We start from the raw sequence: 106542 nt of genomic DNA, 5'->3' as shown, positions 1-106542 counted from the left end.
CAGGCGCAGACGTCTCCCAGCTGTACCTGGGCAGGCGCAGACGTCTCCCGCATCAGGCAGCAGGGCAGCACTGTGGGAAGGGCGGCGGGACTCAGAGACGTCCTGGCCACTGGAGAGAGTGACATGCCGCTCACGCAGTGAGGTCTGCTGGGTGGGATTGACCTCCTCCTCCTCCCCGCTGAGCCTGGGGGTGCGCAGGAGAGAATGTTAAGCTCAGAGAGATCGGGCACCATGGGTTCCCCGGCTGGTCCTGATCAGGAGACACAGGCAGAGGTCCCAGAGGCGGCAAGGCCACCCCTGAAACAGGAAGAGGAAAACAGCCCTCCTAGGGCTGCGGCTCAGGGAGGCCGCCGTGGGGTCTGAGGAAGCAGCAGGCGCCCAGTGCACCGGCCACAGGGCACAGTGACCAGGAAAGACGCCGCCCTCCCCCGCACGGTGCAATCAGGACACGCAGCGCAGCGAACCACAGCACTTGCTGCAGCTGCCGTGCGTTTGAGTCCCGCTCTCCCTGCCCAGCTGCAGGGAATAGACGCACCTGAGGCAGCGTGGACTTTAGGAGATCTCGGGCCTTCTAGGCCTTGTTCTCCAATACTGTGAAATGATGTGAAATTTTTCTTTCTTTCTTTCTTGTCTCCGTATACTACCTGCTGTGGAATCCCTGCCAACAACCTAAGGCCACCCTTGCAGAGAGAAGCTGTGCCTGTCCTCCCGGTCACCTCCCAGGGGAGACAGAGGTGGTCACCCTGAGTGCAGGGACACCTGGAACTGGTTAGCTCATCTCGGGTCACAGGACTCCAGCTTATTAAACTGGAGAAATTCGTGGGAAGTGGAAACCAGTGTGAGACCCACCAGGTCGACAGACGCACTCTTGCCAGGCAGGCTGCGTGGGGCGGATCTAGTCAGCACCCTCTGCTGCTCCCTGGAGCAAGATCTCCAGAGGGTGCCGTGGCGCTCACAGCCTGTGACTGTCACACTCACCCGGGCTCCACGGGCTCTTGTCCTTCCTCTTGCTTCTCGTCACCTTGAGTTGCTGCAAATACAGTCAGACAGGACCAGGCACCACAGGGACTTGCCTCATGGTCAACACAAACCCAGGGGCCTGTGTAATGCATGGGGGAAAGTACTGCTGGTGTGAGATCAGTATTCCAGGGGGAATATTCCAGGTGACCTCAGGCTGTGTCTTCTGAGAAGTGGCCAGGCTTCCTGTTCTGAGTCCCTGGGCAGAGTGTCCCTGAATTGGTCCATTAGTGTCACACTGTCCTCTGTCCTGAGTCTTGGCAAACAGTGAAACATATTTTCCCAGTGACCAGGAAGAGCCTGCCTAGTGGCTCTAGACATGTGGCTACAAAATGCCGCCTTTAGTCATCAGCTGCTGTGGTTGCCATGGGTACAGATGGGATGATCCACTGAGATCAGATGACGGCTGCAATCTCCATACCCTCAAATAGGAAAGATCTTTGCTGCTACTTAGAGAACAGGACACTTTTCATTCAAGGATCTGGAGGGTGTCACAGGCCCTGCCCTGTTTTCAGGGATAATTCCAGACTCATTCCAGAGGTGTTTGTATTCTGGTGGTTAGACGGCCATTTATCAAGGACAGGTCAACATAGAGAAGAGAGAGACCGTGGTCTGGAGTTGAGGAGTCATCAACACTATCTACAAAGACATAGGCAAGAATATCCACCCACTCATTCAGTCACTGATGCTCAGAGTACCCTGTCCGGGATCAGCGTTTAGAAAGGACATTGCAGGAGACAACAGACGTCCCATCTGCACAGAATGGGCCCCTGCAGACACCTACCTGTGTGCACATGCGTCAGTGGTGGCTGCGGTTTGTCACAATTTCTTCAATGTCCCCACTCTGTGAGCCCTGTGTTCACCACCCTGAACCTGCCATGGAGCCCAGCAGGCACGGAGTGTACCCGCAGGACAATCCGGAGTCATTCTCTTTACAACAGAGCACTCACTAGCTGCATCCAGCGCACTGGAGCTGCCCTGCTCAGCAAACAGGATGGCACCGGTGCAGGCAGGCTGGTCGGTGTCAGCCAGGTCATGGTGACTGGCAGAAGTCGTGTGGCCTCCACCCAACGGGCCCTGCAGGACTCCATTCACCTTCTCCTTCTCCTGCTCCTCTCTGCTCAGCCTGGTGGGATAAAGAATAGGACCGAACCAAGAGGGACTGGACACCAGATCCAAGGCGGTGCTGATGAGAGGCATGAAGGACCGGCCACAGACGGCAAGGGTGTCCCTTCGAAGAGAAAGAAAACTATCCTCTTATGAGAAAGGAAGAATGTGGGAGCCTTCAGGGCAGGAGTGAGAGAGGAGCAAGTGCTCTGTGCACTGGCCACGTAAGGAGCTGCTGAGGAAGGGGACACAACTGTCCCCTTTGGTACAGTGTTGGCAGGCAGCACACACACAGAACCACACAGTGGGTCAGCCTCCTGCGTGGACCGTGTTGAGTGTTCCCGCAGCGGCACAGTGAGCACAGGCTCCTGACCGTGTAGGTCCAGGAGCTCTTGTGCCTTCTAGGACCCCCTCTAGCAATACGGTGACATGGTGGAAATATTTCAGTCTGCTCATATCCCCTGCTATGGGGTCACTTCCAACAAGCGAAGGCCAACCATGCAGAAAGCAGATGGTATCTCGTACTGAGTTCAGCCATGGGAGGGAGAGCAGGTAGATTCCATGATTGTAGAAATTCCTAAGACTGACTTGTTCTCCTAGTTACTGGGAAGTGCCTTGAAGACAGTGAACAACCTTGTTAATGGAAGGAATTTTTCACTGATTGCGTGAATGTCATCAAAGAACAAACAGTTTTCATCACCTTTGCTGTGAAATCTGTGGCTACTTTGACATCTTGGCCAGTGCAACTGGGCCTCCCCTATTTTACCCACCCTCCTCCAGACCCTGCTTGCTCATTGCTACCTGGGGGCTGATGGTTCTTCCTTCTCCTCCTCCTGATCATCGTGGTTTTCTGCATAGAAATTCAGAAATGCCCAGTCAGACATTGAGTAGCTCCACACCATCCCTACAAACACCGGCACAGATCTCTACATGTGGACCATTTCTATGGTAAGAAAACCTAAGGCATAATTGACTAATTGCTGGAGTATGAGTCTGCAGAACTTTGAGAAATAAAAAAATAGGCAGTCGCAGTCATAGAAGTGCCCAAACCCTCAGAAGTGTACTCCCACTGAGCATCACACTGGAAGGTCTAATTGTTTCAATAAGATGAGGAAAGGAAATAAAAGCTAATGTCTATATAAAAAATCCCAAAGAATTAGCAATGAGGGCACCAACAAAATGCTTCTGGAATGAATAAGCCATTGGTTGCAAGGTTGCAGGATACAGAGCTAATATATGCAATCAATTGATTAATTAAATATCAGCAATGAAGAGCTGGAATTTGAAATTAATACACAATGCCATTTAAGGTAGCTCAAAAAAGACATTCTTAAGTATGAAGCTAATTAAATATGTATAAGATCCACTGTGGAGTGGGGAACCCTGGGCCTTGGGGCCACATGTGTCCTGGATCCCTGAGTGTGGCCTTTTGACTGAGTGCAATTTTACAGAACAAATCCTTGGGCTCGGTCACCTAGATTTGGGACCTTGAACACAACACACAAAAGCAAAACCCATGAAAAAAGAATTGATAAATTCAAGGCCACGATGCATCAGGAGGAAGGACAGAGTGGGGACACAGGGACCTCCACCCTGAGTATTCTGTCCTCTGCTCCCGCCGGCCAGCCCTGATCCTGCCGTGGCCATAAATGTGACATGCAAACCAGGACAGCCGGGTAAAGAGCCACATTGTGAGTGGAGTGTCTTGTGACCTGGCACCTGGGAGCAGCTCAGAGTCCCGAGGGCCTGTGGCCACTGAGCTGAGCGTGTGGACGAGGTGCTCTGCCAGCCTGCGCCCCTCCGCCAGGTGTTCACGGAGGCCCTGGCCCTGGCAGCTGACAGGATTGTCCTGGAGGAGGAGGGCCTGCAGGTGCTGCTGGAGGAGAAACGAGCCATCTCTCCCCTCTCGCAACACCTGCCTCAATAGGGTCAGCTCTCGGGCCTGCTGTTCAATGACCCTATTGGCTTCCCTATGGTGGGAGAAAAAGCAAATATGAACAGGCACAGTTGACAATAGATTATATGGGCCGCGGCAGACAGTTCTGTGAAGTTGCCCCCAGGAAGCCTTCCAAGTGCAATTCTGGCACGTATTTGGTGACCTGCTTGTGGCAAAGAGAGAGAAAAATGTGCAGGGAAAGCCTCCCGTGCATCCCAGACTGCCCCTGTGAGATCCTTGACGCTCCCTTCCTGTTTCTCCTGTAAGAGGAGCCAGGTGTCTTCCTGAATTGGCTTCACAACGGTGTCCCTCAGTCCCTCACTGTGGCCAAGGCCTTTTCCACGTGAAGACACACCCAGCACGTTCTGGAGCGACTGGACATGAGCCACAGGAAGCAATGTGGCAGGGCCAGCTGGGGCCAGTCGAAAGCATGAAAGACACAGGATGACCAGGCCAAGGGGACGACATTCTTTGGGCAACAGACTCAGAAGCCACATTCAGTCAGGGTGAGTGTGATTCAGAGTAAATGGGACGGTGACTGCACAACATTGTAGAGTTTTACTTGTATGACTGTGAGGGGTCCAAGTGCAGTGTTGTCACAGGGATATATCGCTCAGTGCGGAGTCGGGGCTTTTAGTGTTTCCATCACCTGAATGCGCAGTGTGACTACACTCAGTGCTGCTGAGTTGTCACTGTCCTTGGTTACCTTTATGTTACGTGACTTTCACCTTAACAATTTCTTGTTTGAAAGGAGAAAACCTGACTCTGAGTCACGGCTGTGGGCCAGAATACATCCTCAGTTTTGTTTGCATCTTGTTTTATTAATATCTGTGAAAAACGTGCCAGCCTCATCCATTCCTGCCATTCTCGTGGCCCAGGTGGGCTCTTAGATGTCCCAGCTGAGCTGCCCACGTCAGAGACTCACATGTCCCCTGCCTGCCCCGCACACAGCAGCACCCTTACCTGAGCTCCTCCTCCAGGGTCGGTGTCTCTGCCCGCTCCTCCTCCCAGAAGTCCAGCCTCACCCCCAGCACGGACTCCAGGACGTCCCTGAACTCGCCACACTCTGAGAAAGACACGCACGCCGGCCTCAGTGGGAAGCTGTGGCCACTGCCCGCAGGGGAGGTGGCAGGGTCCCTTCCAGGGACCAAAGTGTCCCCAGTCCCAGGTCCTATGTGGGGATTTCTACACCTTTAATTCTCACCCTCCCATCTCCATGGCCTTGAGAATCCCTATTGCAAGATGAGGAAGGAGAAGCTGAAAGGCACATAAAGGTACTTGGCATAAATCGAATTGGGATTTAGGAGAGTCAGAGTTCATATCCCCGAAGGTCTGACTCTGATCAGGGGCCACGTGACCAAGGTGCAGCCTGTGACGCAAATCACTGCATGGGGCGTGATGCAGTGACACCTGCACAGCTAGGAAGGCCCCCAGGACCCCAGGACTGGTCGGGCCCTCGTGCTGGGAATGCAAAGAGCGCACCAGCCTCTCACAGGTAGATATTGCATCTGGATGCACCTGTCGGAAACATCAGGCGTTAGACCACGAGGACCCGAGAGAAAATTCCCACACGCTAGTGAGGCTCGGGTCACACTGGAAGTGAGAGAACTGGGAGCTCACAGTGGCTCCTCTTCTCAGGCTCTGCTGTAAAAACGACACAGGAATTAATGAATGTATCATTGCAACTCCAATTAATAGGTGCTACAATAGCACCGTGTAAACAGAGGAGGAAACTGAGGCACAGCGTAGACAAACAACTTGCATTGGCACCCGGAGACATTCCCAGGGTCCCTGCTCTACACACGGTCTTCAGCCTTCTTCCATCTTCTTCCTCTTCCCAGTATTTCATATGCTTATGTTACGATTACATGGAAAGGTGTTAATAAAACACAGTTTGTCCTTTCCCAGAACTCATCTCTTCACTTCCATAACAGCCTTCAATTTTTAATTCTTCTCTTTAATTCCTTTTGATTTAAAAAAATCCTCTTTGATTTATGGGAAAATAATTTGGAGGAAAAGGATGCAAGTTCAGCCTCAGAGTTGCGAGATTCCTTCCAATCCTGCTGCTGGGCACGTGCCCTTGTCCCAGGACCCCTCTGTCGCTCGGGCTTCTCTTCCTGAGCAGGACAAGGGCTGGCAGTGGCCAGGCACACTGGGGAGGGGGTGGGGGCCCATCCCACACACTGCTTTGCTTGTCACAGGAGCTGCTGCTGTCCTTGTTGTCCCTTGTTCACACGCGGGCCAACGTCTCCTAGCTCAGACCGTCAGAGTCCACCCACTCCTGCTGGCTATCCTGTGTCCCTGAAGGTTCCCCAGCTCAGGGGACACACAGGAGTGGGAAAGCATCCCTGATATAACCAGAAGCACCATCTACCCTCCAGCTAAGTTTCAAATGACTTTCTTGGACTCAAAGTAGAACTGGTGTCCCAGGAAGCAGAGCTTCTCTCCCACCAGGGTCAGCCCCCTGGACAGGGTCACTAAGGAATGTCACAACTGCTGTGAGGAGCACACTCCTCTGGAAGCTCCTCCGAAGCAGGGGCTGTGTCCATCCCAACCTTCCCCAGGAGGCAGCCCAGTGCTTTCCTCTTGGCCTCAACACAAGCCTGAATTGAATGGAAGCTCGTCAGTCTCAGAAATTACAACCACAGTGACGTTAGGTGACAGTGGGATTTGGTACAGTGCACAGGCTCCTAAGACAAACCGGTGGAGCCTGTGCCCAAATCACAGGCACTTCCTTGGCAGCTGCAGGAATAAATAACTGACATTTTACCCCATGCCCCACTCTACTCCTCACCTGGAATCATGACCAAACTCTGTGTGCCTCAGTTTCTCCATCCTCAGAAAAATGAGATTAAAATACCCCCTTTTCCCTTCCTGGGAATATAGTCAGGAGGGGATTTGTTTTGATAAAGGGAAGAGAAGCACCAAGTCTAGAGACTTTGTTTTCTCAGAGAGAACACACACAACCGTTCCTCACTGAGCACAGGGAACCTACAGAACTTACTGTATTTCCGCAGCTGGTTGGCCAGGGAGAAAGCAGTCAACTCGGAAATGTTCAGTTTCTTCCTGAGGTCCAGAATCTGCTGTTTGGCCTCCACCAGCTGGGAGTGTAGTTCCCTGCTGTTCCCTGCTGTCCATCTCTGCCCTCTGCCTGGACTGGGGGCAGAGGGACCCTGCCATGCTGGCCGGTGTGGCAGGAGAGGCACAGCCAGGGACTGGGGGGAAGACACCCAAACACATGGTGGGTGAGGAACAAATGAAATCCAATAGGTTTCATCGGGACTGAGGGAGGACCAACACTGGACTTCTTCACTTACTGTCGGAAAAACGTGATCCACACCCCATACACTCAACAGTCCTTCACTTTGCAGTGAATCAGGCTCAGGACGCCGGAGCTCAGAGCTGAAGTCACCTCCAGCAGGTCAGAGCCCAACGAAAGTGAGCCAGTGGAGCTCAGCGAGCCACGTAATGGTCTTCGGTGTCATAACAGAATTCTGTGCGGGTGCACGGAATGTTAGGAGCCCCGCCCCCCAGGTGCCTGGGCCATGCCGATGCACAAGCCAGGTGGTCTGGCCTAAAGGGGACACCACTCATGGGGACACCCCGTGATCGACCATGCTCCAGAGTGGTGTAGACATGTACTCACGCCATAGACTCCTTCATTTCTCAGTAAATCTAAGCACGTTTCCTCCTGTCCATTCCTGTGTCTGTATGGAAATGTCTAGGCAGAAACAGTTTCCCGACGAGTTTTGTTTCCTTCATGGTTGTGAAGTGGTCACCCCACCATTTCTTTACCATTAAAACAGATCTGAGGACTTTTCCTAAATTAAATAATGTCAAACCTTTCCAATGTAAAAATGTAGATCTCTCATGACTTTCTTCTCTGTATCTTCTCCCGTCCCTCCAAATCCATTAGAAAGTATAGAACAAAATGCAGTTTGTAACACTAAGTGAACAAATACTTAGTTTTTCCCTGTGGTTTCTGTCCTGAGTGTCCCTGCTGCATCCCAGGGTTGCGTTGGCTTCAGTCCTCTCCCAGGGGGCTGTGTCTCTGCTTGTACCTGTGTCACGTGTGACCTCCCACCACCTACGTCCTCCCCTCTGTGAGGGCTGCTTCGGGTTGTTCCTTCCGGTCACTGAACATTAAACTTCATACTTGCTGCTAATGGATTTCTTTCTACTCCCTCGTGTTCCCTTTCCCAGCCGTCACAGTGATCAAACTAGTCCATGTGCAGGTCCTTGAATACACGACGTGACCATCTCTATTGAAAAGACTTGTCAACCTCATGGCAGGTTTTACATTTTTGGTCATTTCATTCACATGCTGCACAGGACAGGGATCCAGAGCACCTTTACGAAACCTTGTTCCGTAGATCTGTGTGTTGACCTGAAACCGCTGAGCTGTGGTTGTGTTCCACTAACCAAACATGGGAAGGTCAAGGTCATGACTCTGGGGTGATGAGGCTCCATGGTGCCCATGTGCAATGTGGTTTAGGGACACAGCAGGTGAGGCTGAGCTGAGAGGGACAGGCAGGCAGCGGGGAGGGACCCCTGAGCCGCCTCCTCACGTTCTTGGCTTCCATCCCCACCTAGGTCTGGTGAGTCTGACACCGGGGAGACGCCTTGTGGCCCAGGTCTCTGCAGTTCAGCTGCTGGGCCTGCCTGAGTTGAGGGTGGAACTCGTGTCATCGTGGACCCCGAGCGTTCGTGTCAGAGTCAAGGAGGGAGGACTGCTCGGCCACGTTTGACAGTGCGTCCCTCCACCCTAAACCACCCCCACACTACGCTGTGGATGATGTCGGTTATGAGACGTATGTTAAGCCTCAGTGGCCACTGGGTCCCCATTTTCAGCAAACACAGTTTTTGAAAAGATAACATTTCTGTTTCTCTAAGCAGCTCACTCAGCTCCACAGCAGGCAGCCAGTTCACGTGCTGTATTGTGGCCACTGTCCTCAGTTCCATCTGCTTCCTGCTGTGTCACCCCCAGGGGATCCATGTCATTCCTTGGCCATAGAGGCAGAGCCATTTTCCCAGCTGATTTGCTGCATTAACGACCTTCTAATCTGGTGTACAGGGCCACCATTTGGGGCAAGTGGAGAGTGTTTTTGCTCCAGAAGTCACCAGGTGCTGCCAGATGCAGTCAGGTGTCTCCCACCACAGGACACTGGACCCAGCTCATCCATGTGTTCCCCAAAGCGTCACTTTCTGAGCAGGTTCTTGACCTTTGTAGAGACCCGTTGCCCGGCCAGACATTGTCCAAGGATTTCCAGTCTGTCACTGCGCTGTTTCTCCTCTTGTTGCTACAATCTAGATATGATCTGTGACCTAAACACATGCAGAGGACCCATGCTGAGGATGTGTGGCATGCGACAGTGACACAGGAAGCTGGGACACTCTCTGCAGGATGTTCTGCACATGGTGTGGACGTGAATCAGGAGGAGGTGCATAAAGCCCAGGGTGGTCACTGTTCCTCATCATCCTCTTCCTCATCAGCAGGGGAGCGAGTGGGGTGAGCTATTGATTCCCACCTACACAGACCCCTGGCTGAATTCGGAGCAGACAGCTCTCAGCTCCTTTCAGTGGGGACCGGAGCTCCTGTCCTCTGCTCCCCAGTGTGACGAGCACAGGACGCTACTCCCACGGATCAGGAACTGCCCTCGCTGAGCTCAACTGACTTAGCTCAATGTCCCTAGATAAGCATAGATGTCGGATTTTACAGACAGGGACAGGTGGACAGAGAGTGAAACAAGGGTGTGGGGTGTTTCTGTGTCTCTGAGCACAAGAGTCACGATGTTCCCCGAGCCCGTGACTACAGAAAGCGGGTTCAGCCCCAGTCCCTGCATGTTCCCTGAGAACAGGGAAACGGCTTTATTCCCTCCACACTCGCTCTTTAATGTGAGATCCGAGAGTAAATTATGAGCTACTAAATTCTTTAGTTTTAGATCTTAAATTTAGTTGTTTTATCCATACTCAGTTAATTTTTAATATTTTGCTCGGTTAAGATCCAACTTCACTCATTCGTTCATAATCTTACATGTCTACAAGTGTAAGGAAATACATCTGCCAGTTAGTTATATTTGTTTCTTGCATGAAATTTTCATTATGTCCAAATGATATTAAAGGATAATCGCAAATAAACATTTTAAAAAAAATTCTCTAATAAAACTTGTTCCAAAAGCTAGCCTGTGAAAGTGTTGAAGTGGAACGATGTCATTGTCATAAGCAGTCCTACACTGCCCCCTGGGGGCTGCACGAGAACATGGCATGAACGCGGAGGGGCTCCCTGGTTCTGTTGGCAAAAGGGGAAGACATTCAAACTTAGATACCCCCACGTGCTTGCTGTGAGGTCAGAACCAATTTCTGTAAGATCCTCCCTTCTTCTAGAGGAAGACTTTGTTTTTTCATCTTACATTATAAAAAATAGGTCTCTTCCCAAGTGCAGAATTCCAGTGGGTATTTACTGAACACCTGAGTAAGACCCTGAATTCCAGGGCAGAAAACAGAGACTCAGTTGGGGTCTCGCAGGACCAGCCGCAGGCTGTAGGGAGGGATGTGGTGTGAACACGTGGTCTACATCACAGCTATGAATTGTGTTAAAGAAAATAGTACATCAAAGCAAAGCATGTGGATGAATCCTTCTGGTTAGATTATCAATAACCATTTGAGGAAATCCGACAGTACCACACCCCATGTAACTGTGTACAGTCTTCTAAATTTAGATACAGAGTTTTTCCAACAATTGGATCATCCTGTATTCCCAGTTACTTTTTCACTTGTTATGAACACTGATCCATGCCATTTAATGTTTTTCAAAATATGATTTTAATGGCTTCCTAGTATTCCTTAATATAACCTACAGATAAATTACATGAGTTGCAGTTCCACTGTAGAAATTTATTGCCAAGAATAGTTTCTAATTTTAACCCCAAACTTGCCTTTTAAATTTATTTTAATGAGAATTTTTCTGAAGAGGTAAAATTCTTTTAAAAGTGAGATTTTTACAGTCCTCGTTCCTTTCACTTTTTATGCCATATTGTCATTTTCTTCTAAGGACCTTATGACTTTCTCAATACTTTGGCATTTGATGCTGATTTTTTCACTTAGATAGCATTTTAAATTTGGAGTTTCAGAATGGTAAGAAAGAAATTGGGGAATAAGAATGACCTCGATATATAAAATTCTAGCTCATGTATTTCAAGAACGTTAGTCAATGTGCCTTATATGCAGTTCTTCTAGTCTAGCATAGTAGCTCATTATGACTTTGTGATATTTTTTGAAATAAGAGTGATTTATATAGTATTGCCTAAGGATAAGGAATTAGCTCTTAGATTCCAAGGTCTGTTAGTTTTTAAATTTCTTTCAGCTTTGTGAAGTATAACTGATGTAACGATAAACTACAAAGATTTAAAGTGTACAATTTCCTGAGTCTTGGCCGGGCGCGGTGGCTCACGCCTGTAATCCTAGCACTCTGGGAGGCCGAGGCGGGTGGATCGCTCAAGGTCAGGAGTTCGAGACCAGCCTGAGCGAGACCCCGTCTCTATTAAAAATAGAAAGACATTATATGGACAACTAAAAATCTATATAGAAAAAATTAGCCGGGCATGGTGGCGCATGCCTGTAGTCCCAGCTACTCGGGAGGCTGAGGCAGGAGGATCGCTTAAGCCGAGGAGTCTGAGGTTGCTGTGAGCTAAGCTGACGCCACGGCACTCACTCTAGCCCGGGCAACAGAGTGAGACTCTGTCTCAACAACAACAAAAAAAAAATTTCCTGAGTCTTGACATGTGTCTATACCTATGAAACCGTCACTGCCATGAAGGTAAGGCACGTGTATCCATTCCCCAAAGGGTTTTTAATGGCTTCTCTATAATCTATTGTGGGTTTGATGTACAGATTCTTCTGTTCGTCTTTCCAGATTCGTGCTCTGCTCAGGCAGGAGGGGGAGGGCTCCTGGGAGCCCTGGAGCAGGTGCTGCTGCTGCGGGCGGGTCACCTGCTGGACGTCTGAGACCAAATCCTCTTGCTCCGTGGCGGAGTGAAAGCTATAGATGTCCCTGTCCGAACCCGAACTGGTCCTTTGTCCATCCTGCGCCCCTGCTGCAGTTTCCAAATCCTCGGTGACTGCCAGGCCGCGGACCCCAGCCTCAGCAGGCCCAGGACCCTCTGTGCGGGTCACCTCAAAAGGGTCCGCACGCTGCGTATCCTACAGGCCCATCTCGTCTGCCCAGAGGCCGAGGTCCGGGGTCTTGCTGAGCAGGAAGTGAGCGCTGTCCAGCTCCCCGCTCTGCAGGGCCTGGGTGTCCAGCACATCCTCGGGGAGCCCCCAGCGCCTTTCCCCTTGGACAGGTTCTTCCGGATCCGCAGGCTGGAAACCACCAGGCTCTGGAGTCCCACTTGCTCTTCTTCTTGCCGGGTTCCCCGCCGCCCCCTCCCCCCTTGCCGAGTTTGCCCAGCGCCTTCTTGTCCCCGCTCCCCTTCTCTGTGGCTTCCACATCCCTGGGCCCCAGAGCATCCTCGGCGCCGCCGCCTTCGTGCAAGGCATCCCCTGCGCCCCTCTCAGCTTCCCATCCTGGCTCCCCATGTTGCCATCCCGCAACATGTTGCGCCGCCGCGCCCCGGCACTCAGGCCATCCCGGCCCTCCTGGGCCCCGGGCCGCGGGAGTCTCCGGGCCGAGTCAGGCGGCGCAGCGAGGCGCAGGGAGGAGAGGCCGAGGTGCGCCCCGCCGGCCCCGGCTTGCATCTGCCCCCGCTTTGCAGAATGCGCGGGGGCCGCTGATGCTGCGGCTGTGGCCAGCACTCTTTCCTGTCCAGGTAAATGGCAGTTTGCTCAGGACAAAACCTTGGTGTCCTGCTCCATCCCTCTCTGTCATTCATACCCACATTTGATGCATCAGCAAGTCCTGCCTGGCTCTGCCTTCTAGACATCCAGAATCTAAAACTTTTGCTCCTCACGCTGCTCTGCCCTGCTCCTCCTTCCCCTCCAGCCCAAGCCTCTTCCCTGCAGTTTTTAGTCTCCGGGCCTTCATGCTTCTGTGGTTGTCTTCCTAGGGTCTATTCTCAACACAGCTGCTAGAACAATCCTATTAAAATGGAAACAAACAAGCAAAAACAAAGAACAGCTCTCCTTTAAAACAGCCAGTGTTGGGGGAGGGAAGGGAAATTGAAGTCTCATGATGCCCCCTGCTCAAAACCTTCATCTTGCTCGCAGCGGCCTCTGTGGTCTGTGCCCCTTCCTCCCCTTCTCTCCTCCTGCTCTCTCATTCTCTTGGCTCTGATCATACGGGCCTTCGTGCTGTTTCTTGAACACGTCAAGCAGGCTTTGGCCTCAGGGCCTTGGCATGTGCTTTTTGCTCTTCTGGAATGCTCTCCTTCCAGATCCCACATGTCCTCACAGATGGCATGTTTTCTGCTCATGGGACACCTTATGGGGAGGCCTCCTCTTTCTTATGTAAAACAGCACCACCCCAGCACTCTGTCTGCCCCTGCCTTGTTACTGCCCCTCCATCGCATTTAACACCACTCCACATATATACTGAGTACTTAGTAAGTACTAGGTATAGTGCTAATTGCTTCTCAAGTACTATAAAACCTAACCCTTACAACAAACTCATGAGGTAGGTGTTATTCCATTTTACAGATGAGGAAACAAAGGCCCAAAGGGATTATCTATTTTGCCCCAGTTCGCACAGCTAGCATGTATCAATGTTGGAATTTTTCTCTAACAGCAAACCAGACTAGACACCTCTCCTTTTCATCCATAATGTGTAAGAGAGAAAAAAATGCAGTACAAAAACGTCCAAAATGCAGAGGTGTGATGTCAAAAGACATTGAATGGTTTAATGCAAGGAAACCTAGGGCAAGCAGTGCCCTGCTGAGCCAGGCCTGTTCTGGGTGCCTTATGTGACTTCCCTGGGCCTTTACGTGGCCAGAGAGCTCTCCTTGTTCCCATTTTACAGTCAAGGGTGATGTCCAACCAGGGTTCTTCCTTGCGCTGTGATGCCAAATAAGTATGGAGACACGGGTGAGATGTGCATGTGACGGAAAAAAATTCCCAGAGAACTTGTATAAGCCATGCATAAGGTGAGGTTAGCTTTAAGGTAGAAAGTAATACTGAAGTTAACATCCAGTTCTCCAATACTAAACTGAAGTCTTTGAGCTTCTCATCCCCCAAAACATACAGACTTGTGTTTATCTAACAGGAATGTGCTACAGATGTCTGATGTAACGTTGTACAATGTTAAATCAAATGCTAGAGTTGTGAGTATATTTCTTAGATCAGTGACAGGATAATTCCCACCTTCATCTTTTAATTTGAAAGTTACCAGCACACCTCCCATCGGCTCTAATGGTGGTGATTCTCAGCCTTTGTCTGTGTTTAACAGCGCGTATATCCAGACATTATTCATCAGGGTCGTTTAAATTTTTGTTCTGTGTTCAGAAAAAGGATTTTCTGGTTCCCCTTTTCTTGTTAATCATATTTTATGTATCAGATTAACTATCTCATGATACTAAAATGCATGTGTTTCCCCTCATATTCTGATAAAAGTGCCATAGAATTATCTTCAGAAAATTTTTCTGTTTCTTTTCCATACTGTGTTTCTAATCAAATGGCCTGTTTTCAGCCTGGTTTCGTTTTTAAAAAGATGGCTTATAGAACAAATGCTTTTTTTTTTTTTTTTTCCTTTTTGGATTTTCTATGTGATCATCACCAAATATATTTAACTGACATTTTCTTTTATGAGCTGATTTAAAATTCTGATCTGCTTTATTGAAGTATAATTTACATATAACAAAAGTCACCAATTTTAAGTGTACAATTCAATGAATTTTGACAAATGTACGCGGTTGTGCAACAATCACAATGTCACACTGCAGAACTTTCTGTCACCCCTGAACGTTCTCTCATGCCCTTTTGCAGCCGTTTCTGGGCTGGTTTTTAGAATTTTTGATAGAGGGTTATTGGCTTTCACATGGGAAAATATAGTATGCTCCATGAGATTGGGGTGGGGATTTTCCCACTGCAAAGACCACCCACTGTACCCTCCGTCTCTGGAATTCTCTGCGGCCTGTCCTTCTTGCCCTCTTACGTGTCTTCATTTGTGTTCCACCAGCTCTTTATCTGGGCCCAGACAGTAACCAATACCATTTCCATCCATCAGCTGGGTGACATGTGCCCTTTAATGGAAGACTAATGAGGCCTAATTAGAAGGAGTTTCCTGGGCTTATTGATGTTCCCTGCAACTTTGCAGGAGAGAGAGATTTAGGTCAGAGCCATTAGAATTTCTCTCCCTTTCCCTCAAATTGTGTGGACTGTCAGGCCAGTAGGCATGTAACGTTTCACCATGTCCCCTTCCTGTGTTAGATGGCTAGGGCTGCTACAACAAAGTACCATAAACCGGCAGGCTTGACAACAGCAATGTACTGTCTCACACTTCTGGAGGCCAGAAGTCCAAGGTCAAAGGGTCCTCAGGGTTGGTTCCTTCTGCTGGAGAATCTGTTCCAGGTCTCTCTTCTGGTTTCCGGGGCTTTGCTGGCCATCTTTGGTGTTCTCAGCAAGCATCACTCCTATCTCTTCCTCATCTTCACGTGACGTTCTCTCCATGTGTGTCTTTGTGCAAATTTTCCCTTTTTATGACGACACCCGTTGTACTGGATGAAGGACCACACTAATGGCTTCGTCTTAACTAACCACATCTGGAGTGACCCTATTTCCAGATAAGGTCACATTCTGAGATACTCGGGGTTTTAGGACTTCAACATATTTTTTTTTGTGTGTGTGTTGGGGACATGGTAGGGGGACACAATGTAGCCTGTAACACTTTCCATCACCAACATGTCCCACAAAATCACAAACAGTACAACGGTAATGCTTTGCATTTGTACAGGCCCTGTCAGAAGGAAGGCACAGATTTCTACAGGTTCTCAAACTGTAGGCTACATGCAGATCACCTGGGGGCGCTGTAACACGTGCAGATTCCCAGATCCCGTGTCCAGAGGCTTTGATTCAGGGAGTCTGCGTGAGGGCCCAGGAAGCCATCATTTTTAACAAGCACGCCAGGTGTTCCTAATGCAGCGGATCCCAATTTGGAGAAATCTTGGTGTAGTTTGAGGAATGGCTCTGTTTCTAAAGGATACAGGCACTGCTGCTTGTGAAAAATGAAACAGAGCAGCAGAGGTTGGATAGAGCATTAAGTGCAGTGGGTGAGAAAATCTTATGTCCGAGTAGTGAAGACATCTTGCTCGGAGATATTCCTCGGTCCTTACGCAGCTGGAAATATATATGGGTTAGAAACATACCAGGGGCTAAATTTTAAGCCACACAGGTTTTTTTTTTTTTAGTAGGCCACTCCCCTTCCCTGCAGGAGCCATCCATGCCTTCCTTCAGTCTGCCAGAGCTTCCTGTCCAGAATCCAGCAAGCAAGAGCAGCCTCCAAAAGCAGTGGAAGGGGGGGCTTTGCCATTGCAGCGCCCCCCTGCTGCTTCCCGAGTCTCACCCTGCCTTTGCATTCTCTCTCCTTTCTTAGGGAGGATCTTGACTCACAACTTTTCTTTGATCCTCTTTGTTGAGACGGTTGGTTTCCTTCTGAAAGCACAATATGTTCAGTTCCTTTTGGTTCGTTTGTTTGTTTGTTTACCTCCCTGCTACAATTCTCTAGGAGATGGCTGGGCACGGTGGCTCACACCTATAATCCTAGCACTTTGGAAGGGCTAAGGCGGGAGGATCGCTTGAGGCCAGGAGTTTGAGACCAGCCTGAGCAACACAGCAAAACCCCATTTCTACCAAAAGTAGAAAAATTAGCCGGGCACGGTGGCACATGCCTGTAGTCCCAGCTACTTGGGAGGCTGAGGAGGGAGGATCACTTGAGCCCAGGAGTTTGAGGTTGCTGTGAGCCATGTTGACGCCACTGCACTCCAGCCTGGGCAAGCCTCTGTGACGGAAGAGACCTGAGCTTCATTGTTCCCATTTGTCTTTTTTTTGTTTTCTCCTCTAGCACCTGCCTTAGTGCCAGGCACATTTTAGGTGCCCAACAAATATTTGTGGACTGAATGAATGAATGGACGCGTGCTGGCCCCATTTGTAGGGACGCCGTAAGGCTAACCGTGGAGAGAACGTGTTGAGCCTTTAAATCATCTCGGGTGGGCCGAGTCCGTGTTCAAGGCTGAGCACCGGCATCCCAGGGAGCAGACTCACCACTCGGCAGGACTGACTGCGCTGTGAGTTTCCTCCCAGCCCCTTGTTGATCATTCTGGAAGAATTTCACATTGCATTTACATTAAGGAGAGGCCTTTCCTTACTCAATAGTTGGAGGAGGGGAGCTGGACATTTTAAGGGAGCTGGACATTTTGTGGGAGAAGTGGTTCTGGAACGTGGGGGCTCTATGGGACCTGGTGCGCAGTGGGACTTGTGGGACGTGTGTTTGGGCAGGAGGGGCAGGAGGGGCCAGCAAGGAAGTGGCAGCCTGATGCAGATTTCTCTTCCTGTGCAGCTTTGCTTAGAGTCGAGAGTCACCTCGCAGAGACAGGAGATGGACCCTCACCCTGGAGAGATCGGCTTAGAGGCAAAAACTTCCATGGATTTCAGACCCAGTAGGGAGCTCCTGACCCTCTAATTGAGCTCTCTCTGGCATTCCAGAGCCATCCAGGGGTCTGGTGAGTCTAGCAGGAACTGACTGCTACACACTGGGGCACGCGGGAGACAATGAGTTTTAAAGCTGCTTGGAAATCCGTGATTGAAGGATCAGGAAATCCTTGCCTCTCTCTGTGTTATCAAATTTAAAGTTCCTAATTTAAGAAATAAAGTTAAGGAAAATTTGTTATGGGAATTTAATGAAACCACCGGCATTCTTGAGTTATGGTCTGGTCCCGTGGCGCCCCCTGGTGGACGCACGGGTGCACTCCCCCAGCATGCCTGTTTCCCGGGCTGCCCTCTGTGCCAGGACAGCCGGCACCAGCAGGGGGTTCCAAGGATCCCCAGTTTAGGCCCAGTCCAGTGATGCGAAGGGAGAATAGAATTTATGGAAGTGCTATGGGTTGCATTGTGTCCCACCCAAAAAGATATGTTAAAGTCCTGAGTCCTCATACCTGTGAAAGTGACCTTGCTTGCAAAAGTCTTTAAAAGGGTCTTTGCAGATATTGTTACAAAGTTAAGATGAGGTCACTAGGGTGGGCCCTTAATCCAACATGACTAGTGTCCTTATACGAGGAGAAGAGAGACACTGGGGGAGAAGGCCATGTGACAATGGAGACAGACACTCCAGCGAGTGACGCATCTACACACCAAGGAAGCGAGAGGACTGCTAGGAAAGGGCTGTGGAACGGATCCTTTCTTGATGCCCTCGGAAGGTTCTAACCCTGCCAACGCTTTATCTCAGACTTCCAGCCTCCAGGGCTGTGAGACAATACGTTTCTGTCGTCTAAACTGCCAAATTTGTGCTGCTTTGTCACGGCAGCCCAAGCAGGCGCATATCGGAATAGCCTGGGATTTTGAGTCAGAAGACCTGGTTTGAGTCCCAGCTGCCACTTAGTCCCTGTGTGAGCTTGGACGAATCATTTCAATTTTTCTGAGCCTCAGTTTTATTAGCTGCAAAATGGAGAAACATGACAGTAACTGTTTTCCTCTCCAGGGCAGCGGTAGGAAAACTGTGGGGATGGAGTGTGGTTGTGTATATAAAAGCATTTTGTTCACTGTAGAGCACTGCACAGTGTTATGTTATTATGTAAGGGGCGGTGGGGGGGGGAGGAGACTGGAGTGATTAAGAGCGAGGCTCTGAAGTCCCTTTGCCTGGGTCTGCGAGTGGAAATATTATAAAGGAGTGTATCATGAAACTTAATTCTCAAATGCACCAAAAGCAACGATGCCCAGGAGTAGAGTTGTAGTAAGTTAGAGGAATGTATCAGTTATCTTTTGCTCTGTAACAAATTACCTCCAAATGAGGGGCTAAAAATGGTAAACATTTATTATTTTATATACTACCTATGGGTCAAAAATCTAGAGATACTTAATTGTGTATTTACGGCTTGGGATTTCTCTCTTTCTCTCTTTTTAGGCCATTTAAAGGACTCTAAGGCTTGGAGTCTTTTGTGAGGTTGTCGTCAAGATGTTGGCTGAATTTGCAGTCACCTGAGGTTTAAGACTGGGGCTGCAGGACCCACTTCCAAGACAGGTCACCCACACGGCTGTTGGCAGAAGGCTGCGGTCTCTCACTCTGTGTCCGCTCTGTAGGGAGGCTCAAATGTTTTCACTATGGGATCTCCTCGTCGCTGCCACCTCCCTCTCCTGCCCATCCATCTTGTCCAGCGTGGCCTTCCCTTTGGCTGTGGTTCTCTACTTTTATGGGGTCACAGGCTCTCTGAGATGTAATGAAAACTAGGGACCTTCCCTCCAGTAAAGCCCACATGTTCATTTACACAGAATATTCTAGACAGAATTTTAGGAGGCTCCAAGGTTAATCATCAGTCAGGCCCGCAGAGAGCTCTGTGACACACAAATCTATGTGTGTAATTCCCTGATGAAAATGTTTCCAGACCGCCATTGCTCACAGGATAAAAGCTCTTCGGCATGCCAGCTATAATCTGACTCCAACTCACTTTAATATTGATAACTCATCGTCATATTGAATGTCTTCTACAGGTGGGCACTTTTCATGCTCCCTAATCCTTAGAAAAACCCCGCAAGCAGTGGGTTTCAGGATTCTCATTTTGGAGATAAGGAGAGGCTCAGAGCTGGGGTCTGGTTAGTGCAAGGCCCCCCGAGAGTGAATGGCTGAGTTTAGGGGGAGCCAGGGTCTTGTGACTGCAAAGCCGGCACCCCTCCTTCTGCAGGCCCAGCCACGCTGCTCTCTGCCCCATCCAGCTGCTGCCGGGCACTCTCCACACCATGTTCTGGTGCTTCAGAATGACTCATCATCTCCAGACATGCTGTGGGTTTTGCGCAGGTAGCTTTCTCTTCCTTAAAGGTCCTTTCCTCACATCTCCTTATCTTCCTCCTCCAACCTTGTTCTCTAACCATTGTGCTCTGATATCCTGTTCCTTCTTCAAGATTCAGGGTGTCAGTTCTTCCATGAAGCTTTTCATGGACTCTCTGGTCCTAGCAAGATGGGGGTCTCACTATGTTGCCCAGCTGGACTTGAGCTCCTGGGTTCAAGAGATCCTCCTGCCTCGGCCTCCTGAGTAGCAGGGATTACAAGCATGCACCTCCAAGCTCAGGGAGACTTTAGTTCCTTGAAGGCAAGTATCAGGTGTGCCTTTCTAACTCTTTTCTCCCTAGCGCTTCACAGGATTGGTGTTGAATGGGTATTTGTTGAGTGAGTGTGTGATGAGTGAATGAATTAAAGAATGAATGGCATTTTCTGCAGGAATGCTCACTAGCTTTTGAGTAAATGTGGCTGGGGTCTAGGGTATCCTGGGCTTCAGCAGTTTCTAGGACATCTTTAATGAGTCTAGGGGTGGAAGGGTGATGCCACACCTGAAAATACTGTCATTTTCTATTCCTTAACATTTTGGCACCCCAGGGGAGAAGCCCCAGAGTTTGCCTGTGCCTAACTTTAATAGTTCCCTCTCCTATTTTAACAGACAGGACAACGAAGACTCTGAGAATGAAAGTCTCTATCCAAGATCTAATCATCTGATCCTCTGCTGAATGCGGACTGGGAGCCAGATGTCCTGAGCTGTGTGTTGAGATCTTTTCCTAAAGATGTGATGCACATTTGTGTACGGGAAGGAGTGAGAACCCCCTCTGAGGACTTGTAAAGGCTCTACCCATCTTTGAAGTTCTTCCTGTGTGTTAAGGGGAAACTTGGACTTCAAACAGACACTTCAAGCAGTTGCTTTGTTGTGGTTCCATTTTAATAAGAAAAAACATAACTATGTGGATGGTTACCTTGACAAAGTGGTAAAAAGGATATGCATCAAAATGGTAATAATTGTTGTCTCTGGGAGGTGAGAATTTGAATTATTATGATTTTCTTTTTAATTTATGTTTTCTAATTTTTCTGTAAGGTATATGAATTTCTTATGTGATTAAAAAAGTCTTCTAGTTGTTAAAAGAAAAATGGTCTGTGTATAAGAAGCTATAACTGTAATTTAATTTTGTGACCCTTCTTAACACAGATAAAATCATGCATATTTTGCACTTAGCATAAGAAGTGGTTTCAAGAGCAGCAGGAAGTCTTGGTCACTTCCATCAAGATTATGTTTATTAATATAAATGTTCAGTGAAATAATTGTCTTGAGTGTTGTCTGGATCTAACATCTTCAAGGAATGTCAGGAAGCCTAGAGGCAGAAGGAGGGTGCAGGGTATGTTTCTAAATGTTTTACTAAGTAAGTGAGTGTGGAAAATCCAGCAGTGAGGAAAATCCTCACTATTTTCCTTGTCATTAACTTGTCGATGGATTTTCTTTTAAAGAATTCAAGCTGTGCTGCGTTGCGTATTTAAAAAAAAAAACTATCCTAGGTGAGCAGGAACCAAGGTGGGACTGTTCTGACTCATTCACCTCTGTGTCGACAGTGCCCTTTGGCAAAGTCATGTGTTCATTGATACACCTGTTCATCAGATACTCATCGAGTGCCCCTTAGTTCCAGGTGCCGTCTGGTTCCTGGGGAAGCAGCGGTAAAGAAAGCAGGCCTCCTGCTCTCTCGGAGCAATACTTGCTTGTGGAAGAAGACAGGATGTGGCCGATAAATAAATAGGTAGCATGTCAGCGGTGGGGAGTACAGTGGGAGGCAGATGGCGAGGGGTCGGGCCTGCCAGGTTGGGTCAGGGTGGGGTGGTGATGGGACTCTTCCAGAAGGAGACATTTGAGCAGAGACCTGAAGGGGAGAGGGAGGAAGCAAAGGCTGCGGGGACCTGGGGGAGGAGCCTTCAGGGAGAATAAGGACGCTGAGGTTGGAGAATGCCGGGCCGGAGGCAGGGGCAGAGCATGGTGAGCGAGTAAAGGGGTGCAGGGCAGAGTATGGGGGTCACTGAAAGCAATTGTCCCCTACTCTGAGTGGGACATGATGCCATTAATGGATCAGCCACAAGAATCTCTCAAAAGAGACACTGAGCCTGCAAAAGACTCATGGAGAGTCGGGCAGAGGGGCAAGGCCCAGACCCACGGGGCCCTTAGGGGCTGTGGTCACCATCCTGAAAGACGACAGAGCCTTGGAGCGGGCAGGGAGGGAAGCGGTTGGATTCTGGATATATTTTGAAGGCAGAATCAACTGGATTTGCTGATAGATGAGAAGTGGGTTTCCCCTAAATAATGGGGCAGATAAGCTCTATGCTCAGAGCGGTCTGAGGGGCGTTCGGGTTATCTGCTGCTGAGAGACAAACCGCCTGCACTTGGGGGCTTAAAGCGTCAGCGGTCGTTTGATCTGCTCGGCGATCTGCAACCTGGGCAGGGCTCAGGGGGACGGCGGCAGCTGGCGTTAGTTGGGGCAGCTAAAAGGCTGGCTGGAGCCATCCGAGGCTCGTCACTCACAAGTCCAGCTGTGGATGCTGGCCATGGCAGCTGGGCTCCAAGAGTGGCCTCCCAGGAAAACAAGGTCCCGGTCCCAGCAGTGCTGAACACAGAAGACATAATCACTACAGCTTAAAAAAAAAAGTTTCTGGAATGATTACACTAAAACTTTAACAATGTTCTTTGTTGTAGAAAAGCACTTAACTTAGTTTCTCCTATTTCCTGAATCTGGCTTCTAGACCGGCCGAAGGGGGTGCCCTGGGGACCCCTGCCAGGGGGCTGACTTGCTTAGGGCAGGGCTTTTGCCACTGTCAAGAGGTTTTGTCCACCCACATGGGTCCCGTCCGTGCTGTGTCATCCCAAGACTCCAGGCTTGGTTCCTGCCCCCTTCACAGAGGAGGGTTAAGGAGCCCTACATACTAAGTGATTGTTAAGTTATTTAGAAGGATGGTTCTTATCTCGGGCCCATAGCACAATACCTGTTGACTTCTTAACTTCCAGGATTCAGTGAGCTTAGCAAGTCATTTTGGTTACCTAGATGCACTGGCTCCAGAAGCTGGCCCTGGTAGTTTTAGCAAGCTTGAAGGATATACGCTGTAGCAGTTTTTGAAATTGACAAAGCTTTTAGGACAAGCAACCTTGTTGTTAGGAAGCTCAGCTGCCTAAGGGATGACAGTGGAAGTCCCGGCATGTCTGTTGCAGACGATTCCTGATGGGACTCACAGAAAGTATCCTCTGGTTGCACACAAGTGGGAGGCACTGTCCCCCAAAGGCTGAAGATTTTGGGGAGGTGACAGATGACCAGAGACCTCAATCCCTGCATCTCCCAGTTGCTGCCACCATTCAGAAATAAAGGAGAATTCTCTCATTTGTAACAAGAAGAGTTTCCTCTGTCATTGTCATACGAAACATCCGTGATGTGGTTGAGGTACACAAACTCCTTCACAACAATGCCAACATTTCTGACCTCAAACCACATATCATCGGCATGAAAGGTCCTGGCGCAGGAGTCACGTCCAGAGTTCACGGTTGTCTGCCTCGCCCCCAGCCCGCCCGCCCCCTGCGTGGGTGTCTCCAGCCACCTCAGGACGCCCCCCCATCCCAGCGCCCTCCTTCCGTGTGGCTCCCCAGTGGGGAATTACCAGCTAACACGGTGGGAGACACGGAAGCCCGAGCGCAGGGCCGAGTGAGCACGCGGGGCGCTGGGGAGCTGAAGCACAGACGCAGGTGGGAGAACCGGGAGAGGCGAGGGAGAAGCTGGCGGGCAGGAGCGGGACAGGGTCACAGGGCCAGCATCGGGATGCCAGACACGGGGAGAAGGTGGGAACTGGAGGGGGCAGTTTGAGGGGATGCCCCGAATTCGTTCACCAAGACTAGACTTGTCTGGATGCTCAGTCCAGAACTGCTGGGTCGAGGGACAGCCTTGGCCGGCCATGCCGGGCCACATAGTCACATGCTTTCTTGCCTGCGTTCGGGATCAGGCTTCGGCTTCCCTCCCAAGCAGCACCTTGAATTGAACCCACGCAGTGACAGGTGTGTAGACCCGAGCAGGGCTGGGGACGGTGCCTGGCGGGGGGTAGGAGGGGCACGCATTGGCCTGTGTGTACCGGGGGTGCTGGCCGGAGGAGCGGGCAGCCGGCAGGCTGGATGCTCTGCTCTTCTTCCTGGGCTCCTCATTCCAGAAAAGTGGAATATGCTTGTTTCTGCCTCCGCAGAGCCCTGTTTGAACCCAGGGGGAACCAGCAGTCGAGACTTCCATTTTTTTTTTTTTTTTAATCAGCTGACTAAGATCCAGAGACTTCGTTCTGTAATCTGTAACCATCTCTCTCTCGGGATTAGTGGTGTGACACCGGTGGCAGAGACTGGGACTCTCGCACCCTGGTCTGTGTCACCAGGGCAGGCCGTTTGCCAGTTCTGCTCCTTCCTGTGTCTCCGTGGGGATGTGCCACAACGCCAGGCACGGCGAATGAATGAATGAGTGAGTGAATGAATGGGCACAGCGCTGACCCCCGCAACTTTAAGTGTCAGGGCCTGGCCCAGCTCCCTGCAGGGACGGGGACGGAGCCAGTGATGGTGTTGTGCGATGAATCCCCAGCCTCCCGCGTGGCACTGCCCTGTTCCTTTCTTCCCTGCAGCCCCTGCCCTAGGCGGAGGCAAAGATGTCGCGGGAGGAGGGGAGGAAGTGAATGAGAAATCACAGCTAAAAGAGAAAACCACCTCCCCACCCTGACTCCACGATTTCCTCTTTCTTTCCTTTGTCTTAATTATCTGTTACTGCGCAACAATCTGCCCTAAAATATAGCAGTTTGAAACCACAAATATTATCTCACTGTCACTGCAGGTGAGGAAGACAGGAGAGGCTGAGCCCGGTGGTCCTGGTTCAAGGACCCTGAGAGGTCAAGCTGTCGCCAGGGCTGCGGTGGTCTGCAGGCTGGGCTGGGGCTGGGGGTGGGGGGCGCTTTGAGGAAGGCCCCCTCCCATGGGTGACTGGGGACTGCCACACCGCCTCTCCAGAGGACGGAGTGTCCTATTATTGTGGCAGCTGGCTGTCCTCAGAGCAAGTGTAGAGGGAGGCAGGGAGGAAGAGAGATCTCTAGAGAGGCCACCATGGCTTTTGTGACCTGGTCTCTGAAATCATGGGCTGTCACTTTCGCCTTACTCTGTTCCTTAGCTACAAATAGCTCTGTCCTGCCCACAGCCAGGGAGGCGATTAGGCTCCACCTCTTGAGGGAGCTGTCTCACAGGCCTTGTGCAGACATTCTAAAGCCACCACACCCCTGCCGGACTCCCTGGCCCCGCCCCCACTGTGCTCTGCTCCTCTAATGAGCCAGGTATTTGCCCAACTAATCCTAAGGGAACCATAGGCTTCCCGTAGGTTCTGTCAGGCCCAGGAATCCTGACATCCTTTTCACTCCTTCCTCAGCACAATGTCTTGCCTGTGGCACTTCTAAATATGTTGATTTAATTAATTCACACTAAAATACAGAGGCTTGTCAACTCACTGCATCCAAGAGTGCTTCCCATTTCAAAAAGAGGCAAAGAACATCACTCCAGAAAGTAACTCTTTAACTTAAAGGAGAGACTCGCTGGTAGAATTTTACATGTGCTTGGTTCCTGAGCAGAGCAAGCTAGTACTAGATGTAAGGCTGGTGGCAGGCACCCCTCCCTTCCCTAATGAAAAAATAGGCGGCTCCTCCTGTCCCTCAATACCTGCCCCAAAGCTGAAACAAAGAAATTCCTCACTCCTTGCACCGACATCTCCTGGCTGAAGAAGCTCCCATCCCCCAGCCCTAAAAACCTATATAAACCCACTCAGACTTCTGGGTGGCGCAGCTTCCCTGGGACCCGTGGGTCCCGTGAGGCTCGCCCGGGTCTCTTTCTCAGGGACTCGTTACCCCCACCCGGGAGCGCCCCAATAAAGCCTCTTTACTTATCCCTTTCAACTCTGCTCGTCTTTCTTTCTCTGGTGCCGGCTACTTCAAAGAAACCTTACATTTGGTGCCGAAACCCAGGAGGGGCGTTTGGCTGCGCCGGCTGATCTGGGCCTTTGGCTGCACCACCCCCTTCCGAGAACTCTCACTTTCCGGACGGGGACCTCCGCTGACTGCCTTCCAGTCCCTGATTGATGACCTCGGCCTGGGTGAGTCACCCCGTGTTATCCCAACCCGGACACCCCAGGAGCCTCTGCTCCCTCCAGGAAGCTGTTCCCTACCTGTTAAACCGTGGGCCCACGTCGGAGGCTCCCCCGTTCCGGGGCTGAGGCTATTCGGGGACGCCTGAATTCCTCTCACCGCTTTCCGTGCCGGCACTCCAGTCTCGGGCGGAGACGTCCCCCCAGACTTTTGCTGCCTCCGTAGCCAGGATACTGTTCCTGGCTGTTTCCCCATCCGGGTTGAGGTGACATAGGTGACTATAATTCCCTTCGAGACGCCCCTGGGGTGTCTGCTGGCCAATCTGAAGGCCCTGGATTTAGGCATCTGGACCAAGTGCCTCATTCTTTACTGCAACACTGCCTGGCCAGTGTATAAATTGGACAATGACTCCCAATGGCCTGAAAATGGGACTTTCAGTTTCAATATTCTGCAAGACCTTAATAACTTTTGTCACAGGAATGGCAAATGGTCGGAGATCCCATATGTCCAAGCCTTTTTCTGTTTGCGCTCCCGTCCTTCTCTCCGTCTGACCTGCCACCCCGCACAGGTCCTCCTTGTGCTGGATCCCCCACCCCGCTCCACCTCTTCTCCCTCTGACTCGCCACCGGGCGTCTCTTCAGACGCCCCTTCTGCTTTCTCTGATCCACCTGACTCCCTCAGCCCTCCCCCTCCACTCACCTCCACCATACCCACAGGCGCCCGCCCATCCTCCCACACCGCCCAGCCGCTTGCTGCCCACGTCTCCAGTCAGCCAGCACACTCGCCCCCATGCAAACCCCTCGGACCAGCCCCTCCTCTGTCTGTTATGGGAGGTGGCAGGCGCCGAAGGGCTTGTACGCATACATGCTCCCTTCTCCTTTCTGACCTTTCTCAGATCTAAAAGCACCTAGGTCCATTTTCTAATGACCCTACAGCCTACACCAAAGAATTCTGTTACTTGACACAGGCATATGACCTTACCTGGCATGATATTTTTGTTATAGTATCCTCCACACCTACTACTGATGAAAGGGAGTGCATCTGGACAGCGGCTCAGAAATATGCTGACAATGTCCACCTCATGGACTGCTCTATGCCAGTAGGGGCCGAGGCTGTCCCTCGCAAAGAGCCGGAGTGGGAACACCAACCTGACACCCCCGCCGGCCAGGAGGGCAGGAAACAGCGGGACTGCATGTTGCAGTGTGTCCTTGCCGGCCTCCAGGCTGCCGCCCACCGTGCTGTGAATTACGACAAACTCAGGGAAATCACTCAACAGGCAGACAAAAACCCTGTGGCCTTTCTCAGCCGCCTTACAGACTCCCTTATCCAATATACCCGCCTAGAGCCTACCTGCCCCACGGGGACTACTGTCCTTACAACTCACTTTATTACTCAGTCCTCCCCTGACACCAGAAAGAAACTCAAAAAAGGCAGAGGAGGGCCCTCAGACCCCTATCTGAGACCTGGTGAATATGGCATTTAAAGTCTTCAATTCCCGAGATGAACAGGCAGAGGCCCAAAGAGAGGCCTGTGTCCACCAAAAGGCACCCCTGCAGGCCCAAGCCTTGCAGCCCTGAGGCCGGGGAGACCGGAGAAACCATCGACCTCGTCTAAGGCGACCAGCTGCGCTCCGCCAGGCACCTGCTTCAAGTGCGGTAAGGAAGGCCACTGGGCCAAGTGGTGCCGGCAGCCACTTCCACCCACCAAGCCTTGCCCAACATGTGGTCAAGAGGGACACTGGAAAAGTGACTGCCCCTTGGGACAGAAGTCCAGAGGGTCAGTCCTTCCATCCCTAGACCTGCCGATGGCAGTTTTGGGTCTGGCTGCTTAAGACTGAAGAGACCCCCGACTCAATGACCCCATCACCCTCGCCAAGCCCAGGGTAACAATCAAGGTAGCGGGTAAGGCAGTGTCCTTTCTGGTTGACACGGAGGCTACCTACTCTGTCCTGCCTTCCTTTTCAGGCCCTACCTATCCTTCCCAGGTGTCGGTCGTGGGTATTGACGGCAATCCCTCTCAACCCCCCACCACTGGTCCCCTAACTTGTCTAATAGATGACCGTCCCATCACCCATTCCTTCCTTATCATGCCCTCCTGTCCCACTCCACTTTTGGGAAGGGACTTATTAACGAAGCTGGGAACCACCCTCCACTTTTCCTCTGGAACTTCCGCCCTCCTTCTCTCTCTCTCTCTCTCTCTAGATTCCTCAGCTCCGCCCACAGCCTCTCCCGCTTTACCGAGTCCTACATACCCCCTCCCACCAGAACTCGTAGACCCCCAGGTTTGGGACACCTCCACCCCAGTGGTGGCCACACACCACACCCCCGTCCTCATTCGACTCAAAGACCCCTCATTCTTCCCTTCCCGGCCACAGTTCCCTATTTCATCAACCCACTGCAGAGGTCTAAAACCCATCATAGAACGTCTTCTGCGCGAAAAACTTTTAATTCCAACTGACTCTCCCCATAACACACCCATTCTCCCGGTAAGAAAGCCAAATGGCTCATACCGGCTACTCCAGGACCTCAGACTCATTAACGAGGCAGTTGTCCCCATACACCCTGTGGTGCCTAATCCCTACACTTTGCTCTCTCATATTCCACCCTCCACCACCCATTTTTCTGTCCTGGACCTCAAGGACGCTTTCTTCACCATTCCTTTAGACCCAGCCAGCTACAATCTCTTTGCCTTTACATGGAAAGATCCCGACACGAACATGTCTCGACAACTCACTTGGACTGTCCTGCCCCAGGGGTTCAGGGACAGCCCCCACCTCTTTGGTCAGGCTCTCGTCCAAGATCTTCTTCAATGCCCCTTACAACCAAGCACTGTCCTCCAATATGTGGACAATTTATTACTCTGCAGCCCCTCATACTCTGACAGCTGCACACACACTGCCTTTCCACTCAACTTCCTTGCCTCTAAGGGCTAGGAGGTGTCCCCCTCCAAAGTTCAGCTGTCTAAGCCTACTGTCACTTACCTTGGACTTAGCCTCACTCCCACTTCCTGTCATCTCACTGTTGATCGCCAGCAGGCCCTCCGAGACCTCCAGCCTCCCACCACTGCGGAACAAATTCTATTCTTCCTTGGGTTTGTTGGTTTCTTCCAACACTGGATCCCCAACTTTTCTCTCCTTGCCAAACCCCTCTATGAGGCAGCACGTGATGCCTCTGCTGGCCCTCTCTTAAACCCTCAGGCTGTCTCCCGCGCATTCCTAAAACTTCGAGACTCTCTCCTACAAGCACCCCCTCTAAGACTCCCTCATCCTGAAAAACCCTTTAACCTCTACACGGATGAGCGCCAGGGCCTGGCCCTCAGAGTCCTCACTCAACCTCTGGGACCTACTCCCATTTCCACCCCAGTGGCCTACTTATCCAAACAGCTGGACACCACGGTCCGTGGCTGGCCGCCCTGTCTCTGCACCTTAGCCGCGGCCACTGCTCTCACCAGGGAGGCCCTGAAACTCTCCCTGGGACAGAACTTACATGTCTTCTCCACCCACCGCTTACAGGACCTTCTAACTCACTGCTCTTTAGCCCTCCTCACTCCGTCTAGACTATGGGAATTCCATCTCTTGTTTATTAAAACATCCCACCATTACTTTATCACAGTCCCCGACTCTAAACCCTGCCACTCTGCTCCCCATTCCCTGTTTACCCTGTCCTCACACTCCTGCTCAGAAATGGTTGAAGTCTCCACTACCCCTAGACCTATCTGTCAGACAAGCCACTTCCTACAGCGGACTTAACTTTCTTTGTTGATGGCAGCTCTGTCACAGGCAACTTCTCCGGGCCCACGCAGACAGATATCTACCTCAGCCTCCAGAGACCGACTCGGATATCTCTCACATGGGTATACAGCTTGGCGACTTGGTACTTCTTATAAGTCTTCACCCTAAACCCCTTGAGCCCTGGTGGACGGGGCCCCACACAGTCATTTTGACAACACCTATGGCTGTAAAACTCCTAAACGACCCTACTGGTTGTTGGCATCACATCTCACGCACCAAAAGGTTCTCATCTCAAGATGCTTCCCCGTCTTACTCCTGCCACCAGGTGGGTCACACTAAACTCTGTTTTACGCGGACTCCTATGTCTCCTGGCCCTTCCAACAGCTGCTCCTGATTCAATATATGTCTGGAGATTTAAAGTACGCGAAACCTGCCCCTCGGGAGACACCCATGTGGCTGGCTCTGCTGATTGCTCTCCAAAAGGCTGTCAAACGGCCCTCACCATTCCCCTGTCCCTGACATCCATTGACGGTGCCCCACTCCCGGTTCTATGCTACCTACATGACCAAACTTTTGACTATTGTCGGGAGCAGGCTGATGTGTATGGGGGGTGCCCTAAATTGTCATGCCACTTCCATAATACTAGATATCCAAAGGGATGGTGGGGTTATTATTATTATAGGAAATATGGTTGGGGATCTAACACATTCTATTTCTTAGACAAAAATAAACTTCAACTAGATAGCCTCGACCCTTGGGACCAGCGTTGGGAAATTGGAATCACAGGCAAGGTATACTGGAAAATGCATGACTATTACCCTTCAGCGACTATTCACGTCAGCCGTGAATACGTTCTGGCCCACCAGACATAGGTTCAAATATCTATCAATATTCTGGAGGCAGAACAAACTCTAGCAGGACAACTTTCCTCCCGCCCTAAACATCCCCCTCTTACCTCCTGGCTGAATATTATTCAACATACCCTCGCCTTCCTAAACTCCTCTAATGTCTCCCACTGTTTCCTCTGCACCTCCCTTCAGCGACCCCTACTGGCTGCTGTCCCCCTAAACTTTTGTAATCCCCAGAGGACTCCCTCATCGGGTCCCTCATGCTCCACTCCACTCACTCGAGCTCCCCTATGGGAACCTGAGCCCACAGGCCACCTTATGCAGATTGTATATGCTTTCTCACCACCCTCACTGACCCCAACCTACAACTTCATGGACGCTGCCTCACTAACCATACTGTGACCACGACCATCTCTTCTGCTCGGGGACAGTTCTTCTGGTGCAACGCAACACTTACCCGCTGCGTCAATACATCCACCCCGGGTCCTTGTTTCCCTGTCATGGTCATCCCTCAATTAACTCTATACGGTGAGTCTGAATTCGGGTGGCTTCTCCCGGGACCCCGCTCAAAATGAGCCATCTTCTTGCTGGTCATGGTGGGTCTCAGCTTGGTCTCCTCCATCGCAGCCTCAGGGATTGCGGGAGGTGCCCTGGGCCACAGCGTCATTTCTGCCCAAGACTTTGCAGATCGCCTACAGCTATCCCTGGAAACCACGTCGTCCACGTCACTAACTTCCCTGCAGAGACAACTGACTTCTCTGGCTCAGTTTCTCCAACGCCGCCTGCAGAAATTATCCAGAGTAGCAGTAAACCAGATGCTTCTTCACCCCTACTCTCCTCTTCCAGTCACCCCTCCACCAGCCGACTCCGGCCCATAGCCCCCACTATGCCCCTCAAAAGCAGGAAGTAGCCAGAAAGACTGCGGTGCCCTATTATCACTAAAAGGCCGGAATGTAAGGCTTGTGGCAGGCACCCCTCCCTTCCCTAATGAAAAAAGAGGCGGCTCCTCCTATCCCTCAATACCCGCCCCAAAGCTGAAACAAAGAAATTCCTCATTCCTCGCACTGACATCTGCTGGCCGAAGAAACTCCCATCCCCCAGCCCTAAAAACCTATATAAACCCACTCAGACTTCTGGGTGGGGCAGCTTCTCTGGGACCCATGGGTCCCGTGAGGCTCGCCCGGGTCCCTCTCTCAGGGGCTTGTTACCTCCACCTGGGAGCACCCCAATAAAGCCTCTTAACTTATCCCTTTCAACTCTGCTCATCTTTCTTTCTCTGGTGCTGTCTACTTCAAAGAAACCTTACAATTATCCTCAGTTTTCCTTGAGTAAAACCAAATATTAAGAGGGCAAAGGGGCAGATACATAAGGAGAAAAAGGAAATATTATCATTATTCCTTATTTTGCCATGGTTTCTCATAAACACAGATAATTACAAACTATCCTATTTCTCTATACAGAAATCCATAAACAGTGATACAAAATAAATAAAATTCACTATATATAAGTAGAATAATTAAAGTAGAAAAAAGAAAACTTACACTCTCAGGTATTGTTGGGAGTTCAGTTAAATCAGGGGCAATGAAGTAGGAATGCTTACCAATACAAATAAATCACATAAGAAAAAGAGAATTATAGTTTTAAGAACCACAGCCTTGTAGTATAGTTTGAAGTCTGGCAAATTAATACCTCCCATTTTGTTTTTGTTGCTTAAAATTGCTTTTGCTAAACGGGGTCTTCTCTGGTTCCATACAAAGCGTGAAATTATTTTTTCTATATCTGTGAAAAATGATGTTGGTAATTTAATAGGGATTGCATTGAATCTGTAGATAACTTTGGGTAGTATAGACATTTTAACAATGTTGATTCTACGAAAAATAAGCACCACATGTACTCATCAGCAAGCTGGTTTCCCTGAGTGCACATTTGGGAATAACACCAATTGGGTATCGGACAGAGGTGAGGGCTGGGGGGAAGGGATGGGTGTATACGTGCTTGATGAGTGCGATGTGCACTGTCTGGGGAATGGACACGCTTGAAGTTCTGACTGGGGGGGATGGGAGTGGGGGAAGGGGATGGGTGCACACCTACATGATGAGTGCGATGTGCACTGTCTAGGGAATGGACACACTTGAAGCTCAGACTTGGGGGGATGGGGAGGCATGGGCAATATATATAACCTGAACTTTTGTGCCCCCATAATGAGCTGAAAAAAAAAGATATTATACTTACAGCCCAGTGACAAAAAAAAAAAAAAGAAAAAGAGAATTAAAATTTGGGGGTGTTATATATAATTTGGGATAAAAATAGGAAAAACTATATTGACTGAATTAATAAAGGCCATGGACAGACACTCAGGATTTGTTGAATTTGAGATATTCTTAAATGAGTTAGCAAGTTTATATGAAATTTAAAGTGTAAGTGTTGGTTAAAAATTTTCAGTTTAAAATTGAACAGAATTGAAAGAAGAATCCTGGGAGAGTATTACGTTCAAAAGAGTACAGTACTGAATTTTTTTTATATGTATATGTAACATATAAATGTATATATTCTTAATATACATTTAGGTAGACCAGGGAGAGTACATAACTAAAAAAGTTTTTATATATATGTATATATATAAAATATAGAAATATATATATTTCTTCAAATACATTTAGTTTAGTTAGACTAGAAAAATAAAGCTTGCTAACCCAAGTATATGTCAAAACCTATTGCAATTCCTGAGTTTTTATGGTAAGTCACAACAAATCTCTTTTGTAAATATCAGCCACTGTGTTATTTAGAAAGCAGCAACAGAACATAATTTTTAAATGTTTAAAACTTTTTAAAAATATACTTATTCCAAAATATGACCCTCACACATGCACTAAACAAATAGAAATTAACGTCAATAATGTTCAAAGCAGGACATTTCATCGAAATATTAATATAATGAACGTATTGTGTATCTGACTTCATGTTGCCCACAATGTTCCCAGATTTTACCACCCAGAATGAAAGTGCAACTCCATCATTGAAAACTGTTTTATTTTCTGTTCATGTCAATCTCCAAAATTATTTTAATATCTTAATCACGTAAGGACATATTTAATACCATTTTATAATTAAAGGTTAGAAAAGAAACATTCTAGCCATATTTGAGTACAGTTGAACTAGTCAGAACAAAGCTAGTTAACACAATCATAATATATGATTTTCCAGGGTAGAAGAACAATAGGAGATAAATCATAAGATCTTTTGATAAAATATATGACAGAAAGCTCAATCTGGAATATACTTTAAAATTACTATGGAAAATGAAGACTATGCATAGATTTGGGTTCCATTAGCTACTTTGATTTTGAAGGGGTTTTACTAGTACTGTATTTCATAAAACCATGCTTTAAAAAATAGCATAAATAGAAAATATATTCCCAATGATTACTTTTCTTAAAAGAGTCAAATTTACCATTTCCCAAAGGACTGGAGTGAATATTAAAGACATAGTGAAAGAAGTAATTATTTTTCAAATTTAGTAGTGATTTGTAGAAGCCGATGTCGTTTTAACTCACCGGTACCAGAGAGGGCTGATCTTTCACAACTTGCTCACTGGCAATAAATATCTCTTGGTTCTTACAATATATGAGAGAGAAAAAATGAATACTTTCATGGAGAAGCTTACACAACAATTTGCTGTGTATTTGAGACAAATCCATGTAGCCATGTTAACCATTGAAAAATACTTGAATAACATTAATTATAAATGTTATTTTAAATGCTGATTTGATAATTTTATGCTAGAAAAATCCTTAAGGGAGTATTTTCATATTGTGAGAATAGAGAATGCTATGGATATTTAATGATTTTGAAATACAGTTTCAGAAAACCACTTATATTAGAGATTAACTTTTCATAAAATCTCTGATATTCTAGTGGCCACTATCCACTTGTACAGGAACAAAACCTTCCATGATCAATTTTAATCTGGCTTCATAAAACTACAACCTCTCCGAGTAGTTAAAGACAAGTGTTCTGGTCCCAAATTTACCCCTTATTAACAGCACAGCACTAGGCTTATTACTCAGTAGTCTTTTGCAGAATCAAATGAAACTATTAATGAATTTCACACCAAGGTAACCATCTGATTTTACTAATACTGAAGATATTGCAGCTTGAGAACAGGTATACAAGATTTGAAAACCATCACAGACTATTAATTCAAAAGTATATAAAAAGTTTTAATTATAAAAATAACTATCATATATAGAAAGAGTACATAGTCACGCAAACACTTTAAACAAGATTATTTCAGCTACAATGGAAAATATCTTCTCCATATGAGAAGAAACTTCGGTTCACTGCCAACTAACACCTGAACAACTCTTCATGGTAATAGTTAGACACTTCCACTTCATATAATTACCCAAACAACTTCCTCACAAGTTGACTCACTCAATTTCTCAAATGGAAAAAAGGGATCATCAAAAGAGATTAGCTTTCTTGCCTAACATCACACATTTAGTGACTGTGACTTAAACCAAAATCTTCTAGTCTTAGGTAGAGAGGCCTAGAAGTCTTTGATTTATGATTCATATTAATAAAGGTGAAGTGTTTCAACACCCAGTATTTTTGAGATATACTTTTTAAGATATTTATTTATCCCTGAGCAAATATGATACTCAAATTTAGAAAGAATACATTTGTCTTTCTCATTAATATATCTCCATTATCTTAGTACCTATATTTTCTTCTTTTTTTTTTTTGAGACAGAGTCTCACTTTGTTGCTCAGGCTAGAGTGAGTGCCGTGGCGTCAGCCTAGCTCACAGCAACCTCAAACTCCTGGGCTCAATCAATCCTCCTGCCTCAGCCTCCCGAGTAGCTGGGACTACAGGCATGCGCCACCATGCCCGGCTAATTTTTTCTATATATATATTTTTAGTTGTCCATATAATTTCTTTCTATTTTTAGTAGAGACGGGGTCTCGCTCTTGCTCAGGCTGGTCTCGAACTCCTGACCTTGAGCGATCCACCCGCCTCAGCCTCCCAGAGTGCTAGGATTACAGGCGTGAGCCACCGCGCCCGGCCTTATATTTTCTTAACTCATTAACAAAGCATGAGAATCTCTTTATAAATACAATGCTCTCAAAGAAAGATGACTTTTCTTGGTAAAATCCGGGGCTTTTCTTTGTTCTCCTTGCCCTTCACACTGCACTTCCATTAACTTAAACCTCGCATTCCTTTGGCTGAGTTTCTCCTTAACTGATCTTCCCTCTGATTCTTTCACTGGATCCCCTGTCTTCATCCCCATGGCCTGCTGGAGGAAGGAGACCTCAGCCTCTGCTCTATGCTCTCCATATTCCCTCCTTTAAATTCTATGTCTACTGATGACTCCCGGATTTGGGTTAAAAAGCCCAGGTTATCCTTAGCTTTTCATCCCCCAATCTCCAAATGACCACTAAACATTTCCACTTGGGCAGTGGCACAACAAAAGAGGATGCAGCCGCAGACATAAAGTGGCAGAGAAGATCACAGGAAAGAAAAAACACTTTAAACTGTATGACAAGAGGTTTCACTGAGGTGGGAATTGAACTAGTTCTAGACTAAAGACAGACAGTCTATAAAGAGGCTTTAGTGCAAAAAGAAAGCATGTTTATTCAAGAAACTGAACAGAACAATGTGACCAGAGCAGATAATCAATTCGGAAAAAAAATAGTGAGACAGAAAAATGAAAAGTTAGACTGAAGCTAAGAAGTGGATCATCCTGAAAGCCCGGCCAAAAGTTTGGGCAAATTTTATAGAAAATGGGGAGCTACAAAAGATATTCAGGAGGGGATTTTATATAATTTAAGCAAGTTTAACTTGATAGTCTTGTAGAAAGGATTGGAAGGAGAGACTGTAGATTAAGAGCTATTTGAAGTACTAGACACGTGGAAACTAGGGTGCTAACAGTGGAAATTTACAGAATGGAATGATGTAAGATAACATTATTATTAAATGAAATTACAGGAGATAATTTAGGCAAGAATAAAGTTATTACCAAAGAAAGATAATAAGGAAAACAATTTGCTTATCTTGCAAAAATGCAAAAGACCTATTATGACATTATACATTTTGAGTTACTTTTTCCTCTAAATTTCTGTTGCATCATTATAATTTTTTCTTCTTTATTAGAAGTTTATTATTTTTTGGAAGAAATAAAATCTATATAAATAAATTTTAAAATTCTATACTGTATAAAACCAAATTAATGAAGAATATTAATGAAAACATTCATATTTTATCATGAACTTTGAATATTAAAAAAAATCCAAATGAATGTTTTTAGATATAGATGGCAACTGTTCATCAAAGTTTCAATTGTACAGTAAATAATCTATACCACCACAAGCCTGCTGTTTTGACAAACTTTAACCATATTTCCAGTGTTTTGTGATCACAACTAGAAGATGTATTGAAGTATGGAGAAAGAAGAAAGAACTTTTCACCCAGAATTTTTATTTTTTATTTCATCTTATTATTATGGGGGATACAGAATTTCAGGTTACATACGTTGCCCATGTACTGCCTGTGCCCCCAAGTCAGAGCTCCAGGCGTGTCCGTTCCCCAGGTAGTGCGCGTTGCACCCATCATGTAGGTATATATCCCTCCCCTCCCCACCCCCCCTTCCCGAGTCAGCACCTTCAAGCATGACCATTCCCCAAACGGTGTGCAATGCACTCATTGTGTAGGCATACACCCATCCCCTCCCCCACCCCCACCTCAGTCTGATATCCGATTGGTATCGTTCCCAGATGTGTATTTAGGTGATGATCAGGGAAACCAGTTTTCTGGTGAGTACATGTGATGCTTGTTTTTCCATTCTTGGGATACTTCACTTAATATAATGGGCTCCAACTCTCCCCAGGAGAACCATAGAGATGTCGTATCTTCATTATTTCTTATAGGTGAGTAATATTCCATGGTATACATATACCACAGCTTACTTATCCAATCATGTATTGATGGGCATTTGAGTTGTTTCCACATCTTTGCAATTGTGAATTGTGCTGCTATAAACATTCGGGTACATGTGTCTTTGTTATAGAATGACCTTTTTTCCTTTGGGTATATGCCCAATAATGGGATTGCTGGATCAAATGGCAGGTCTACTTGAATCTGTTTAAGATACCTCCATAATGCTTTCCACAGGGGTTGCATTAGTTTGCAGTCCCACCAGCAGTGTATGTGTGTTCCTGTCTCTCCACATCCATGTCAACATGTGTTGTTTTGGGATTTTTTGATAAAGGCCATTTTCACTGGGGTTAAGTGATATCTCATTGTGGTTTTGATTTGCATTTCCCTGAGGATTAGGGATGTTGAGCATTTTTTCATGTTTGTTAGCCATTCTTATATCTTCTTTTGAGAAATCTCTATTCATGTCATTTGCCCACTTTTTGATAGGGTTGTTTGATTTTTTCTTGCTGATTTTCCTGAGTTCTAAATAGATTCTTGTTATCAGTCCTTTATAAGGATGGTTTTATATTTGGATTTTCTGTTGTGTTCCACTGGTCTGTGTCCCTGCACTTGTGCCAGTACCATGCTGTTTTAAGAACCACTGCCTTGTAGTATAGCTTGAAGTCTGGCAAATTAATACCTCCCATTTTGTTTTTATTGCTTAAAATTGCTTTTGCTATATGGGGTCTTCTCTGATTCCATACAAAGTGTATAATTATTTTCTCTACGTCTGTGAAGAATGATGTTGGTAGTTTAATAGGGATTGCATTGAATCTGTAAATCACTTTGGGTAGTATAGACATTGTAACAATGTTGATTCTTCCGATCCACGAGCATGGTATAGTTTTCCATCTATTTGCAAGTTCGGCTATTTCTTTTCTCAGTGTTTCATAGTTTTCCTTATAGAGGTCCTTTACCTCTTTAGTTAGGTATATTCCTAGATATTTTATTTTCTTTGTTGCTATTTTGAAGGGTATTGAGTCTTTCATTTGGTTTTCCAATTGACTGTTACTGGCATATATAAATGCCTCTGATTTGTGTATATTAATTTTGTAGCCTGAGACTTTGCTGTATTCGTTAATCAATTCCAGGAGTCTCATGGTTGAATCCTGGGGGTTTTCCAGATATGACATCATATATATCATCAGCAAAAAGTGAGAGTTTGATCTCTTCTTTCCCTATTTGGACTCCCTTGATTCTGCTCTCTTGCCTGATAGTTCTCACAAGGACTTCCAATACTATGTTGAAAAGTAATGGGGACAATGGGCAGCCCTGTCTGTTTCCAGTTCTAAGTGGGAATGCTTTCAATTTTTCCCCATTCAGAATGATGTTGGCTGTGGGTTTGTCATATATGGCTTGTATCATTTTTGGGTAGGTTCCATCTATGCCTATTTTGTTAAGCATTCTTATCATAAAAGGGTGTTGAATTTTGTCAAATGCTTTTTCTGCATCTAATTAGAGGATCATATGGTTTTTGTTTTTGCTTCTATTTATGTGGTGAATTACATTTATAGATTTACGTATGTTGAACCACCCCTGCATCTCTGGGATGAAGCCCACTTGGTCGTGGTGGATTATTTTTTTTGATAAATACTTGGATTCCATTTGCTAGTATTTTATTGAGAATTTTTGCATCTATATTCATGAGAGAAATTGGTCTGTAGTTCTCTATTTTTGTTGTATCCTTTCCTGGTTTTGGTATCAATGTTATATTGGCTTGGTAGAACGTGTTGGGGAGAATTCCATCCTTCTCAATATTGGAGAAGAGTTTATGTAGGATGGGCACCAGTTCTTTTTTGTATGTATGGTAAAATTCGGGTGTGAACCCATCTGGACCAGAGCTTTTCTTTTTGGGAAGGTTTTTATTGCTGTTTCGATTTCAGTTCTTGATATTGGTCTGTTCAGGTACTCTATTTCTTCCTGGTTGAGCCTGGGAAGACTATGTGTTTCTAAAAATTTGTCCATTTCCTCCGCATTCTCCAGTTTGTGTGCATACAGATTTTTGTAGAATTCATAGTTGATATCTTGTATCTCTGTGGCATCGGTTGTGATTTCTCCTTTCATGTTCCTAACGGAGGTTATTCGAGATTTTTCTTTTGTGCTCTTTGTTAGTCTAGCCAGAGGTGTGTCTATTTTGTTTATCTTTTCAAAGAACCAACTTTTTGTTTTATTAATTTCCCTTATAGTTTCTTTGTTGTCCTTTTCATTTAATTCTGATTCGATCTTAGTAATTTCTCGCCTTCTGCTGGGTTTGGGGTCATTCTGTTCTTCTTTCTCCAGCTCTTTGAGTCTATTCATTAGGTTGTCTATTTGCAAGTTTTCTGTCTTTTTGATATAGGCATTTATGGATATGAATTTTCCTCTCAGGACTGCTTTAGCTGCATCCCATAGATTTTGATAAGTTGTATCTCCATTGTCACTTAATTCAAAGAAACTTTTGATTTCTGTCTTGCTTTCTTCCTTTATAGAATAATTGTTCAGGAGAAAGTTATTTAGCTTCCATGACTTTGAGTAGGAATGAGTGCTTCTGTTTGGGTTCATTGTTACTTTTATTCCGCTGTGATCTGAGAAGATGCAGGGTATAATTTCTATTTTTTTAAGTTTTTTAAGACATGCTTTATGTCCTAGGATATGGTCAATCTTAGAGAATGTCCCATGAGCTGATGAGAAGAATGTATATTCTGTGGACTTTGGGTAGAATGTCCTGTAGATGTCAGCCATTCCCATTTGTTCTAGCATTCTATTTAAGTCCATTATGTCTTTGTTTATTTTCTGTTTAGAGGATCTGTCCTGTACTGTCAGTGGGGTGTTAAAGTCTCCAGCTATTACAGTATTGTTGTCTATCATTTGGTTCAGATCAAGTAGGGTTTTCTTTATGAATCTGGGTGCACCTAGGTTGGGTGCATATATATTGAGTTTAGTCATGTCTTCTTGTTGAATTCTTCTTGTGCCTTTAACCAGTATGTAGTAACCATCTTTGTCTTTTATTACTTTTGTTGGTTTGAAAGCTAAGTTATTGGAAATTAAGACTGCCACACCAGCTTTCTTTTGGCTACCATTTGCTTGAAATACTGATTTCCATCCTTTTATTTTCAGTCTAAATGCATCTTTGCAGGTTAGGTGAGTTTCTTGAAGACAGCAGATACTTGGATTGTGTTTTTTTATCCATTGGGCCAGTCTATGTCTCTTGAGCAGGGAATTCAAGCCATTCACATTTATTGAGAAAACTGATAAGTGGGACAGTTTTCTGTTCAGCTTGTTGGGTAGAACTTCATTGCTATGTTTTCTCTCTTCAGCCATTTTGGTATCTGGGATTTGATCTTTAGCTCTTGAGTAGTTTTACATTCGTGGGTCTTTCTTGTGCTGATCTGTGTGTAACTTTCTTTTGAGTACTTCTTGGAGGGCTGGTCTTGTCTTGGTGAGTTCCCTCAACCTTTGTTTATCTGAGAATGTCTTAATTTCTCCTTTGTATAGAAAACTTAGCTTAGCTGGGTACAAGATTCTAGGCTGGGCATTATTCTGTTTCAGAAGAGTGAGAATGGGGCCCCAACCTCTTCTTGCTTGTAAGATTTCAGTTGAGAAATCTGGCGTAATTCTGATGGGCTTTCCTTTGTATGTTACTTGTTTCTTTCTCCTTACAGCTTGACGAAGGGACTCTTTAGTGGATATTTTGGTCAGCCTGATGACTATGTGGCGTGGTGTTTTCCTATTTGCTACGAATCTCCCAGGGTCGTTTGAGCTTCTTGAATCTGTATATCTAGAGTTTTAGCAAGGCCTGGAAAATTTTCCTCAATTATGTCTTCAAATAACTTGTCCAACCCTTGCTTATTATCTTCTTCACCCTCAGGAATGCCAATTACTCTGAAGTTAGGTTTCTTCACATAATCCCACATTTCTTGAAGACTCTGATCATTTCTCTTATTTCTTTGATCTATCTCTGTGACTGACTGACTTAGTTGGAAAGAGTTATCTTCAATCTCTGAGATTCTTTCCTCTGTTTGATCTACCCTGCTCTTAAGACTTTCCACAGTGTTTTGTAGTTCTCTGAGTGAATTCTTCATTTCTAGGAGTTCAGTTGGTTTTTCTTCAATATTTCAATTTCTTTAATGAATTTATATGTATACCATGGACTATTACTCAGCTATAACAAATAACAAAGATACGACATCTCTATGGCTGTCCTGGAGAGAGTTGGAACCCATTATATTAAGTGAAGTATCCCAAGAATGGAAAAACAAGCATCACATGTACTCACCAGAAAATTGGTTTCCCTGATCATCACCTAAATACACATCTGGGAACGATACCAATCGGATATCAGACTGAGGTGAGGCGTGGGGGGAGGGGATGGGTGTATGCCTACATAATGAGTGCATTGTGCACCGTTTGGGGAATGGTCACGCTTGAAGGTGCTTACTCGGGAAGGGGGGGTGGGGAGGGGAGGGATATATACCTACATGATGGGTGCAATGCGCACTGTCTGGGGAACGGACACTCCTGGAGCTTTGACTTGGGGGGACAGGCGGTACATGGGCAATGTATTTAACCTGAAATTATGTATCCCCCACAATAAGATGAAATAAAAAAAAACAAAGGTAACAGATAACTATAAAATGGTATTTTAAAATGACATGCAGAATATATGTGCATAGAGCACCCTTGACATAAGTGACTCCATCTTATTAAAGGTTGGTGCAAACGTAATTGTGGTTTTAGCATTGTTGAAACTTGCTATTTGATATTAGAATACTTTCTTAAGTAAACGTGGATACATTATACATCATTTTAATGTGCATTTCTCACTTTATGTGTTTTTGGTAATGACTTATTACTCGTTGTTTGATATTTATTTTATTTTTATTTATTTATTTTTTCTTATTTATTTTACACTATGGAAATGATGTTAGACAGAAAGCAAATTCAAATTCAATATGGGTCATAAAACAGCGGAGACAATTGGCAACATCAACAACTCATTTGGCCCAGAAACTGGTAATGAACCTACAGTGCAGTGGTGGTTCAAGAAATTTTGCAAAGGAGATGAGAGCCCTGAAGATAAAGAGCGCAGTGTCTGGCCATTGGAAGTTGACAACAACCAATTGAGAGCAATCGTCAAAGGTGATCCTCTTACAACTACAGGAGAAGTTGCCAAAGACCTCAACGTGGACCATTCTATGGTTGTTTTTGGCATTTGAAGCAAATTGGAAATGTGAAAAAGCTCAATACGTGAGTGCCTCATGAGCTGACTGAAAATAAAAAATTGTCATTGTGAAGTGTCGTCTTCTCTTGTTGTATGTAATAACAGCGAACCATTTCTCAATCAGATTGTGATGTGAGAGGAAAAGTGTATTTTATACAACAACTGGCTACAAACAGCTCAGTGGTTGGATTAAGAAGCTCCAAAGCCCTTCCCAAAGCCAAACTTGCACAAAAAAAATGTCATGGTCACTGTTTGGTGGTCTGCTGCCAGTCTGATCCACTGTAGCTTTCTGAATCCCAGTGAAACCATTACATCTGAGAAGTATGCTCAGCAAATTGATGAGAGGCACCAAAAACTGCAATGCCTGCAGCCAGCACTGGTCAACAGAAAGGGCCCAATTCTTCTCCATGACAACACCTGACCACACATCACACAACCAACACTTCAAAAGTTGAATGAATTGGGCTACAAAGTTTTGTCTCATCTGCCATATTCACCTAACTTCTTGCCAATCAGCTACCACCGCTTCAAGTATCTCAACAACTTTTTGCAGGGAAAATGCTTCTACAACCAGCAGGATGCAGAAAATACTTTCCAAGAATTTGTGGAATCCCAAAGCACGGATTTTTACACTACAGGAAAAAACACTTATTCCTCATTGGCAAAAATGTGTTGATTATAATGGTTACTATTTTGATTAATAAAGATGTATTGTAACGATTTAAAATTCATGCTCCAAAACCACAATTATTTTTGCACCAATCTAAGAAAAAGACTCGATCTAGTATATCAAAGGGCATGATGTCAACAGGGACCAGATGTTCAGAGACTACACCCAACCAGAGAAGTACATAACCCTTTACTACCAGTCCTCACCAGAGGACTGAAGGGCCATAAAAAGAGAAGGGCTTCACCAGCTAGGTGAGGCCATCTCTATAGACACCATCTTGCTCTCACTCGTGGTCAGCACCTGGCATTTTCTGCCAAAGGCATGCCTAAGTCAAGGACTCTGCCTTGAAAGATGTTGATGATCATGCAGATCAGCCAAAGATTCTCTTCTTGTCCATGTTGCTCTCCCTGGACTGGTTCATTAACTCCTTTTCATGTCCTCTTTCTCTTGATGTTAAATGTTACTTTGTTGGATATGAAAATTTTAATCTATAACATTTATATATTGATTAAGTATACTACTATGTATGGTTTGCAATATTGACAGACTTGTGGATTCACTTGTATCTGTGTACCAATGGCTCTGACTACTGAGAGAGCCAGTTATACTAAAGAGAATTTTCTTTTTGGAAACTCCATGTAGCTCACGGCTTTTATGATTAAAATAGCCTCAGTAAAAGTCTGAACTTGCAGAAAGACACAAACATACATGGAGCTGGTTATGTCTGAACTTGTGCCACTCAAGACAATATGCTTTATCGATCTCATGCTTGGATGGTATGCCATTGTCAAGTGTTAAAAAGGTGTAGAAACTATTAATCTCAATATCTGCACATATCCGAAGAAGAGAAATGTTAAGACATGACTGCTGCTGATAACAACAGACCACCTAGCAAAGGCAACTGTTAGATCTCTGCTGCATATCAATATCCAGGCTGCATGTGTTTCCACCTCCTAATAAAATTTAACTGTTACTGAAATTTACTGCCTTACAGGGATTTTACACATATCAAGTAATTCAATCTTCATTAAAACAATAAATATCATAGGCTGAGTATGATAGAAGTCAGTGAATTACACTTCTGTGGGTCTTGCTCAGATAACTAATTGAAATACTTTATCCTTAGCAGTTTGATATATTATCAACTCAGGTGTGGTTATGCAAATCAAAAGACTGATAGTAGACCTATACACAGACACCAATTGTGTAAGACAGAAATAAAAACTTTCAAGAAAATATATGAATTGGATTTTATCATTGTATGTTTCCTACTTTTTATCTCTCTGCCTTCCCAGTCACCCAGAATTTCTAGTAAATGGTCAATTCCACCATGATTTCTCAGTTCCTCTTCATGGGCTTTGCTAAAGGCTGTAAACTGAGGTTCTTGCACTGCATGCTATTCCTATGATGTACTTGGCAACCTGTTTGGGAATCTTTTCATCATGATTGTCACCCTGTCATCCAGAACCTTCACAGGCCCATGTATTCCTGAGAAATTTGTGCATTATGAATATGTCCTATATTTCTATCACTGCCTCCAATGCCTGTGTTAACTGTCACTGAAAACAGGGCCCTCTCAGCGGATGGGTGTACAACTCAGATCTTCTTGGACATTTGTTGTGTGTATGTAGTTTCGTTTCCTCACCATCATGGCCCACAACCACTGTGTGGCCATCTGCCAGCCCCATTACCCAGTCCTCATATACCACCACTTTTGTGTCTGAATAACACTGGCTTCCATACTCAGTGGTCTCTTCTATGCAGGCATGCACACTGTCAACACCTTCCACTGGCCCTTCTGTGGTTCATCAGTTCTCCTGTGATGCGCCCCCTCTGTTGAGGCTCTCTTGCTGTGACCCCTTCAGCAATGTGCTCTTACTTCTTGCCTCTGCCATAGGAGTTTGTGGTGGCTGCTTTATCTTAATGCCCATGTTATATATTTGCACATTTTCTAATGTGCTCAAATTTCCAACCAGACAGTGAAGAAAGGCCTTTTTTCACCCATGCCTCTTATATACTCACAGTGTCTGTCTTCCTCAGTTCTCTCATGTGTATGTACCTACAGCCTGGGTAACTTCTGAAACAATTCAGGATATAATTCTTTCTGTATTTTATACTGTATAGGTTCCATTCTTGAATCCTATAACAGTTGTGTGAGAAGAAGAATAGAAAGGCTGGCACCACATCTAAATTTTTCTGTACTCACCTTTTTAGTACTCACCTTTTCTGGTATTATAAGGATTAAGTCACACAATGTAAAAACTTCTTCCCAGTGCAGCATACCATTCTTACTAGCACATAGTACATGCTCAGTAGACATTGCATTATGCTGGTTTTCATTTTGGAAAATAATATCTGTGTTGTGATGAGTGTTGGGTGTAAGGCACTCTGTATGCTGTGCTTGCTGTCTCTAGTTGTGTGCTACTAATAATGGATCTAGGTTGAGCAACATCAGCACTAAAAGGGGACTTGACAAAGAAGCCAATTAATGTAAGCCTTCCACACAGCAGATCACATTTCTTAGAGTGAGGCCCACAATACCACATGATTTATATTCACATTGATGGTTCAGAGACAATTTTTAAGTAATTGCCTCTCAGCCCAGCCTTTCAATTAGGATCCCCTGGCTAGCTTGAAAGAAACACCATCACCTGTCTCTTGGGCTGGGTGGGAACATCCATGTGGTTTTAATTGTGCCCCAAATAATTCTAATTTGATACCAGGATCAAGCATTAGAACTCCTGAATATTTTCATGAGATTGAGTTTAGACTTTGTTCCAGAGAGAAGTCACAGGGCCTGCTGCTTTGGGTTTGGTAGGGGCAGATCAGTGTGGTCCAGGTTCCCACTGCTGTAGCAGAAAGTCCTGGCACGTGTGGCAGGGGGAGGTCACCAAGGGAAAGACAGGAGAACCTCACATTTTAGTCTCCATGAGGAGACATCATACCTGACTGTTTCCTGTGACTAAGAACAAGTGAGTGTAGCCTTTTCTGCATTTTGTGGTCCTCTGGCTTGTGGATGCTGAGTAAACAGGTTAAGACATTGTGCTGATTCCTTTCAGGGCATAGTCTCAAGATGTAATTCTAATTGTTCTACACAATCTCACCTGAAAAGAAATTTCAGAGTAGGAGAAGGAGAAGGAGAAATGGCTGCTTTTCAGGTAAGTGTGTCCCAGGTTAGGGGCTGTGTCCACTATTCCTCCTGGAATGTCATGCAGAACTTCAATTTTTAGAACTTGTAAACGTTTACTTCTTTACTTCTGATGTTTATGCCTAATGAGTTTTTTTCCACTACATTTTTTTTTTCATTTCTTCTTATGATAGTCACGGAGCACTGGATAATCCTTCCTCCCTATATAACAAAACCTGCTCTACATTCTCTTCACCCATGCTTCTTAATAAAATAAACAAGTTTCATAATAAATGTGTGATATGTAATATCAAAAATATTCCCATTGTGACAGGTCAACCTACAATAGGGTAGATATCTGAGATTCCTATTGGGGATGGGATAGGGTCTTTGTATTTGAGTGAAGAAGGGGAACATGTACTCTCAAGGTTTGATCTGGATGTTTTCATCAGCTCTATGTGAAATAGTATTTGGAAAATGCAGAAAGAGGATAGCATTGATTGCCTAGGATAACAAGAAAATTACGGAAAAATAAAAAATAGAAGACTTGCTCTATAATGATGCAAAAGTATTTACATACATTATTAAAGATTACAAATCATGGGAAATATCTATAACTTGAACTTTGCATAAAACTGATGATTCTTCATGGTTACATATTTTTGGGCACTACCATCCCAGCAGTGATTTTTTTATCCTCTGTGCAATGTGCCTAATACCAATTTGTCCCACTACAGTTGATGTTAATTTCATTCACTTGGTTAAGGTGCTCTCTGACAGATTCATCCAAAGTAAAGTTAATTGTCTTTTTCTTTATGATTAAATGTCTTTTGGAGATTTACTGACCGATGTGCATGAACCATCACATTTACACTGGAAGCTCCCCTTTCTTTTTATAGCTTGCTTTGAAAACTGAAGGCTCTTATCTTTGTCTTCTGGTCAGATGAAGTGAGATAAATTGAAAGTCTACCACTTACTGGATGTTGACAAAATACTCTCCTTAGGCCAGAAGCACTGGTTTCACTGGTTATATTATGTGAAATGCAGAGACTCAAACCCCACCTGAGATCTCCTGAATGAAAATCTGTATTTTAACAAGATCTCCAGTTCATTATAGTACATGTGAAAATTGGGTGATACCTTCTAACTCACTGTTTCTCTGTGTGAGAAATATGCACAACTTATTTCGTATGATGTAAATATAGCACAAATTTATATCACAGTGTTGAGGCCCTTAATTTTATATTAAGTACTTCATCATGCAAAACAGTATCATATGTACACTAGTTTCATACATGTTATACGATCTTCATTCCTGAGAATTAGAGGATGTGTTCAAGAATATCACTATGCTAAAAAATATGGTATTGGATAATTCGAGTCACCCATATGTCAGAAACAGTTCTCATAACTTTCATTTTCCTTGTAGTCAAATTAAGACTTCTCTCCTTGGCAACTTGGGAAATATGTGTCTTTTTTCAGGAACTGGTGACATTCAGGGATGTGGCTATAGAATTCTCTCCAGAGGAGTGGGCATGCCTTGACAATGCTCAACACAATTTGTATAGGGATGTGATGTTAGAGAACTACGGAAACCTGGTCTCCCTTGGTGAGGATCACTTCAATACACAATTCCTATTCCACACTAAGGGCATTATTTTATTTTTGTAGATTGTTTCTTGGAAGTTTCTACTTTACATGAATGAATTTTATATCCCTGCTTTTAAGGAAAATTTGAAGGATTTTGTTGTAGAAAATAAAATCACTATACGTCTCATTTTATCATGAACCATTTCCTTTCTTGAGATGATTTGTATACTTCACTCTAGATTAGTGGTTCCTCTAGAAATCAGGGTATATAATTGTTGCCTGCACCTTAGAATACAATTTCCACCACTTATTTTTTATTTGGTGCTAGTGAGAATTGGTGCTCTGGAGCCATAAATTTGAAATAATTTCTTATCATTCTACAGGGTCTGTGAGAAAACCATATTTTGGAAAACAATTTTCTAGAATCTTCTATAATATTCTGTCTACAAGTATAGTACTTAAAAGATTAGTGATTGGAGAGTCTTCAGCACACATCATGTGAATTCTTTCTAATAAAACAGGTCTTGCTGTCTCAAAGCCAGATCTGATCACATGTCTGGAGCAAGGGATAGAGCCCTGGATTATGAAGAAAGAGGAAACAACAGCTAAATATACAGGTAGGTGAGATTCAGTAAAGCAGATAACAAATGTTAAAAAGCCAAAGCTCAAGGAGAAAGGCAGATACTAAAAAGTGGTTTGGAATGCTCCGCTCTTTTGGAAATGTTTTTTGAGAAGCCTGTGTATGTTTCTGTTTCTCTTACAGAAGGACATCTTCTGTCCCATGATCTTAAACTCTCTAAGAACTGTGCATCTGTAGTGATCTTCCTTAGAATTCAGTGAGAGCCAAACTTCTTGTCATGGCTTATAAGGGACTACATTATCTATAAACACTTCTATTGTTTGGGGAGATATGGGATTATCTGTACATATTTTGAAGACCTCCACATTAAAGCATCTTTTGACAGTGTTTTGCTCTGCTGCCCCATCTGGAGTACAGTGGTTGATCATAGCTCTCTGCAACCTGAAACTTCTGGGGTCCAGGGATCCTGCTACCTCAATTTTCCAAGTACCTACGACTATGGGCATGAGCCAACATGGCCAGCTGATTTATTCCTATTATTATTATTATTTATTAAAATGAAGTCTCTTTATGGTGCTGGGGCTGGTTTCAAGATCCTGACCTCAACTGATCCTCCTTCCTTGGCTTCCCAAATTGCTGGGATTATAGTTGTGATCCACAATGCCCAGCTCCATTTTTTCAGTTCCTTTTTTTGCCTCATTTTTGAAATGTGTAAAAATGAATAGTGGAGATATTGTGATTTGCTTCAGTAATGCTAGAATCACTAGGGACAGAGGTTTCATATTTTCTGCATCATTATTTCCAATTCTAAGTTTCAGAGGCAATCCTATAGAAATTCAGACTCATTAATTTTATACAAATGCATAGCCTCTTCCTAAACCTAAGAACATCTAACATTATTTCACTTTGAAATATCCTTTTTTTTTTATGTATATTCTTTTTCTAGTATAAAATAAGAGTAAAATTTCAACTTTATTGTACCCAAACTGTATTATAGTTTATTTGCCCTACTCACTTCATGGAATTCTTAAATATACCGTCCCTTTGAGTGCTTCCAATTGCTGAATATATTTATACTCCCAATTGATACATTGTATTTTGATACTTATATTCCATAATTTTCCCCTATTTAGTACTATGACGAAATTGTCATTCACATATATGTGTGTATGTGTGCATATATATATGTGTGAATGTGTGTTTAATTGGTAAATTTTTCCACAAATAAGAATTGCGGCCGGGTGCGGTGGCTCACGCCTGTAATCCTAGCACTCTGGGAGGCCGAGGCAGGTGGATCGCTCGAGGTCAGGAGTTCAAGACCAGCCTGAGCAAGAGCGAGACCCCGTCTCTACTAAAAATAGAAAGAAATTATATGGACAACTAAAAATATATACAGAAAAAATTAGCCGGGCATGGTGGCGCATGCCTGTAGTCCCAGGTACTCGAGAGGCTGAGGCAGGAGGATCGCTTGAGCCCAGGAGTTAGAGGTTGCTGTGAGTGAGGCTGATGCCATGGCACCCTAGCCCGGGCAACAGAGTGAGACGCTGTCTCAAAAAAAAAAAAAAAAAAAAAGAATTGCATAACTCAATATATTTATTGTATACATTGTAAGTATTGCTGCAGTATACAAGGGGGTGCAGAATTTTCTTGAGATACTCATTTTACATCTTTGGTTATACTCATAAGTAGAATTGATGAATGATAAAGCAGTTCTATTATTTACATTTTTAAACAAATCTCTATGATGACACTACCTGTTTACAAATCAATAACAGTGTACAGGGATTGCTTTTCTGCACACTTTGTCCGCACTTATTATGTCTCTTCTTTTGGACATTAGCCATTTTAACAGTTGTGAGATGATACCTTATGATGATTTTTTTATTTTTTTTTTTTATTTTTTTTTTATTTTTTTTTTCAATTTAATTTTACAGAATCAAAGAGTCTAAGAGTATATCTTGTTAGATACAGTATGTCCTCATAATGTATACATCATTTCTTGTACAATGATATGAAATAATATGGGAAATATTCATGATAAATTATTAAGTGAACAGTGCAAGTTAAAAACAATAGTTTCATATTTTTTTCCCCACCCCCCCTTTCCCGAGTCAGCACCTTCAAGTGTTACCACTCCCCAAACGGTGCACAATGCACTCATTGTGTAGGCATACACCCATCCCCTCCCCCACCCCCCACCTCAGTCTGATGTCCAATTGGTGTCATTCCCAGATTTGTATTTAGGTGATGATCAGGGAAACCAATTTTCTGGTGAGTACATGTGGTGCTTGTTTTTCCATTCTTGGGATACTTCACTTAATATAATGGGTTCCAACTCTCTCCAGGAGAACCATAGAGATGTCGTATCTTCATCATTCCTTATAGCTGAGTAATATTCCATGGTATACATATACCACAGTTTACTAATCCAATCATGTATTGATGGGCATTTGGGTTGTTTCCACATCTTTGCTATTGTGAATTGTGCTGCTATAAGCATTTGGGTACACGTGCCTTTGTTACAGAATGACCTTTTTTCCTTTGGGTATATGCCCAGTAATGGGATTGCTGGGTCAAATGGCAGGTCTACTTGAATCTGTTTAAGATACCTCCATAATGCTTTCCACAGGGGTTGCACTAGTTTGCAGTCCCACCAGCAGTGTATGAGTGTTCCTGTCTCTCCACATCCACGCCAACATGTGTTGTTTTGGGTTTTTTTGATAAAGGCCATTCTCACTGGGGTTAAGTGATATCTCATTGTGGTTTTGATTTGCATTTCCCTGATGATTAGAGATGTTGAACACTTTTTCATATGTTTGTTAGCCATTTTTATATCTTCTTTTGAAAAATTTCTATTCATGTCCTTTGCCCACTTTTTGATAGGGTTGCTTGATTTTTTCTTGCTGATTTTCCTGAGTTCTAAATAGATTCTTGTTATCAGTCCTTTATCTGATGTGTAGTATGCAAAAATTTTTTCCCATTCTGTAGGTGGTCTGTTTATTCTCTGGACTGTTTCTTTGGCTGTGCAGAAGCTTTTTAATTTAATCATGTCCCATTCATTTATTTTTGTTGCTGCTGTGATTGCCTTGGGGGTCTTCTTCATTGGCTTATGATAATTTTGATTTGTGTTTGTATGATGTTTTGGTGATGGTGAGTTATTCTTCACGTTACCTTCATAAAAGAATTTTATGTTTCCCATTTAAATCTTTATTACATCTGGAGTTAGTTTTTGAATATCATGTAAGAAAAAAATAGTCTACTTTTATTCATTTGTTTGTGGGTATCCAGTTTTCCAGCACCAGGCATTGAAGAGACCATGCTTTCTGCATTGCGCATTGCTAGTGCCTTAGGTTAAGGTTAGTCAACCTTATATACTTTGGTTTATTTCTGAGCTCTCCCATTCTGTTCCATTGTTTTTTGTGTTGGTTTTATGTGCATATTTTGTTTTTATTACGATCACCTCGACATATAGTTTGAAATCAGAAAGTGTGATGCCAGAACCTTTTTTCTTCTTTCTTAATATTGTTCCGGCTCATCAAAGGTACATGAGATATCATACAAATATTAGGATTTGTTTGTTAATACTGTGAGTAATGCCCCTGGAATTTTGATAGGGAGTGCATTGAATCTATACATGGTTTTGGATAATATCTTTCTATTTACGCATGTCATCTTCAACTTCTTTTATTAATATCTTATAGTACTCAGTGTAAAGGTTGTTTTTTTTTCTTTTACCACTTTGGTTAAATTTATTTCTTAGCATTCTATTCTCTTGATATTATTGTCAATGAGAGTGTTTTCCTTTTTTATTGGATAGTTTGTTAGTGTATAGGAAAACAACTGATGTTTGAATGTAAATTTTATAGCCTGTGACTTAACTGAGTTGTTTTATTACTTCATAAGGGTTTTTTTTTCCTATCTTCTTTATGGTTTTTGACATATAAGATAATGCCATCTGCAAACAGTGTTATTTTTACTTTTTCCTGTCAAATTTGAGTGGATTCTTGTCATGTTCTTGCCTAGTTTTTCTACTTAGATCTTGTAGTAATATCATAAAATAGAAGCATTACAAGTGGTTGCACATTATCCTTATATTGGTATCTGTGCATGTGAAGGATTAAATACCTTTTCCAGTTTTTATAAAGTGGTTTTGGAAGGTAAAGATGTTTCCTTTTGGGTACTTGGGCTAAAGGTATGTCCACTGGGTTTTCAATGAAGAGTTGCTATAGCTAGGTCACAAGGCTGCCCCTTGCTCTGCAGTGGAGTCTGCATTTGTTGGGCCAGTTCTGAAGAGCTTGGGTGGTTTTCAATCCTCTCTTGTTTCTGGGTAAGCTGGTTGTCTTCAGGATTTTGATCTCTATGACACATACTAGGGTATGATTGTACAGTTGAGTCTGCATATGGTGGGACTGATACCAGATGTGTGGATAGGTGTGGCTCCCAACGAGTACCTTGGAAGTTTCCCTTCAGGTCACTGTGTGGATCTATGCACTGAAAGAACTGGCCATGGACTGTGGTTTAGACAGCTGCAGCAGAGTCACAGGTCTTCTTTTCAGATGACAGTAAGACCAAATTATTCAGGTCTGCCTCCATGGCTACAGATAGGTGTGTCTCTCCCAAAGTCTCTGGATGAACAGCACCACTGTAACTTTGTCACAGGGAACAGTTAGAGACTGTGTGCATCCAAGTTGGTTGACCCTTGATGTAGTCTGTAGTCAGGACAACGGGTCCTTAATTTTGGCACCTGAATGAGAGCCTGAATATTCAAAATCACCCTCCAAGATCTATGGTTCCACTAGGGTTTAATGACCTTCTATTTAAGTCCCCAAATTCAGATAAGTGTAATTTTCTGTGGATGGCTGGCAAAGTTTTATTGTTGTTTGGAAAAATACAAGTGGATCCTTTCCCTCCCACCATATTGCTGAGTTTAGTCTCCTTATATATTTTTTATTTCTGATCTGTTCTATTTCATTTTTTTAATTTTTTATTTTAGCTCATTATGGGGGTACAAAAGTTCAGGTTATTTATATTGCCCATGCCTGCCCATCCCCCCGAGTCTGAACTTGAAGTGTGTCCATTCCCTAGACAGTGCACATTGCACTCATCATGTAGGTATGCACCCATCCCCCCCCAGTCAGAACTTCAAGCATGTCCATTCCCCAGGCAGTGCACATCGCACTCATCAAGTAGGTATACACCCATCCCTTCCCCCCAGCCCTCACCTCTGTTCGATACCCAATTGGTGTTATTCACAAATGTGCACTCAGGGAAACCAGTTTGCTGGTGAGTACATGTGGTGCTTATTTTTCCATTCTTGGGATATTTCACTTAGTAGAATGGGTTCCAACTCTTTTATATATCTCCAGATCAAGTATGATTGGAATGTTATTGACATTGCATTAAATTTGTATATCACTGTGTATACTGTTGACATCTCAACAATTTTAAATCATCTGACCATTGAGCATGAATACATTTAAGAGTGTGTTTAATTTTGATATATTTTTGTATTAGCCAGTTTATCTTTTGCTTTTGATTTCTAGGTCCACTTCATTTTTGCCAAAAAATATATGTTGTATGCTTTTAGACTTCTTCCAGTTGATAAAACTTAAGTGTCCTAACAGCATTTGCCATGTCTGATTGAAACTATTGTGTATTTTGCTACTTTTCACTGAAGACCTCTGTAAATGTCTTTCACATCTAACTGATCTATGTTTTTCCCGTTATCTGTTTCTTATTGATCTTCTATCAAATTTTTGCATTCATTATTGAAACTGAGGTCTTGCAGTCTCCTATAATTAGTGTGTTGCTAGGTGTGTCTTGCAACACTTCTGTCCACACTTTTGTTCCTATTTGCTTAATATATTTAGAAGTCCTGATGTATATAATATATATTTAAAATATCTATGATAAAAAATGTGCATTGCATGTATATCATCTATGTGTATCCTTTGCTATAGATTTCTGCTAAATGACCCATTTTATCAGTATGTTATAACAGTCTTTGTCTCTTCTGATGGTTTTTGACTTAAAGGAGTATTTCCTTTAATTATGGCCACAATATCCTCCTCTAATTATTTACATACATTTTTTTTTTACAATTATTTTCAACCAATTTGACTTTTCAGAGCTAAAGGAAGGCTTTCGTAGGTGGCATATTGTAGGGTGCTGTTTGTTTTTTATCCATAAGTCATCTTATTTTTCATTAGAGAGTTTAAACCACTTATATTTAAAGTAACTTCTAAAGGATATGAACTTACCATTGAAAATTTTTAATTCTTTCCCATGTGCCCTGTAGATACATTGTTCCTCATTGCCTGTCTTATTCTCTTTATTTTTATTTCCTTGATTTTGAAGTGACATGCTTTGATTGCTTTCCCATTTGCTTTTGCATACCTTCTACAGGCATTCTGTATGTGACCACATTAGGAAATGGAGACTAACTAAATAATCTCTGTGTTATAACAGTATATCTTAATCTCATAACAGCTTCACTTCAAGTGAATAAAAAACCTACACATCTTAAAGTGCCACATGTTCTTATTAACATCACAAATTATGCCATTTATATTGTATATGTGAGAACAGATTTTTGCACATTTATGCTTTCAGTTTTTTTTTGTTGTTTTTTTATTTTATTTTTTATTTTTTATTTTTATTATTTTTTTTATTATGATTTCTTTTTTTTCTTAAGTTAAAAACAACAGTTTCATATTTTTTTTCCCCACCCCCCCTTTCCCGAGTCAGCACCTTCAAGTGTTACCACTCCCCAAACGGTGCGCAATGCACTCATTGTGTAGGCATACCCCCATCCCCTCCCCCACCCCCCCCCTCAGTCTGATGTCCAATTGGTGTCGTTCCCAGATTTGTATTTAGGTGATGTTCAGGGAAACCAATTTTCTGGTGAGTACATGTGATGCTTGTTTTTCCATTCTTGGGATACTTCACTTAATATAATGGGTTCCAACTCTCTCCAGGAGAACCATAGAGATGTCGTATCTTCATCATTCCTTATAGCTGAGTAATATTCCATGGTATACATATACCACAGTTTACTAATCCAATCATGTATTGATGGGCATTTGGGTTGTTTCCACATCTTTGCTATTGTGAATTGTGCTGCTATAAACATTCGGGTACATGTGTCTTTGTTACAGAATGACCTTTTTTCCTTTGGGTATATGCCCAGTAATGGGATTGCTGGGTCAAATGGCAGGTCTACTTGAATCTGTTTAAGATACCTCCATAATGCTTTCCACAGGATTTGCACTAGTTTGCAGTCCCACCAGCAGTGTATGAGTGTTCCTGTCTCTCCACACCCACGCCAACATGTGTTGTTTTGGGTTTTTTTGATAAAGGCCATTCTCACTGGGGTTAAGTGATATCTCATTGTGGTTTTGATTTGCATTTCCCTGATGATTAGAGATGTTGAACACTTTTTCATATGTTTGTTAGCCATTTTTATATCTTCTTTTGAAAAATTTCTATTCATGTCCTTTGCCCACTTTTTGATAGGGTTGCTTGATTTTTTCTTGCTGATTTTCCTGAGTTCTAAATAGATTCTTGTTATCAGTCCTTTATCTGATGTGTAGTATGCAAAAATTTTTTCCCATTCTGTAGGTGGTCTGTTTATTCTCTTGACTGTTTCTTTGGCTGTGCAGAAGCTTTTTAATTTAATCATGTCCCATTCATTTATTTTTGTTGTTGCTGTGATTGCCTTGGGGGTCTTCTTCATAAATTCTTTGCCTAGGCCAATGTCTGTAAGAGTCTTTCCTACATTTTCTTCTAGAATTCTGATTGTATCACGCCTAAGGTTTAAGTCTGTTATCCACCGTGATTTGATTTTTGTGAGAGGTGAAAGCTGTGGGTCCTGTTTCAGTCTTCTACATGTGGCTAACCAATTCTCCCAGCACCATTTATTGAATAGGGATTCTTGTCCCCAGAGTATATTCTTTCCCGCTTTGTCAAAAATTAGGTGCCTATATGAGGATGGTTTTATATTTGGATTTTCTGTTGTGTTCCACTGGTCTGTGTCCCTGCACTTGTGCCAATACCAGGCTGTTTTAAGAACCACGGCCTTGTAGTATTGTTTGAGGTCTGGCAAATTAATACCTCCCATTTTGTTTTTGTTGCTTAAAATTGCTTTTGCTATACGGGGTCTTCTTTGATTCCATACAAAGTGTATAATTATTTTCTCTACGTCTGTAAGGAATGATGTTGGTAATTTAATAGGGATTGCATTGAATCTGTAGATCACTTTGGGTAGTATAGACATTTTAACAATGTTGATTCTTCCGATCCACGAGCATGGTATATTTTTCCATCTATTTGCAAGTTCTGCTATTTCTTTTCTCAGTGTTTCATAGTTTTCCTTATAGAGGTCCTTTACCTCTTTAGATAGATATATACCTAGATATTTTATTTTCTTTGTTGCTATTTTGAAGGGTATTGAGTCTTTAATTTGGTTTTCCGATTGACTGTTATTGGCATATATAAATGCCTCTGATTTGTGTATATTAATTTTGTAGCCTGAGACTTTGCTGTATTCGTTAATCAATTCCAGGAGTCTCATGGTTGAATCCTGGGGGTTTTCCAGATATAACATCATATCATCAGCAAAAAGTGAGAGTTTGATCTCTTCCTTCCCTATTTGGACTCCCTTGATTCTGCTCTCTTGCCTGATAGCTCTCGCAAGGACTTCCAATACTATGCTGAAAAGTAATGGGGACAATGGGCAGCCCTGTCTGGTTCCAGTTCTAAGTGGGAGTGCTTTCAGTTTTTCCCCATTCACTATGATGTTGGCTGTGGGTTTGTCATATATGGCTTGTATCAATTTTAGGTAGGTTCCATCAATGCCTATTTTGTTAAGCGTTTTTATCATAAAAGGGTGTTGAATTTTGTCAAATGCTTTTTCTGCATCTAATGAGAGTATCATATGGTTTTTGTTTTTGCTTCTGTTTATGTGGTGAATTACATTTATAGATTTACGTATGTTGAACCACCCCTGCATCTCTGGGATGAAGCCCACTTGGTCGTGGTGGATTACTTTTTTGATAAGTACTTGGATTCGATTTGCTAGTATTTTATTGAAAATTTTTGCATCTATATTCATGAGGGAAATTGGTCTGTAGTTCTCTATTTTTGTTGTGTCCTTTCCAGGTTTTGGTATCAATGTTATATTGGCTTGGTAGAACGTGTTGGGGAGAATTCCATCCTTCTCAATATTGGAGAATAGTTTATGTAGGATGGGCACCAGTTCTTCTTTGTATGTATGGTAAAATTCAGGTGTGAACCCATCTGGACCAGGGCTTTTCTTTTTGGGAAGGTTTTTTATTGCTGTTTCGATTTCAGTTCTTGATATTGGTCTGTTCCGGTACTCTATTTCTTCCTGGTTGAGCCTGGGAAGACTATGTGTTTCTAAAAATTTGTCCATTTCCTCCACATTCTCCAGTTTGTGTGCATAAAGATTTTTGTAGAATTCATAGATGATATCTTGTATCTCTGTAGCATCGGTTGTGATTTCTCCTTTCATGTTCCTAATGGAGGTTATTAGAGATTTTAGTTTTGTGTTCTTGGTTAGTCTAGCCAGGGGTGTGTCTATTTTGTTTATCTTTTCAAAGAACCAACTTTTTGTTTTATTAATTTCCCTTATAGTTTCTTTGTTGTCCTTTTCATTTAGTTCTGATTTGATCTTAGTAATTTCTCGCCTTCTGCTGGGTTTGGGATCGTTCTGTTCTTCTTTCTCCAGCTCTTTGAGTCTATTCGTTAGGTTGTCTATTTGCATGTTTTCTGTCTTTTTGATATAGGCATTTATGGATATGAATTTTCCTCTCAGGACTGCTTTAGCTGCATCCCATAGATTTTGATAAGTTGTATCTCCATTGTCATTTAATTCAAAGAAATTTTTGATTTCCATCTTGATTTCTTCTTTTATAGAATAATTATTCAGGAGAAGGTTATTTAGTTTCCATGACTTTGAGTAAGAGTGAGGGTTTCTGTTTGTGATCATTGTTACTTTTATTCCGCTGTGATCTGAGAAGATGCATGGTATAATTTCTATTTTTTTGAATTTTTTAAGACATGATTTATGTCCTAGGACATGGTCAATCTTAGAGAATGTCCCATGAGCTGATGAGAAGAATGTATATTCTGTGGACTTTGGGTAGAATGTCCTATAGATGTCAGCCATTCCCATTTGTTCTAGCATTCTATTTAGGTCCATTATGTCTTTGTTTATTTTCTGTTTAGAAGATCTGTCCTGTACTGTCAGTGGGGTGTTAAAGTCTCCAGCTATTACAGTATTGTTGTCTATCATTTGGTTCAGATCAAGTAGGGTTTTCTTTATGAATCTGGGTGCACCTAGGTTGGGTGCATATATATTGAGTATAGTCATGGCTTCTTGATGAATTTTGCCTTTAATCAGTATGTAGTAGCCATCTTTGTCTTTTATTATTTTTGTTGGTTTGAAAGCTAAGTTATTGGAAATTAAGACTGCCACACCAGCTTTCTTTTGGTTACCATTTGCTTGAAATACTGATTTCCATCCTTTTATTTTCAGTCTAAATGAATCTTTGCAGGTTAGGTGAGTTTCTTGAAGACAGCAGATACTTGGATTGTGTTTTTTTATCCATTGGGCCAGTCTATGTCTCTTGAGCGGGGAGTTCAAGCCATTCACATTTATTGAGAAAACTGATAAGTGAGACAGTTTTTTGTTCAGCTTGTTGGGTAGATCTTCATTGTGATGTTTTCTCTCCTGGGCCATTGTGGTATCTGGAATTTGATCTTTAGCTCTTGAGTAGTTTTACATTCGTGGATCTTTCTTGTGCTGATCCGTGTGTAATTCTCTTTGGAGTACTTCTTGGAGGGCTGGTCTTGTCTTGGTGAATTCCCTCAACCTTTGTTTATCTGAGAATGTCTTAATTTCTCCTTCGTACAGAAAACTTAGCTTAGCTGGGTACAAGATTCTAGGCTGGGCATTATTCTGTTTCAGAAGCGTGAGAATGGGGCCCCAACCTCTTCTTGCTTATAAGGTTTCAGCTGAGAAATCTGGCGTAATTCTGATGGGTTTTCCTTTGTAAGTTACTTGTTTCTTTCTCCTTACAGCTCGGAGAAGGGACTCTTTAGTGGATATTTTGGTCAGCCTGATGACTACGTAGCGTGGTGTTTTCCTATTTGCTATGAATCTCCGAGGGGTCCTTTGAGCTTCTTGGATCTGTATGTCTAGAGTATTGGCAAGGCCTGGAAAATTTTCCTCGATTATGTCTTCAAATAGCTTGTCCAACCCTTGCTTATTATCTTCTTCACCCTCAGGAATGCCAATAACTCTCAAGTTAGGTTTCTTGACATAATCCCACATTTCTTGAAGACTCAGATCATTTCTCTTACTTTTTCGATCTATCTCTATGACTGACTTATTTAGTTGGAAGGAGTTATCTTCAATTTCTGAGATTCTTTCCTCTGTTTGATCTACCCTGCTCTTGAGACTTTCCACAGTGTTTTGTAGCTCTCTGAGTGAATTCTTCACTTCTAGGAGTTCAGTTTGGTTTTTCTTCAATATTTCAATTTCTTTAGTGAATTTTTCCTCCAAATCCTGCATTTTTTGTGTGTTTTCCTTGTGTTGTTTATCCATTGATTCTTGTATATTATTCAGCTTGTTTATAATCCATAATTGGGATTCTTCCTGTGACATGTTGGTGTTTTGAGTCTGGTTTGTGTCAAATGGTTGGGAGCTGGTATTTCTCTTTGGGGATGAGCTTTCCATTTGATTCCTTGTGCTCTCCGTGTTTTTTCGCTGTGCCCTGCCCATCTAGATTTATCATTGGATCTTTACTTATAGATTTAGTCTGGTTAACAGGACTCTTTGTGCTCTATTCTTAGGCTGTGAAACAGTCTAGGTATGTTGCTTCTTTTGGCAAGAGGGGGAGACTGTTGTGTATTGTTTAGAGATTTTTCTGTTTCCATTGGGGGACTGCTTCCAATGGGTCCAATCCTAGAGGATTGGAGTGATCCAAGACCGCTTTGGCGAGTTAGGACACTGTGTTGTGGTCTTTCAGAAGGCAGGCAGGGTCCACACTAACAGTAGACCGAAATTCTCTTTGTTTGTTTGTTTGTTTGTTTCCCTTTGGTTCTTCCTCTATAGGGGAGGTTTCTGTCTCTATCTGCAGGCAAGATACTAGCTATGGGGAGAGGACGGTGACCTCGCTTGCTCAGCGCCCCAGTTGCTGTAGCTCCCACGGGCAAAAGTCTGTCTTGGCCCAATGTCCCCAGGGATCAGGTTCCACACTTTCGCTTCTGGAGAAGTATTCAGTGTTTACACATGGGCGGGGACCCTATATAAGGTCCGTGGACCAGGGGAGAGGGCCGTCCAGGGAGCCTCTTGGTACCCTATTGCTCCGCAGTCACTTGGCTGTGGGCCCTAGAATGGCGATTGCGTGCCCGCAGATCACCGGCCCTGGGGGTGACTGCTCAGGATCTGGTATGTACTAGAGCCAGGGACCTGGCCCGTTCCGAAGCTCACCATGGGTCCCCAGTTAGAAGGCAAAAAGAGAGGAGAAAGAGAAAAAAAAAAAGAAAAGAAAAAAGAAAAGGAAAGAAAGAAAGGAAAGAGGAGAAAACGAAAGAGAAAGAAAAAAAGAAGAAAAAGAAAGAAAAAAAAAAAGAAAAAAATAAGGAAAAGAAACGCAAAAAGCCAAACCAAAAAACACCAAAAACGCCAACAAAAATGAACAAAAACAAACTACATAGCACCTCACCACCCCACAAGGCAGAAAGATACACAAATCTGAAGTATATAATTCAGCGACTCAATGTTTTTTTGTTTGTTTGTTTGTTTTACGTCTTAGCACAGCTCCGCCCCTTCACTTCCGCTCGGCTGGGTCCAGAGCGGCCGTTAAATGTTTTTGTTTTTACGCCTTAGTGCAGCTCCGCCTCTTCACGGCTGCCCGGCTGGGTCCCGGGCAGTTTCGCAGTGGATTTCAAGATGGCGTCTGCGCGCCCGCACAGCTCCGAGGGTGGTGGGGATCCAACCTCTGCGCTCAAAAAGGCGCGGCAGCCAGAGGCCCAGAGGGCAAAGGTGCCCGCCGAGGCTGTCCGGCTCGTGAGCCGCTGGAAAAAAAAAAGAAAAAGAAAAGGAAAAAAAAAAAAAAGAAAAAACAAACACCAAAAAAACCAAAAACAAACACAAACACAAACAAACAAAACCCAGAAGAAATTTACCAAGAATAAAATATACAGTTCGGCGAGCCTATTCTTCTTGTTTTTTTTTTTTTTTTTAATGCCTTAGCGCAGCTCTGCCCCCTCACCCCGAGCGCGGCCCCGGCATATCCCGCACTCCTGGCGTTGGTTCAGAGACCAGCGGAGGGCGCCGGGCAGAGAGAGCCGCTGGGCACTTTTTGGCTCCCGAGCGGTTTCGCCCTCGCTTTCAAGATGGCGCCTGCCGAGCTCCGGGGCTGGAGGAGACCGGCTCCCTGGCAGGCAGAGACCGCCACTGCCCGGGGGTTGGCGAGCAAGGACGCGCACTGGGGGTCACCGGCTGGAGAACCGCCGAAAAAGGCAGCGCGGGCAGAAAGAGCCGCTGGGCGCTTTTTGGCTCCCGAGCCGTTTCGGCCTCACTTTCAAGATGGCGCCTGCCGAGCTCCGGGGCTGGAGGGGACCGGCTCCCCAGCAGGCAGAGACCGCCACTGCCCAGGGGCTGGCCAGCAAGGACACGCACCGGGGGTGACCGGCTGGAGAACTGCCAAAAAAGGCAGCACGGGGTACAACGCTATTTGCTGTCTGGGAATCTTTTGTGTTTTTCTGCCCTGGTGCAGATCCATCCCTCCTCGCCAAGGGCTGTCTCAGCTGAGATCCCCCAGGTTCTAAGGTAATTTCGCATAAAAGCCTCCTGTCTGCAATGTGCCACCTATCCCTCAGTGATTCTGCGCTGGCCTGGGTCAGGGCTCTGTTCAATTGGGAGCGGAGGGCACGGCGCTTTCCCGAGAGGCTGCACCCACCCCGGCTGGGGGTGGGTGTATCCGACCCGCGCTCCGCTGGCTAGTGTCTGTCCCGCGTTCCTAATATTCGTTCACCTCAGACCTCACTCGCTCTGTTTGTCCCACGCTGATTCTCCGTGGATTCACACCGCTGTTCCTGTGTGGGAGCGGTCCTCTAGCGTTGTGGCAGGTCCGGATGGATGCCTTCCTTCCCGGGAGCACAGATCCAGGCCGTCACCACCATTCCGCCATCTTTCTTCCGCTCTCAGTTTTTTTTAATCCTATAGATTTATTATGAGGGTTTATGAACTATCATGATCAAATAGAATTCTATATCTGTTTATACATTTATCTTTAACACAGAGCTTTATGTTTTTAACTGTTTATAATGCTACCCAACATGATTTTATTTTTCATCACAGTGGACCCCCTTTACATTTCTTCTGGCCTATTCCCGTGGTAATGAACAGCATTGACTTTTGCTTAGCTTGGAAAAATCTTTAATTTTTCTCTTGTTTTTGAAAAAAATATTTCCCAGAGGAAGCCTTCTTAGTTGGTAGTATTTTTTTTTTTTTTTTATCACTATGGCATTTAGAAAATTCTTGGCTGCCTTATTCTCCAAATAATCTTTCTGCCATTTTCCCACTATATTCTTCTTCTAGGAATCTTTCTTAGATATATTGGTCTACCTGATTGTGTCCAATACATCCCATGCTCCACCTTCAGTTGTCTCCCTTTTAAAATTTTGCTTCCATGACTCAATATTTATAAATGAAATGTCTTCAATTTTCTGATTCTTCTGCTTCATTAAGTGTGCTTCTGTGCTTCTCTAGTGAATTTTTCATCTCAGTTATTGTATTCTTCAGCTCTACATTTGTGTTGGGTTCTTGTTATAGTTTTTATGTCTGTTAATATCTCAGTTTCTTCAGGCATCATTTTGCAGATTTTGTTGTCTGTGTTTTGTTTTTCCTTATAGAGGATGTTTCAGATGATTATTTTTAATGTTTTTCAGATACTCCAAATATCTCCATTTCTTTTTCTTTTTTTTTTTTTTTTGAGACAGAGTCTCACTTTGTTGCCCAGGCTAGAGTGAGTGCCGTGGCGTCAGCCTAGCTCACAGCAACCTCAAACTCCTGGGCTCAAGCAATCCTCCTGCCTCAGCCTCCCGAGTAGCTGGGACTGCAGGCATGCACCATTATGCCTGGCTAATTTTTCTATATATATATTTTTAGTTGTCCATATAATTTCTTTCTATTTTTAGTAGAGACGGGGTCTCACTCTTGCTCAGGCTGGTCTCGAACTCCTGACCTTGAGCGTTCCACCCGCCTCGGCCTCCCAGAGTGCTAGGATTACAGGCGTGAGCCACCGCACCCGGCCAATATCTCCATTTCTTAAGCATTGGTTCCTGGAGATTTATGTTTTTTGTTGCTGTGGGACAGGTTTTGTGAATCCTCTGCATTCCCTGAAATCTTGTGATAAGTTCAGTTAATTTTATCTTTGTTTTTACTTATACATTGTAATTTTGTGTGACAATATTCAACTCTGATTACTTTAACATAGTTTGATTTAATATTTAAATATGAATTAGCAATTTATCCATTGCTAAAATAATTCTGTATGTGTTTGCTTGCCTGTATAAGTAAAAATTATGTCTACTTTGTTTCAAACTTACTTATTTGTTTTCTTGGTTTGTGGTCTATAATTCTTTTATCTTTACTGGGTGAATAGTCATAAAAATTGTAATTTCAGCAGTTCTTTATTTCCGAATGTGTATAATATTGGTGTGAGAGAAATAATCATGTAAGGAGACTTCAAGATGGCTGACGAGAATCAAGGCTTGTAGGACCATTCAAGTAGAACAGTTGAGAATTTAACAGAGGAAAGTGGAGGATGATTCCTGGTCATCAGTGGACCATACAGTCTGAAACAAATGGAGTCCAGGACACTAACAGCAGCTACTGAGCAGCTGAGAAGAGAGGAGGATAAAAGGTAGGAACTGGCACAAACAAAATCACAGGACTTCTGGAGCTCAGGGAAAAAGTAAGGGATTTTGACCTCCCCCACCCAGGTGCCTCAGGCCTGCAATAGGATGCATGTCTCTCATCCCATGGGAGCGTGCTATGAGCAACAAGAGAGCCAGCATCACTGCACCTGGACACTTCCTCCTCTGCTCTTATACACTCCAGGCATCCCAGGATGTAATTTTGGCTTAAGGTTCTCATAGCTGTGTGACCACACTCCCCCCATAGCAACTGCCAAAGCACCTTGCACTGAGTGACTAAGGCTGCCTTGGGCAATGGGTAGCACACTTCCAGCAAAAGCTGCACTGAGTGACTAAGCACGCCTTCGGCAATGGGGTTCAAACTACCAGCCAAGCCTGCCTTGGGAAGTGTATCTGCTGCTGCACCTCAGAGAGGAGGAGGGTGGCCGGGCACTCACTCTTCCTGAGAGTGTAACAGGAAGAGCATGGCCCCTTCTCACCACCATACCTGATGCTGGAATTCTCTGTGCTGAGATGCCCAGCTCTCAGTGCTGTGGATGATTTTCCACCTAGCTCAGCTTGTGATCTTTCCATTGACAAGCACTTGGTGCATGTGCCTGCTGACAGCACAGTCAACAGGATGAGAAACACTGGGGAAGGGTCCCAGTTTCAAAGTCAGGCACTGAATGAAAGTTCATGTCCATTGGGAGGGTGTGGAGGAGAAAAGGAAAACAGTGGTCTATCAATGTTCCCCCAGCAAACCTCCCCTGGAGAACTGCCATATTGGATTTTGCTGAACCAGGGAGAATCAATTTCATAAGTACTGGTTCCCATGGTAAATAAATACATCTGGTGCCTCTGTCTCAATTAGAGAAGCTGCCCACAACACCACTCACTTTTTTTTTCTTGAATTCTATAAATTTGTTTTATTTCATTTTGTTAATGTAAATTTATAATACAAATATATAAAAATATAATAAATTGTAGGATGGGCACCAGTTCTTCTTTGTATATATGGTAAAATTCGGGTGTGAACCCATCTGGACCAGAGCTTTTCTTTTTGGGAAGGTTTTTTATTGCTGTTTCGATTTCAGTTCTTTGATATTGGTCTATTCAGGTACTCTATTTCTTCCTGGTTGAGCCTGGGAAGGCTATGTGTTTCTAAAAATTTTTCCATTTCCTCCGCATTCTCCAGTTTGTGTGCATAAAGATTCTTGTAGAATTCATAGATGATATCGTGTATCTCTGTGACATCAGTTGTGATTTCTCCTTTCATGTTCTTAATGGAGGTTATTAGAGATTTTTCTTTTGTGCTCTTGGTTAGTCTAGCCAGAAGTGTGTCTATTTTGTTTATCTTTTCAAAGAACCAACTTTTTGTTTTATTAATTTCCCTTATGGATTCTTTGTTGTCCTTTTCATTTAATTCTGATTTGATCTTAGTAATTTCTCGCCTTCTGCTGGGTTTGGGGTCATTCTGTTCTTCTTTCTCCAGCTCTTTGAGTCTATTCATTAGGTTGTCTATTTGCAAGTTTTCTGTCTTTTTGATATAGGCATTTATGGATATGAATTTTCCTCTCAGGACTGCTTTAGCTGTGTCCCATAGATTTTGATAAGTTATATCTCCATTGTCATTTAATTCAAAGAAACTTTTGATTTCCGTCTTGATTTCTTCCTTTATAGAATAATTGTTCAGGAGAAAGTTGTTTAGCTTCCATGACTTTGAGTAGGAATGAGGGTTTCTGTTTGGGTTCATTGTTACTTTTATTCCACTGTGATCTGAGAAGATGCAGGGTATAATTTCTATTTTTTTAAGTTTTTTAAGACATGCTTTATGTCCTAGGATATGGTCAATCTTAGAGAATGTCCCATGAGCTGATGAGAAGAATGTATATTCTGTGGACTTTGGGTAGAATGTCCTGTAGATGTCAGCCATTCCCATTTGTTCTAGCATTCTATTTAAGTCCATTATGTCTTTGTTTATTTTCTGTTTAGAGGATCTGTCCTGTACTGTCAGTGGGGTGTTAAAGTCTCCAGCTATTACAGTATTGTTGTCTATCATTTGGTTCAGATCAAGTAGGGTTTTCTTTATGAATCTGGGTGCACCTAGGTTGGGTGCATATATATTGAGTATAGTCATGTCTTCTTGTTGAATTGTGCCTTTAACTAGTATATAGTAACCATCTTTGTCTTTTATTACTTTTGTTGGTTTGAAAGCTAAGTTATTGGAAATTAAGACTGCCACACCAGCTTTCTTTTAGCTACTGTTTGCTTGAAATATCGATTTCCATCCTTTTATTTTCAGTCTAAATGCATCTTTGCAGGTTAGGTGAGTTTCCTGAAGATAGCAGATACTTGGTTTGTGTTTTTTTATCCACTGGGCCAGTGTATGTCTCTTGAGCCATTCACATTTATTGAGAAAACTGATCAGTGGGACAGATTTCTGTTCCGCTTGTTGGGTAGAAGTTCATTGCTATGTTTTCTCTCTTCAGCCATTTTGGTATCTGGGATTTGATCTTTAGCTCTTGAGTAGTTTTACATTTGTGGGTCTTCCTTGTGCTGATCTGTGTGTAACTTTCTTTTGAGTACTTCTTGGAGGGCTGATCTTGTCTTGGTGAGTTCCCTCAACCTTTGTTTATCTGAGAATGTCTTAATTTCTCCTTCGTATAGAAAACTTAGCTTAGCTGGGTACAAGATTCTAGGTTGTGCATTATTCTGTTTCAGAAGAGTGAGAATGGGGCCCCAACCTCTTCTTGCTTGTAAGGTTTCAGTTGAGAAATCTGGCGTAATTCTGATGGGCTTTCCTTTGTATGTTACTTGTTTCTTTCTCCTTACAGCTTGACGAAGGGACTCTTTAGTGGATATTTTGGTCAGTCTCATGACTATTCTCCAATATTGAGAAGGATGGAATTCTCCCCAACACGTTCTACCAAGCCAATATAACATTGATACCAAAACCCGGAAAGGACGCAACAAAAATAGAGAACTACAGACCAATTTCTCTTATCAATATAGATTCAAAAATTCTCAATAAAATACTAGCAAATTGAATCCAAGTGTTTATCAAAAAAATAATCCACCATGACCAAATAGGCTTCACCCCAGAGATGCAGGGGTGGTTCAACATACGTAAATCTATAAATGTAATTCACCACATAAATAGAAGCAAAAACAAAAACCATATGATCCTCTCATTAGATGCAGAAAAATCATTTGACAAAATTCAACACACTTTTATGATAAGAACACTTAACAAAATAGGCATAGATGGAACCTACCTAAAAATGATACAAGCCACATATGACAAACCCACAGCCAACATCATTGTGAATGGGGAAAAATTGAAAGCATTCCCACTTACAACTGGAACCAGACAGGGCTGCCCACTATCCCCATTACATTTCAACATAGTATTGGAAGTCTTTGCGAGAGATATCAGGCAAGAGAGCAGAATCAAGGGAGTCCAAATAGGGAAAGAAGAGATCAAACTCGCACTTTTTGTTGATATATGATGTTATATCTGGAAAACCCCCAGGATTCAACCATGAGACACCTGGAATTGATTAATGAATACAGCAAAGTCTCAGGCTACAAAATCAATATTCACAAGTCAGAGGCATTTATATATGCCAATAACAGTCAATTGGAAAACCAAATTAAAGACTCAATACCCTTCAAAATAGCAACAAAGAAAATAAAATATCTAGGAATATATCTAACTAAAGAGGTAAAGGACCTCTATAAGAAAAACTATCAAACACTGAGAAAAGAAATAGCAGAACTTGCAAATAGATGGAAAAATATACCATGCTGGTGGATCGGAAGAATCAACATTGTTAGAATGTCTATACTATCCAAAGTGATCTACAGATTCAATGCAATCCCTATTAAACTACAAACATTATTCACAGATGTAGAAAAAATATTTATACACTTTGTATGGAATCATAGAAGACCCCGTATAGCAAAAGAAATTTTAAGCAATAAAAACAAAATGGGAGGTATTAATTTGCCAGACTTCAAACTATACTACAAGGCTGTGGTTCTTAAGACAGCCTGGTACTGGCACAAGTTCAGGGACATAGACCAGTGGAACACAGCAGAAAATCCAAATATAAAACCATCCTTATATAGACATCTAATCTTTGACAAAGCAGGCAAGAACATACTCTGGGGACAAGAATCCCTATTCAATAAATGGTGCTGGGAGAATTGGTTAGCCACATGTAGAAGACTGAAACAGGACCCACAGCTTTCACCTCTCACAAAAATCAAATCATGGTGGATAACAGACTTAAACCTTAGGTGTGAAATGACTAGAATTCTAGAAGAAAATGTAGGAAAGACTCTTACAGACATTGGCCTAGGCAAAGAATTTATGACAAAGACCCCTAAGGCAATCACAGCAACAACAAAAATAAATGAATGGGACATGATTAAATTAAAAAGCTTCTGCACAGCCAAAGAAACAGTCAAGAGAATAAACAGACCACCTACAGAATGGGAAAAAATATTTGCATACTACACATCAGATAAAGGACTGATAACAAGAATCTATTTAGAACTCAGGAAAATCAGCAAGAAAAAATCAAACAACCCTATCAAAAAGTGGGCAAATGACATGAATAGAAATTTCTCGAAAGAAGATATAAGAATGGCTAACAAACATATGAAAAATGCTCAACATCCCTAATCATTAGGGAAATGCAAATCAAAACCACAATGAGATATCACTTAACTCCAGTGAGAATGGCCTTTATCAAAAAATCCCAAAACAACACATGTTGGCGTGGATGTGGAGAGACAGGAACACTTATACACTGCTGGTGGGACTGCAAACTAGTGCAACCCCTGTAGAAAGCATAATGGAGATATCTTAAACAGATTCAAGTAGACTTACCATTTGATCCAGCAATCCCATTATTGGGCATATACCCAAAGGAAAAAAGGTCATTCTATAACAAAGACACATGTACCCGAATGTTTATAGCAGCACAATTCACAATTGCAAAGATGTGGAAACAACCCAAATGCCCATCAATACATGAATGGATTAGTAAACTGTGGTATATGTATACCATGGAATATTACTCAGCTATAAGAAATAACGAAGATACGACAACTCTATGGTTCTCCTGGAGAGAGTTGGAACCCATTATATTAAGTGAAGTATCCCAAGAATGGAAAAACAAGCATCACATGTACTCACCAGGAAATTGGTTTCCCTGATCATCACCTAAATACACATCTGGGAACGATACCAATCGGATATCAGACTGAGGTGGGGGTTGGGGGAGGGGATGGGTGTATGCCTACATGATGAGTGCATTGTGCACTGTTAGGGGAATGGTCACACTGGAATGTGCTTACTCGGGGAGGGGGGTGTGAGGAGGGGATGGGTATATACCTACATGATGAATGCAACGGGCACTATCTGGGGAACGGACATGCCTGGAGCTTTGACTTGGGGGGGACAGGCAGTACATGGGCAATGTATGTAAGTTGAAAATCTGTATCCCCCTTAATAAGATGAAATAAAAAAATATAATAAATTGTTACTATGAGTTTGGGGAAATAATAATTTTTTTTTTATTTCAGCTTATTATGGCGGTACAAAAGTTCAGGTTATATATATTGCCCATGTCTTGCCCATACCCCCAAGTCAGAGCTTCAAGCATGTCCATTCCCCAGACAGTGTTCATTGCATTCATCATGTAGTTATACCCCCATCCCATCATTAAGCATAATGTCATCAAAGTTTATCTCTACTGTGCGTGTTATTAGATTATTTGTTTTATTAAAGATGAGAAATAATCCATTATTTCTAAATTTCAAATTGTATTTATTCTTTCATTTGGTAAGGGCAGTTTGGGTTTCTTTCATCTACTGGCCTTTGTGAATAATGATGAAATAAATATGAGTGTGAAGATAACTTTTTATTTTACATTATATGCAAGAGTCTATGTTTGTGTTTCTTTCTGATTCATTGGTCCAGTTTTCTGTCTTTCTGCCAGTAGAAAACTTCTTTGAGTATTGTAGCTTTTTCAATGTTTTAAAATGGGGAAGTATGGTACCAATAGCATTGTTTCTCTTTTTGATGATTGTTCATATCTTTGTGGTCTCTTGAGGTTCCATATTATTTTTGGGTTTGCTGTTTCTCTTTTTGAAAAAATTAAATTGAGAATTTGAAAGGAATTGCATTGAATCTGTAGACTACTATCGACATCTTCACAGCATTAAGTCTTCTTCCCTTGAACAAGAACATGTTCAAAAGTGTGTTATTTTCATATATTTGTGGATTTTTCTGCGTTTCTTCTGTTATTTATTTACAGTTTCATTCCATTCTGGTCAGAAATTAAAGTGTGTAAAATTTCAGTTTTCTAAAATTGGTTAAGACTTGTTTTGTGGCCAAACAGGTAGTTCTTTAGGAAGAATGTTTTATGAGGTATCAAAAAGATTTTTTTTTTTTTTTGAGACAGAGTCTCACTCTGTTGCCCAGGCTAGAGTGAGTGCCGTGGCGTCAGCCTAGCTCACAGCAACCTCAAACTCCTGAGCTCAAGCGATCCTCCTGTCTCAGCCTCCCGAGTAGCTGGGACTACAGGCATGCACCACCATGCCCGGCTAATTTTTTCTATATATATTTTTAGCTGTCCATATAATTTCTTTCTATTTTTAGTAGAGATGGGGTCTCGCTCTTGCTCAGGCTGGTCTCGAACTCCTGAGCTCAAACGATCCGCCCACCTCGGCCTCCCAGAGTGCTGGGATTACAGGCGTGAGCCATCGCGCCCGGCCCAAAAAGATTGTATGTTCTATTATTATTCTGTAGAGTGTTCTCTATATATCTGTTAGGTCTAATTGCTCTACGGTGTTTTCAAATCTTCTGTTTTCTTATTATTAATTTGACTGGCTTTATTATTATTGAAAGTGGAATATCAAAGTATCCTATTATTTTGCTGTCCATTTCTTGCTTCAATTCTGTCAATGTTTTCTTTATATATTTGCGAACCTTGGTGTGAGATAAAGATAGATATCATATATATGTATTATTTTCATGGATTCTCAGTGAATGACCTCTTTTTATATTAAATGTCCTTGTTTATCTCTTATGACAGTTTTGGCCTAAAGTATATTTTATAAACTGTAACATTTTTCACTTCAAATATAATATGCGTAATATAATTTTGAACTCCACTGCTCTTATATGCTTAAGGTTTTCATGGTATATCTTGTTATATCCTGCCAGTTTTAGTCTATTGTTTTCACAAGATATGAAGTAAAGTCTCTTTAGAGAGAATATAGTTGGATTTTTTACTCCCTTTATTTAACTGTGTCTTCTGACTGGAAATACTAGTACATAAATATTTACATAAATTTCTCAAAGGGAAGGACTTAAAATTTCCCTAATATTAATTGTTTTATATAACTTTTATCACTAATTTTTCTTTCTTTCCTCTTTCTTTCTTCTGCATTATGTGCCACTAACATTTAGGGATGTATTTTGTTTCTTTGTCCACCTTCCTTTGTGTATCTCTATAAACATTTTCCTTATGTTCACAGTGAGAATTACCTAAAATCCTTTGAAGTTGCAAAATACATTGAACTGATAAGTACTCAACTACAGTTGCATACAAAAATTCTTAATCTTTATGTCTGCCCCCAACCTTATGATATTGATGTCAATAATTATGTCTTTTTACATTGTATATCAATTAACATATGGTAATGCTCTTTTCTAATTTTGTCTTTCAAATTTTATAACATAAATAAATGTTTTTATACCATCATTATAATACTGCAGAATTTTATTTTTGATATGTACACACCTTTCCCAGAGAGTTATGTAGTTATCATAGAAGACAGAAACCGGCTTTTGGAAAGGCCATAAAAAACGAGATGTATGGACATATGTGCCAATACTTTCATTCTGTTTTGAAAGGGTGTCCAGGAGATGGGATTTTACTACTAATGTGATTCCTCTATATCAGTGGTGAGGAAGGGCTTTGCTAGGCAAATGTAACAAACTTTCTTTCCAGTTCCATTTAGTTCTTGGTGTCATTCTCATATGGGGTGCTATAAACTATTAGCAGTTATGATTTCTCAAAAAGTCACATTTGTAAGTATATTTTTAAGGTCATACATCTATCATGGAAGTAAGACCATGGTATTCTATTGTTCTTTCTTGCTAATGTGCCTGATATAGTTTTTTTTTTTTTTTTTTTTTGAGACAGAGTCTCACTCTGTTGCCCAGGCTAGAGTGAGTGCCGTGGCGTCAGCCTAGCTCACAGCAACCTCAAACTCCTGAGCTCAAGGGATCCTCCTGTCTCAGCCTCCCGAGTAGTTGGGACTACAGGCATGCACCACCATGCCCGGCTAATTTTTTTTCGATATATATATTTTTAGCTGTCCATATGATTTCTTTCTATTTTTAGTAGAGATGGGGTCTCGCTCTTGCTCAGGCTGGTCTCGAACTCCTGAGCTCAAACGATCCGCCCACCTCGGCCTCCCAGAGTGCTAGGATTACAGGCGTGAGCCACCGCGCCCGGCCCTGATATAGTTTTATATATTCAAATTGTGAAGTATATTCATCTGAGTCTAGTTAATGAGATACTTTGTTATGTTCATTTCTTTCAGAACTGTCTTCCCATTGCACCCGAGACCTGGTGCCAGAGCAGGGCATAAAAGACTCATTTCAGAAATCAATAATGACACTATATGAAACCTGTGGCCTTGAAAATATACACTTAAGAGAAGACTGGGAGTGTGCGAATGAGTGTAAGAGGCAGAAAGTATATTATGATGGTCTTACCCAATGTTTGTCAAATAGCCATAGGAAAATATTAAGATGTATAAAAGTCTTTATGAAATTTTCAAATCTAAATAGACATAAAAAAAGACATACAGGAGAGGGAATTTTCAGGCATAATAGATGTGGGAAAACTTTTAACCACATCTCAAACATTTCTGGACATAGGAAAATTCATACAGGAGAGAAACCCTACAAGTGTGAAGAATGTGGAAAAGCCTTTAACTGGTGCTCAAAACTTACTACACATAAGAGAATTCATACTGGAGAGAAACCCTACAAGTGTGAAGAATGTGGCAAAGCCTTTACCCGGTACTCAAGTCTTACTGAACATAAAAGAATTCATACAGGAGAGAAACCATACAAATGTGAAGAATGTGGCAAGGCCTTTACCCACTGCTCACGTCTTACTGAACATAAAAGAATTCATACAGGAGAGAAACCCTACAAATGTGAAGAATGTAGCAAAACTTTTACCCACTCTTCACATCTTGCTCAACATAAAAGAATTCATACAGGAGAGAAACCACACAAATGTGCAGAATGTGGCAAAGCCTTTAGCCAGTGCACAGACCTCACTAAACATAAAAGAATTCATACAGGAGAGAAACCCTACAAATGTGAAGAATGTAGCAAAGCCTTTACCCACTGCTCAAATCTTACTGAACATAAAAGAATTCATACAGGACAGAAACCATACAAATGTGAAGAATGTGGCAAAGCCTTTAGCCAGTGCACAGACCTCACTAAACATAAAAGAATTCATACAGGAGAGAAACCCTACAAATGTGAAGAATGTAGCAAAGCCTTTACCCACTGCTCAAATCTTACTGAACATAAAAGAATTCATACAGGACAGAAACCACACAAGTGTGCAGAATGTGGCAAAGCCTTTAGCCAGTGCACAGACCTCACTAAACATAAAAGAATTCATACAGGAGAGAAACCCTACAAATGTGAAGAATGTAGCAAAGCCTTTACCCACTGCTCAAATCTCACTGAACATAAAAGAATTCATGCAGGACAAAAACCATACAAATGTGAAGAATGTAGCAAAGCCTTTAGCCGGTGCACAGACCTTACTCTACATAAAAGAATTCATACAGGAGAGAAACCATACAAATGTGAAGAATGTGGCAAAGCCTTTACCCAGTGCTCACACCTTACTCTACATAAAAGAATTCATACAGGAGAGAAACCACACAAATGTGCAGAATGTGGCAAAGCCTTTAGCTGGTGCACAGACCTCACTAAACATAAAAGAATTCATACAGGAGAGAAACCCTACAAATGTAAAGAATGTGGTAAAGCCTTTACCCAGTGCTCACACCTTACTCTGTGTTAAGTCATAGTGAAGGGAAACCGTACAAATGTGAAGAATGTGTTTAAGCCTTTACCCAGTGCTCACACCTTATGGTACATAAAGAAAAGTCATACTGGAGAGAAATGCTACAGATATGAAGAATGTGGAAAAACCATTACCCGGAACACATACCTTACTCTACATAAAAGAATGCATACTGTAGAGAAACCCTACAAATGTGAAGAATATGGCAAAGCCTTCAATAACTGCTCACATCTTACTCAACATCAAAGACATCATACTAGATAAAAGTGAGATAAATGTAATGACTATGGAAGTGCTTTCCCAAAGCATTAGCCTTAAAATGCACAACAGTACTTATTCTGAAAGTAAACAATAATAATGTAGAGCACTGAACATACCTTTACTTCTATCACAGATCTTATTGGACATGAGAGAACGTACACTGAAAGAAACCCTCCAATATTTTCTCAAGCATTGCTCAACATCGGAATATTTTTAATAGATAGAAACCTTACAAATTTAATGAATGTGAAAAAAGATTCATGGAAAAGGTATACCTTAGAGAACAACACAGAATTGATACTTAAAACTACTTTACATATATAATAAATTTTAGAACAGATTTAATAAAAAATCAAGTCTAAATAGATATCAGAGGATTCACAGTACAATGCACTAAGGCACTAACACATTCACCCATTTCTTTAAACCAGGTTGTTGATTATAGAGAATAATCCAGTTAAAATAGTTAGATAATTTATTTGTATGTCAGTTTGAAAAAAGAGAGAGATTTTTTGAAAGTTATAATTACATGTAAAATATACTTTCTGGTCAGGGTGGGGTGAAAATGTAACAAAGTATAATTTTTTGCATTTTTTGACAAGCAAATATTGATATGATTCAACTCTTAAAGCAGTAGATGTTATGCTTTCATTCCTAGTATGTATGTGAATGTGTGGTTAATGTTAGCTACCTCACAGTTATTAGAAGTCTTTCTGTATTAAGTAGGCATCATTCATGTACTCTTCCATGGAAAATTGAAATCACTGAAATGTAACATATATGAAATGGAGAGGTGCTTTGTGGTTGACTTTTAACAAACAGTATTTCAAGTGATGTATAATGTAGGTATACAGACTAATATTCTTCTCATTATAATCAGAATCAAACAATTACAATATTAGAAATAAATTGTTTTACTAACTGCAAATTACGATGATGAAATACAGTGAATTTTGAAATATTTTTAGATTACATGTAAACTTAATTTGTTTTATTAAGTTAAAAAAGGTTTCTATTGTGTCAAACATGTTGTAGATTGAATGAAGTGTTATTTTGCCACTAACATTAACCTGTCTGATGTTACTCAGAGTTGGAGGTAATGGATTGTAAAAATGTACAATTGGTTACACACTAAAATGACATCATTTGTGATCCTTTTTTTCAGTGGCTTTAAATTTCTAATACTTCGAAGAATAATGTTCCCAAAAGTTTTATTATTTTTTATTATTTTTGCAATTACATTGTTACTGTAATGCTTATAATAAAGATTGTCCATTTAATGAAAAGCATCCATTTCTGAACCCTGAATGACTACTTGTTCCATTTTATTCTACATTTTTCTTTCAACATGCAACCTCCTTAGCCAGTGAAGCACAAATAAACACATTTTTTATTTACATGGAATCAAACATACAAATACATCATGGTTAAGATGAACTTTAGTTACAATAGATTTACAGAGTAAGTAATTATGTTTGTGTGAATGTGGATGTATACCTATTTTGAAAAGAAAAGAAGAAATATTGGAAAAAATAGGTAATTTTAAAAGTGTTGAGAATTTACTAGCAAACTAGAAACTTCAAAGATTCTAAAAGCAAATTTTTTTTTTTTTTGCTTTATGTTGAATTAATTTGTTTAAAACCCTAAAGCTTCTGGTTCAGAACCTGCCCATGCCAATTCTCTGTTCTTACATGCTTATTGCTCATGCTAGGCCTGAGGTATAATTTTATTATTTCAAAGTTCATTAAGTATTCTTTATATGACATGCTCTTCAATTATAAGAATGATTTTTATAAAATTTAATGATGCTCACAAAATAATCTGAAGGTATGAGTAATTCCACAGTGTATCAATTTCATTTTATTTACTTAGCACATTCTATATTTTCCTTCTAATTTGGGGATTGTATTGAAAGTAATTTTGGTCACTGTTTCTTTTACTTTTGGTCATTGACCTAATTGATTTATTGACTGTGTCAGCTAATTTGTTCAGGTAAACACTAAGAAGGATTTATAAATTATGGGGTTGTTTTGATATTTAAATAGAAGGAACAAGTACAGGACAGTGTTATATATGTAATAGATGCTTTATAATTAGCAGTAAATATTTCTGTGGGAATGAGTTTGTGGCTCTAGGTAAGAGATTGAAAATGTCCAGGGTGAAAATATGGCACTAATTTTGCATGTGGAGAGAAGAGACCTACAGAACAACCAATGGTTGAAATTTATAAGTGGAAACTCTGCTTCTTTGATTTCATAATTTTCTCCAGTTTTTTTGCTATCTTTTTATCTTCATTCCCTACTACAAATGTATCTAAGCCATTCTTCTTTCTGCCTGTACTTGGGCTACAACTTTCTCACTGTTGTACTCACCCCCTGCCAGTCCACACAGTGCTTTAAAAGTTCTGATGAGAAGTGCAGAATTTTTTAATTTGGTGAAAAAAGAATTTAACTAGAGAGTTTGAGGCCATTTATAGGTTATACTTGCAGCATTCTGATTACTTAAAATTAGAGAGATTCAGTGTCCTAAGCTAAAAGTAAGAGCCTTAAAGTACAAAGAAAGATAAACAATTCTGAACGCCAGAGGATTAAATCAAGAACTCAGTATTGTTTGCTTTGTAAAAGCAAAATGTTATTAGATCCTAACATACAATGTCATAAATATGAAAATAATTAAAATAAGTAAAGCATTAATAAGTTTGTGATGCATATGGTAAGCACTATATAAAGAAACATCAGAACTTGGCCATCCTTTAATAGAGAGTTTAGGTAAAGGAAGAAATTTGAATTTAATTTTCTATGAATTACTTATAGTACAACATATGCATCCATCTAGAATCTACTTATGAGTGTGTATTTTCAGTGTATTTTTAAAGTTTAATAGAATGATTTCTGTGGATTTAAAATTTAGAATAATCTTTCTTTACCTGATATTTCAATCTTAGAGAATTTATTTTACATGACTTTATTTCAGTTCGTACAGTACATAGTACACAGTTTTCATTTTCAGTCATTTAACTGTGGCCAACAATTTGGTCATTCTCTCTAGAGAAATCTCAGATCATAGCAGCTTTTTGATTGAAAATTTCATCAGTGATTTGGCATGCAATCTTGTTTTCTGTGCTGACAGTGGCCAGAGGTGGGACAGTGAGCACCACATATCTCTTTAGTGTCTTCCATACCATAATCATCAACACCAAGAAGTCCAGTTGTCCTTAGCTTAAAATAAAAGCATTAAAGCCCTTTTCATGTTCTGTGCTGGATTCTGAATCTGCTGGTAAATATCAGAGTTCCCTTGCTTATGACTAACAAATAAAATGACAAAAACAGCACTAAAGCTATATATTTTTGATACTGTTCAGTTAAGCTCATGACAAAGATCCAGGCTCAGCATTTAGAACAATGCTATACTTCAAAGATTTTTATTGATTTTTTTAATTGACTGATAACCTTATATGTATTTATCATGTCAAATGTGATGTTTTGAAATATATATACATACACACACACCCATTGTCTAATGCTTATTCTAGCTAATTAACAGATGCTTTAATTCTCATAGTTATCACCTTTGTGGTGAAGAACACTTATTGACTGTCTCAGCATATATATTTTTTTTTATTTTTATTTTTTTTATTCTTATTTCAGCATATTGTGGGGGTACAAAAGTTTAGGTTATGCATATTACCCTTACCCCCCTCCCCAAGTCAGAGCTTCAAGCGTGTCCATCCCATAGACAGTGAGCGTCACACTCATTATGTATGTATACACCCATCCCCTCCCCCACCCACATCTGCCCGACACCCGATTAATGTTATTCCTAAATGTGCTCTTAGGTGATGATCATTGAAACCAATTTGATGGTGAGTACATGTGGTGCTTATTTTTCCATTTTGTGATACTTCACTTAGTAGAATGGGTTCCAACTCTTTCCAAGAAAATACAAGAGGTGCTATATCACTATTGTTTCTTATAGCTGAGTAGTACTTCATGGTATACATATACCACATTTTATTAATCCTCTCATGTATTGATGGGTGGGCACTTGGGTTGTTTCCACATCTTCGCAATTGTGAATTGTGCTGCTATAAACATTCGGGTGCAGATATCTTTGTTATAGAATGTCTTTTGTTCTTTTGGGTAGATGCCCAGTAATGGGATTGCTGTATCAAATGGTAGGTCTACTTGTATCTGTTTAAGGTATCTCCATAATGCTTTCCACAGAGGTTGCGCTAGTTTGCAGTCCCACCAGCAGTGTATGAGTGTTCCTGTCTCTCAGCATCCACGCCAACATTTGTTGTTATGGGACTTTTTGATAAAGACCATTCTCACTAGAGTTAAGTGATATCTCAGTGTGGTTTTGCTTTGCATTTCCCTGATGATTAGAGATGTTATGGATTTGTTTCATGTGTTTGTTGGCTATTCTTCTGTCTTCTTTTGAAAAATTTCTGTTCATGTCCTTTGCCCACTTTTTGGTAGGTTGTTTGATTTTTTCTTGCTGATTTTCCTGAGTTCTAAATAGATTCTAGTTATCAGTCCTTTGTCAGATGTGTAGCATGCAAAAACTTTTTTCCATTCTGTAGTTTGTCTATTTACACTCGTGACAGTTTTTTTTGGCTGTGCAGAAGCTTGTTAATATAATCAGGTCCCATTTATTTATTTTTGTTGTTGCTGTGATTGCCTTTGGGGTCTTCCTCATAAATTCTTTCCCTAGGCCAATGTCTGTAAGAGTCTTTCCCACATTTTCTTCTAGAATTCTAATAGTTTCACACCTAAGGTTTAAGTCTGTTATCCACCATGATTTGATTTTTGTGAGAGGTGAAAGCTGTGGGTCCTGTTTCAGTCTTCTACATGTGGCTATCCAGTTTTCCCAGCACCATTTATTGAATAAGGATTCTTTGCCCCAGAGTATGTTTTTGTCTGCTTTGTCAAAGATTAGATGGCTATATGAGGATGGTTTTATATCTGGATTCTCGATTCTGTTCCACTGGTCTGTGTCCCCGTACCTGTGCCAATACCAAGCTGTTTTAATAACCACAGCTTTGTAGTATAGTTTGAAGTCTGGTAAATTAATAACTCCCATTTTGTTCTTATTGCTTAAAATTGCTTCCGCTAAATGGGGTCTTCTCTGGTTCCATACAAAGCATAAAATTATTTTTTCTATATCTGTGAAAAATGATGTTGGTAATTTAATAGGGATTGCATTGAATCTGTAGATCACTTTGGGTAGTATAGACATTTTAACAGTGTTGATTCTTCCGATCCATGAGCATGGTATGGTTTTGCACCTATTTATATGTTCTGCAATTTCCTTCCTCAGTGTTTGATTGTTCTCCCTATAGAGGGCTTTTACCTCCTTAGTTAAATGTATTCCTATGTTTTTTACTTTCTTTGTTGCTATTGTAAACGGTATTGAGTCTTTGATTTGGTTCTCTGTTGACTGTTATTGGCATATATGAATGCCTCTGATTTGTGTGTATTGATTTTGTATCCTGACACTCTACTGAATTCATCTATCAGTTCCACGAGTCTCTTGGTTGAATCCTTGGGGTTTTCTAGATATAATATCATATAATCTGCAAAGAGTTAGAGTTTGATCTCTTCTGTCCCCATTTGGACACCCTTCATTCTGCTCTCTTGCCTGATTGCTCTCACAGGGACTTCCAGCACTATGCTGAATAGCAGTGGGGACAGTGGGCAACCTTGTCTGGTTCCAGTGCTGAATCGGAAGGCTTTCAATTTTTCCCCGTTCAGTATGATGTTGGCTGTGGGTTTTTCATATATGGCTTGTATTATTTTTAGGTAGGCTCCGTCTATGCCTATTTTGTTAAGCATTCTTATCATAAAAGGGTGCTGAATTTTTTCAAATGCTTTTTCTGCATCTATGGAGAGGATCATATGGTTTGTTTTTGCTTCTATTTATGTGGTGTATTACATTTATAGATTTTTGTATGTTGAACCATCCCTGCATCTCTGGGATGAAGCCCACTTGGTCATGATGGATTATTTTGTTGATAAACACCTGGATTGGATTTTCTAGGATTTTATTGAGAATTTTTGCATCTATATTAATGAGGGATATTGGTTGGTGGTTTTGTATTTTTGTTGCATCCTTTCCTGGTTTTGCTATTAGAGTTATGCTGGCTTCAGTTATACTATGCATATTCTCAGATCACAGTGGAAAAGTAGAAATCAACCCTAACAGAAATTCTTGTTTCTACTCAAAGTCATGGAAGCTAAACAACCTTCTCCTGAATCTCCTGATCATTTCATAAATGAGGAAATCAAGATGGAAATCAAAAGATTCTTTGAACTAAATGACAAAGGAGACACAAGTTATCAAAATCTGTGGGACACAGCTAAAGCCGTCCTGAGAGGAAAGTTTATTTCCATAAATGCCTTCATCAAAAAGACAGAAAATTTACAAATAGACAACCTAATGAATAGACTCAAAGAGCTGGAGAAAGAGGAACAGACCAACACCAAACTCAGCAGAAGGAGTGAAATTAATAAGATCAAATCAGAACTAAATGAAGTGAACAACAGGCAATTTTAAATTGATCAAAATAAAGTGATAAAAGATAATGAAAATATCAAAATAACAAAATGGAACATAACCACAGAATGTACAGTCATTTATGAGGTAATACTCCAATATTACAATCACATTTTTGTCCTACATTTGAAAATTTACCTGAAATGGAAAAGTTGATGGAATAACCACCAAGAGAAAATATTTCTAACATAGTATCTTTAAACACAGACTAGTGAAATATATTCTAATGACACGATAATGGCAAAGATATATCAAACTACATTAAGTAGTTTTGTTTTGTACTACCACTGATATTATTTTGAGACACATAAGACAAACTGGTAAGTAATTATACTGATATTATCAAAAACAAGATTTCCAGGAAAAGATAAAATATTTTAAATATATAGAAACAACTAATTTCAGTAAAAATTCTATAATTTTAATTTGAATTAGAAATATAAAATTATAGTTTATTTTTCTCTTGCTAGAAAAAGCATAGTTATTAACTCTCTGTTGCAAAAAACATAAAAGCCATGCTAACTAGTATCAGTGAGAACCAGAGTTTCCCAAAAGTTGTCTTTAGATATAATTTTCAGGGAAATTAACTATGATTTCTAAAGAAATGCTAACAATAGTCCTAAAACATATTCTTCTTCAGAAAGCAAGAGAGATATCAAAGAGTAATGAGGTCAAGTGAAAAGGAAGCAAGAGTACCTGAAGTAGTTCCACTGGGTAAAATTTGGACACTTTGAGCATCAAAAAATATAATAATTGAAGCATATTGAAACATCCAGATTTGAAGAAACTTTGCATTTCCTAACAATCTCTCTTCCCATAAATAAGACTATTCACCACTGGAGGAATACATAGACTGCCTCTGTAATATGAATTTCATTAGTGTAACCAAAATTGTTACAAAAAGTTTGCATTATAAAATGCAGAAGTAATAACAGAAATCACAATCATCATTTTTCCTTCCTTGATGAAATCATGGATCTGGCCAAGGATCATCAGTGCCTCATAAATATTGGAGGTCACCCTCACCCCTGCTGGGGGCACTGGGATTGAAGGGATGACATACGTAGACAGCAGAGAGGATGGAGCACTTGAACTCAAACTCTGTGCTGGGGGCGGTCCCACACCTCGTTTTTCTATTTGTTCTTGTTTTGTTTTGTTATTTATTAATATTATTATGAAGTTTCATTCTTCAGCAAAAAGGAAAGCCAATAAACTTTTTGCATTTATGAACAAAATATTCACAACAGGGCAGTTAAGATGTGATTAGAACGAAAAACCAAGCACTTAAATTTTTTTAGGTGTCAGATGAGTTTGTCAAATGATTTTCCGTATCTATAAAAATTATATAATTTTTATTCCTTCTGTTGATGTGTTCTGTCACATTTATTGATTTGCATTTGTGAAATCATCTTTGCATCTCTGGGATAGATCCCACTTTATTATAGTGTATGGATTTTTTAATGTGATTTTGAATTTGGTTTGCTAGTATTTTATTGAGGATTTTTGCATCTGTGTTCAATAAAGATACTGGCTGTGGTAATGCTGGCCTCATAAAGTGAGTTTGGAAGTGGTCTCTCCTATTCAATTTTTGGAAGTTTGAAGTTTGGCATTGATTCTTCTTTAAATATTTGGTGCAATTCACTAGTGAATCCATTTGGTCCTGGGTTCTTGCTGGGAGATTTTTTATTACTGATTTAATCTCTTCATGGAAGACAATTTTTTCACAGAAAGCCAGGGGCCGTGGAGCTCAGGCTATGATGTGTGGCACAGTTCTTAACAGGCCACGCACTGGTTCTGGGCTGCCGCCTGGGGGTCAGGGACCGTAGCTTTGCAATATAATCATTTTCATGTCTGTAAAATTAGTAGTAATATCTCCTCTTTCATTTGTTATAGTACCAATTTGAATCTTTGAGTTCTCTTTCTCTCTCATCAATCTAGGGAAAAGTTAGTAAGTTTTGTTGATCTTTTCAAAGAAACAACTTTTATGATATCAGATCTCACAATTAAGTCTTTAATCCATCTTGAGTTAATTTTTGTATATGGTGAGGGATAGTAGTTCGGTTTCATTTTTCTGCATATGGTTCTGCAAGTTTCCCAGCACCATTTATTGAATAGGGCATCGTTTCTCAGTGTTTTTGTCTGCTTTGTTGAAAATCAGTTGGTTGTAGCTATAGGGCTTTTTTTCTGTATCTAAACATATCTAAACATAAAAATATACAGTAAAAATGCAATAAAAAAGATTAAAAGTGGTACACATATACAGGACACTTACTATGAATGGAGCTTGCGGGACTGGAATTTGCTCTGGGTGAGTCAGTGAATGAGTGGTGAGTGAATGCGAAGGCCTAGGACGTTACTGTAAACTATTGTAGACTTTATCAAACTTAGGATATACCACTTAAGTACACTTAGGCTACACCCCTTAATTTATTTTTAAAAGTTGTTTTTTCCTTCAATAATAAGTTAGCCTTACCTTACTATAGCTTTACTTTATAAACTTTTAAATTGTTTTTAACTTTTTTTTTTTTTTTTCTTTTTATTTTGTTTGTTTTTCAGCTCATCAAGGGGGTACAAAAGATCAGGCTATATACATTGCCCATGCCTCCCCATCCCCCCGAGTCTGAGCTTTAGTTGTGTCCATTTCCTAGACAGTGCACATCACTCTCATCATGTAGGTGTGCACTCCTCCCCTCCCCCCACCCCATCCCCCCCCCCCCCCCCCGAGAGAACTTCAAACGTGTCCATTCCCCAGGCAGTGCGCATCGCACTCATCAAGTAGGTATACACCCATCCCTTCCACCCAGCCCTGACCTCTGTCCAATACCCTATTGGTGTGAATCCCAAATGTGCTCTCAGGGAAACCAGTTTGCTGGTGAGTACATGTGGTGCTTGTTTTTCCATTCTTGGGATACTTCACTTAATAGAATGGGTTCCAGCTCACTCCAGGAGAACCAAAGAGATGCCATATCGCCATCATTTCTAATAGCTGAGTAATATTCCATGGTATACATATACCACATTTTGCTAATCCATTCATGAATCGATGGGCATTTGGGTTGTTTCCACATTTTTGCGATTGTGAATTGTGCTGCTATAAACATTCGGGTGCAGGTGTCTTTTTTATAGAATGACTTTTGTTCTTCTGGGTAGATGCCCAACTTTTTGACTTTGTTTTAATAACACTTAGCTTAAAATACAGACTGTATAGCTGTATAATAATATTTTCTTTCTTTATATCCTTATTCTATAAACTTTGTTTTGTTTTATATCTTTTTTTATTATTTTTTAAACTTTTTTGTCAAAGACTAAGATAAAACACACACATTAGCCTAGGCCTACACAGGGTCAGGATCATCACTATTACTATCTTCCACCTCCACTTCTGTTCTACTGGAAAGCCTTCCTGGGCACTAACATGCCTAGAACTGCCCTCTTCTGTGATTGCAATGCCTTCTTTTGTAACACCTTCTGAAGGACCTGCCAGGTGTAGATTTACAGTTGAATTTTATAATAAGTATTACGTAGAAAGAGTAACTCTAAAGTAACAATAAAATGATAGTATAATAAATACATAAACCATTATGTATTTCCACATATTATGTACTTTACATATGTGGGATACTTTTATATGACTGGCAGCACCTTAGGTGTATGCACAAGCATCAACACAACCACACAAATAATGTATTACACTACTATGTCTCTACGTGAGAAGAATTTTTCTGCTCTGTTTTAATCATATTTTTGGTCTATCGTTGACCAAAATGTCATTCTCCAGCACATGACTGTACTTGTACATTTTTCTTTCTACACTGCTTTAACCATGTCTCACAGATTTCAAAATCTTGTGTTTTCATTTATATTCAATTTTATTTATTTTTAAATTTCACTTGAATCATTGTCTTTGATTCAGTGATTATCTAGTCATATGTTGTTTAGTTTAGAGATTTTTCGAAATGTTTGAAGATTTTTCATGTTATCTTTTTGTTATTAATTTCTAGATTGATTTTACTGTGATCTCAGAATACACTCTATGTTATTTGACTTCTTTTAAATGTGTTCAGTTTTTAATGGATTTATCATATTTGGTATTTGTTAGACACTTGAAAAGAAAGTATATTCTATTGGTAGGTCAAGTTATCTATAAATTTCAATTAAATCAATGTCTTTGATGCTTATATTTGTTTTCTAGGGCTGCCATAACAAAGTACCACAAACTGGGTGGCTCACCCTACAGCAATGCATTGTTTTACAGTTCTAGAGGCTACACGTCTGAGATCAAGGTGTAGGACAGAGTTGATTCTTTTTCAAGTCTTTGAGGGAAAAATCTCGTCCATGTCTCTATTCCTCCTTCTGGTGGTTTGCTGAAAATATCTAGTTTTCCTTGACTTACACTGTATCACTTCTCTATATATGGGGTTCTCCCTGTGTCTGTCTCTATGTCTAGATTTTCCTTTTTTATAAGGACACCATCATATTAAATTAGGGCCCACCATAATGACTTTATTTTAATTTATCATCTACAAAGAACCTATTTCCTATTAAGGTCACATTCACAGGTACCGTAGAACTTTAACATATTTTAAGGGGTATATGATTCAACCCAAAATAATCCTGTTGTTTAGCACTTCTTGTCCTTGCTGATTTTCTCTGTGTGGTTGTCTTATCCATGTTGGGAGACAGTTTTTGATACCCCAACTATGATTGTTGATTTGTCTATTTCTCCAATAGTTCTAGAAGTTTTTGCTTCTCATATTTTGCAGCTCTGTTTTTGATACATATACATGAAAGACTGTGATGTTGGTTTAGTGAATTGATCATATGGATGGGACATCTCTCTCTGACTCTAGTTATTTGCTTTGCTCTAAAGTCTGGTTTATCTGATATTAATCTATCCCCTCTTGTTTTCATTTGATTGCATGTGTATCTTTTTTATCATTGACTTTTAGCCTGTGCATGTTTTTATGTTTGAACTGAGTTTATTGTAGACACATCTAGTTGGATCACTTTTTAAGTCCATTCTACCAATCTTTATCATTTGATTAATGCATTTAAACTTAAATTTAATGTAATTAGCAATAATTTAGGGCATATGTCTGTCACTTTTGTTAGTTTTATGTTTGTTACCTGTTTTCTTTTCCTGCCTACTTGTTTCACTTGTTATTGTATTGTAATTCCAATTTGAATTATCTATAATGTGTTGGACTATATCTCTTTGTATAGACATTTTTAGTGATGTGTCCAGGTATTACACTATACATACATAACTTATCATAGTCCACCAGTGTTGATATTTACAAGTTTGAGCAAAGTAAAGAAACTTTATCTCCCTTTAAGTCTTTTACCCTTTTTATTTATAATAAAATAATGTTAAGCATTTCCTCTATATACATTGAGTACTACATTGAATAATGTTATAATTTATTTTTAAATGTTAAACATAATTTAGAAAATTCAAGGGGAGAAGGAAAGTCTATTATTTTACATGTTTTATTTCTTCCTAATATTTCATGATTGCCTCTTTTTTATTTCTTTTCTGTTCTAAGAACCTTTTAAAGTTATTTGTTTAGTTAGACCAGCTCATGGTAACTTCTCTGTTTTTCTTTGTTCAAGATGTCTTTATTTTTTCTTCATTCTTGAAGAATATGTTCTCTGGATACAAAATTCTGGGTTGACAGTTCTGTTCTTTCTACACTTGAAAATGTTTTGCCAATTCCTTTTTGTTTCCATGATTTCCATAGTTTTCATGGTTTCCATGAAAGCTGTCATTTGATTTTTCTCCTTATGTAAGGTGCCTTTTTGTTGCTGTTGTTGCTGCTTCCAAGATTTTATTTTGCCTTTAGTTTATCAAAAGTTTAATTGTGATGTGTTGTGGTATGGATAAGTCTGGGTTTTTCCTCTAGTTTTGTGGGTAGCTTATGGAATCTATTGGTGTGTGCATATATGTGTGTGTGTGTGTGTGTGTGTGTATGTGTGTATTTTTTTTACTAAACTTGAGAAGTCCATAGTCATTCTTTCTTTGATCACTTTTTACTTTTTCAGCCTTCCCTATTCTTAACTCTCTTTTGGGCATTCTGATAATATGGATATTAGATCTTTTGTTTTAGTTCTATAGACCTCTGAGTCACTGTTCATTTTTAAAAGTCTATTTTCTGTTTCTCTCTCTCTCTTTTTAGGTGGGTTAATGTCTATTGTTCTATCTTCATGTTCACTGATTCTTTCCTTTATATTCTCTGTTTAGTTGTTTAGCCCATACAATGTGTATATATATATATATATATATATATATACACACATATATATATATTAAGTGTTGTTAAAATTTTGGGTGTTGCATTTTGCAGTTCTGATTTTTTTTTGAGTTTTGCTCTGTCACCATGGCTAGAGTGCATGACATCATCTTAGCTCACTGCAACCTCAAACTCCTGGGCTCAAGCAATCCTCTTGCCTCAGCCTCCCAAGTGAGTAGCTGTGAGTAGACTACAGGTGTGAACTACCATACCAGACCAATTCTGAAATTTTCATCTAACCCTTTCTATCTTCTATTTTGTTCTTGAGATTTTTAAAATTTCTTTGTTGAGGATTTCTTATTCTCATTTATTTCCACTGTGTTTGTAATTGATCATTGAATCAATTTTGTGATAGCTATTTTAAGATCCTTGTCACACAAATCAAATGCTTGTGTTATGTCAGTGTACACATCTGTTGGTCATGATTTTTAGGTTGTGATTTTCTTGTTTCCTTGTACTACATGTGATGTATAATTGTATCCTAAGTGTTTAGTTATTGTGTTTCAAAACATTGTATCCTATTACATCCTCTGTTTTACCAGATTTTCTCTGGTATCGCACCACTGGAGGAAGAACAGACTGTCCACAAAACAAGAGAAAATATTTGTGGCACATTATGTTTGACAAAATAATTTTGTCTAGCATACAAAGAAAATTTTTACAAATTTTGATATATATACAAATAAAAACATTTTGGCCAAAGATATTGTGAACTAAAATAAAATCTTAAGCTCCCCTCCAAACTAAACAGACCCACTCTTGGCCAAAGGGACCACAGAAATACCTTAGAACTGATTCCTGGCCATGAAGGGAAGGGAGGTAAAACACTCCTCAGATTATAAGACACTAAATTATTAAAAGAACCTAAGACCATGCAGGGCAAAGATTAAAATTGCCTGTAAGCCATAAATTTCTTTAACAAATCACTTGAATCAGTATAGTATGGCTGGTCTCCAATTAAGGAACTTCCTTATCTTAAATTAAAACATTTCAAGCCTTCAGACAAAGCTTCATTTCTTTAACCAATTACAAATCAAAGAATCTTTGAATCCACCTATAACCTGTAAGCTGCACCCCTTACCAAAGCAATGCACACCTTCTATGTATTGATTTAGGATTTTACCTGCAGTATCTGTCTCGTATAAAGCCAAGCTGTAACCCGGCTGCCTGGCCACCTCAGACACATTTTCTCAGGACCTCTTGAGGCTCAGTCACACAGAGTTGTCTCGGAACAAACCTCTTTAAATTATTTTATGGAGTTTGTTTTTCTTCTATTAGCAATATAAAGATACCCCTCATAAAAGAACATATATCAATTATCAATAAACACCTAAGAATGTGTTGAACTTTATCATTCTTTAGTGAGTTTCAGATTTTAAAATGATAATAGAGCTAGCTACATGCCACTAGAAGGGTTAAAATTAAAAATATTTGCAACACAAAATACAGGTGATGATGAGTAATAAAGAGAGCTCTCATACATTGCTGGTGGAGGGTACAATGTACAACTACCATGCTGGAAAACTATCTAGCAGTTTGACCTCCAATATAAGCTAGTTATAGGCTCACATAAAGTCAAAACATATTTCCAAAAGACTTGTATGATAATGTATATGGAGACTTTGTTCATATTGGTCATGATAAAAATAAATAAATTAATTGGAGGCCATTAGTCTGTGGTGATTCCAGTGCCCTAGGTTCTTGTATAAGCAAACTGAAATGCAACTCAATGTAAATGGTCATATTCTAGGCCATCAGAAACTATGAACTAAATCCTAACTAGGAACTTTCCACTAAGCTTAACAAACCAAAAACTACCAACTAAACTCTAACTAGGAAATTTCACACAAGCAATTGCCCTAATTAACCAATCAAATATTTTCTTGCCTTGCTTCCACATTCACCTTATAAAATCCTCCCTCCCACCCATGTTCCTTTTTTGGAACTCCCAAACTTCTTGTAGTTTGGAGCTGCCCAATCATGAATCACTGAATGCTCAAGTAAACTCTTTAATATTATAATGTGTCTCATTGTACCTTTCAGCAGTTTGGATGTCAGAGAGATACTCAAAAGAAAGCCCTGATAACGACCCTTGGGAGCAATGTGGGACCTCATAGGCTACCTATTGAGGTCCTTGTGTTCACTGCTTTCTCACTATACATCTGAAAGTCCCTGCCAGTAGGATGCTCTTGGACCCAAGTTCCACAACTTTTTGCCAGAACTCTTTGCTTCTATTTGAGCATTTAAAAAAATCTGGATTCATTTCAGAGCTGGACTAGTTCAACAGAAACTGGACTGTGCCCATGAAGAGGCCTCAGGTAGGTAAGGTTTTGGGGAGACAGGGAATAATGGCTTCATCTGAATCCAAGGAGTCTAGGATTTTAATTGGGAATACCAGACCCTGTGTTTTTTAGAAAAATGGGTGAACCTTACCAAAGACAACAGAATTACAGTGACTACCATGGGGAAGTTTTAACCTAAACAAATTTATACACCAATAGGGCCCCTTGGAAATCAAGAAATCCTGAACATGTCAGACACAATCTCCTTTTGTAAGGGTCCACTCTCTACACCGGGAAAAGAGGAGGACTAAATCACTAAAAAGTGGAGGAAGTATTGACTTACATCTACATCACAAAACTTAACCTTTGTTTAAGGTATTTTATTAGTCTTCTTATATTAACAGGGCCCTTACCTATACCTTTTGTTTTCTTTTGACAAATGACTATATTTAAGCTTGAAGTTTATGCTCTGTGAGTTTGAGATGTAAATTTTCCATCCTGTCCCCTCTAGGATCTGAGAGATATCTCTTTGATATGCAAATTTGAGAGAAGATGTCTCATCAGAAAAATAGAACAATTTGGAAATTGCACAAATAAAAAATTGTAAAAGTCTTTTCCACAAATACTATTGAAAAGCTTTTGCCATCTGGGCAGGTAATTTCATCTTGATCCATCTGCCAGAAACACAATTCAGTTGCAAATGTTCTTTTATAAATTGCTGAGTTCTTTATTACTCCACCTAGAATGTGGCTAAAAATTTAGAATGAAAACTCTAAGACCTGTTTCTCTTGGTGTGTTCATGTATGTCTATGTATGTATGTATGAGGGCTGTCCGGAAAGTATCCAGCCATTGTTAATATAATGACAACATATTACATGACTCTGGACAGCCCTTGTATGCACAATGTTTTTTAACCTATAGATAATATTGCCAAGATTAATTTTAATAGAGCTTTATTTAATTAGTTTAAAGAAAAGTAAGTGTTTATATAAATTAAATATTTATAAAACTCTTAGAAAAACAGAAACTAACTCTAATATTTTTCAAGTTTGCCTGGTCTGAGTAATCTTTGGTCAATAAAAGCTGGTTTAAGTCTGTAGTTTAATTAAAACAGGCATTCTTCAGAGTTGTCAGCATTAAATATAATGCAGATACACAGCATTTATTCTACCTGGGTTTACTAGTAAAATATGTTTATGTTATCTAAACTGGATGCTTAAGATTTATTATAAAACTATGATTTCATCCTAAGAACAAATGAGAGGCTATCCTAAAGGGGAGAATTTTTCTTCAAAGAAATAATAATTGGGAGGCCATTAGGCTGAGGTGGCTACAGTGCCTTTGTAACTGCAGGACCAACTCAAACTGGCCCTGCTCTTTTGATAATGGAATGCCAACTTATGGTGTAGGTATACCAGAGCCAAAACTGCAAGTCATGTTGCCTGGGCATGTGCAACAGAGAAAGCTTTGGCCTCTAATGATACCCAGAACCAAGGTTTCCTCCCCACAGAACAAAGAAGACTAGAACATGACTGGAACTTGAACTCTGGAACCCCTTCAGAAGTGAGGAGTCTGTTGGCCAGGAACATCTTGTGCTAAAATGTCTGCCTCAACATTCCTTACTGTAAATGGTCAAATTTGAAGCCCTGCAATCAGACCCTGCCTAGCCAAAATTCCTAGTACTATCCCTTGTTAAAACTTGTCCCAGACCCCAACTTGAGGAGACAGATTTGAGCTGTGCCTCCTATTTCCTCGATGGTCATCCTTACAATAAAGCTTGCCTTTTCTCAAAAGCAGGTGTCATAGTTATTGGCTTCTAAGCAAGGTGGGCTGTGACCTCATCACTCTATAACACCATGAGTTCCCATGTAAGCAAACTAGAACCCAGCTCTGTATAAATGGTCACATTCTAGGATTATACAAAATCACCAGCAAACCTCTAACTTGGGGCTTTCCCAAATAATGCAACTGAACTACTTTAACCAATCAAATATTTTCTTTGTTTTGATTTTATGTTCACCTTATAAAGCATTCCTCATGCCTCTTTGTTTGAGCCCATTACCACTTGAAGTCTGGGGCTACCTGATTGATAAATTGTGAATGCTCAAGTAAACTTTTTAATATTTTAATGTGCCACAGTTTATCTTTTAACAGTCAAACTTGTAAACCATTCAAATGTACTTTAATAAGAGAAGAGATTCAATACTATGGAACAGTCATACAATGGAATACTACTCTGCAAAAAAGAATAATCAATAGACACACACAACATGCACATATCTTCTAAGATTGCATTTCACAAAAGGAACTGGATGTTAAAAAGCACATATTGTATGTATACATTTCATGTGTTCATGTGCTTCAAAGACAGATACATAGATATAGTCAAAAGACAAGATTATAACAAACTTAAAGATGCTTGGCTTTTGTTAGTGATTATAGAATTGAGCAATATCTCATGCTGTAATATAATGTAGAATGGGTGTTCCAATGAGCTAAGAAGTGGAGGTTGGGTTTTAGGCAGAAATTGGCTTTAAAAAGAGGAGAAACAAAGAAAACACAGATTGGTCATTTCAAAGTTTCTTTCCTTATAAGAGTAAAACAGAGGATACTTCTTCATCATGCTCTCTAAGGTAAACTGGGCCCCTTCTGCTTGGTTGCTATGAATTTCTGTTTGTTTGTTAAACTGGACCATTTCAATTTGATGAGTGACTTCATTCTGATTTAGTCTGGTCTGTTGGGGCCTAGTGTAGGAATCTAGTCCATAGTGATGGTCCATCATAAATTTCATTTAACGGTATATACACATACACATATATATACATGTTTCAAGAACAAGCAAATTAATTTATGATTGAAATAAGAATGATATTTTGGCCAGGCATGGTGGCTCATGCCTGTAATCCTAGCACTCTGGGAGGCCGAGGTGGGTGGATCACTCAAGGTCAGGAGTTTGATACCAGCCTAAGCAAGAGTGAGATCCTGTCTCTAATAAAAATAGAAAGAAATTAGTGGACCAACTAAAAATATATAGAAAAAATTAGCCAGACATGGTGGCACATGCCTGTATTGCCAGCTACTCAGGAGGCTGAGGCAGTAGGATTGCTTGAGCCCAGGAGTTTGAGGTTGCTGTGAGCAAGGCTGATGCCACGGCACTCTACCCCGGGCAACAGAGTGACACTCTGTCTCAAAAAAAAAAAAAAAAAAAAAAAGATAATACATTATGAGGACATACTGTATCTAACAAGATATACTGTTAGACTCTTTGATTCTGTAAAACTAAATTGAAAAAAATATATATATAATAAAAAAATAATAAAAAAAAAAAAATAAAAAAAAAATATTTTTTTAGTAGGGGTGAAGGATTATCTGGAATGAGACAAAAGAGAATTTTCTGGGGTGATGGATAGATTCTATACCTTTATTAGATTGATAGCTGCATGAGTATATAAACTTCTCAAAAGTTACTGAATTACATACTTTCAATTTGTAGATTTTATTATGTAAAATTATTATATAAAAAATTACTGTGCTAAGAACTTACTTGCATTATCGATGTAATTATAACCCAACGATAAATGCCTCTTTTTTCTGAAAGTATACAATAAGACATTCAAATCATGTGAGTTATATGGAAAATATATGAAAAAATTTATAGGGTAGAAAAATACAATAACCCCATTAAAATTGAGCAAAATACATGAACAGAAGTTTTTCAAAAGAAGGTAGACAAATGGCCAACAAACATATGAAAAAAATGCTCAACATCACTAATCAGGGAATTGTAAATTAAAACCACAATGAGATATCACCCCTGTTAAAAATGGTTTTTATTAAAAAGCCCCACCACAAAAAATAGATGCTGGCATGGATGCAGAGAGAAAGGAATGCTTATATGCTGTTGGTGGAACTGCAACTTAGTACAACCTCTATGGAAAACAATATGGAGATTTCTCAAAGAATTACAAGTAGACCTATCATTCTATCTAGTAATGCCACTACTGGGTAACTATCCAAAGGAAAATAAGTCATTTTATATATATAAAAAAAAACCTGCACTCAAATTTTTATTGCAGCACAATTTGCAATTGCAAAGATGTGGAATCAACCCAAGTGCCCTTTGATGCATGAGTGGATTAACAAAATGTGCAGTATGTATACCATGGAGCACTATTCAGCCATAAAAAGGGTGAATTAATGCCTTCTGTAGCAATTTAGATGGAACTGGAGACCATTATCCTAAGTGAAGTATCTAAAGAATGGAAAAACAAATACCACATTAACTCTCATATAAATTGGAACTAATGGATGGGCACACATGTGCACAGAGAGAGGTAAAAGTCATTGGAACTCAAGCAGGGGAAGGGGCAAAAACCTACTTAATAGGTACAATGAACACTATTTGAGTGATAGGTACACTTGTAGCCCTGACACAAGCAGTACCAAAGCTATCAATGTAACAAAAATTTTGTATCTCCTTAATATTTCAAAATGAATGAATGAATGAATGAATGTAAAGAGGCTTGGCCCTGGGGCAAGGTAATTTACTTTTCTATGGATTAGTTCACTCATTTGTAAAATGGGGATATTAATATTAATAGCAATTGCCTTATAGTGTTATAAATATTAAATTAGTATTGTAAAACTCTTTAAAGACATTCTGGCACATAAAAAGTGCTCTGTAAATATTAGCCATCATCATCATTATTATTATAAAACAAATAAAATATATGGAAAATCTTATGGGGTAAAAAAAATGCACCACTTCTCTATTGCCAATCTCACCATCATTGCATTTTGCATTATTTAAACTTTGATATACATATAGATAGATAAATAAAGATGGGTATGTATATATATAAATTCACAAATAGACAAATACATTTTGTTAAAAATAAATTAAGGAACATTGCTGGCTGGGCGTGGTGGCTCACGCCTGTGATCCTAGCTCTCTGAGAGGCCAAGGTAGGCAGATCGTTTGAGCTCAGGAGTTTGAGACCAGCCTGAGCAAGAGCGAGATCCCACCTCTACTAAAAAATAGAAAGAAATTAGCTGGACAACTAAAAAAAAATTATATATATATGTATATATATTGCCTGTAGTTCCAGCTACTTCAGAGGCTGAGGCAGGAGGATTGCTTGAGCCCGGGAGTGTGAGGTTGCTGTGAGTTAGGCTGACACTACGGCACTTTAGCCCGGGCAACAGAGTGAGACTCTGTCTCAAAAAAAAAAAAAAAAAGAAAGAAACATTGCTGATCTTGGTTTGCCTAATTTGATCTTCAGAGTCTTGAAGAGACAGTTAGAGGCTATTAAATAAAATATTATGTATTAAAATTACTTGGAAAAAATAGAAAAGTTTATGAAATTTATTAATATTACATAAGGAAATATATAGCCACAATTTAAATGTATAAACATGCACTATTTATCAAATTAAATAACACATGATCATGAAGGTCTGATAAAACAATCCACATTTTTCACTAAACAAATAGAAAAAGCCCTTTACAAAATATGTTTAAGGAAATGTTTTCTGTTTTTCTCTGTTATGGGTTCTAACTCTTCTGTTAGTTTTGATTGATCAAGTTCTGCATATGTAAGCCCATCTACTACATCATATGAATAAGGCTGTTCATTTCCATTATATTTGGACCTATTTGAAAACAATGTCATTTTCCTTGGTTGGCAAGTGGTTATTTTTTACTCTAAAGTGACATGATTTCATTACAGTATTGTTTATAAAAGTTATACACTGGAATTCTTTGAAATGTGCTGGCTGACTTTGTGCTTAATCATGGACAATGGCGCTTTTTTTTTTTTTTTTTTTTTTTTTTTTTTTGAGACAGAGTCTCACTCTGTTGCCCAGGCTAGAGTGAGTGCCGTGGCGTCAGCCTAGCTCACAGCAACCTCAAACTCCTGGGCCCAAGCGATCCTCCTGTCTCAGCCTCCCGAGTAGCTGGGATTACAGGCATGCACCACTATGCCCGGCTAATTTTTTCTATATATATTTTTAGCTGTCCATATAATTTCTTTCTATTTTTAGTAGAGATGGGGTCTCGCTCTTGCTCAGGCTGGTCTCGAACTCCTGAGCTCAAACGATCTGCCCACCTCGGCCTCCCAGAGTGCTAGGATTACAGGCGTGAGCCACCACACCGGCCTGACAATGGCTCTTTTGTGATAAGTTTTATAACTCTGATGCAAATGCATGTTGCTCTCTTAGACTACATTCCTCTACAATTAGGGTAGAGGAAAGGGAACTTTGAAATAGGTCTTGCACTTAATGATAAAAGAAAGTAAGCACCACAAAACCAGTCCCTGCCTCCAAAGTGAGGTATCACAAGAATGGAAGAATAGGCACCACATATACTCGCCATCAAACTGACACTGATCAACACTAAGGTGCTCACACGGTAGTAATATTCTTTGGGGGTAGGGGGTTTGGGGGTGGATAAACTCACAACTAATGGAGGCAGTGAGCATTGTAGCAGGGAAGGGCACATCTCAAATCATGGTTGGGATGTGGCAAAGTCACAACATGTAACCAAAATGTTTGTACCCCCATAATATCCTGAAATAAAAAAAACAGTGCCTAATGCAAAGACTGACAGAAAACCTAGAGAATCTAATGTATTCATGGATTTGTTAATATAATTCATAAGCAAGAAATCTTCATATTAATGAGTGAAATTGATACTCTTTAAAAGTAAAATTTACCATTGAAACAATATAGTCCATTGCATATCAATGTTACATATGCTTATTTAATACCAAATTGTAGTTTGTTTATGTTACATCTAAATTTGTTATTTAGTATCTTGATGCTTTCATTATGAGGCCTTTGAAATGCTATGCATACTTTTCATATGATTGTCCTATTTTACATGTGATTTTTGAATATTAATTCACCTCAAAACTTATTTGGCAAAATAAGGGAGTAATATAAGGTTATAAAGATGATATCGGAATGATATATTTTGGTAAGTATATGAAGTCAACAGTCAAATGGCAATGGTAGCATACCATAAATGATTCAAGAAAGATTCAGAAGAAACTGTTTTCTACTATGGAAAAAAATATAAACTTCTGAAAATATATATTTTGAATGCATAACTGACATGATTTACTAATAGGAAATGAAAGGAGACAAAAAGGTCTTCAATCTTTTGTGTTGCTATTTTTTGAGGTGGACAACACTAGGAAAAGAGTAGTTTCTGTTGTTGAATCTAGAGTTCTGTTTAAGCAAAATAGTGACTAAATAGTCTTTAAGTTAATAGAACTAAAGTGTCATAACATGAAAATGCAATGCATAAAACTTGTTGCACTCTGGATACAAAAAAAAATACACAGACACAAAATAATATTTCTTTAGGAAAAGTAATAGGAATTAGGATATGTCCTGAGTTTTAGATTTTAACATAGTGATTATATTTCATAGCTATGATAATGTTATTGTGATTATATATATTATTGTATTTGTTTTTAGGAGACATCTGTTGAGGAATTTAGGAATGAAGTGCTGTGATTTCTGCTAATTACTGTCAAATGCTTCAACACAGTGGAAAAATGAATAAAACACAGTAAAATACTAAATTTAAGGGTTACAGGGAGGATATATTAGTGATTATTGCACTGTTTCTAACTTCTGTATTAGTATTTTCCTAATAATGTACTGGAAAAAATTTACAAAGGCAAAAAATTGTTCAGATTGAGAATTATGAAGACATCCAATTGGAATGCCCAAAGAAGTAGTTGGGCATAACTCATAAAATAAGGAGAGAATTGCAGTCACACCTGTGACTTGGAAGTCATCAGGTATGGATGGTAGCTGAAGTTGTGGGGCTGTAGGAGATCACCGCGGGAGTGGAGGACTGACCTAGGGTGTTGCAAACTTTAGAGTACACTTATTTGAAGAGAATTCATTAAGAAGATTACAAAGGAGAAATCAGTGACGTAGGAGGGAGAGGAAGAAAGGTAGATAAGTGACCTGAAGGACAAATGAACAAATGTTTAAGGAAGACCAGGAGTCACCAACTGCATCAAATCCCAACAAAAAGGCTGTATATTGAAGGCTGAGAATTTGATCATTTGCTCAATGATATTTGGCCTATCAGTGACTTTACCAAGTGTAATTTTGATAAAATTGACTTAAAGATATACTTGATTCACTTCAATTTATAAGAAATGTCTGAATTGTGTATAGTTTTTCAACCCTGTCTTGAAGATTGGAGAAGCACATTTGATCAGGTTCTGACCAAGTGACTTGTAAGTGGTGCTGGCGTTGGGGGGATTTGGTGGTGGCTTTGAGGATAGTTTCTTTAAAGGGAGAAGATAGCACTAGGGCACTTTTGCCCATCTACTTTCTAGCTTACACTGGTCTGGAATGTGGAAGTGATGACAGAAGTTGCAATGGCCATTTTATAACCATGAAACAACTCTGCGATGAAAGCTGTGCGACAGAGATAGCAGAGAGAAAGTGTTTGTGAAATTGATGATGTTGCACATCTACCACTGCGTCACAGGGCTGTTTACTTCGGACATCTCTTGTCTGAGACATTAACAAACCTTTGTCAAATTTAGGTGATGTTGCTTCAAGTCTTTAGTATGGGGTGCTGAATACAATCTCTAACACATACACACACACTCACTCATTTTTGACAGTGGGATATATACTTTACCATATGATGAAGAATGAGTTTGTCATGTTTGGAAACTTATTTTTGTAACAAAAATGATTTCTAAATTTTTTATATTTTATGTATTTAAGTATATATTCATATATGTGAATTTACAGTCATTTTATATCATATTTGATGTAAAACAGCCAGTATATCCCATGGATTTGTCAATAAATGTTTAGCTTTAGTCTCCCTCCTCTGAATATATGATATTTTTATTTGAAAAACCTCTAAATAGTTGACTGTCATTATTTAAAGTGATATCAGAAAGTCTGTTGTTTGTAATTATTAATTATGGTTCTATATCGAAGTAAGTATGCAAACATTCTGGATGTTTGGGAGGAAAGATAAAGATAGAAAAATGTTTAGGAAATGTCAGAGAGAAAATAAACATGCTCTCCTCATGATTCTGGTTCACATATACAAATAAAGTGGGTTTTTCAAAACATTTGATGAATTTTGTTCCTGGTTATTTAATAGTTTGGGTCTTAATTTTGGTGTAGTGATAACTTCAGTGCAAGAAATAATAGCAGAGTATACATAAATAAATACATGTTATATTGCTTTATTTAATTTGGTAACATTTGCTCTACAGCAAAGTTGAAGGGAAAGGAATGTGAATCAATTAGTGGCCATGTTTTGTTGCTTGGAGTCTAATTACCCTTTGCTAGCACTGATGTAGTGGCCAGGCTGTGTGATGTTCTGCAATTCTATTGTCCTTTCCCTTATGGCCCAACATGGCTGCTGCAGTCCCAGACATCATACCTTTGTTTCACATGAGAAAAATAGAACAAATAAATAGGCATAAAAATAAATACCACTTAACTGTTGCCTTTTCAAAGTTGCCCAAGCATCTCAGCTGATGATCTTTTTCTATCTGAAGGAAGGAATGAAAAATAAGGTGTTTTCCCCCACCAACATGAGTATATTTCTGTTCTATAAACATAGAAATTTTCTTAGGCAATTAGATGTGGAGAATGCATATGGAATGGACAAATAATCTTTGCCCCAATGTACCTGAAAATATATGAAAATGGGATGCACGCTAAATAGTAAATATTTGGAGTTGGATATTTTTTGTACATTGAACAAATACCTGAAAAAGAGTCATTCAGCTCTCCATTACCAGTTTTCTTATTTGTAATATGACAATGAAACAGTTAATTTCCTGAAAGTTTTGTGCTGATATCTAAAATAAGAATATTAAAGTAAAGCAAAACAAAGCAAACCACCCAATAGATACTAGAAAATAGACTAAACAAATGTCACATGTGGTGGTGGCAATGATGATGATAATATGAGTGTTAGCATGATATTTAATGATTATTGCAATGAGATGTTCATACTCTATGTGAGTGAATACACAACTGATCAATTTGCATGCTTGCTTGGAGATTCAGAAAACAAATACAGTTTTCGTGTCTTCCAATAAAGCTGCCTAAGAAAATAAATGATTACTTTAGAATTAATGTGCTAATTGTTAGGGTGGAAAGCTTAGTAGATTCTCATGGCACAGGGAAGAAAGGATTCTCACACAGAGATTAGGATATAAAAGTATAAAATTTATTTTTAGAAGGAGAGAGAAAGAGTGAGAGTGAGAGAGTGGGAGAGAAAAAAAGGGAAATAAATGGAAAAAGACAGAGGGGAGTTGCTTGGTGAGGCACTCAAAAGAGAAGGGAGGTGCCTGGGTAGAGACCAAGAGGCTGGTTGGTTTTTATAGGAGCAAAGAGAAAGAAAAAAAAAATAGTGACTGCTGTGAGAAACTGCTGCATCCACTCCTGTCTTTCTTCTCTGCAGCAAGATAACAGAAGCTGTGACAGGATGTCAAAGTCTAAGAGTTGGCTCTCCTGCCTTCCTTGCAGAAGACATTATTGCAGGAGCTGTGACTCTGCCCTGGAGATGTGGCTGAAGCCTGGAGCCCCTATCCTGTCCTTCCTTCAGGAACTCCAAGACTGTAAAACAAATCCTAAAAAAGCGGTTTCTGGCAAATGTAAAGAGAAAGATTTACGTTTCCTTTCTGTCTGCTAGGCTCTTTTCAGATGTGAAAATGGAACTCCAGCAGGTTGGCTGTTAGAGAATTTATAGGATTGATCTTCAGTTGTTACTAAGAAATTTTGGGATTAGATATTTTCCTGTTAATTTTGCAAGACCTTTCACTAATGCTTTCCTATATAAATGTATGTACCAAGATTAAAGACAGTAATAGTTTCAGTTATTTCAACAATAAGAGACATATTCCTCTATCCCATTAATAATCACCATAGAGACTATTTAGATATTTTCTAACTAATTTAGAGGTTTATAGAGCTCAAGTTAAGGGGAGGGATATGACCAAGGACTTTACAAAAACAGAAACTGAAATTAAAACTAAGATAAATGTCAAAAGATGATCAGGCCTGTAGAGCTTGGCCTGGGGAGGCAGGGCGGTGTCCACCATGGCTTGCAGCTGGGCAAGTCCTGGTGGGGACAGAGCAGGGCTGAAGGGCAGTGGCTGCACGGCGCAAGGTCACTGCTCAGCCAGGTCCAAGACACCTTAGAGAGGCCTCAGCCGGATGTGGCTCCCTGGGAGAAGCCCTGGCTTCTGCACGCCCACGTGGGACCCAGTGGGGTCACTGCATGTTGGCGCCTGCAATGGGCCTCGCCCCTCACCGTGGAAGGGGCATTTAGCCCCTGGACTGGCAACAGCCCCCGGTGAATCAGCAGATTGTCTTTCTACAGCATCTGTTGAGCGCCTGTTGTGTGCCCTTCTAGGCTTTGGAGATTGGCTGAGGAGGAGTCAAATAAACGAAGTTTGTAGTGTGTCAGTCAGTGATTGTGCATAAATAGAGCAGGGATCGTGACCGCGGGCTGGGGCAGGAGAGAGAGGCTGCCCATAGGGCCTTTTACCTGAGGATGGGATGGCCCAAGAGGCCTGGGCTTCTCATGTGACAGAGAAAAGTGTGATGTAAGTAGTCAGGATGGTCTATCAGAACAGGAGGGCAGGGCTTGGCTGTACTGGTTACAGAGGTGGACATCTGGCCAGGAGCTCACAGGGTTCCATTATCTTCGTTCCTGTACAGAGAGCAGTCGTTTATGGCAGGGGCCAAGCTCCCCCCTCCTCCCCCATCTGCTGCAGTGCATACACAGTGCCAGGCCCTGAACGCATCACTTCTCATTAATCATGCCGTATCATACTCATACCATCCATTTTACTGATGAGCAAACTGAGTCAAGAAAGATGAGATAACTTGTCTAAGATCAGGCAGGAGGTGGGAAAGCTGAGAAGGATACGGAGCCACCTGCCCAGTAACAGGAAGCCTCACCAGCTTCCTGGAGAGTCATGTTTAGCTTCATCCTTATGGAGCATGCTGGCTCTCCAGCTGGGACTGCTGCCAGAGGCTCTCTGGAGGCAGCGACATTCTTCTCAGGCGCCATTCCCACGCCCATGATGACTGTGGAGAGTTCGGGTCAGATCATGTGAAGGTGGGCTCCCAACGCAGTGCGGGCAGCACCAAGTGTCTCAAGGCCTCCCTGCCCAGCAGGGGCCTCTCAGAGCCCCAGCCCCCAACAAACTGCTCCATGAGCGGCTGCGCCAACTGCGCTGGGTGGAGTACTCGCAGGGGCTGCGGCAGCGCTACCAGGATGGCTGCGAACTGGCCCTGCCTGCCCTGGAGAAGCATGTGGTGGACGAAAACCTCAAGGCCATCCTCAGGATGGAGATCCTGCTCTGGACGAGGCGGAGAGCCTGAGCCAGCTGGCGGGCACACCCTCAGCCTGGACAGAGAGTTCAGCCTGGCAGCTTCTCAGGCCTGCTTCATTCATACCCGATACGGGCTCACTGCGTACAATGGGAAGAGGAGGAATTAGTTACTGACTTTACCTGAAAAAAAAATAAATTCTCTGTGGTGTTTAAAAAATAAATAAAAAGATGATCAGAAGTGATACTATAAAATTTTAGAAGGAGAAATAGAAGGAAATATTTATGACTTGGGATTAGGCAAAGAATTGTTAGACACAATAGCAAAGACATGAAAAAAAATCCAAGAAAAAAATTAGAAGAAAAAAATTAAGAAAAAAAATCCAAGTTGGGCTTAATGAAAATTAAAAACTTCTTTTGTGACAGATTGGGAGAAAGTATTTGTAAATCACCTATCTGCCAAAGGACTTATGTAGAGAATACATACATAACTCTCTAAGTTCAGCAGTAAGTAAAAATAAAATCCATCCAAAATATGAGCAAAAGAGTTGAAAAATTTATGAAGAAAATATATGGATGTCAACATACTCAAATCACAAATCTGACAAAGATAAAATACAACTTCATTACTCAAAAAGATGGCGGAGTGGTGGTGACGGCCTGAATCTGCGCTCCCGGGGAGGAAGGCATCGATCCGGACCTGCCACAACGCTAGAGGACCGCTCCCACACAGGAACAGCGGTGTGAAGCCACGGAGAATCAGCGTGGGACAAACAGAGCGAGTGAGGTCTGAGGTGAACGAATATTAGGAACGCGGGACAGACACTAGCCAGCGGAGCGCGGGTTGGATACACCCGCCCCCAGCCGGGGTGGGTGCAGCCTCTCGGGAAAGCGGCTTGCCCTCCGCTCCCAATTGAACAGAGCCCTGACCCAGGCCAGCGCAGAATCACTGAGGGATACGTGGCGCATTGCAGACAGGAGGCTTTTTTGCGAAATTACCTTAGAACCTGGGGGATCTCAGCTGAGACAGCGCTTGGCGAGGAGGGACGGATCTGCACCAGGGCGGAAAAACACAAAAGACTCCCGGACAGCAAATAGCGTCATACCCCGTGCTGCCTTTTTCGGCAGTTCTCCAGCCGGTCACCCCCGGTGCGTGTCCTTGCTGGCCAGCCCCTGGGCAGTGGTGGTCTCTGCCTGCCGGGGAGCCGGTCCCCTCCAGCCCCGGAGCTCGGCAGGAGCCATCTTGAAAGCGAGGGCGAAACGGCTCAGGAGCCAAAAAGTGCCCAGCGGCTCTCTCTGCCCGGCGCCCTCCGCTGGTCTCTGAACCAACGCCAGGAGTGCGGGATATGCCGGGGCCGCGCTCGGGGTGAAGGGGCAGAGCTGCGCTAAGGCAAAAAAAAAAAAAAAAAAAAAAACAAAACAAGAAGAATAGGCTCGCCGAACTGTATATTTTATTCTTGGTAAATTTCTTCTGGGTTTTGTTTGTGTTTGTGTTTGTTTTTGTTTTTTTTGGTGGTTTTTTTTTTTTTTTTTTTTTCCCCGGCGGCTCACGAGCCGGACAGCCTCAGCGGGCACCTTTGCCCTCTGGGCCTCTGGCTGCCGCGCCTTTTTGAGCACGGAGGTTGGATCCCCACCACCCTCGGAGCTGTGCGGGCGCGCAGACGCCATCTTGAAATCCACTGCGAAACCGCCCGGGACCCAGCCGGGCGGGCGTGAGGGGCGGAGCTGCCCTAAGGCGTAAAACAAAAACATCTAATGGCCGCTCCGGACCCAGCCGAGCGGAAGTGAAGGGGCGGAGCTGTGCTAAGGCGTAAAACAAACAAACAAAAAAACATTGAGTCGCTGAATTATATACTTAAGATTTGTGTATCTTTCTGCCTTGCGGTGTGGTGAGGTGCTATGTAGTTTGTTTTTGTTCATTTTTGTTGGCGTTTTTGGTGTTTTTTGGTTTGGCTTTTTGCGTTTCTTTTCCTTTTTTTTTTTTCTTTTCTTTCTTTTTCTTCTTTTTTTTTTCTTTTCTCTTTCATTTTCTCCTCTTTCTTTTCTTTCTTTCCTTTTCTTTTTTCTTTTTTTTTTTTTCCCTTTCTCCTCTCTTTTCACCTTCTAACTGGGGACCCACGGTGAGCTTCGGAACGGGCCAGGTTCCTGGCTCTGGTACATACTGGATCCTTAGCAGTCACCACCAGGGCCAGCGATCTGCGGGCACGCAATCGCCATTCTAGGGCCCACAGCCAAGTGACTGCGGAGCAATAGGGTACCAAGAGGCTCCCTGGACGGCCCTCTCCCCTGGTCCACGGACCTTATATAGGGTCCCCGCCCAAGTGTAAACACTGAATACTTCTCCAGAAGCGAGAGTGTGGAACCTGATCCCTGGGGACATTGGGCCAAGACAGACTTTTGCCCGTGGGAGCTACAGCAACTGGGGTGCTGAGCAAGCGAGGTCACCGTCCTCTCCCCATAGCTAGTATCTTGCCTGCAGATAGAGTCAGAAACCTCCCCTATAGAGGAAGAACCAAAGGGAAACAAACAAACAAACAAACAAAGAGAATTTCGGTCTACTGTTAGTGTGGACCCTGCCTGCCTTCTGAAAGACCACAACACAGTGTCCTAACTCGCCAAAGCGGTCTTGGATCACTCCAATCCTCTAGGATTAGACCCATCGGAAGCAGTCCCCCAACAGAAACAGAAAAATCTCTAAACAACACACAACAGTCTCCCCCTCTTGCCAAAAGAAGCAACATACCTAGACTGCTTCACAGCCTAAGAATAGAGCACAAAGAGTGCTGTTAACCAGACTAAATCTATAAATAAAGATCCAACGATAAATCTAGATGGGAAGGGCCCAGAGAAAAAACACGGAGAGCACAAGGAATCAAATGGAAAGCTCATCCCCAAAGAGAAATACCAGCTCCCAACCATTTGACACAAACCAGACTCAAAACACCAACATGTCACAGGAAGAATTCCAATTATGGATTATAAACAAGCTGAATAATATACAAGAATCAATAGATAAACAACACAAGGAAAACACCCCCAAAAATACAGGATTTGGAGGAAAAATGCACTAAAGAAATTGAAATATTGAAGAAAAACCAAACTGAACTCCTAGAAGTGAAGAATTCACTCAGAGAGCTACAAAACACTGTGGAAAGTCTCAAGAGCAGGGTAGATCAAACAGAGGAAAGAATCTCAGAAATTGAAGATAACTCCTTCCAACTAAATAAGTCAGTCATAGAGATAGATCGAAAAAGTAAGAGAAATGATCTGAGTCTTCAAGAAATGTGGGATTATGTGAAGAAACCTACTTGTGAGTTATTGGCATTCCTGAGGGTGAAGAAGATAATAAGCAAGGGTTGGACAAGCTATTTGAAGACATAATCGAGGAAAATTTTCCAGGCCTTGCCAATACTCTAGACATACAGATTCAAGAAACTCAAAGGACCCCTGGGAGATTCATAGCAAATAGGAAAACACCACGCCACGTAGTCATCAGGCTGACCAAAATATCCACTAAAGAGTCCCTTCTCCGAGCTGTAAGGAGAAAGAAACAAGTAACTTACAAAGGAAAACCCATCAGAATTACGCCAGATTTCTCAGCTGAAACCTTATAAGCAAGAAGAGGTTGGGGCCTCATTTTCACGCTTCTGAAACAGAATAATGCCCAGCCTAGAATCTTGTACCCAGCTAAGCTAAGTTTTCTATACGAAGGAGAAATCAAGACATTCTCAGATAAACAAAGGTTGAGGGAATTCACCAAGACAAGACCAGCCCTCCAAGAAGTACTCCAAACAGAATTACACATGGATCAGCACAAGAAAGATCCACAAATGTAAAACTACTCAAGAGCTAAAG

General features: G+C 41.4%; 1 protein-coding gene across 1 annotated transcript; it reads left to right on the top strand.

The window, feature by feature from the left end:
* Positions 1 to 46695: 46695 nt before the first annotated feature.
* Positions 46696 to 102739, top strand: LOC138380936 (zinc finger protein 737-like). Its single transcript, XM_069465361.1, has 5 exons — positions 46696 to 46710; positions 48162 to 48288; positions 48791 to 48886; positions 73429 to 74792; positions 102491 to 102739. Exons 1-5 carry the CDS (start codon positions 46696 to 46698, stop codon positions 102737 to 102739), a joined length of 1851 nt encoding a protein of 616 aa, XP_069321462.1.
* The last annotated feature ends 3803 nt before the right edge of the window (positions 102740 to 106542 follow it).

The sequence above is a fragment of the Eulemur rufifrons genome, chromosome 2, assembly GCF_041146395.1.
Source record: "Eulemur rufifrons isolate Redbay chromosome 2, OSU_ERuf_1, whole genome shotgun sequence".
Taxonomy (NCBI): Eukaryota; Metazoa; Chordata; class Mammalia; order Primates; family Lemuridae; genus Eulemur; species Eulemur rufifrons.
Note: the sequence above shows the minus strand (reverse complement) of the source record. Positions and strands in the feature narration are given on the sequence as shown.

Excerpts from the sequence above, each read along its gene's own strand:
- LOC138380936 (XM_069465361.1), top strand. Across the intron at positions 48,887-73,428 it reads AACAACAGCTAAATATACAG|AACTGTCTTCCCATTGCACC; the intron begins GTAGGTGAGATT and ends CATTTCTTTCAG. Across the intron at positions 74,793-102,490 it reads ATAAAAGAATTCATACAGGA|TGCGGGCAGCACCAAGTGTC; the intron begins GAGAAACCACAC and ends CTCCCAACGCAG.